The 128,746-nt window shown below is 38.1% G+C and overlaps 9 protein-coding genes, 2 long non-coding RNA genes, 2 other non-coding genes and 2 pseudogenes across 23 annotated transcripts in view; 5 read left to right on the top strand and 10 right to left on the bottom strand.

The window, feature by feature from the left end:
* The window catches only part of LOC111335086 (melanopsin), a 27,733-nt gene extending 7,760 nt beyond the window's left edge, over nt 1-19,973 (top strand). Inside the window, exons 2-4 of one of the 8 annotated variants that reach the window (XM_022940934.2) lie at nt 4,131-4,262; nt 12,683-12,782; nt 17,593-19,973. In XM_022940934.2, coding sequence (XP_022796669.2) covers nt 17,597-18,643 — 1,047 coding nt within the window. In that variant the 5' untranslated portion in view covers nt 4,131-4,262; nt 12,683-12,782; nt 17,593-17,596 and the 3' untranslated portion in view covers nt 18,644-19,973. Of the gene's footprint in view, nt 1-4,130; nt 4,291-6,885; nt 8,898-9,678; nt 9,810-11,599; nt 11,744-12,682; nt 12,783-15,521; nt 15,687-17,592 lie in introns of those variants that run through there. The other 7 variants (XM_022940935.2, XM_022940937.2, XM_088753936.1 and 4 more) reach the window with 7 other exon arrangements.
* Nucleotides 2,178-2,250, top strand: Trnai-aau (transfer RNA isoleucine (anticodon AAU)). Its single transcript has one exon. It is a non-coding gene; the product is annotated as a tRNA-Ile (tRNA).
* A 246-nt stretch (nt 19,974-20,219) lies between the features above and the next one.
* LOC111335085 (beta-1,4-N-acetylgalactosaminyltransferase 3) lies at nt 20,220-35,262 on the bottom strand. Its single transcript, XM_022940933.2, has 7 exons — nt 34,402-35,262; nt 31,656-31,928; nt 28,228-28,599; nt 24,082-25,250; nt 22,733-23,252; nt 21,191-21,335; nt 20,220-20,618 (listed from the first exon to the last, which is right to left on the bottom strand). Exons 4-7 carry the CDS (start codon nt 25,128-25,130, stop codon nt 20,470-20,472), a joined length of 1,863 nt encoding a protein of 620 aa, XP_022796668.2. The 5' UTR covers nt 25,131-25,250; nt 28,228-28,599; nt 31,656-31,928; nt 34,402-35,262; the 3' UTR covers nt 20,220-20,469.
* A 59-nt stretch (nt 35,263-35,321) lies between these two features.
* Nucleotides 35,322-39,278, bottom strand: LOC148736332 (uncharacterized). Its single transcript, XR_015998870.1, has 3 exons — nt 38,449-39,278; nt 36,216-36,339; nt 35,322-36,085 (listed from the first exon to the last, which is right to left on the bottom strand). It is a non-coding gene; the product is annotated as an uncharacterized LOC148736332 (long non-coding RNA).
* Nucleotides 39,279-39,365: 87 nt separating this feature from the next.
* LOC111335087 (uncharacterized) lies at nt 39,366-49,376 on the bottom strand. 2 transcript variants are annotated; one of them, XM_022940938.2, is made up of 11 exons: nt 49,022-49,355; nt 46,933-46,978; nt 46,523-46,720; nt 45,559-45,822; nt 43,470-43,742; nt 42,342-42,617; nt 41,977-42,147; nt 41,682-41,861; nt 41,333-41,558; nt 40,514-40,641; nt 39,366-40,324 (listed from the first exon to the last, which is right to left on the bottom strand). In XM_022940938.2, exons 1-11 carry the CDS (start codon nt 49,352-49,354, stop codon nt 40,074-40,076), a joined length of 2,346 nt encoding a protein of 781 aa, XP_022796673.2. In that variant the 5' UTR covers nt 49,355; the 3' UTR covers nt 39,366-40,073. The 2 variants fall into 2 exon arrangements, with proteins under 2 accessions (XP_022796673.2, XP_088609937.1); XM_088753811.1 differs by lacking the exon at nt 43,470-43,742 and having other exon boundaries at nt 49,022-49,376.
* A 4,917-nt stretch (nt 49,377-54,293) lies between these two features.
* LOC111335088 (uncharacterized) lies at nt 54,294-63,023 on the bottom strand. The gene is made up of 15 exons (XM_088753060.1): nt 62,984-63,023; nt 62,620-62,686; nt 62,067-62,403; nt 61,156-61,201; nt 60,820-60,924; nt 59,863-60,126; nt 59,193-59,465; nt 57,587-57,859; nt 57,207-57,377; nt 56,915-57,094; nt 56,474-56,644; nt 56,182-56,361; nt 55,833-56,058; nt 55,447-55,574; nt 54,294-55,077 (listed from the first exon to the last, which is right to left on the bottom strand). The coding sequence occupies exons 1-15, from the start codon at nt 63,021-63,023 to the stop codon at nt 54,827-54,829; spliced, it is 2,712 nt and encodes a 903-aa protein (XP_088609186.1). The 3' UTR covers nt 54,294-54,826.
* Nucleotides 63,024-67,664: 4,641 nt separating this feature from the next.
* Nucleotides 67,665-79,917, bottom strand: LOC148736330 (uncharacterized; annotated as a pseudogene).
* Nucleotides 72,370-75,813, bottom strand: LOC148736331 (uncharacterized). The gene is made up of 2 exons (XM_088753812.1): nt 73,480-75,813; nt 72,370-73,407 (listed from the first exon to the last, which is right to left on the bottom strand). The coding sequence occupies exon 1, from the start codon at nt 75,581-75,583 to the stop codon at nt 74,255-74,257; it is 1,329 nt and encodes a 442-aa protein (XP_088609938.1). The 5' UTR covers nt 75,584-75,813; the 3' UTR covers nt 72,370-73,407; nt 73,480-74,254.
* Nucleotides 79,918-83,869: 3,952 nt separating the features above from the next.
* On the bottom strand, nt 83,870-104,171 carry LOC111322344 (6-phosphofructo-2-kinase/fructose-2,6-bisphosphatase 1). Of its 3 annotated transcripts, none has more exons than XM_088753682.1 (19): nt 103,953-104,171; nt 98,393-98,533; nt 97,065-97,161; nt 96,374-96,437; nt 96,154-96,228; nt 94,517-94,573; nt 91,586-91,707; nt 90,615-90,676; nt 90,344-90,417; nt 89,906-89,977; nt 89,496-89,549; nt 87,857-87,952; nt 86,946-87,050; nt 86,615-86,656; nt 86,479-86,520; nt 86,112-86,157; nt 85,944-86,006; nt 85,369-85,432; nt 83,870-84,774 (listed from the first exon to the last, which is right to left on the bottom strand). In XM_088753682.1, exons 1-19 carry the CDS (start codon nt 104,137-104,139, stop codon nt 84,768-84,770), a joined length of 1,470 nt encoding a protein of 489 aa, XP_088609808.1. In that variant the 5' UTR covers nt 104,140-104,171; the 3' UTR covers nt 83,870-84,767. The 3 variants fall into 3 exon arrangements, with proteins under 3 accessions (XP_088609808.1, XP_088609807.1, XP_088609809.1); XM_088753681.1 differs by having other exon boundaries at nt 91,586-91,794; nt 103,953-104,170; XM_088753683.1 differs by lacking the exon at nt 103,953-104,171 and adding an exon at nt 99,313-99,470 and having other exon boundaries at nt 91,586-91,794.
* LOC148736329 (uncharacterized) lies at nt 99,853-101,850 on the top strand. Its single transcript, XR_015998841.1, has 2 exons — nt 99,853-99,965; nt 101,349-101,850. It is a non-coding gene; the product is annotated as an uncharacterized LOC148736329 (long non-coding RNA).
* A 7,638-nt stretch (nt 104,172-111,809) lies between the features above and the next one.
* Nucleotides 111,810-118,203, bottom strand: LOC111335093 (dual specificity protein phosphatase 14). Its single transcript, XM_022940943.2, has 5 exons — nt 117,911-118,203; nt 117,619-117,735; nt 117,400-117,457; nt 116,364-116,548; nt 111,810-112,876 (listed from the first exon to the last, which is right to left on the bottom strand). Exons 1-5 carry the CDS (start codon nt 118,047-118,049, stop codon nt 112,827-112,829), a joined length of 549 nt encoding a protein of 182 aa, XP_022796678.1. The 5' UTR covers nt 118,050-118,203; the 3' UTR covers nt 111,810-112,826.
* Nucleotides 113,601-115,147, top strand: LOC148736328 (uncharacterized; annotated as a pseudogene).
* A 1,376-nt stretch (nt 118,204-119,579) lies between the features above and the next one.
* LOC111335084 (large ribosomal subunit protein eL32) lies at nt 119,580-124,074 on the bottom strand. Its single transcript, XM_022940931.2, has 4 exons — nt 123,941-124,074; nt 123,242-123,336; nt 121,986-122,138; nt 119,580-119,798 (listed from the first exon to the last, which is right to left on the bottom strand). Exons 2-4 carry the CDS (start codon nt 123,329-123,331, stop codon nt 119,640-119,642), a joined length of 402 nt encoding a protein of 133 aa, XP_022796666.1. The 5' UTR covers nt 123,332-123,336; nt 123,941-124,074; the 3' UTR covers nt 119,580-119,639.
* On the bottom strand, nt 120,586-120,798 carry LOC148736327 (small nucleolar RNA SNORA81). The gene has a single exon (XR_015999532.1). It is a non-coding gene; the product is annotated as a small nucleolar RNA SNORA81 (small nucleolar RNA).
* Nucleotides 124,075-124,209: 135 nt separating the features above from the next.
* LOC111335091 (S-phase kinase-associated protein 2) lies at nt 124,210-126,772 on the top strand. The gene is made up of 2 exons (XM_022940941.2): nt 124,210-124,910; nt 125,477-126,772. The coding sequence occupies exons 1-2, from the start codon at nt 124,609-124,611 to the stop codon at nt 126,600-126,602; spliced, it is 1,428 nt and encodes a 475-aa protein (XP_022796676.2). The 5' UTR covers nt 124,210-124,608; the 3' UTR covers nt 126,603-126,772.
* The last annotated feature ends 1,974 nt before the right edge of the window (nt 126,773-128,746 follow it).

Genomic DNA, 128,746 nt, shown 5'->3' with positions numbered 1-128,746 from the left:
CCTTGCTCACATTAACGGCAGAAGTTGAGAGTCTGCTCAACAGCCGACCGCTAACTCACGTCAGCGTTGATCCTCAGGACCTTGAAGCAATCACTCCTAACCATTTCCTCATCGGAAGGAACAGTCCAAACGTACCTCCCGATGTCTTTGATGAGAGAGATTTGAATTCCAAAAAGCGGTGGAGACAAGCACAGACGCTAACCGACCATTTCTGGAGAAGATGGCTACGTGAGTACGTGCCCGCCCTTACTGAGCGGAGGAAGTGGAGAACCAGACCTCAAAACCATGCCCAAATTGGAGACTTGGTACTAGTGGTTGAGGACAATTTACCCCGTGGTCGATGGAATCTTGGCCGAATCGTCAAAACATTCCCAGGAGATGATGGCCTCATTCGCACTGTCGAAGTTCAGACGAAACAAGGGACATTCAAACGGCCAGTCGCCAAGCTTTGCCTCCTTGAGGAGGCCGAACGTAGTGTATAGACTCGAGTCCTATACAGGGGTGGCTATGTTGCCAACTGCCCGTTAGCCAGCGGATTCTATCAAAATAGAACCTAGTCCCCCACAGTCTAGAGACAAAAACATGTGCTTGTCGGACCCGCCATCTTGTTGTGTTATTGCGTAGTTTTTCGGATCACGAATTAAAACCTTTGCTGTTCTCGCTCGTTGTCCAAGTTTTATTTTGTTCGGATAACCTTCGCCACACACAGAATGTTAATCAAAGCGATGAAAACATGGAAAATTACTTTGCCACGGGCACGAGAAAAGAACTATGAGAATGAGAGTTTCTTAATGATAATAGTACTGATAATAATCATTATCGTTATTATTATTATTATTATTATTATTATTATTATGTCATTTGTAAGGTTAGGATTTATGAAGAAACAGTGGCTATGATGATTTCATTATGAACGCAGCGTCAAAAAGACTTTTTAATTGACAAGAATGTGTATGTGGGATGTGGATTTTATTATGATAATGTTAACGATATGATGATCATAAATATAAAGATGACAACATAATAAAAACAACTATTTGACATCTTACATGTCATCAAAAATATTATTACAGTAATTATAGTATAATTGAAATAACAAGCGCTCTCGATGGTCAACTGGTGAATTTAGATGAGACTGGCATGTAAACACAACTGTGATGTCACGCTTTTTGTGTTTTCCAGCACAATTTGAAAACATTTCCAACTCAATTCAAAGGTTTCTCATAAATCTCGCAAAGTAATTTCAAGAATACAAGTATTTTGAAGAACTTCAAGTTCTGGTTTAACAAACATTAGAAATGGAAAACAGTTTACTAAATTTTGATTCGGGGTTTAGCTATTTCTACCCATTGAAGCATAAGAAAAAAAAGACAAAGAAAAAAGAACTTCAGCGCTTTGCCTGCCTTGATGGTTGTGAACTGGACGACCTCGTTGAAGGAGCTCAGGCAAGTATGCAAATATGCAGTTCAACAGTTTTAGAAAAACCCGAAGAGTTGAGGTGGTTTATTCATAGAAGATATTATTCAGTTAATGAAGTTGATCAAAATAAGAGATTGAGATCCCCTCCCTCCTTCCTCCTCCTTCATAGGTGAATTTCAAAGCAAATTTATCAAACATCACTAATAACTTGGGTGTATTTGCAAGGATGATTTTAATGAAAGTTTATTTTGTTTGCAAACAGTTAAAAACAATATCAGCAAAAATGTTTTACGGTATGTCCTTAAGCTTCACTCTGAAACACGTGCATTTCGCGACAACAACGTAATTTTGATGTATGTGTACAGCTATTCTTAATTCTCTTGTTAGACAGAACGAAATCAGAGTTTTTGCGTGGTTACAAGCAACATAGAATATGGAAACAGTTCGGATAGTTGATTTAACGGGATTTAAGCAGCACTGAGTTTTCACATTGCGCATGCCAAGTGGAATTCAACTTAAATTTACAATAATAATAATAATAATAATAATAATGATAATAATAATAATAATATTTAGGTATGATGCGCGATCCTTCGCAATAGATAGCGCTATTTATGCAATAGCGAGAATCAGACCTGAAAAAAATCAGGCCTGTACGGGATTCGAACCACTGACCTCTGCGATACAAGTGCAGCGCTCTACCAATTGAGCTAATAAGCCAACTGGGAGCAGGCCAACTTAACGGCTTGCTCGCAATTGGCTTGTTAGCTCAATTGGTAGAGCGCTGCACTAATATCGCAGAGGTCAGTGGTTCGAATCCCGTACAGGCCTGATTTTTTTCAGGTCTGATTTTCGCTATTGCATAAATAGCGCTATCTACTGCGAAGGATCGTGCATCATACCTATTTAATACCGCAGTTCAAAATATATGAACTTCATATATTCATTGTATCTAATAATAATATTTATTACTTCTATTGCGCCTTTTCTGTACAATATTCAAAGGCGCATCACAACACTTTCGGGGGACTTTAGCCAGACTGCAATAAGTTTACAATATCAATCGAAGGAAACTTATTTGAAGATGCCCACCCCCCAATTCCCAGTAAACAGGTCAGACCATATCACAATAATCTCGTGAGTGGGTTCTTTAACGTCCGCTGCCTGACCAGTTCATAGGAGACGGGACCTACGGTTTATTCGTCCTTATCCGAGAAGACTGGAATGTCTATCCATTTCTTGATATTATAGAAAGGTAGCAAATTCTCCTCGGTCATTTTAAGGCCTTGAGTGTTGGTCCCGCCGGGGCTCGAACTCTCCGCCTCCCGCAGAACGGTCCGGCGCTCAAACCAATTGAGCTAACCGGGGGGTGGAGATTTGGTGACATAAAACATTTTATCGAATAAATAATCTCAGTATACAATAAAAACTATCTTCTCAAAGGCGATCAGAAACTATTTAATTTATGTTAGCAAAATGTGGTGAGAATATAAATACTTGTGCTGCAAAAACTGTTGAAAACACAAAAGAATTTCGGCTGATCTGAATCAGTCTGGTATTGACCCCTTGAGGTATCACGAAAAACTATTTTCAAAATGTTTGATCAGCCGTTGATGTCAATAACTCGGCTTGCTAGAAAGGAAACAATTATACCATTAAAGTTATACTGCTTAAGGGTCATGGAAAGTTCTGAGGAAATTGCAATCGTGCCAACGGAAATTCTGCTCCACTAAATTGTCGTTTAGCGCCCTCACTGAGTTTTCTATGCTAAGGTTATGTATGCACAGGCATGTATATACTATTAGAACCATTTTTATTATAATTATTTTTCATTATTTCTATTACTGTCAATACCCTTACTAGTGAGAGTCAGTGAAATTTGAATATGCTTTTTTTTTTTTGATCATGTTAAACAATTTCGTCCAGAGTTTGAACTTTGCGAAACGTTTTAGTTCGGCTATTCATTCATTTTATTCATATTATTTTTTTCAAATTATCGTATACCTTTATCCGGCACATTGTATGATAAACGTATTTGTGCACGATGTTATATTATGATTGTACGATGTTATGTAATTGCGTCATATTGCTTTTAATTTGGATATATCAACAAAGTTGAAATGGTAAATTGGCCACCGTAACGATTACAAAAGCTGGCGTTTCGAGCGTTAGCCCTTCGTCGGAGCGAATAGAGGAATTGTGGGTTGTGTGTGCTTTTAAGGGCAGAAAATGGAGCTACGTTATTAGTGGGAACATGGCAACGAGAAAAACACGAATAAATTAGTAGAATGAAAAGCGTTCGTTGATCCCTGTGGGATTTAGACTGCCGGTTTGAAAGATAGGCTTTTGTTCAAGAGTTTTACGGCTTTCCGTGCTACCTAAGTGTAAGGAAAGACCGCAGATTGCCATATGTTGCCTAGAATGATTTGATAAATTAAAATGTCTAGCGACTGGTTTCGATGTGTCAACTTTGTTCATATTGTTTTTAGTTTCTTCTCCTTCGACCAGACGCTGCGAATACTCTGAATTTTTTTCGTTCAATGTCATTAACAAAATTTTTCCTGCAAGGTGTTCGTAATTCATTTAGAGCGCCAGACAAATAATATACGTCTTATGATTCTCAAAAATGGTATTTGTGCAATATTTGAAGTACTTCTCAATTTCTTATTCCTCTGTTGATAACCACAGTTGTCTCATTGTTCTTTTAAAAGCAAAGTCCAACTGGAGATAGTGAAGTTTATGAGCAAAATGGCATCTTAAGAAGCAAGAAAAACCTGTGTTATCTGAATTTAAGCTTGGAGAGATGATTTGACCCTCGCTCTATGATTGAAACCGTCGCCAAGGTCAGTGAACGACAAGCTCAGGTTACAGGTCAGTCGCAGTAGGTTTATTTTGAAAATTAGGTTTTCCAAAAAAAAATGTATACAACCTACCTTTGTTGATTCTACAAAAATACGAGCTGACGGAAATTCGCGATCTACCATATTTAAGCGATGAGATTCAAAATATTGACAAAAAAAAAACAACCTCGAATTTTCCTAAAGATGACAAAACCATCTTTCTTATAAGATTCGAACTTAAGAAATATACACTTGAGTTACGGTTTTAATCGATGCAGCATGTCTGAATAAGTGACCACAATGGAAAGTAGGCAAAATAGGACGCAAATAATATCGATCAATTGGATGAAAAGATGGTTAATTTTTTTGGCACGGGTATGCAACAAAAACAAAACAAAAAAATGATGAGTCAACACAGCTGAGAATGGATTAAGCAAATCACGAAATTGGGAAGAGAAACGTGGGATCCAAGGAGATTTTCGCCTCATTTCCGCTGTGAAGCCATTATTTCGTAGTCAGTGATAAAAAAAAAATGGTGTATTCGTAAAAGAAGGCCGCTTTTAATTAAATTTTCAAACCTGTTTGCTCGACTGTGTGCTATGGCCAAATGAATTAAAGACGTTAAGTTTTTCAACATACTGTGTCGCTGCGTCGGTGGGAGTATAACAAGGTAACTTTGGTTTTATAAAATGAGTTGATAATGTAAATTGAAATCTTTATGGTGGCCAATTGATATTATCAACTCGTTTGATCATGATAAAACCAAAGTTACCCACTGTGTTGGTATTTTTTCTTTATTGAAACTGCGATACGTCCAAATCACCAGTTTACTTCTGACTGTTGCTAAAATAAATCGAGTTTGGCCATATTTTTAAATAATATCTTATATACGAGTTCTAGAATGTGAAAGCTAATCTTTAAATCTGGTAGTAAGTGGTTGGTCAGGAAACAGCTGTCCGAAAGGGTATCGAGCAGTTTGAAAAAATCATGTTAGCATAACAGAACGTTTTTTAAAGAACACTCCAAACACGAATCGAATTTTGTCACATGAAAAAGCTGAAAGTTCCGTGCAAAGCAGACTAGTAACCTGAAATGAAACTGCTTCCTGTTTGTGTTGAACATTAGACTAAGAAATAACTGTGCAGTAAGCCATCAACAATCGGTAATGGCATGAAACCTCGACGAAAATATAAATGATTGCACCACAAAGACTGTCGAAAAAACGCAAAGAGGAAGAGTTACGATATTTCAACCGACCAAAATCAGTATGATATTGGCCAATCCAGACATGGTAAGCAAAATCCTAACATGGTGATAAGCCAGTTCGCCAGTCCCATCAGTTTAATTATTTTCATGTTCAAACCAATTGATGATTTACTTATTAAATGTAACCCAAACTAGTAGATTATCGTGGGAAATCAAGATGAAAAAAATTGACATTTTTTTATTAAAGAGAGCGCCTCGTCCTGGAAGTAAAAAAAAAATATATAAGGGAGAAATATGCCACAGATCAAAGAGGTTGTGTGAAAATATCTCTACATAAATTTTTCCGAAAAAATGTCTGTGATAAGTTTTGTTACTACTGATGTACAAGTGTAAAATTTAATATCGATGCCCACTTGGAAGATCTTACTATAGCAATAATGATAATGATAAAAATTGATATAGTCCTTATCATAACAGCTTGATTATCATAGTTTTCACTGTCGTTATCATCATATCATGTCGTAGGGAATTCAACTAAATGCTACATTCTAATCAAGCAACACAGGGCGAAAACCGTAACCTGTGAGCTATGGAGTAAAAAATAAATGTACATTAACTAATCCTAAAAAGCAATTACATTGTGTAAACGGTCCTCCTTCCAAGAGGAACTCAAACTGCCACCTTGAAAGTCCGGGAAATATTCAACGTACCCGAGAGCACTGCCCCCGCACGAGATTACTGTGTGATGAATGTCCTCCCCTGGGGTGGGGATGGGTGGGATTTATTGGGTGGACCACTAGCATGGTTCGTATATGTTCCGTTCTAGTCCTACACTACTGCGGTAATGCAGTAAAAAATGATTAGAAGATTAGAAGATTAGCTCCTCTCTGCATCTTTCGCAGTACGTCTGTGCTTCTGCCCCCCACCAGCTCGCGCATCATGACATTCAGCTCCCGTGACCACACCCCGAGGGCATCCATTATGATGTTATACTGCTTCACCTCGTAGCCTGGGAACTGCTGCCTTAGTACCCAGCGAAGGGGTCCGTACTTCAGTGTCTTCTTTTCATCCTTTGTTGTCCGATTGTTAACCTTCGGGCAGCTCATTTCCAGCATCACAAGTCTCTTGCACATATGATTTGCAATGCGTGCATCCACCCTATTGCATCTGACCTCTTGTTGATCAGCGTATATAGACCACTTTCATAAATGGCTGTAGTATAAATATTCTTTGGTTTAAATTTAAATTAGACCTTCTGGCCTCGCTTGAGATAATGTTTCTTTTGAATTTTTTATTGGAGAACGAAGCCAGTAGGGCTAATTTCAATTTCAACAAAAGAATATTAATCCGGCAGCCATTTATGAAAGTGATCTCTAAGGGACATCCTAATAAGCTTTAACATTCTCTGACTCATACACAGGCTTGGGCTTGCCGGGCGAGTACCAGGGTGGTATCTCGTCTATAACCACTCTCATCATACAACAATTCGTAAAACAGTACCTTCAGTGCTGCGTCGTGTCTAGAGAGATACTTTCTCTGGCCCAGCGTACTACATCCTGACAAGATATAAGCCACGCTCTCTGGAGCCTTACCACGTAATCTGCACCTCACCTCGCCTTCCCCGCTTGTGTGGGTCTTCTGACTCATGCATACTCGCGTTGGCAAGAGCTGCTCGTATAGCTCGACGAGTCTAGCAATTGTGTATCATGGGTAGTTCTTCCACTCTGTGAGCCATCCATCGGCACTCAAACTCTCATCCTCTAGCCTGGTAGTCACTAGACGCCCTTGCCATCGTTGGTATTATTATGCAGCAGTTTAAAACTTTTGTATGCTATACACAATAAGAATAGTATGACGGAGCGCATGAGCGTAGCCCGTTAACTATAGTGAAATCAAAATCTATATACTGAACCAAAAAAAAAACCCTCGAAAAATAAAAAAGATAAGCTATTTCGGGTATCCAAATCTAAAATAGTCATTATAAATTCTTTAAAAACCTATTACTTATTTCGGCTATGAAAGAGTTAATCAGTGACGATCACTTCCTAAGTTTCTAATAATCCCCAGAATGTTTGAAGGCAAAGAGTTAAGTAGTACGCGATGTTCATTATTCATGCTGCAACTTATTATTATTATTATTCTTTTAATTATTATTATTCTTTTAATTATTATTATTATTTTAATTATTATTATTATTTTAATTATTATTGTCAGTATCACTAATTATCTCATAGTCTCAGAGTCATTTAAAAATAAAACTTTGTTTAGAATATTGTTTGCTTCGCTATGGTAAATAATGCAATGGCGACTTTAGAAAAACACGTTGTATAAAGTAAAAACAAATTTTCCCGGTTCTGATAGCGAGAAGAACTCACGCGGGATGTTAGGAGAACACTAGGAAATCTTTTCGATCGATTGTTCCTCCAACTTTTTAAATGGAGTCTAGAAAGAGGACTATAAATACAAGATTTTCTTTTAGATCAAGTCACTGATTCTCAGAACACCTGTGCAAAGGCAGAAGGAGCCATTCTAGGCGCCTTAAAAAAAATTAACTACTGGCCATGTTAAAAAGAACGCTACCAAGAGATACCGAGAGTACGAGTCAGATATTAGAAAGAAAACCTAAAAAAAATGATGGTAAGAAAAAGTAAGGCACAGAATCGAACATAAGCGGAAAAGTACTTCAATTTGAAGGGTAGACGCAACTTTTAGTCCTCTGTAAACTAACGTCTCCGGAAAGTTCGCATGCTTAGAGCAAGGTTTTGTTATTCTGGGAGTTTTTCCTTTTTGCTTTTGGAGCCAAGGTTTTATTACGCAAATTTATCTTTCTTATTTTTTAAAACTCAATTCTTAATTCTAAAAGATCGGAGTAATATAGAACGACATCAAAAGACAACAAGCCTGACGACTCCTGTAATAAGTCTCATCAGGTGCCGTCATGCTATTTTACTCTCGATGCAATATTTTTTTACGTCGTCTCTTTTTTAATTTGGACTTTACTGGTGGCGTTCTTTTTTAGGTTTTCTTTAATTAGGACTTTAATTCTTTAATTCTTTAATTAGGACTTTAATTCTTTAATTCTTTAATTAGGACTTTAATTCTTTAATTCTTTAATTAGGACTTTAATTCTTTAATTCTTTAATTAGGACTTTCGCTGTAGCCTCGACAAAAGCAAGTGCCAGGAATGTTTAAATATGACGAAAAACTTTTCATTGCAAAGTTATATCGCGGACAGGGCAAATAAATGGGTCTATCAAGAACTCCAAATTATCAAAATTATGAAACTGTGATAATAATAATTTTGTGATTTCCTTGCGCTGTAGATACGACTCTCAGGAATGTTCTTGACTGAAATGCCGAATAAATTCAACGGTTCAAAATGCTTTAGGGAAAGAAATTGGGACCTCTCATTTTCTTTTTTAGAAGTTTTGAAATTTGGCTGATCTCTTAACCTTTACGACGCGACGCGACCTCCCGTTTGCAATTTTATCAATAGTTTTAGTAAGATGATAATTTATCATCACAGTTGAAAATTGAAAGCGCAGACATATTCTCTCTTCGTGACGTGCATAGTATAGAATTAGAGTCTTATTTCCTAACAGGAGTTCAGTTGTAGTTTATCATCGTCATCCACCTGGGTATCTTGTAGGTGTTTAATATAGGGTTGCAAAGTAGATTGACCAATCAAACTGTACGTACTATCTACAGTTATATCATGGCTTCAAATAGCAACCATGGATCATCAATGAAACATTATTCCTCCAACTTCACGACTTTAAAGCCACCTCACCGATATGAATATTATCCTTGGTGTCTATTCCCTGAGGCCATCGAATAACTTCCTACTGGCCCACTGATTTTTCTGTTAAAATTCTCTCTTCCTTAACTGGATAACGCAGAATGGTCTTCAAGATTTATAAAGTTTTTGTTAAAATATGAAAGGTGTGAAATTACATATCGGCACTTAAGATGCTATTTAAATCAATTTAAATATGACTTTACATCTTTAGGCGTATTTGAGTTCAACAAAGACCAAAAACTGTTTCGTCATTATTTGCATTAATTCAAAAGGATTATTTTGACTAATACTCTAAATTGCGGTTATTTAATGCGCCAGAAGACTAATATTTCTTATCGAGTTCCCAGAATACAGTGTATACGCGATATTTAGAGGTTCTTTTTATGATGATTTCATCCTTTGAAAATTACCATTGAACAAAAAGAATAGTGTTGGCTAATCTAACCCAGATGCAAGTATCAGAGTTTGTTTAGCAAATAACTCTTGCTAGGTGTCGATAGACTTGTGTCTTACCTGGAATAAAACTTCGAGAGAAACTTGTTGAGGTAAGTTCAATTAGTGCAATAATGCGTGATTAGGGGACTCTCTTTTAAGTCTTAGAGAATTATCAGTAAGGAAGAAATTTACGAGTTGTCTTGAGAAGTAAAATTACATTTTCTGGAGTAGTTACGGAATCCTAAAATTTAAACGGGAGGATGGTACAAAAATAGGTCCCAGTTTCAAGGTTGCACGAAATATAGCCAAGTTCTAAGAAATTTGTTTGTATTTTCGTTTTTAACTCAGTGCATGGCGAAACCCAGCCGTGATATAAAATAAGCGCTTTAAGGCACCTGTATAATTTCTATGCATGAATTTATTTTCTCCGCATTTTTGTGTTTTGAGGTAATTCATTTTGTTTATGAAGAAAACTTTAGAATTAACAAGAAATGGTGACATTTTTCGGGGGAAAATTTTGCTTTTTACACAAATGCTGCCATGAAATATGTTTTTGATTTGTTTCCTAATGTACGACATCAAAACAATAACATCTCTGAAAAGATTTAATAGGGGTTCGAGAAAAAATTTCGGGTTCAATTTATGTTATTTGACAAAAAATGGTTAAATTGATTGGAAAAACGCTCTGGTCTTTCAAATTTTCAAAACCAAGAGAAAAATATTTAAAAATAGAATTCAGAAAAATCAATTAACACCGAGTTAAAAGCCTACAAGTCGGCTTTTACTACTTTTGCCGCGGTGGCACTGCGGCAAAAGTGGTAAAACCGCAAAACATCAGTCGGCAAGTCGCGCCGTCCTCTTTACCGCCGGCTAGTCATCTCAGTCTCACCACTCATGCGCCCGGACGATTCAGTTCACAGAGTATTGTGTAAACTTAAGCCTCCTATTCACAATATCTCTAACGACTTTTAATTAATTCCGTGCCGTTTGCATTAAAACTGGACTGATCAAGCAGTATTGAAATATTGCAGTACTGAATAGCCTATTTATTATATAGTTTTTGGCACCATGAGGTAATTAAAAAGTCTGCTTCTAATCCACTGACAGTATAAAAGCATGTTTAAGTTGATATTTTCTTACTGAAATTTTCCCATGAAGAGGAAAAAAAATTGACTTTTTTATTGGCTAATCCTGTCTGCATGCGAAAAAACGCAATAAGTCACTTTGGAGCCAATTTCCTCAGATTGGTGAGTCCTGAATATTAAGTTTAACTGTTTTGAATATGCATTAACTTCATTAAGAGTAATAATCCGAGGGACAGGTTGCAATAGAAGCGTAAGATTACCATGGAAATGCTAAAGATGTATCAAACTGAGAGCATAGACACCCCCAAATATAGCTGTATTTGAATTGACAACATTAATTGAGTGAAACTGTTGATATGAAGTGATATAACTGTCGGCTATTTCCGATCTGTCTTGCTGCTACTTATTTTTGTAAGTTATATTGTTCTTGGAGAGTTTGCATGTATTTTTTATCTTATTTCCATCAAAAGAAAACTTAAAAGTTATCGTTCATTTAAATTTCTAAGCTCTTTGGACTGATTTCAATGCGGACTTCAATTCTAAACGCATTTATTCATAGGGGGGTTATGGCTCTCTCCATCTGTAACGCTTTCCACTAAAGGTTTTCCAATGTGAATTTTTTTCCTGACTGTTCTCAGTATTTGTTTTGTAAAAAAACCGCTTTAATGTTCCAGCAACGCTCCCTTGCACCCTGTTTGATGGATAAGTTAAACTAAATAGAAGTTTAAGACAAGAAAATATGATTTGCATCCTCTCACTTCAAATTTAAGATGTTTTTCCTGACTGTTCTTGATATTGCTGACTGTTCTTTTTTTTTTTTTTTTTTTTTTTTTATAAAACAACGCTTTAATGTTCTAGCAGTCTTCCTCGCACCCTGTTAATGGAGCTTAAGTTAAACCATTCAGAAGTCTAGGACAAAGTAAATAGGATTTGCATTCTCTGACTCCAAATTTAAGATGGTAAGGTTTTGTTAAAGAGAAGAACTCAAGATTCTGTTTAACTGCTATGCCGTTTCTGTGCTGAAGAACAGATTTTTGCATTAGCCGTAAATAAGCGATTAATTTGTGATCTTTTTTTTGGCTCTATAGAACGTTTTCAGGAAAAGCGTGTAAGATCGATAAGAGTTTTTTCGCCGATTGCTGTTGTCGTAAAAGTCATGCTTAAACTCACCAATAGAAAACTGAGCAGAAACATGATGCTAAAGATTCTATATGCGCAGCAGGAACTCTCGGGATGCTAACTTTGGAAAGTGTCCTACGTGTTATCATAATCTACCATAAAGTAAACAAGACCTTCTCAAACTTAAAGTGCCACCACGTTCTTACGCGCTCTGATTCTTTCACTGCGTTACAAGTACAAAATTATGCTTGCAGCTGATTTTAATGTATCTGTCGGAAGAACAAAGCGCGATATTCGATGATAATCGTTTGCATTACCGTTTGCACGGTACCGTAGAAAGCCGTTTTCTTCGGTTATGCGGTCTTAGCAGAATGGGTGGGGAAAAAAGCACTACTTCCTGGATGAAAGGCGGAAATGTGTATAAATTTTATATTATCATTCTTAAGAAATTTTTTATCACATATGGACCATAGGAAACATGACTGGTCCGAGCGTGACGGATATAGAGAGGATTTCAGTCACGTGGTCAGGTCTTCTCACACGAGTTGCTGAGAGGTGTAGACAAACGCTCTTTGTGTCGAGTAGCGGCGTTAAATAGACGCATGGCTCAAAACGAACAACCCTATTCTCAGAAACTTTTGGTGCGTTTCCCTTTGGGAAAAAAGAAACGTTCTCCGGTTGTCGGGAAAATAGACTCAAAGAAAACTATCAATTTATTCACATGACTAATATCCTTTGTCCTTCTATTAATTTCTTTTTTTCCCATGAAATTTTATCAGCTCATCCAGATTGCGACATAGTAAAGTGTGCCAGGAGGAGCGACATCAAATATTTCTGGAGAGGAAAGGCGAGTCAAGAATTCTACTGCTGCAATTGAAGGTGAGCATACATAACTATTGCAATGGATACTTGACTGCTCTGCCCATTGGTGTATTAGAAGGAAAGGTACTAAACGAAAACCAAATGATACATTTTAGAATTGCTTTTTGTGTCATCATAGATTGTGATTGAGTCTTTAGCTAGAAAATTTCATTGATTTCTCTTTTTCTTCGTTGAATTTGGTTTCATCTACACGTTTTGCAAAAGTGGTAATATCATTGTAGATTCTATTGCCTTGTGCTTCGTTGTCATGGCTGTGGCACACTAAGAAGAGAAAATGATATTAAAAAAATACAGTAATGATCCTTAAAAATGCGAGTAACTTCCTTAGTTTCAGCTCACCATTTTTTTAACTCGATAATCTTGCGGTATTTTAAGATTTTTATTTCTCTTTTGATCTTTAATCTGATTAAGACTTCCTCTTCGGCAAGTTAAAAAAAAAACAATATAAATGAATTTAGTTACTTTTGGAGCGAGATCTCGCAGCTACTTTGATGTGAAGAAGGAAGCGGACGCCTATTTAGATCGATGGGGAGAAACATCTATTGCAGCAATTCAAGACTGCTTGACATTTTCTGGATTAATCTTATTCCCCTTTAAGCAAAACAAGATTTTAATCCCACATAGTATCTGACATCTATATCTTCCATTACCCCTTCATTATATTTAACCGCCGGGAATTCGAAAATATTAGATTCAAAGCCTTCGCGGAGAAGCTAGAAAAATTTCGAAGATAAATATCTTCGAAAATGTGATTGAATAGTAAAGAGGAGAGCGGTATGAAATATCAATTGAATTCATGACGTATCAGAGTATCCATACAGCTTTCATAAGACGTTTTTTTTAGTAGTTAAGTATTCTCAATCGCACGAGGCGAATGAGTCTAATTGGTTTTCGCGCTCAATGGGTTATTTCACTGTTTTCATTTCCGACCTCAGGAAGAGAAGCTTTGGAGGGATATATTATGAACAAAAATGCTCTTACGGCTTTATTTTGACCGATTCTTAAGTCATACCTCGCAATTAGTGAAAATACATTGAGGCAGAATAATGCTTTAATTGTTATGGATGGGCCTTTTGACTAAAATAAATCTTTTTGCCCTTTTCTTTTTGAGCTCTTTTTGTTCCGTGTTTTTCATTTTTATGAAAGTGACTCTACAGTGGGGGGATTTGGATGTCTGCTGGTTGTCACATTTTGCATTCAAATTGTCTATCCAAGCAAAACTGATTTTAGCCTCATTTCCCCTATTCATAAAATATCATCTATCTTCTGTAGAATTTCTATCAAATTTTCTAAATTTACTTCTTCTCTGAGTAATTTTCTAAGTCAAGACTAAATAGAGGATGCTCACTGCTAATACATATCAAATTATGTTAATCTAGAAACAAAATATATGGCTAGGTATCTATTTTTTCAAAGAAAGGCCACAAAATGCTATTTTTCTCCAGAAACATTCATCAGCTGCTGTATCATAAACGAGGAATTTCAGAATTTATTTTATGGATTCTATGTTATTTGAGAGGGAAGATAAAAAAAGATATGATTATAGTTATAAAAAAAGGGAGGAAAATATTTCAGAGTTCGCGTATGATGGCAAAATAGGTCAACATTACCTGTAAGGTGGGGTCAAGAAAAAAACTTTTAAGGGTGGAGGGGAGAGGACGCAAAGTACCTCTTAGGGATGTAAATTAGCCGGTTATTTAAGTATCCCTAATGGCTTTTCAATATAAAATGACCTTCCTTTCAGCTATTCAATCACTTAAGTTATCAAGTGAGACCGAAATATCATGAAAAAAATTGTTCGTGCCCTCGAGGAGTGAAAATAAATCATAGACACGCCCACACGAAGGAATTCTGGTAGCTGGTTCGTTTTGACTCTCCTTAGAATAGTCCATTCATTTGCAATAAGTTTTCCCCAATGGAAAACATCACGAAGAAGAATCTTATCAGAAAATATCTCATGAATAGAAAACATTCCCTATGTAAAATGCCAGGCAAACAAAGATAAATGAAATCTAAGAATCATTACTCAAATATGCTTTTTACCAGAGGTAATTAAAATTTGTAATGGGCTGACACGTTAGCTAATCCTATAGTACATTGCGCCCTTGAAATTCATTGTATCGAAGTCAGTTGGGTAGGCATTTCATTTGCTGTTTCAAAATATTACCAAGGAAAGGTGTTGTCACTTTCGTCTGTCCGCAACTAACTTTCTCAGTTGATCTATCAAAAAAGTCAAATTTTTAGGTATTTTATCTTTATATTTTCTTTGCATAAAATATCATTTTTCGTTATCTAGCTGAGCATCCTGACCTTTTTTCTCTAAATTTCGTGAGACAGCCTAAAGGATTCAGTCGATTTAAATATTCAATATTGATTCGATGAGTTTTTTACTTTTTTTCCTCTTAGTGTTTGAATATTTTCCTCTTAACAGAGGGAACTACGGGTTTCTTTTCCCTTAGAATCCAGGCTTGAAATATTTGTTACCTCAAAACAATGAACTGTAGTGCGCTTTATATTCCTTACAAATAGCTAGCTGAACGAGGCAATAGCTAAAAACAAAAGACATTACATTGTAGGGTTTTTTTTCAAACAATATTATATTTTCACACTTAAATGTGTCTCCGGGTTAAATTTCAAATAATTTATTCATTGGCTGTTGACGTCCCAGTTTGATTAACATGTAAAAACAGGTGCTAAATTTAATAATAAAAGTCCAATAAAGTGTTAGACGGTGTTTGTAATAGTATACATTCACTATTGTTTTATACAAAGGGAGCAAAACGTTTTGATTTCATCTCGTGAGAATTGGGACTTAAAGCGATACGCTAGGAGATGGACTAAGAAAATTTTGTCAGTACCACAACAAACAACTTAGTGTGAGTAAGCTCCTGGGCATTTTGGGTAAGTTTTCGTCATGTGCCGGTCAGAAGAGCAAAGTGTAATCATTTATCACAGTATGGCTTCGAAGAGGTCATTGTATTCTATATTGCGCAAGGGATATCTCCGAAAGCCAATCTTTACTTTATTCTTTACAATGAGACAGGTTGGTTTTGGCGAAATCACTTTAAAGAGCTCTTCCTTTTTTTTTCCTTTCGGGAGCTGACAATGAGAAATTTGTCAGAATGTGCAAGATGGCGTGAAATTTTCTCTTTTTTTCTTTAAGTGAATCCACAGCAGACTCGGAAAATTACAAAATTACAATATTTATTTCCCATAAAATTTGTTTCGTATGCACAAAAAAGTTTGCAAACGTATCATGAATTTTTTTTTATTTGCGTCACTCATTCTGTTGCCAGATTCAAGATTACATGCCTGAAACGTCTAGATGTTTGCCTATAAAAGATATCCCGATGATTAAAAACGCCAATGTGTTTTGGTTTTGGACTGAAAACTAATAACCTATATCTAAGAAACGTCTCAGAGTAACTCAGAGATATTAAAAAAATCAACAGTGGCAAGTAATATAAGTCAAAATAGTGCGAGTGGGCGTGCAATTGCATAATTTTTTCCCTTCTAATAAGAATAGACATTTATCCTTACCGGTTTAAATTATTTTTTCATTTGCTTTTTCTCTTCCGACTCACGTTCGGGATATCATTAAAACGAAATAAAGTGTAATAAAATAGTCAATCAGGAAAGACTTATGCTAAAGAAAATCTACTACGCTGCGTCGGTGGGCAAATCCCTTCGTTGAATATAAAGTAGAATTTATATATGGACATAATTGCCAAATAAAATTTTGAAGAGCTGTCGTTTCGAGAAGTGATGAAAATGTACATGTATACAAATTGGTATTTCTTTAGTTTTAAATGCTATACTTAAAAAACGTTTTAGATTGGTTCCAAACAAAACGTCAAGCTTGTGATAGCCGAAGAACATTTCGCGAGTCTACACTGTACGTTTAATTGTTTCTTTGGCGTTTTTATCGTTATGGCCTCAGTGCTCGCACAAGTTTTTGTCACTTAACCCACTTGTATTTGTTTGCAGTTCTTTTTAAATAATCTAACACTAGAACGCGTCTGAAATCGTTTCCAAGTAAACTTCTGTCAGGGACTTTATGCGGGGTGACCGCTAAGTGGTCACAAACCAGAGAGGTTTGATTAAATATACATCAGTTCAATTTTTTGATGACATAAAAGGATACAATACTTGAAGGGTTATCAATCTTTATTTATTTGATTATTAGCTTTTGATGTTCCAAGTCACGTTTAGCTTAGTGTAAAAGAAAAAAAAAAGGGGGGAAAATAAAGGCTGCAAGGAAACAACTGAAAAACATTCGCACAGGTGAAATATTCTTGAAATGCGTTTATGGAAAGTTAAACACTCATTTATCGATTCAGAGTTGATAGATGTCTTAAAAGGAAAACAATATCATCCTAAATTACTTGCAGTCTCCTGGTTCGAAATAAGAGCGTACTTGCGTTTTAGGCAAAACAGGTTTCTTTTACAGCCCTCGAGCGATGGAGCTGCAATCCTTCTCTAAAAAAAAGTACATGCTGAAACGTAACATTGGATATGACGATAGTCATATAATAGAATGTAGATAAAAATTATAGATAGTAAAATGATGGAAGTATCTACCACGCAAAACGTATGATCCAGTCTGACCAAGCCTTAAATAATGCTTAAGGGTTTTTTTTGGTTTTTTTGTTTTGTTGTTTTTTTTTCTTTTTGCCATGGACTGACATCCCCAACCTTTAATGATCTAAATATAGAACAGGTCCTGTCAGCAAGGCGCCAATCGCCTTGTGATGGTGAGCTTAACATCTTCTTAATAAAATGTTGAGACAAGAAATTTTTTCAACAGAAACATGACCGCAAACAATTCCTATGACGAAATCATTGCTGACCCTCTCGGACGAACCGATGTCCAAATCGGGTTTGAAGTCGCCATCGCTGTGTTGATCTCTCTCATCAGCTTTATTGGAAATTCCTTGGTTGTTTACGCCATTCACCGCGATCGCAGACTTAACACTATAACGAATATGTTGATCGAAAATCTGGCGTTTAGCGATATTCTTATGGCGACATTGCATATGCCATTTTGGATCATAAGTCTTCGTTATGGAAAATGGATCTTTGGCCATGTGGTTTGTCAGATGGTTGGAGTCACACAACTCATTTTTGGAATTGTTTCACTTTTGACAATGACTGGAATTGCCATCAATCGATACTTCAAGGTCGTCAAACGCAAACTGTACATCAAGTTCTTCTCCAACAGGAAAGCAACGTACGTGGTTATTGCATTTTGTTGGTTCGCATCGATTGCGGTGAACACGCCACAATTGTACGGCTGGGGAAAAATTGACTATCACGTCAGTTTTTCAGATTGTACCTGCGTTTGGGCTTTGGATGATACATCATACATCATATTTTTGTGTGCCGTTACAATCTTCATCCCAGCCACAATTATATTCAGCTGTTACTTTGTGATTTACAGAACTGTCCGTGAGAGCGCGCGTCGTGTGCACGGGCACGCCGCCTTACCGAACGCCACTAAAACCGAAGACAAGAGTGAATACAAAGTTTTGAAAACATCGCTAGTGGTGGTTTGCGTCTACATGATCTGTTGGACCCCACTGTCAGTCATTGGCTTCATAGAGGTTTTTGGATCAAGAAGTCCACGAATACTTTATTACCTGGCTTACGTCCTCGTCTACTGCAGTAGCATGGCGAATCCCTTCATTTACGGAATAATGAACCCCCAATTCAAGAACGCATTCGCTTGTATTCTGCACATACGGGATTCGACTGCTAGTGAAGCCGAGAGAGTGTCAGTATCGCGAAATATGGCTTCCAACGTGGACCTGGCAGTAACGTATATTTCAACCACCCAAGCATACGCAGTGACTGTTTAAACTAGCAATCGTTACGCTTGTCGATTTCATGAAAGAAAAAATATGGGATCATCCTGACAGTCCAATAAGTTTTTTTTAGGGTTAGATTTGAGAAGCACTTTCTCGTAAGCAGACCAGTTCTCTATTCTGGCTTCCATGGACTGGCTACAACATCACCACATTTTTCATTGCTTGTTGTGGAAATTGCTGTTTAGTGAAACAAGAATTTTCTGATAGTTTGGTAGAGTATACAAACATCGAGCAAGGACGAATGAACAAAATCAGGAACTGTATGATACCGAAAACATTTACAAGTTAGGTATTTGCAAAGTAAAGCGCTTTTTTCATTTGTTTTGTTTGTTTTTTTTTTTTTAATACTTTTGCAAACGAGGCTGAGTTGCGAAAACACCAGTACGGTAATGAGCTCCGGAGAGACGACTTCTTTTCCACTACCGTGTGCTTCGTTCATAAGAGCTTTCTTTTAATCAATTTATCCAGCTGAAAGTCTAAAAGGTAATGTATATATCTCCATAATTTCCCTTGCGATGGAATGAAAGCATGTCTTTTCTTTATGGATTGCCAGACTTACTGAAGAGCGTACCCGCCAATAAAACGATCAATTAAAATTCTTTTGAGTAAGAAGAAGCATTATTCGTCAGTCCTCATTCCAGGTCCCAGTATTACACAAATCCCCCACCCCTTTCCAAAAGAAGAGCTAGAACAAGCTTATGTAAATTCAGGAGTTTAACATTAGAACAATAAAAAATAAGTAAATAAATGAATAAATAAATAAAAAGGTGTTAATTAGCTAGTTAAAACAACGCATATATACAAGATAAACACATCGTATCGTCGTTATTCTGCTCAAGGCTCGACAGACCATTCATGTTAGACTAAAAAGTATAAAGTAACGTTGGTAGATAACCAGAATATGTAAATGTTGTACTTGACACATTTATTGCTATAAAGTGGTACCAGAATTGATTATGTCTTACATTTGAAAATTTTACTTTAAAAACTTATAAAAATGAATGAGTTTTGTGACATTTTCATGTAGCTTATGCGACGTTGTGAGTATATTTTATCTAAAGTAGTTTACGATTAGTACATTAGAATATTTAAAACAAAATAATCCAGCTTCGCACATAAGGTACCTGTAAGGCCCGTATATATATTTTAGGTTAGGTCTTTCAGAATTCTGATGATTTGTAAAGCTCTTATTACGATCTTAATGCTTTGGTAAGAAATCAGAAGTCAATATAAGGGTAATGTAAAAAGGTTAAATGAAACAAAAAAGTTCAAAGTGTCAGGCGATCAGTTTGAGACCCAATAAAATCCTTTTTTTTTTTAATGAGTTTTTTTTTAGAGAGCAGTGAGTGTTGCATGTTTCTGTCATGTTTGGAAAAGCGTAAGGGTAAAATTTCTTTTACCGTTGCACTCCTTTATAGATTTCTGATCTATTCATTTCTTTGACAACCCAAAAGGATGTCCGTTACATTATTAGTCAAATTCCACTGCATGTTCCTCATGGATTTTCTCTACTTCCATAAAATTCTGAGAGTGCTGAGCTCAACGAGATCAATTAGGTTCCCACTCATGTAGTTTGTAAACTTTATTTTGACGTTCAGTAAAAGCTATGAAGAATAACATACGCTGACTCCTAACGTTAATTAAGATGGGAATTTGGCGTAAAAACAGTGAATAGGCCATCATTTTGGGGGAAAAAAATCATACATTAATCTGGTTTGCTGCAATTTGAATGATCTAATAAATTTCACGTGAAGCTCAATAAAACTGGGACTTAAAAATTGTCCAGCGTGACCCAAACATAAACAAAATCAGTGCTCCTAGTTCCATGTCTTTTGTTTGATTTGATAATGATGATAAAGTCCCGGATGCTTAATTCTCTCGACTTCCAGCTTTGCATTGAGTATACGGTCTAGTATATCCCAGTCTTCTCCGCCCCACTTGTACTGATAGAGAGCAGAGTTCATTCCTTAAAATGAATAGACAAACAAGACACGAATATGACTCCCTAATGAGTTGTAAACATTGGCGCAGAAAGATAAAGGGATTTATTTTTTGCGTTTAGTACACATCTTTCTAAGCAAGTCTCCTTGTCAAAGGCACGTTTGTTAGGGATAAACGTTCCTTCGTTAGTGCGGCTTGGAATGAAATGATTGTATTTCCATTCTTCAGTATTGCTATGTTTTTGCATGGCTTAGAGTCATGGTCATTGGTAATTATGGTGTGGATGCCACTCACACCACTGAACACTATGGACGGTGTGGCTACAAGATGACGATTCAAGAGGTCAGGATTGAACCGGATGGAGTTCATGCGAGGTTGTTTATTTATGGCAAAGGCGTGGCGTACAAATTTCAATTTTTTTTGTTTTTTTTAGCATAAAATACCCACCAAAAACAATTTCAATCAAGCTGCGAACTCACTCATATTTTATTTTAAAGGATTCATCAGGTCAGGTTGTCACAACATACGTCATTAATTTTCAAGGCGTAGAACTTTATAGACCTCTATTTCACAACCACTTTAACAACATAGACCTACCTCCAAACCGTTGCCAGTCAGATTTGTATACACCGAGAAAACCATATCCGCTCAGCTCCCAAAAGCCTTGGTGATCGACGAATGTGCTACCACAATTCAAGCGACCAACTATTGGCGCATAAACAAAGCGACCCTCTATTGTATACTGAAAATAAACGATCATCATGAAATGCAATGCACTGACCTTTCTTTGATGAAATCAAATGTGATACGAAATGTTATCCGAGCAGTTATATCTTAGAAAAAGATGAGCCCTTACCTCTCATTTAGAGTCGGTTGCAAAATAAAAAAAGAAATAGGAGTAAAACGTTTGACTCAACGAACTTTGCTAGGAGAAGGGGATTTATCCAAGTTCAGCCGAAAACCTTACTTAGCTTTAACTGCAGTTTAGACGTCAGGTTAGCAGCCAAACGAGGGGACCCTGCTGAGAGTGATTGGTATCTTTGCAGGGATTCAGATGGGAATAGACATAAAAAGCAAGTCAACTCACTTTATCACCATGTTGCATTCAGTCAAAACAGTACTTGCGCCACCGATTATGATTACGTGGTATTTTTATGCGCGACTCGAATACCATTTTTATGGGGATTGAATTACTCAAATCAAAATGGCAGCAGTAATGTAAAAGTAATCCGTTCCAAAATGGTGTTGAGGAGGAAATTGAAGCATTAAAATGAATGAAATTTGTTTTCAATTTCTCATAAATAATGAGTTCATCATCAATTTCTGCAATGTTTTCGTCTAGTTAACGGCAGCTGTTTTGAACAGCAGGTTTTTCCATTAACGCTCCTACTCCCGGCAGTGACCAATAAACCACGGCAAGAGATTATGAGCCGTTCAGTTTAAATTTTCTTGAATAAAGGGGGTTAGTTTCTAAAGAAACTGTGGTGCTATGTCGGTGGGGGTAACAAGGTAATTTGGTTATAGCAACTAAGTTTAAATTGTGAACTGGCCACCGTAAAGAGTTAAAAGGCCCTTCTTTGTGGCTCTGACGAGGGGCAAATGCTCGAAAAGTCAGTTTTTTAACTCTTTACGGTGACCAATTTACAATTTCAACTTAGTTGATAGAAACAAATTACCATGTATTTTCTTGCGTACGGTTATACTTTTCTTACGGTATCAATGCATGTACACTGTAAGGCAGATAAGTGGAGAGTAAAATGAGAAACAAGCAAACTCATTCTCCACAGCGGAACAAGGGGAGGGGGGGTTGTTGATTTCACCAAACTCACAGCAAATATTTCTTCGAGCTAAACCAACAGCTACTAAAAGAAACATTCGCACAGATAAAATCCTCTTCGGATACAATTGAAACAAACCGGATAGGGTTTCGTATTCACCTACCTACCCCCTCTCCCCAATCACCCCCCAACCCCCCTCATCCCCCTCACCCCCTCTCTCCACTCCCCTTGTACGTCCGAGGGTTAGTTTAGAGGATACTATTTAGTTTGATCGGGCTTAGCTGCTAATAGTCAGAAGAATTAATGTTAAGATCTTAGCTTGGAAGTGAAAGAGCTAACAACATTATCCGCACCGGCTCACCTTGCGAACGCTGTCCAACATATCTACTGGTACGTCCGTATGGAGATCAAACAGAAACAGTAAATCTTGCGCCCTTGGAACATGCTCGACTGCTGTGTTTAACGCCAAAGTCTTGAAAAATTTACCTTGTAATGAAATAATCGTATGTCTGTTGCGAAAAAGAGAGGTGTCAAACGCCTTTGGCAAATCAATATCTTGACTCTCAAAGTCAACTATAATGACATGGAAGTTCGTATCAGCGGTCAAGAAACTAGCAATGGTGAGCTCGTTGATAAAGTGATAAACCCATCTTCCTTGGTCCTTGACAGGAACTATGAAGTACACTTTAGCCTCGTTATTCCAATGCATACCATCTTGGAAGCACAAACTGTGATTGACCTTTTCTTGAAAGACGTGTTCTGACAGGCGAAACGATTGTTCAGTACCCTCTAAACCAACCTCCAGATCAATAGAGTAGCGATCTCCATAAACTGGATCTGTCCTCTGCAGTATTTTGTGGATTCTCTTTAGAAAATAGTTTCTAAACCAGATCAATATAGATTTAATCGAAGAGACTAAAATTTATATAGAGCCGTTATTCAACAGGTACTTACCCCCGAAGCATCTTTAGACTTTATGTTTATAATATAATCTCCCGCGAATGCTCAAACTTCTTCCCCCCCCCCTCCCCCCGCCTCTGGTTTTGCTAGAGATATTCTATATCTCGGTGGGGATTTGTGATCATTTGTAGAACGGAGGTAGAGACGCGAGAGCGAAACCCGGAAAAGTTTCCCCTTTTGAAGTATTGCAAATAACTCACTAATATAACGAAGAGGTAAATACCAGATACAAACATATAAACGGGACATGAAAGTAAAGAACGAAAAGATACATGGACAAGGATGATGAGAAACCTAACCGCAAAATTGGACTTATTGTATCGTTCTGGAATCTTCGAAACGGAGGCGTTCTCAAAATAACCCTGATTCACACTTTGACGGATACAAAACATGCAATTTCATTAGTTAGTGAAAAACTATCAATCAACAATTTTGGGAAAGGAAATGTAGCCTTGATGAGATGAAAATTAGGCTTAGGCATTTACCCATTTCTTGTGTCTGTTAGATATTCTGTATCCGAAGAATAATGATGCTTTCGACTGTGACATTTAGTAATTTGAGTGCCACTAGTTACTCAGTTGAAGCACTCTCCCGTGTTACCCTCGTTAAATAAAGTTGATTGATTGATTGATTGAATTGATTTTATAATGTAAACTAGCCATCGTAAAGAGTTGCGATGCTGAAGTTTCGAGCTTCAGCCCTTCTTTGGCCCATTGACCATCCCCCTCCCCAGTGAAGTGATTAACTTACTTGGATGTTCCCAGTCTCAAAGAGGTCATAAGCTTATCCACAACTGCTTGAATTGCATCTTTGTTAGCAACTTTATTTGGCCAAGATATCAGGTAACCTGGGTCACCCATTGCAGTATCGTCCTCAGGATATACGATCGATTCAGGTACAGCTTTTACCCCTTCGTACGTGTAAACTCCGTGCTGCAGTATATAACTGCTTTTGTATTCGCACGAGGGTAGGTAACTTCTTCTAGGAAGGAAAGGCAGAGAATAGAATGACAGGTATTCCTTTCTGAATCTTTTGGATTTCCTCAAAGCTAATTCGTGTTGGTACTGTCCAGAGAAAGCCCCATGTAGGAGATCTTTTTTCTCTGAAGGAAATGGAATTGTGTTTAGGAAAGTGGATACGTATTTTGCATTTATCAATTTGAAATCATCATCCAGAGCACTCTTCCAATACAACTGTACAAAGCCGTTTTCGATGCCTTGTTTGTGAAGAATTTCGAAGTAATATTTCTTGCCTTGAAATAGGTTTACTGCTTTGGAAATTTGATACGGATATTTATTCAATACGTTTTCAGTAGTCCACGCAGATGTATTATTTGAAAACACTTTTGCTCTCAACTCTTTTCCATGTGGATTCTCACTCAAACTCAGCCAAAACTCAGATGTATCATCAGAAGCTATGCCAAAATGGTAAGACATGCTGCTAGGTGGGTATAAAAAGCCAAAAATACGTTGACCGTAGTGTTCAGTGTTGTCTTGAATTTTAAACTCAGCGATGAATGTCTCAAACTGTTCGTCCGGAAGATGAGGAAAAAGCATTGATTCCCTCAGCTGTGAGATGTCAGAACCACACATATTCCGCCATTTATGAACGTTTACTGCACCCATGAGAGGCTTTGGAGTTGTTGTGCCAGTTTCTGGTAGGATGCTTTTTCTTAACCATTGTGGTGAAGACTTTAGAATGTAACGCCAAATAAAAAAGCCAACGAGAGTGAATAAAATGAAAACTTGCCCAAGTCTTTTCAGCTTACGAGACGAAATAAATCGTCCTCTAACTGCCATACGTTGTGATATTCAGATTAACCGGTAAAAGCGAAGTGCAGAGGACTTCATGGCCAACTCGCCGTTGAAAATTCGTCTTAGTGTAGATCTTTTTTAATTGACGGTCACAGTTCTCAGACACTGTAGAATCAAATCAAGACGCTTGTATCATGAGTTTGTCTGACCTGTCTCATATGTCATTCGTACTTGCTAATTTTTAACAAGAAATCAACTGTCCTGATATAACTTAAGTGTATCAAAATGAATTACGTGGAGGCTATTTATTTGTAAAATTAAATGAATAGAAAAAATATTTTAACAAATCTGTTCGGCCAGTCCTTCCTCAGATGTACCTAAAATACCCATGTATCTGTATCTCTACCTCAGTACAGTCTGAACTACCCCATGTGATCCTGACGGGACCGAATAAAATCTTTATATACCTTATCACCATCTATGGTATTATACTTAAAGCAGGAAGGTTTGTTGATCATAGACGATATGCATTATGCTGATAATGGGGTTGCTTTCAGCAACTCTCGCTGAGGAATTATGTTATGAGTGTTAACAGAGAGTCAATAATTTATTTGCTTATGTAAATTACCAACGAATCTCTCATGTCTGACGAAGACGTTGTTCGATGTACTTACTTTTTACTAACTGGTTTATGTTAAGGGTGCGTATATCGAGGTTTGAAATCGAATGCATGCAGGCGCAGGAATTACTCGAGGAGCAGTGTTTTGCAATACTCGTGACGTGATAGCGAGCTACTCGAAAACTAGTACTGTGATAAAAAGCAAGGAAAATGACCAAGAAGTATTTTAAGACCAAGGCTTTACCTAAAGAAGTGCTTAATGTGTTGTGTAGAGGCAAAAAAACGTGCGAGTTATTTTTTTTTAGTACAACAGACTTGCGCAATAATTTCACCATGTCGAACAACAGTATTTACCGGCCGAAAGGTGGGACCAAAAGTAGCAAATCCTCACTTGACGCTAGCAAATTTTTGAAATTATTTTCCTGCCTAAATTGATATTGCGTTTGGGAATCGAAGTACAGTTAGCTCTGAAGCTAAATTCGTCACTTTTAAAAGATAAATGTCCATTGATTTCCGAAATGAATCTAATTTTGTGTATCTTCCTTTTCAGTTAGAGTTCGAAAAGGTCCATCTAAACCAGGAGGGAACGGAAAAGTCATCTTTACTGCTTTGCCGAACTCTTCATTAAATTGTACGGGAACTTCGTAGAAAAGTACAACTGCATACGAAATATTTATGAACCCGGCCGAATGTCCATAGAGATTTTCACCGTGATGGCTCAGATGGAAACGTAGCGCGAGCGCAAGTCCTACCTAATTCCTTCGGAGCTACTATGAAAAAAAATCCTTATATGCGCACAGTCTTCCATCCATAACATGAAGTGTGCACTTTCACTTTGGCTGACGGTTGCCGTCGAGTTTAGCCGCGAGGTTTTAAAACTCTGAAAGTTGTTTTCCTGTTCCATCCCGATTGAGATAGTCATTTTGGAGCTCAAAGTAAGAGCTCCAAATTATTCTCGTTTTGAAATAAAATGAGCATGTGGCTCTTTCAAGCAAAGAAATTAGTTTTGGAGTTGACGATACTTAATTCATTCCCAAATGTGATGCAAATTATGGCTAAAAACGAAACTGATCATGAGTTTTTTTTACTTCAACTAAGGTTTTGTGACGCTGGGATCTCTTTATTAGGGCAGCAAATATTATTTTGAAGGGATGATATGTCCCAAAAGTAATGTTAGAATTTTCAACACAAAGCTACGCAATATTCTGGTCGTATATTCTAGTACACAACATTTCAAGCAGGGTAATCAATAGCTTGACATGGGTCTTCTAAAGGTAGGGAATTTGTACGGTTTTCGCTTCGTTTTTCGAACAGTTGATATCATTTTTAAGTGTTGATATTTCCCAAAAGTAATTTCCCAAAAGTAATAGATTTTATTTTTAAAACCGTACAATAACAGCATTTCAAAATTGTAGCACAAACATATATAATTTTCTGACTGCGAATTCTAATAATCAAAAGAACGATTCAAGCATACTGAATCAACATCGCAGTCTCGCACATATAAGAAATTCCTTCGTTTTTCGCTTTTGAAAAGAAAATTTACGCAATTCGTTGAATAAAGATTTAGTCCCGAATTATTTCTCGGTCGTTTTTGCTATGTCATTCATTTATAGTTTTTGGGTAGACAAGATTACATGGGTTCGAAAAGCTAGAATTACGCTTCTCTCGCGCTCTCCAAACTTCCCGTATGAATCCAAAACTCGATATACGCACTATACAGGAACTAATTCTTTGAGAGAAGCGCATAAACTATCTTATGAAAGCTCTTGATATTCAAAAATATCAAGAGTCACTACGCTTTTATGGAAACCTTTGCTTGCTCCTTTAACTGAAGTCATCTAGTAAAATTTGTACTTGAGTTATTTATCTATTCATTTTTGAATGCCTATAAGAGCGGCGTCTATATCATCAATAAGAATTCTGGTACTACTATAGTTTTAAATTATGAAAACGATCGTAAAAGTGAAACCAAGTGAGGTAAGTGGCGGGAGTGGTATTGACCGGTATTGCCCAGGAAACCGTTGTATCTCACAAGAATGTGAAGCAACAATCAAGTCTCGCATGGATATAAAAAACGGCTGTAAGCTAAATTTCCTTTCAACTGTTCTTGCAAACACGCTTGAATTCCTATAATATTTACCACAAGCCGATAAGCAAGGGGATATTGCGATAAGAAAACTATTTGCTAATGATTATCCTAGGAATTTTTACGAAATAGGTCTCAGTGGTCGTCCATATTCAATTTACTCTTTCGTCGTTCAGCACAACAGTTCGAGCTGAGTAACAGCGTTGTTGAATGAGCGAAAGCGAGTGAGTTACAGCAGGAGAAGGATTGCTTGAATTTACACACACAGAAACAACAGAAAGAAAGCAAGAAGCATTAAAATTTACAAGAATAGTTGCTAAGACGTATACAAGACAACCCGAAAGGAAGAGCATAAAAAAACACAAAACTTGAAAGAAAGCTACATCAAAAGCGGGTTACTGTTGGATATTTTTCACTCTCTAGTCAGCTCTTACCTTGGTCGATAGAAATACCTTTCCTGCCTGTTACGTCTTCGAGAAGAAAAAAAACGCTACATATCCAAAAAAATCTCCATCGTTTCAAAGTTCCTATTGAGCGTATTTGGTTCTTAAAAAGCTACCTATGTCTTGTACTGTCACTTGACATTCGGCGGTTATGTCTTTCCGGCAAACTCTGCAAGGTGAGTCAAGGTGATTTGCGGCAATATGGCTGTTTCACAATCAGAAGTTATTCTGCGTCGCAAGATCACGGCTCGTTTCCTTTGACTCCGTGTCAAGGACAATAGGCTTTGTTTTCCGTTTCTGTGAGTTGCTTAGTAGAGGGTCTGTTTTCTTGAAAATTATGGAATCATTTTCTTAACAACAGTTCTGCGAAGAGACAAAGTAAATACTATACATAAATAATGAAAACTGAATCAGGGTAAAGTGCAATGGAAACCACATTTTCATTGAACTTTGATTCCATTGTCTGGAACATAGAATGTTTTTGTTCAACGAAATTTTTAGTGGGGAATATCAGTGGGCCAAAACTCGCGAGGAGAAGCTTTTAATTGGCCAATCCTTTCTCCTGACTACCTTACTTCCTTCTTTTCGTTTTTGTTTGGCCTCTTGAGGTTAGTGGCGCTCAATATTTCCTTTGTTCCCAGACAATCCTATGAAATTGAAAAAAACTGAGGCGATTGAACGTTTAAAGCCTTTTCTTTGTCACTGTTGTTCGCCGTTCGACTACAAAATCATTTTCGTCTTAGATCCAAATTTTCTTTCAATCATAGGGGTCATTTGATTACCTGAATAAGTGACCATAACCTTGTGACTAACGAGCAGCTAAGCAAACGATATAACATTAGAATTTTGGGGATATCCGAACCGGTGTGAGTGATTCACGTGAAACAACAGGCAAACAAAGCTAGAAGGGTTCAATGTTAGTTGATGTCCGCTTCTCTTTTTTTTCGTTGATTTTTGTTTTTTTTTTTCTTTTTGGCAAGGTTTGTGTGACGATTCCGCCCCACAGAGGTGGTCGCCCTCCAGCATACACAAAACACGAAACATAAATAGGCCTGAGAAGACAGGCCTACAAGACAACTAAACGTGGGCTTAGGAATATTTATTACTCTAAGTAAGACAATATGGTAATTAACAATTTCAAACGACAACAACAAAAAAAAACAATAAACTAAATTACTAAATTACTGAATTACTGAATTACTAATTACTGAATTATTTACCTAAATTGCTTTACAAGAATTTACAAGAACGTAATAATTTAAAGCTAGAATGCGCTAACTATATTTACAAGAGCATTATTAAGATAAAAAGGCAGGGTTTTTTTTTTTTCAGTTCAGTTCGGTTAGGTTTCACCTTACGCCCGCGTCCGTGTTCTTGTCTTGTCCACAGCTCACCACGCTCCACCAACAAACTATGCCCTGCCAAACCAAACTCCCCTTTCTCCAACCAGGTTCCCGTCTCACCAGTTCTCAACTTTGCTCGTTTCCTTCGCTTGAACTTTCCTTTGTCTTCTGACAACTTTGCAGTTTCCAACTTTTTGCTTCTTGTAACTTGACTCGCTCATACTTCTCGTAACTTGACTCGCTCATAGACTTGTTGTTGAATTAGTTACTATCATATCTCCCTTTAGCTCACAGTCTGGTAGATTATTTGCATACCCGTTCCCCCCCAAATGATTTTCTATCGTGAAGTGGAACGATTTTCCTGAATGAAATTGTCAGAAATGATATTGTGGCGAGTCTCCGTTCCCTCAAATCTTTCCACGCTCTTCGCTCGTAACACACAAACCTTCACCTCACTTCTTCCTCGCCGTTTCCAAATCCTTCATTATATACGGACGCAAGGTGCGAGAAAAAGGGGAAGAAAACTATTGAATATATAGAATAAAGATTAATTACACAAGTAAAGAATGCGAATTACGTGATAGATACAAATACCCCACACTAGACATATCCTAATAGTAAAAAAAATGCATTGCATAATCCTAAGTTATATATTTTGAATGCTTTTATGACAGGTTGCTGGTATATTAATGAATAAAGGCTGATAGTTTCTAAAGAAACTGTTTGGGGCTTCGTCGGTGGGGGTAACGAAATAATTTGAATATATCAACAAAGTTGAAATGGTAAATTGGCCACCGTTACGGTTATAAAAGCTGACGTTTCGAGCGTTAGCCCTTCGTCGGAGCTCGGACGAAGGGCTAACGCTCGAAACGTCAGCTTTTATAATCGTAACGGTGGCCAATTTACCATTTCAACTTTGTTGATATATTCAGATTATATGCTGGTATATTAATTTTTCACGAATCAATCTTTCGATAAATTTGAGGTTATTCTCATTCCGGAAGAGACATTAAAAGGCCGTAATCTGATAAAGCGATTGACTGATACGGACCTCAGTTGATACCATTTGCTTAATAAGTTTCAAAAGGAATATCACCTTCAGTTACGATTCAGATCAAGAGATTATAAAGTTTACACTCTCTTGGTTCAGATTCAAACGCAAACATGGGTTCAATTAAATTTAATCACAGTACATACACTTTTTCGCAGGAAGAATGTTATTTTATTTTCTACTTAACGGGTCCAGGTGTGACTTCGTTCAAAGAGATACCAAGCATGCGGAAAACTGGAAAGCACAAAACACGCGTAAGACAAGTCCTTCAATTGTAAAAGGTGAGTAGGAGTTGTGAAAAAGTGTAAAACTTCAAAGGTTCGAATCATCTCTTTATTGATCTGTTAGAGCGCGTCATTCACTGATCAATAGTATAATACTCATTATTAGGCAGGCTTTCCGAAGGAAACGCCTGAGACATAAATTCCGCTTCGCTTTTTTCTTTTTTTGCGTTCAGTCACAAAACATAGTTCCACTACAGCGCATGCGTAGAATGAACCCTAGAGCGCATTGTTTAAGGCAATGGCTGCCTTCGTGGACAATTCCTTGCTTGATGTTCGCGAAAGAAATTCGATGGCTATTACGCCCATTATACATACAAGGTCAAACACCATTAGTGGTAGACCCGCACTAAAACTTGTGGAGCGTTTTGGGAACGGGTCGGTCCGCGAACTTTACGAGAGATTAATTTACGAGCGATACTTTACGAGTGAAACTTCTACCGAGAAATAGCAGGCGAAACCTGCTATATCAAACGAGCTATCTCATATTATGTTTAAATGTAAACACAACCGTGTATTTAGACGTGATCGAGAACCCAGTAGAATACCAGAAGCATTGTTAACTTACTCATTAGCTCTCACAGTTTTCCTCGAGCTTCGCGTTCGGGGGTTTGGTTCCGTACCAGAATAGATAATGAGCGCACAAAAGATCAGAGTTTACTTCGAAACAAAAGAAAGCTATCACTTTTCTATTTATAGTTATGAATATTTCATATTCCCTGTAAAAATATTTTAATAACTTACCCAAAACTGTATTCGCTACGGCTGTAGCATTCTTTTCATTATAAAATAGACATGTGTAGTTCCCAGCATCGTTCGGCCTTAATTGATGACTGACGAGCTCACCCCATTTCACACCATTCCCGTCATGCTCTGCTGATATCACTCGTCGTTCGTCCTTGATCCACTGGATTTTTGGTAAAGGAGTACCACCCGCTGAGCAACTTAAGTTAACAGATTCACCAACATGCTGAACCTGTATTTTATTTGTAGGACTTGACACAATGTGAGGATTCACTAAAACAACAGATAGTAAGAAATGCTGTTCATTTGTCACAGCTTTCTGTTACCTATCGTTATCACTTGTCGTTATAAATGATTAGGTCCAATTACTTAACCACTGTAAAATACTGAGCTGTAAAAGCTTGTTCAAGGATACAGCCGATGAATTTCGATTTTTATGACTATAAAATCAAATGGAAAGTAAAAGAAATCGAAATCAATCGTATTGAACAAAATTGAAAATGGGAGCTAGTTCAGTCTACTTTACTGTGATGGAAAAATTAATTACTAAAGCAACAGGGAGCTGTTTAATTGATAAGGACGATAATGATAACAATAATTAAAATGATTATAAGGATGATTTTGATAATGATGATAACACTGATAATGATAGCGATAATACTAACGATGATAGTTATTACAATAATGATGATGAGGAGGATAATAATCATAATAATGACGATAATAATAATGATAATAATAATAATAATAATAATGATAATAATAATAATAATAATAATAATAATAATAATAATCTTCTACAATACAAAATATTAACAGCGTAAAAAACGATCCAAAATAACTCACTTTCGGCTCACATCTACTCCTTTTTTTTGTCAAAACGTTTGGAAAACTATAAATGAAGGAGTCAAATCTGAACAGATTCAAAGTCAAATAATCTGATAAGTAAAGGCATATCTAAAACTATACAGAAAAGAGAAAGGTGAATGGCAAATCTAGAACCCTATATACAAGGCTGCTAAAATCATTAAACAATGTCAATGGCCCCCTCGGCAGCTATGATTTCAACGTCACAATTATTATAGTCATACGCAGCGCGTCGCTTCACCCGCGATCCTCGAAGGCAAACTAAGGCCGACCGAAGGAGGGCAAAGGATGTCTTTGCTCGGATCTAGGAAATTGTTTGCGAGTATCGTTCCCCTTTCTTGGCGGCTATCAGCTCGGCCAATCGGCTGTGGCATCTTATGCATTCCATCCCATCCCTCCCGTAGTTGTAAATACAAGCGACGTAAACGAGCCATGCTCAACATCCAACACTCTCCTTGAGTACAGCCGCTTCTTGTCGTTTTCATGGATGTGATAAATCTGCTGTGGTTCCTGGTCCTTGTATGACTTGGCATTAGGGTGGCAAACCCTCACATCAAAGAATGCCGAGCTCTGGGGATCCCAGAAACCATGCGCCCGAACGTCCAATCTTGCGTCTTGTGCTCTATTAGACCCTCTGCTGAGTTGTTCTTCAGTGATGTCTTGGAGAACTGGCTCGACTTCGAAATCGGTACACACTATACTCAAAAGGTCGGCCTCGAGGTCTCTCAACTCATTACGCCGTTGGATAACAAAGCCCTCTCGTTTGCAAATAATTGCGTGGTCTACTGTAAAGTTTTCCCCACACGCACAGACTGATGGAATGTCATCGAACGGCCAATCATAGCGTAGTTTAACAGCATCGCGAAACTCTCTCTTGCTCAGGTTGAAACCATGTTCTTGGAAGGGAAGAACTGTGAGCCATACAGAGGAGCCTTTTTCTTGCGTTAGTTCTAGAGCTCGCTTGGTCTTCCGTGAAACAATTTGTTTTAGATTATCTGCAATCTCTGAAAGTTCTTCAGCTTTTCCATGTTTGACAGCCTGACGCCCTGACGCGATGAGGGACTCGTCGGGTAGTTGATGAGTTTGAGCAATGATATGTTCGACAAGAGAAGATGTTACCTGAATAGATAAGGCATGTTCGCGTGCCCCCTCGTGACATGGGTTGCTCAAGCTCAGGCCGCCTAGGCGCACGGGTAGTGCTAGAACGTCTCTATCCAGTTTTCTACACTTGCGCCCCACGATTGCTGGTATAAGGATGATAATAATGATAATAATAACAATAACAATAAATAATAATAATAATAATAATAATAATAATAATACGTATGATGCACGATCTTTCGCAGTAGATAGCGCTATTAATGCAATAGCGAAAATCAGACCTGAAAAAAATCAGGCCTGTACGGGATTCGAAACACTGACCTCTGCGATACTAGTGCAGCGCTCTACCAATTTAGCTAACAGGCCACCTGGGAGCAGGCCGTTAAGTTGATTCGTAATAAACCCGTGATGATAAATCAGATACAATGAATATATGAAGTTCATATATTTTGAACTGCAGTATTAAATACGTATGATGCACGATCCTTCGCAGTAGATAGCGCTATCTACCGCGAAGGATCGTGCATCATACGTATTTAATACCGCAGTTCAAACTATATGAACTTCATATATTCATTGTATCTAATAATAATAATAATGGTCTTTCCAAGTGTATATTCTTTTCATCCGAATGCCCTAAAATACTTTCAGTCATTAAAGATATATCAGCGTGCACCTTAAAAGCGAGGCTCGGGGCTCTGATCTGCTGTTCTGACAAAATCATATGCAAAAGAGTCTCTGCTAGCAATGAACATTTGGTATTCTTTACATTGTTTACCTGGATCTTTAACCACGACCAATATCACTCCTTCAACACACTTTGTGACGTATTCCGCCCCTAGCAAAGATAGGCTCCAAAATCGTCTTTTGTCATGTTAATTAAGAATTGTCAGCTTGTTGCCAGAAATGACATGTCTATTGACAGGAAGTTCACTCTGCGTTCGTGTCCACGTCACTGCGGAGGTAGGGTGGCCAAATACGTCGCATTTTAGAGTAAAGTCCCATCTTGTGTAAGCTTTCAGTGATATCTCTGGTTTAATCACGAATTTTGTTGGTACTAGGTGCAAAGCAAATCAACGCAAGAAAGTTATTATCTATTTCATAACCTCTATGTCACCAAAAAAAACAAACAAACAAGTAAAACAAAAGAAATACAACGAAAGATACATAAAAAACCCCCTGCAGATTCAGAAATAGCAATAAACGGGAGGCGAATTTCCCATAGTTGTTCACACGCTTTTGTGTTTCAGATTTAAGAAAAAAAATTTGGACACTCCTCAATCACTCTTGAGTAACTTGACAGGCCATTGATCACCATGAGGCAAACCAACCCTTATCGAAAACTAACCAGAGACAGATGATTTGTCATGAAAAATAATGATAATAATGATAATGATAATAATAATAATGGTGACGATAATAATAATAATAATAATGATAATAAAAATGATAATGATGATAATGATAATAATAATGATAATAATAATTTTCCGGTATATGGAGAGTACCAAGAACTCAGAGCAAACAGACTGGACGCTAGGATCGTTAACAACAGAGATAAGCAAGTGATAGCCTTGGAGATGAGCTGCCCCTGGGTGAGCAAGCGCGACAAGAACACTTCTAAGACCATGAAGTATGCGCCACTCAGAGTTGTCCTCTGCTATCGCCTCGGGCAACTCTTACGCTTTTTTCGTACTCTCCAAACTTCCCTCGTGCTCCATAACTCGATAGTGCACGCTAAAGCATGAACCAATGGTTAATTATCTTCAAGAGACACCAACCAAGTAGATGGAGTCTTACAGGATCCAGCCACAACGATGGAACGCCAACCAACTTCCTTTCCAACTAAGCGTGCGCGCCAGTCCTTACCAATCCCCATTGCGCTATCGTAGTCATCATCATTATGTCAAATTATTATTTTTGCCGTATAATTTGTATTTCTAATTCTGGTTGGTTGACCTTAGCAAATACCATTTGACCTTATATGGCAAGGATGAAGCAACTCTTGCTTTTCGAGTACTTTGTAAACTTACCGTACGCATCACTCTCAATGAAGGCTTGGGATTATTGCTGATAAGACATTGACAATTTATCTTTTAATTTACACACCAATTGCTCCGGGGAGGGGCTCAAATGCTTCCGCTTGTATGAATAACTCGATATACGATTTGAATGATAGGTAAATAAGGCAACCTAAATAACACCAATCTTTATCACAACTAACTGAAGATTAAATAATGAAGTGAAACATACGAAAATCTGGCCTAACTGGGGCCCATCGCTTCCCATCTTTGAAGCTGTTGTTTTTCCATGGGGTCCTGATAGTCCTTGAACTCCGCGCTTCCCTTGGGGACCTGGTGGCCCTCTCGTTCCTTTTCTTCCTTTTCTACCGGGAGGTCCCTGGGGATCTGCTGGTCCAGGAAAACCGCGAGGGCCTGGTGGACCTTGAGGTCCAGTGCGACCTGGTGAAATTAAAGTAATAATATAAAAATCAAACCTGTAAAATCAACCTGATTGCCGTGCAATTTTGCATCTGCATTGAGAACTGTCACATACCTCTTGCCACTAGCTCGAATTTTCTCAAGCCCTCACCTTTTCTCGTTTCGAAGAAAACGCTCGAGTCGTCGCATTAATAATGGGGACCTGCCCACGCAAGTACATGCAGACATCATGAACATAATGATGCAAACGATCTTCAAACGGTCCACGACTGAATCTGTGTGTAGGTCATGAAATTTATTACGTCAAAGGCATGGTGGATCTCATTTTGTCAAATAGAGTTATCAAACACCATAAATAGATGGCCCGTATAACATAACACAACTGTTTATTCACAATTCAAATCAAAGGTGAAAACGAGATAAAATAAGTCAGTTATTCCTTTCAAATTTTCTCCTAATAAAAAACTAATAAATAAAGCTCGGACAGGATGTTCCTGTTATGTTAATTGAGTTGTTTCGAATAACAAATGATCAGCCTGCGTGTTTATGAAATAAAAATCAGTTTTTTCAGACACCCAAAGTTTCGTTTCATGCAATCGAAGATTAACCTTAGACTGAGGGTCTCAATGGGTTTAACCGTCAACCGTCAAACGGCTAACAAATTAACTGTCAACCATTAAAAACGCAATATTTTTCCCGTCAACCGCTAAATAAGCAAGCCAATGATAAACGTCAAATGTCTCAGGTATCCTTAATCAAGAACCAAACGATTGCTTTGATTGGGATTAAGTTCTGTTGTTTTCATATTTAAAAAAAAAAATGTATTTATGTAAGACCTTTAACTACTAGTCGCGATTAAAACTGGTTAGCGACAGAACTGACTTCCGGTGAGGAAAGACTTCCGGTGCCATAAAACGTTAGTTATTTATTCACAAGAGGTGTTATAAATTAACCATTACTTAAAAAAGGCCTTATTATGAACAATTACAGAACAATTCGCGCGTTTAGTTCTTTTTAAGAAAGATATTAAAAAAAAATTAACCGTCAAGAGTCAAATGACCTAAAATTTAAGCGTCAACCGTCAAAAGACTTAACATATTTAAGTGTTAACCGTCAACTTGAATTCCCCCCTCCTTTGGGACCCTCTCAGAGGGTCCTAAAAGGGTCATTATTCGTCGCCTGAGGCTTTGAAGATTCCGGTTATGTAACGATAAAATATACCTTACACTCCCCCCCTGTTATCTATTCTTTCTTTTGAATCCCCCTCTCCGTTGCCCCCCTGAAAACCAAGCGACCCTCCCTCCAAAGTTGGAAATTTGCCGGAAAACGAACAAAAAAAGTTTTAAGTTTAATGGAGGAAGCAGTTCAGTTTTATGTGTACGACACTACGATCAAACATTATCATTTGTCTTAGTGACATGTTGTTTGTGCGGTGATTATAGACCATATAAACATGATCACTAATAATAGTAAGGAAAAATAACCCACATTTTGTTGTCGATTCAATTTGGAACAAACACTTCTACACTTGCCACAGATGAAGGTAGTAGAAATACCTCTTTTGACGATTTCGTCATTCGTCTTAGATCTACGTCCTGGTGCATTCGAAGATGTGGTTTTAACAGTCACACCGTTTTCATGCCGATATGGTTATACTTTTCAACACCAAATTCTGCTCAATAGCTGTTAGACGGCTGTCCAGTTGGTTCAGTGAGTAACATGTAAAACCAAGTGAACCCGAGGTAAGAATCAAATGGAATGAAAATCCATAAAGGAGAACGTTCGAGCGTTTCACTATTTTGGTCTCCATGTTTGACAACCTCTCTCGTTGAAATAGAAACTTTGTTGACTTCCGTTCTGAGTTTCTGCCAGCAGTTGTATTGTCACATGATGTTGACCTGTTAGATCAACACCTATTCATGTCAATTAAATTTTATAATAAACTGCAAAGCTTCTTCCGGTATCTCATACATTTAGAATTAGAGACAGGCAGTTGACATCTTGCTTATCATACTTTCTACACAGGTCATGTAAAGTTTAATATCTTTTTCGTTAATCTTTTTAAATCATTGTTTTATATGTAATTAGGCCAGAAAATCTACATTGGGGAGTCCTAATAAAGGTTTTGTGTTCTTTTTGATAGCTTGTTTCAGGCCTTGGGTCAGTGCATGGAGACGAGGTAGAGGAAGAAGAGTACCGGGGTAGCGTTTACGTAAAGGTAACGCTTATGTGGTTAACCTTTTCTCTAAGCATGCCGATAATTTTTCAAAAAAAAATATTGTAGTGAAACAGACAACGCAGTAAAGGAGTACATAAACCATCCTTTCACATTTTTTTGTCATCTCGTTTTTTAAAGAAAGGTTTTGCTTTTACCAAAATGATACCAGTGACTTCGTCCTCACTTATGGCATGCCACCCTACGGCATACTAAACCAAGGCTAACAGCCGTGATCGTTTATCTGTGGATAGAAAGCGCAAGGCAAGAAAATCAAGAAGTATCATTCACCTAGAAGACAGTGAAATGACCTTTGAGAACTATTTGCGCATATGAGGTTCATCGCTTCGATATAAAACTCGTAATTACAACAAATGGTTCCCTTAGGACTGCTTCTTAAAAATTCATGTACAACTTTGCAACGTTTCTATAAGATTTATGTTTAAGAAAATGGATCATACGACGAAAGAGTGAACTTCAATATCAACTTTTATCTATCAATATGCAGGCTAAGTCGCACATAATTGTAAGGAGTACAAAAGCTTTATTTGGGATCGCTTCTCGAGTTATGATTGGTTATTGGAGCCAGTGATATCACCTCGATGCCCCACCTCTCATTTTCTCGCTGCCGGTCCAATCAGGTCACTTTCTTCTCCTCTGTCCATCCCATCAGCGGAGTCTTGATCATTACAGATCTTCTCTGACACCATTTTCAGAACGGAGACAAAGCTCACACGCGTGTTCGACGGTGAAACTTGAAATTTTAAATGATTGTTGTGTGACTTATATTCAAATGTCACTCACCAAACTGGTCGGTCCATGATTTTTTTTAACATTTCAACGTCCCACTCATTAAGTTTGGAAGGAGTCATAATAGACGAATACTTGTTTAAGCCAAAGAAATTATGGGTGGAATTCCACCCGGCCCATAAGCCCAGGGGCTGCCCGTTGATTTTTGTTCTGCAAATGTATAGGTGAGTAAAACCTAGCACGAAATGGCAAAGGTCTGAGTGGACAAAAACATAACAAAGACAAAAAGAAGGACAGCAAAAGAAAAGAAATAATTAAGTTCAATTTCCATTAATATAGGTCAAACATTTTTTTATTACTTTAAGTATATTCGGTCATATGCAGGGGAAAATAATGATAGTAACAAAATCATAAAAATTTACATTCACTATCATCACAAGCCTTATAAAAACACTCCACATACATTTCCGCTATAAAGCAAAGTTGTGGGAGTATTTTGCACACTATTTTAAAGAGCACTACTGCTTCTCTCAGTATTAATCACGTCCTGCTTTGACCGTGTGGGAGACACAGTGGCCTAATGGTCAGCACACTGGACTAGAGAGGTCTGGTTACGAGACCTGGCCAGGTCACTGTGTTGAGTTCTTGGGCGTGAAACTTTACTCTCAGTGCCTCCCTCTCCCCCAGGAAAAAAAATGGGTACCGGCGAACCGTGAACTTGCGATGGACTGGCATCTCATCCAGGGGGGAGTAGCTACACTTCTAGACGCTTCATGCCATAGGGAAACCGGAATTAGCTCTGTCTGGAGGGTGGGTGGGGGGCAATAGGCTCGAGTACAGACTTTACCTTCTTTGACTGTGTTCTATCAGTTGCTTCTTTGTGGTTTGATTCTTTTATAATTGTATTTTTTTTGTGAAAATGTGATTTAATTTAAAGAGCATCTAATTAGCTAACTGTGCTATGTAAACAGTGGAGTTATTTTTGATGCGGATCGCGACGGACGTTTCGCCAGTATACTTTTCATCTCCTTTGGATTTGGAACTTCAACAGGAAGGGTCAATTGACTGCACCGAGCCTCGCACATTAGCTTTAAAGTTGCGCCATTGAATTATGTCCCCCTCCCCTGTCAGGCACACCCTAGACATGCGCGTGATTTCATCACCTCTTAACACGTGACCCCAGACGTTGACACCTGTCAGTTCACCGATGAAACTTTGCCTTGCGTTAAAACTTCCTCCCAGTGAGTCTTGCTCTTGTCCTAATAGCAGGAGCCCACCTCCGCGGATCCAGTGACCTTGTGTAAAGAAATTAGAGAGATGACCGACTAAGGCTTTCATTAAAGGGAACCAATACCTCGTTGTTTCGAACTAATGCCACGCTTTTAGAAAACAAAAAGACAAAAGCAGCGGGGCTGAATATAAGAGGTGTTCGAAGAACCAGCGATAATAGGTAAGTTTTACTCAGTAACGGCAGAGGTGTTTACCTTTCGCCAGGCCGCGACCAGAAGCGGCAATTCGACCATCCTTGAACAATTGCCACGATCCAGCAATATTCTCCCATGTTATGCAAATGTGATGCCAGTCTCCATCATTTGCTGATACAGACGTATGACTGAAGAGAAGCAAGGATGAACAATTGTCACTGATTGACATGACAAAAATTTTCTTCTAACACTTTTTTAACAAGTTCTTAATATCGTACTGGAGGTAAATGGCGTACGAACTCAAGCTCACATTATCAACATAACCTGTATGTGCTGTTAAGCTGTTAAGCGGTGAACTTCTAAGTGTTGCATATACCGCATCTGCTTAATAATGGTAATTGAACTAAGTGGAGTGCAATTTGGGCTGAAATGATACGCAGGATTTCAAAATCGAACGAACGCGCAGTGCGAGTTCGATTTGAAATCACAAGTATGATTTCAGACCAAAATTGCACGTCACGAGGTTCAATTACCACTTTAATACATCCATTTTGAAATCGCCCAAATACAAGACTTGGCCAATTCAAATATTTTATTGATGTAGTACTGAACTGGTTTTTAAATAAAAAGCGGAACCGGAAACGCTCTTACATCTTATTTTGTATGCAAAACGGAAAGACTGACGTCATGTGTCAAAAAGTCACTCGAGCGTAAATGGAAGCGATTTAGAGCAAAAAATGGTGCGATTCGTGAATAAATTGCACCAATTCGAGCCAATCAGATTACAGGGACCACCAGTGATTTCAAAATGGATGTAATAAGAGATTTAATTCTTGGTATTTGAACCAAACTTCCAGTATCAAATGACATTGCCTTTACCTGTTTGAGCCTCCTACCCAGATATGAAAACTCCTATAGTCATGTAGAATCAGTTCGTTGTATTGGGAAGAAATGGCGTAGCTCAGCGGGCATCCTTCGTTTCCTGCAGTTGTTTTCATCCACAAACAAACTGTCACAGCATCAAGGCTTGGCATTTTTCTTGAGATAACATAATCGCTGGTTCCTTTTCGAGGGAAATACAGAGCGTAGGTATTGCCAGGATCCACTAAGATCAAAGAAGAGTGAAATCTTGAAGTTCTTTTTCTCCTTCAGATGATTGATCCGTAGAGAAATAAATGAATTGATTAAACACAACAGCTGGTTGCTATTTATCCATAGAATATCTCACCAAATGTGCAACTTGGCATCTCTCCTGTCCATGACCCGTTACCCAAGCAGTGACGTTCTGATGGTCCCCTTAGCCAGTAACCTGGCTTACAACTGAATGAAATGCGTTCCCCTTCCCAGTTTTGCTGTCCATGAGGAAAGCCATTTTCCAGTTTATTCAGTGGAGGACAAACTCTGTGACCTACAAGAAAACCAAAAAAATGGGCCGTAAAGTGTACCATTAATGCGTGATTTTGACAGCTTGTAGCTAGAGCGTTATAAAATGCTACATAGTACAGGTGGATAGCAGCACTTACATGAAGGTTGTACTCCACTCCATTGACCGGAAGGAAGACATAATCTCACGGACGGCCCAATGAGCCGATATCCCGGCATGCATGTGAAGGAAACACGTTCTCCTGTCCAGTAGCGCGAGCCATGCTTTTGTCCATTAGTCGGTGAACCAGGATTGTCACAATTGTTTAAGACTGGAAAGACAAAGAAGAATCGTTGACTCAATCGTTCGCTCTAACAGCTCTTCTCGAGCTTCGCACTTGGAAGTTTGATTCCTTGCCGGAACAGATAATGAGCGCAAAAAAGATCGGAGGACACTTCGTACCAAAAGAAAGCTATCACGTTTCTAGTACGGAATATTTATAGTAAAAATATTTTCATTACTTACCCAAAACTGTATTGGCTTCGGCTGTAGCATTCTTTTCATTAAAAAATAGACATGTGTAGTTCCCAGCATCGTTCGGCCTTAACTGATGAATGACGAGCTCACCCCATCTCAAACCATTCCTGTCATGTTCTGCTAGTGATATTACTCGACGTCCATCCTTGATCCACTGGATTTTCGGTAAAGGTGTACCACCCGCGGAACAACTTAAGTTGACAGATTCACCAACATGCTGAACCTGTATTTTACTTGCAGGACTTGACACAATGTAAGGATTCACTAAAAGAACAGATAGTAAGAACAGGCCGTTTATTTGTCACAGCTTTCTGTTGCCCATCGGAATCAATGATCGTTATGAATAATTGGGCCCCAACTAGTTAACCGCTGTAAAATACCCGATCATAAAAGCCTGTACAAGGAGACAGTGGATGAATTTCGAATCTGATGACAATAAAATCAAATGGAAAATAAAACAAATTGAGGTCAATCGTATTGAATAAAATGAGAAAATGGGACGTCAGTACTTTAATGTGATGGAAAAATTAATGACCAAAGTACCTGAGAGCTGTTTAATTGATAATGACGATAATGATAACAATGATAATAATAGTGATGATAACACTGATAATGATAGCAATAATACTAATAATAATAGTTATTACGATGACGATGATGATGAGGAGGATAATAATCATAATAATGACGATAATAATAATAATAATAATAGTAATAATGATAATACTACTAATAAAAATAACACTGTTCTTTCCAAGTGTATATTCTTTTTATCCGAATACCCTGGACTACTATTAGTTATTAAAGATATCTCAGTGTGCACCTTGAAAGCGAGGCTCGGGGCTGTGATCTACTGTTCTGAAAAAACCATATGCAAAAGAGTTCCTAGTAACAATGAACATTTGGTATTCTTTAGATTGTTTATTTGATCTATCAAAATGCTAAAAATGATATTCACAACAATTCTATCAATAATTATACATGGGGGATGGTGTTTGTATCTTTCTTTGAGGACATTAAAATCTCAATAGATTCAAAATCTAATAATCTGACGAATCTAAAAAAATCTAAAACTATACAGAAAAGCGAAAGGTGAATGACCTTTAAATTGTTTACCTGGATCTTTAACTACGACCCATATCACTCCTATCACACTTTGTAACGGATTCCGCCCTTGGCAAAGATAGGCACCAAAATCGTTTTTTGTCGCGTTAAGAATAGTCATCTTGTTGCCAGAAATGACATGTCTAGTGACAGGAAGTTCACTCTGCGTTCGTGTCCACGTTACTACAGGGGTAGGGTAGCCAAATATGTCGCATGTTAGAGTAAAGTCCCATGTTGTGTAAGCTGTCACTGATATCTCTGGTTTAATCACGAATTTTGTTGGTACTAGTTGCAAAGCAAATAAACGCAAGAAAGTTATTATATATTTCAAAACCTCTAAATCACTAAAAAAAAAAGACATACAAGTAAAACAAAAGAAATACAACAGAAGATACACAAAAAGCCCTGCAGATTTAGAAATAGCAATCAACGGGAGGCGATTTTACCATATTTTTTCACACGCTTTTGTTCTTCAGTTTTACGAGAATAATCTAATTAATTTGGACATTCTTCAATCACTCCTGAGTAACTTGACATCCCGATGAGGCAAACCAACCCTTATCGAAAACTAACCAAAGACAGATGATTTGTCATGAATAATAATAATATTAATAATAATAGTTAATATCTATTGACTTATATTGAACAGTTATCAATATAAAAATATTCAATTGCGCATTACGATGTTAAAAAATCAACTCTACATAGATAGTAAAGCTAAAATTAAGAATGTTCACTAAGAAGATATAGAAACGTAAGACTACAAAAAAAGAATTAAAAATCTTTTGCCAATAAGAAAGCCTTTAAGGCTTTTTTTTTAGACCTTTTTTAAGATTGGATATATATGATAGAATACGGAAGATCGTTCCACAATTTAGGAGCGGCTGCATGAGAAAAACGATCACTGGGCGTAACAAGTGTTTTGCTTTTGCAAGGAGGAAGGAGTAAGCCGTCACTGGAAGGTAAATCATATCTTCCGGTGTTTCTGACAGAAATCAGCTCAATTATGTAAGCCGAGAAAAAACCACTGCTTTAAGAGTGATTAATAAAATATTAAAAGCAATGCGATATTATATAGGTAGCCAGTGTAATGACTTGAGTAGAGGTGTGATGTCACAAAATCTGCGCGACTGGAATATGAAGTGTGCAGCTGCATTCTGTACTCTCTGTAATTTATGTAGATGACATTAAGGAGCTCCAAATAGAAGGCTGTTACAATAGTCCAGGTGGGTAGATCATATAAAGGTATGTATAAGTGTCTCCCTGCATCCTTTAGTTAGATACTTTCTAATTCTTCTAGTGTTATAAAGATACTAAGACGCCGCAGAACGAGTCTTGGTGATATGATCAACCATAGACAGGTTTGAGTCAAACCAGACTCCAAGGTTTTAAACAGTAGAATGCGGAGCTATATTTACTTTGCCAACCTTAATGTGTCCAACATTAACTTTGGAGAGCTGCTGCTTCGTGCCAATTAAAAGAAACTCAGTTTTTTCTTCGTCCAGCAATAGTTCATTCTCACTAATTCAAAGCTTGATCGCCTTAATAAAAGAAACGTAAAGTTGCGTATGATCTGTGTAGCAATGGACAGATGGAAGATAATTTCGAAGACATCTAGTAACGAGCTCGTATAGATGGTAAACAAGAGCGATCCTAAACAGGAGCCTTGAGGAATTCCACAGTCTAAATCAAACTTCTCCCACAGACACCCATGAACTGATATCCTCTGACTGTGCGCTGATAAATACGATCGAAACCAATCGGACATCCTGCCTCCAAGTCCCAGCGTATTGAGCACCTCCAGCAAGATATTGTGCTCGACTGTATCGAAAGCAGCACTAAGATCGAGTAGCAGTAGAAGAGTTACATGCTGTCTATTCATATTGAGCAGGGTGTCATTCTTAACTTTCAGAAGTGCAGTTTCAGCGCTGTGATTCACCCTGTAAACTAATTGATCGTTCGCGTACAGGCTCGTGTCGAACATGTGTTTATATATCTGGTGGGAGACTGCTTTTTCAGAACGCATCGAACACAACATTACATTCTAAGTTTAATATCTATTTGCGAATGAATTGAAGTGTAAGTTAATCATCCAACATACCTTGTACTGTGACATTTGAAGATGTTGTGATTCTACCCAATATATTCTCCGCGGTGCAGGTATAAAGACCGCGATCTTCAAAAAGGATATTTCTTAATTCCAGGTTTCCTTCTTCGAATTGTTTCCTCTCGTGCTCAATCGCCCGTCCATTTTTATACCACGTTATTTTGGGATTTGGAAACCCAGCTGCCTTACAGGATAATATCACATTTTGCTTTTCCTTAACCGTCAAAGAGGAAAGTTTTGTGATGAAATGTGGTTTTTCTGAAAGACGGGGTAAATGATTTTTAATTTAAAGTTTATTGAAAGACCACTTTACACCAGCACCTCTCATAGCATATGTAATAATTATCAACACAAAAAGTTTACTTCGTTAAATTTTTGAAAATACATCTTCACTTGATGAAGATTCATGATCGTATTGAATGGTTGAGGTGATGTAAAGTTTCATGAAGTTTACATTATCACGTTAGGCGTTTGGTTTTATCTTCAAGAGACACCAATCGAGTGGATAAAGTCTTGCAGGATCCAACCACAATGATTGAATGTCAACGAACTTCCTTTCTAACTAAGCGCGCGCGCCAGTCCTTTCCAATCCCCACTGCACTATCTTAGTCATCATCATTATGTCAAATTCTTATTTTTGCTTATAATTTGTATTTCTAGTGTTCTGGTTGGTTGACCCAATCAAACACCATTTGACCTTATCTGGCAAGGAGTGAGCCCCTCCTGGGAGCAATTAATGCGTGAATTAAAAAAAAAATTGTCAATGTCTTATCAGTAATGATAACCACAAGCCTACCTCGAGATAGATACATATGGTAAGTTTGTAAAGCACTCAAAAAGCAAGAGTTGCTTCATCTCATGCTTTCGCCTGTACTAATAACTCGATATGCGATTTGAAAGGTAAGTAAATAAGGTAACTGAAGATTAAATGATTACGTCAAACATACGAAAATCTTACCTAATTGGGGTCCATCGCTTCCCCTCTTTGAAGTTGTTGTTTTTCCAGGGGGTCCTGAAAGTCCTTGAACTCCGCGCTTCCCTTGAGGACCCGGGGGCCCTCTCGTTCCTTTTCTTCCTTTTCTACCGGGAGGTCCCTTGGGACCAGCTGGTCCAGGAAAACCGCGAGGGCCTGGTGGACCTTGAGGTCCAGTGCGACCTGATGAAATTAAAGTAATAATTACAAATCAAAACTGTCAAACCAAGCTGATTGATCTGAATCCATTTCCGTGCAATTTTGTATCTATTTGGAGAGCTGTTACAGACCTCTTGCCGCCTGCTCGAATTTGCTCAAGGCATCACGAAACTCTTTTCGAAGTAGTGATAATAGGGACTTGCCCAAACAGGCACATGCAGACATCATGAACATACCTTCCATGCAAACGATCTTGTCATGACCTTGATCCTGTGTCTTATTCTGTTGATTTAAAAAAAATACTGTTCGTTTAAACTGAGGCTCCAGGCAAACCACAAGACCAGAAACGGTTCCCGGAATCTGTGTCTAGGCCATGCAAAATTATTACGTCAAAGCCATGACATTGTGGATCTCATTCTGTCAAATAGAGTTACTAAACACCACGAATACAGACGGTCCGTATAACATAACACAACTGTTTATTTACAATTCAAATGAAAGGTGAATAGGAGACAAAATAAGTCAGTTATCCCTTTCGAATTTTCTCCTTGAAAAAAATAAATAAATGAAGCTCGAACAGGATGTTCATGTTATATGAGTTGTTTCGGATAACAAATGATCAGCATGCGTGTTTATGAAATAAAAATCTGTTTTATTAGACACCCAAAGTCTCGTTACATTTTTATGCCATCGAAGATTGACCTTAGACTGAGGGTCTCAGTGGGTTTAACCGTCAACCGTCAAATGGCCAACAAATTAACAGTCAACCGTCAAAACGCAATATTTTTACCGTAAACCGTCGGTAAGCAAGCCAATGTTAGCCGTCAATTGCCTCAAATATCCTTAATTAAGAACCAAACGGTTGCTTTAATTGGGATCAGGTTCTGTTGTTTTCATATATCACAAAAATACATTTATGTAAGTCCTTTAACTACTACTCGCGAGTACAACTAGTTGGCGACAGAACTGACTTCCGGTGAGGAAAGACTTCCGGTGCCAGAAAACGTTAGTTATTTATTCAGAGGTGCTATAAATTAATAGTCCTTTACAACCGCCTTGTTATGAAAAATTAAAGCGAAATTCGCGCGTTTAGTTCATTTTATGAACGACATTCCAAAAAATTAACTGTCAACCTTTCAAATGACCTAAAATTTAAAGGAGCACTCTTATGAAACTTCCCTATAATTTGAAAACCCGAAAAATTCAGTTATTTCATTATGATATGAATTTTTAGCGATTAATAAAGCCTTTTCAATAATAATTTTAGTTGAAAGTCAATTCTAGGGCGAGAAATTACGATTTGAAAACCGTCCCGCCATTAATTTTCGAAATCACGGCCAACTTATCTTCGGTTAGCAGTCACTCCCATTGTGACGTAGATAACTCAAAACACTTATGGCTTCATTTTATATTTATAGGGAAACGTCGTGAAATTTAGTGAAATAGTCTTAGTCTTTGTCTTGGTGTTATAAAAGCAATATATACCATCAAAATACTGTTTTTGAAAATTAGCCACGAGTACGGCGCGTCAAATGAGTAATCCACGTCACGCTCAAAACTCGCCCCAGTTATCTTCAGTCTAGCAATTGATTACGTAGACTAATGGTGGGTCAAAAGAAAATCGCGAATTTGACGATCTTCCCGTGTGACAATTCGGAAAAAATTCAGAGACGATGAACTAGTGAACATTTCAAATTTTAATGTAAAAATATTTGGAATTTTCGGGTTTCCAAATTACAGGGAAGTTTCATAAGAGTGCTCCTTCAAGCGTCAACCGTCAAAAGACCTAAAATTTAACCGTCAACCGTCAACTTGACACTCCCTCCCCCCTTCTCAATTGAGACTCTCTTAGACTGGTCATTATTCGTCGCCTGGGGCTTGGAAGATTCCGATTGTGTCACGATAAAATATACCTGACTCCCCTCACCCCCTCTCCATTTTTGTATTCTTATGGATCCCCTCCCCCTTATTGGTTCTTAATTGGCAGCCAATTGTTCTTTGGTCTTTCCTTTGAATCCCCCTCTCCGTTACCCCCCTGAAAACCATGCGATCCGCTCCCCCCCCCAAAAAAAATATTTCTCTTCCCATGCGATCAATAGTGACGGATTCCTTAGGTAGACATAAAAATCCAAAATTGGAAACAAGTTGCCCGCAAACGACCAAAAGAAGTTTTAAGTATCACAGAGGAGGCAGTTCAGTTTTTTGTGTATGACACTGCGAGTAAAAATTATCATTTGAATTAGTGACATGTTGTTTGTGCGGTGATTATAGACCACAGTTACATATAAACATGATCACTAATAATAGTAAGGAAAAATAACCCACATTTTGCTGTTGATTCAAGTTGGAACAAACACTTCTACACTTGCCACAGATGGATGGAGAAGAAATATCTCTTTTGACGATTTGGTCATTCGTCTTCGATCCACGTCCTAGCGCGTTCGAAGATGTGGTTTTAACAGTCACACCATTTTCATGCCGATATGGAATGCTTTTCAACATCAAATTCTGCTCAATAGCTGTTAGACGACTGTCCAGTCGGTTCAATGAGTAACATGTAAAACCAAGTGAACCCAAGGTAAGAACCAAATGAAGTGAAAAGCCATGACGGAGAAGGTTCGAGCGCTTCACAGTTTTGGTCTCCATGTTTGAAAACATCTCTTGTTGAAACAGAAACCTTGTTGACCTCCGTTCTGAGTTTCTGCCAGCAGTTATGTTGTCACATGATGTTGACCTTTTAGATCAACACCTATTCATGTCAATGAAATTTTATGATAAAATTGCCAAGCCTCTTCCGTTATCTCATGCATTTAGACTTAGAGATAGGCAGTTGACATCTTGCTTATCATTGTTTCAACACAGGTCAGGTAAAGTTTAATATCGTTCCCATTAATCTTTTTTAAATAATTGTTGTCTATGTAGTTAGGCCAGAACCTTTCCATTGGGGAGTCCTAATAAAAATATTGTGTTCTTTTTGATAGCTTGTTTCAGGCCTTGGGTCAGTACAAGGAGACGAGGTAAAGGAACGAAGAGTACCGCGGTAGCGTTTACGCAAACATACCGCGCATGGGGTTAACCTTTTTTCTAAGCATGATAATTTTTGGGGAAAAAGGAGTGAAACAGACAGCGAGGAGTATATGAAGCATCCATTCATTTTTTTTTTATTCATCTCATTATTTTTTAGATAGGTTTTGCTTTTTGCAAAATGATACCAGTGACTGCGTCATCACTTATGGCATGCCAAGCAACGGCATACTAGACCAAGGCTAATAGCGGTGATCGCTTATCTGTGGAACTGAAGCGCAAGCCGAGAAAATCAAGAAGTATCACTGACTTAGAAGACAACGAAATGACCCTAAGGAACTACTTGCGCATATGAGGGTCATAACTTGTATCTAAAAATTGTAATTACAACAAATGGTTCCCTTTAGAGTGCCTCCTCAAAATACATCTACAACTTTGTAACGTTGTAACTATGTAAAAGAAAATAGATATTATGACGAAAAAGTGAACTTCATTATCAACTTTCATCGTTAATATGCAGGCTAAGTCACACGTAATTGTAAGAAGTAATCGAGCCTTGAACTTGAACTTTATTTTTATTTAGACACGGTAAATCTATCAGATAAAAGAATAACATTATTACAATGTATTATTACAATTACATTCTACTTAAATATATATAAACATGATCTAAAATTTAAAAGTGATATAGAAAAAATAAATAAATTCTGCTTCACATAGATGCCGTGTGCGTTTTGTCGATTCAGACGAAGAAATCGCGACAACCATTTCGAAAAGGTTAAAGTGATTTTGCTTGCCGCAATTCAGGGGACAATCTATTCCAGATAACCGCACCGTTATAGCTAAAGCTATTTTTCAAGCAATTGGTGCGGGGCAATGGAACAGCTAGTTTGTTTCCAGAGTTCCTTAGATTATAAGGAGGATCATATTTAGTGAAAAGAGAACCAAGATAGTCGGGTGCAAGAACATGTATAGATTTAGAGACCATAGTGGCCCCTTGTATTTGTCGCTGAGTATCTAACCGTCTCCAGTTAAGTTGCTCAAAAAGAGGATCAGCGCTTGTGTCATAACTGGAGAAGGTCAGAATAGGGGCAGCCCGGTTTTGCAACTTTTGGAGCTTATTCGAAAGACCCTTGTTACAATGCTCCCAGAACTCGCTGCAGTAATTAAAGTACGGTTGAACTAAGGCATTGAAAACGGACTCAAAAGCGTGGTTCGGTTAACAAAAGGCCTACAACGTTTAATTCCTCCAATGCCCGATGCGATTTTCTTGGCTATTTTCTCAATGTGCATATTCCATGAAAGGTTTTCGCCTATATGCACACCCAAAGATTTAACCGAGCTAACTTGTTTAATTATGTCACCACCTTTGACTAGTTTAGGGGAAGTATCGTAAGTACCCATCCTTGCCGCGATCCAATTAATTCAGTTTAAGATGAATTTAGAGTCAATTTGTTTGCAGTGAGCCACGTATTAATATTGGTGAGGTCGTGATTCATAACATCATTGTTCATTTCTATATTGTTGCTGGCAAAGGTCAGGTGAGTATCGTCGGCATACATACGTGCAACTGAATTAGACAGGCAATAGACCTTATTCATAAATGGCCGCCGCGCGGAGACGGCCTGGTTTCGAATACATGAAAGCGAGGCTTAGTAGGCCAAGGTTCACAAATCAAAACAAAACCACAATACCGTCTCACAGATCTTCTGATGGAACTGCGCGCGCGATACTCACAGAAGACGATATTCCTATGCACGATATACCGAGAGCGAATCTCTACCAGTCTAGTTAGTTAATCGGCAACTGACGAGAGCCACAAGATTAGGATCGAAACCACGGTCTTGCCTGACCATACACTGAAAATTTCGGAAGACATTAAAACGGCAGATGGGCTACTAAAAGCCCCGGGCCAAAAGAATGCCATTCAGATAATGAAGAAAACATGGAAGCCTCATATGACAACGCCACTGAAGATGATCTACTCGATAAGTCTGAGGATAACGAACAAATCCCTCTGTACCAAATGCATAGCAGAACATGCCCAGAATCCCTACAACATAGGGCGAGGGCCAAAATAAGAGCAGACGAGGATTTAAAAAATGAGATAAAGCAAATCCTTAACAACACGGAGCAAGAAACAGTAAAGGTGATCATGTGCTTCTATGAACGTAAAATCGGTCGTTCTACGACCGAAATAAAGAAACGAAAACGAGCCAAAACGGCTGGAACACTGAACACTAAGAACTGTAGTGCGATCGAATCGACGCGCGTGGCGCAAGCTGAAAGCAATCAAGACAACTTAACGATTGAGACAGTGAAAAAAAATCGCTGTACATCTACAAAGGCGAACGATTTGAAAAAGACGCAATCCCCGATGTGCGTACTCTTTTAAACAAACTGAGACATTTCAGTATACACACTATAGTTCCTGTCACCCACAAAGAATTAAAAAAAAGACTTCATAAAAGGGGAGACCCTTAGACTTCTAAGAATAAACTCCTCTCAAACAATAAGAACTGTAGAGAGAGGATATCTATAGAGAGGCTATCCAGAGGACCTCATTAGCACAACCCTGTCAGAAGTGAATTAAAAAACAGGAAATTAGCTCTTCACCAGAAACAAAAGACGAACCAACGAATCTTGCCTTTTATTACACAATACCAGCCATCAGTGCCAAATTCTCATGAGACACTGGAATTTAATAGAAACACAACCACTACTGAACGAAATATACAAAAATCCGCTTCTCGTATTTTACAAAAGAGGACGGTCGCTCAAAGACATGCTCTTTAGAGCCAAACTTTGAATAGGCTACTCTAAATACGGGCTGAGGAGTCGTGTAGGCCTGTCAACCCCCATTTTACATTGATTGCCAAATAAATGTGAAAGCCCTTTTATGTGAAATCCCCACTAATGCCTTTAAAGTGGTATGGTTCTTATATGAACTAAAGAGCGGGACACAGCATCTCTGAGGCTCTTCACGCGGAAATCTTTCTTTAACTCAGAGATATCCCGTTTAGTGACTAAGAAATCTTTTTCCTGCCAATATCCTCAAAAACTTTAGACTACTTAAACAATATTATTTGAGAAATTATAGTCACAAATGTGTTCTCCAAGAGTTTTCTGGCTTACCAAGCCTCGCTTTCATGCATTCGAAACCAGGCCATTTCCGCACGGCGGCCATTTATGAATAAGGTCTATTAGGAAGATCATTTATGTATAAAACAAAAAGCAAAGGTCCCAGAATTGTTCCCAGCGGAATTCTACAACTGAGAACTTGACTAATTGAGAGTGAACCATTTACGAAACATTGTTGATTGCAATTATCTAGGTATGACCTAAACCATTCATAAGCAATACCGCGGAAACCATATTCGAATAATTTAGACATAAGAATTGTATTGTCAACGGTATCAAAAGCCTTTCTTAGGTCGAGAAAAAAACTGCATTTATACTGCTTTTATCAATGTTGAAAGTCCCAATTGTTTGTGGCGTCCAACAAGGCAGTACGAGTTGAATGGAGCGAATGGAGCGACCCCGACCCCCATGCCTTAAGTTGGAGTTTTGAAACAAATGTAAAACTTCAGAGGTTCGAATCATCTCTTCATTAATCTGTTAGAGCGTCTCATTCGCTGGTCAAAGTGAAGTACGCATTACTAAGCTTACTATACATACTGACGACAGTTTTTTCATAAGAAACTCTGCACAAAGATTCTCTGGAATCGCGCAGTCCATGGCCATTCATAAGTCCAGTACTCCTTTCCGATTGTTAAAATTTCTTGTAGCAAAAGCTTTATTCGGGTTGAGTTATGATATTGTTGGACCCTGTAATCTGAGTGCATCGAAGAAGTGCAAGTAATAAAGCCAAAAGCGCAGAAGAATACATGTAACTTGACTTCTTTTACAGCTTATTCAGGGCAACAACTCCAACTGTTTAAAAACTAAAAGAAACCCTCTGTTAAATTAATGCCATAAACTTAGATTTATTGAGCGTTTGACATATTTAAGAATACGGAATAAGCTTTGTGCAAGGAATGGAAGAAAAATGGGCTGGACCACAACGTAACTGGGCAGTTACGTTATTCAGTCTTTGTGAAGAGATCAAGCAACAAAGGAGACGATACGTCAAACAATAAATGTGGCGAGTCGGAAGAGTTTTGGCGCACATGCATGGTAATACAGAAAGGCGAGAAATACATTACTTTAGCAAAATATTTCAATCGAACAATTGATTGCAAAGAAGAAATATGTGAATAGAAAGATGTTCGTCGTCTACTCACGCGTGTGAGACAAAGAAAAATTTCTGAGTCCTCATGGGAACGTAAAAGATAATCTTTGTCCCACGCGGTGCGTGACCCCTGAGACGAAAAACATCTTTCTCTATATCTTTACCGAGCTCAAAACTTAAAAGCTCTTTTATTCTTTCGAAAAGTAACATGTTATCTTTAAAAACGCTTGTTCATTTTCGTTCTGCAAATGTAGAGGTAAGTATAACGTAGCACGAAATGTCAAATGTCTGAGTGGACAAATAAACGTAAAAAAATACAAAAAGAAGAACAGCAAAAGAAAATAAATAATCAACTTCAATTTTTTATTATCAGTGATGATATATTTTTTATTATTTTAAGTATATTCAGTCATATGCAGCAGAAAATAGTAATAGTGACAAAAATCATAAAAAATAGCTTTCACCTTAATCGCAAGCCTTATAAAAACACTCCACATACATTTCCCCTATAAAGCAATGTTGTGGGAGTATTTTGGAAACTATTTTAAAGAGCACTTCTACTTCTCTCAGTATTAAATACTGTTCTACTTTGACCGTGTGGGAGACGCAGTAAAGATTTTACCTACATTGGCTGTGTACTATCTGTTACTAATTTGTGGTTTGATTATACCTTTTCTCTTTTATCATTGTATTTTTCTGGAAAAAAATTGTGATTTCATTTAAAGGGCATCTAATTAGCTAACTATGTTATGTCCTTCTAGATTTGTTAAATGGAGGAGAAAAAAAAAAGACAGACAAACAGTGGAGTCATTATCGCTGGGGATCGCGACGTAGGTTTCGCCCGCATACTGTTAATCTCCCTTGGAGTTGGAACTTTAGCAGGTCGGGTAAATTAACTGCACTGAGCCTCGCACATCAGCTTTAAAGTTGTGCCATTGAAGGATGTCCCCCTCCCCTGTCATGCACGCCCGAGACAAGCGCGTGATCTCATTATTTCTTATCACGCGACTCCAAACGTTAACACCTGTCAGTTCACCAATGAAACTTTGCCTTGCGTCAAAACTTCCTCCCAGTGAGTCTTGCTCTTGTCCTAATACCAGGAGCCCACCTCCGCGGATACAGTGACCTAATGGAAAGAAATTATACAGATTTCGAACTAATGTCACGCTTTCAGAAACAATAAAACAAATGAAACTGCTTTGTAACATTAAGCAGCTGGTCTGAAGCATCGTTTTGTCCGTCCACGCTAGAAAACAGCGTTTTCAAAAAGTATTGTTTTCAAATCGCTCCACTCTGGAGAGCGTTTTCGAATGGCTCCGTTTTCGGTGATCATTTTCGGCGTTGTAGTACGGACGATAGCCGTATCCGGAGCAAAACAGCTCCGTTTTCGTTTGAAAGCGGATTAGTGTGGACGAGGCCTGAATGTAAGTTAAGAGGTGCTCGAAGAAGCAGCGATAAAAAGTAAGTTTTACTTAGCGATGGCAGAGGTGTTTACCTTTCGCCAGGCCGCGACCAGAAGCGGCAATCCGACCATCCTTGAACAATTGCCACGATCCAGCACTACTCTCCCACGTCATACAAATGTGATGCCAGTTGCCATCATTTGCTGATACAGAGGTACGACTAAAGAGAAGCAAGGATGAACAATTGTCACTGATCGGCTTGATAAACATTTTCTATTGACACTTATTTAACAAGTTTTTAATTTCATACCGGTGGTAAAGGGTACGCGAACTCAAGCTCACAATATCAATATAACCTGCACGTGCTTTCAAGTTGCTCAGCGGTGAAATTTTAAGCGGAGCATCTACCGCATCTACTTAGACCTTTAATACTCGATATTTGAACCAAACTGCCGTTATCAAATGACGTTACCTTTACCTGATTGAGCCTCCTACATATATATAAAACCTTGAATAGTGATGAAGAATCAGTTCGTTGTCTTCAGCAGAAACAGCATAGCTCAGCGGGCATCCGTTGCTTCCTGCAGTTATTTTCATCCACAAGCACACTGTCAGAGCATTAAGGCTCGGCATTTTTCTTGAGATGACATAATCGCTGGTTCCTTTTCGCGGAAAATACAGAGCGTAGGTATTGCCAGGCGCCACTAAGGTCATAGAAAAATGAAATTTTGAAGTTCTTTTTTTCATTCGGATGAATAATCAGTAGAGAAATAAATGAATTGATTACACACAGCAGATGCCTGCTGTTTACCCATAGAATATCTCACCAAATTGACAAGTTGGCATCTTCCCTGTCCATAAGCCATTACCCAAGCAGTGACGTTCGGATGGTCCCTTTAGCCAGTAGCCTGGCCTACAACTGAATGAAACGCGTTCTCCTTCCCAGTTTTGCTGTCCATAAATAAAGCCATTTTGCAGTTTCCTCAGTGGGGGACAAACTCTGTGACCTACAGGAAAACCAAGAAAGGGCCCTAAAGTAAACCATAAATGTGCAGTTTTACCAGTCGTAGATAGAACTTTGTAAAATGCTACAGAATTCAGGCGGTTAGCAGCGCTTACATGAAGGCTGTACTCCACTCCATTGACCGGAAGGAAGACATAATCTCACGGAGGACCCGATAAGCCGATATCCTGACATGCATGTGAAGGAAACAGATTCTCCTGTCCAGTAGCGCGAGCCATGCTTTTGTCCATTAATCGGTGAACCAGGATTGCCACAATTGTTTGAGGCTAAAAAGACAAAGAAAAATCCTTAACTTAATTGTTAGGAACAGATAATGAGCTCAAACTGTAAGGCTTGGCATTTTTCTTGAGACATGATCGCTGGTTCCGTTTCGCTGGAAATACAGAGTGTAGGTATTGCCTAGCGCTACTAAGGTCAAAGAAAAATGAAATTTAATTTTGAAGTTCTTTTTCTCATTCAGATGAATGATCAGTAGAGAAATGAATAAATTGATTACACACAACAGCTGCCTGCTGTTTATCTATAGAATATCTCACCAAGCGTGCAAATTGGCATCTCTCCTGTCCATGACCCATTACCCAAGCAGTGACGTTCGGATGGTCCCTTTAGCCAGTAGCCTGGCCTACAACTGAATGAAATACGTTCCCCTTCCCAGTTTTGCTGTCCATAAATAAAGCCATTTTGCAGTTTCTTCAGAGGGGGACAAACTCTGTGACCTATAGGAAAACCAAAAAAGGACCCCAAAGTAAACCACAAGTTCGTGGTTTTACCAGTCGTAGCTAGAACGTTATAAAATTCTGCAGAGTGCAGGCGGATCGCAGCGCTTACATGACGGCTGTACTCCACTCCATTGACCGGAAGGAAGACATAATCTCACGGACGGCCCACTGAGCCGATATCCCGGCATGCATGTAAAGGAAACAGATTCTCCTGTCCAGTAGCGCGAGCCATGCTTTTGTCCATTAATCGGAGAACCAGGATTGTCACAACTGAATAAGCCTAAAAAGACAAAGAAGAATCGCTAACTTAATCGTTAGCTCTCACAGTTCTCCTCGAGCTTCGCAATCGAAAGTTTGGTTTCTTACCGGAACAGATAATGAATGCAAAAAAAGATCAGAGGATACTTCGCACCAAAGGAAAGCTGTTACTTTTCTATTTATGGTGGTGAATATTTTATATTCCCCTGTGTAGATATTTTAATTACTTACCTAAAACTGTATTAGCTTCGGCTGTAGCATTCTTGTCATTATAAAATAGACATGTGTAGTTCCCAGCATCGCTCTGCTTGAACTGATGAATGACGAGTTCACTCCGTATCAAACTATTGCTGTCATTTTCTGCTGATGACATTACTCGTCGTCCGTCCTTGATCCATTGGATTTTCGGTAAAGGAGTACCACCCGCAGAGCAACTTAAGTTAACAGATTCACCAAAGTGCTGAACTTGTGTTTTATTAGGACTTGACATAATGTAAGGATTCACTGAAACAACAGATAAACGCAGTAAGAACTGGCTGTCTATTTTTCACAGCTTTCTGCCGTCTATTATAATCAAGAGGGTCCGTTTAGCTATATATTGGTTGGGCCCCAATTAGTTAACCACTGCAAAAGGCTGAATCCAAGTAAAAGCCTCTGTGAGTGCAATCGATGATTTTCCAGTTCGATGACAATAAAATCAAATGGAATATAAACTTAATCGAAGTCACTCGTATTGAACTAAATAAGAAAAAGGGAGTTCAGTGCTACTTAATTGTGATGGCAAAATTAAATGACTAAAGCAGCTGGGAGCTGTTTAATTGATAATGACAATAATAGTAATAATGATGATGATCATGTTGATAATGATATTAATAATAATGAAATTGATTACAATGATGGTGATGGTGATGATGATGATGATGATAATGAAGCTGAGGATGACAAAGATACTATTCCTAATAATGACGAAAATAATAATAATAATAATAATAATAATAACAATAATAATGATAATAATTCCATCAGTGTGTGCGTGTGGGGAAAACTTTACAGCAGACCACGCAATGATTTTCAAACGAGGAGGCTTTGTTATCCAACGGCATAATGAGTTGAGAGACCTCGAGGCCGACCTTTTGAGTATAGTGTGTACCGATTTCGAGGTCGAGCCAGTTCTCCAAGACATCACTGAAGAACAACTCAGCAGAGGGTCTAATAGAGCACAAGACGTAAGATTGGACGTTTGGGCACGTGGCTTCTTGGATCCTCAGAGTTCGGCATTCTTCGATGTGAGGGTTTGTCACCCTAATGCCGAGTCTTACAAGAACCAGGAACCACAGCAGATTCATCGCATCCATGAAAACGACAAGAAGCGGCTGTATATAGGGTTCTAGATTTGCCATTCACCTTTCTCTTTTCTGTATAGTTTTAGACATGCTTTTACTTCTCAGATTATTAGACTTTGAATCTGTTAGGATTTGACTCCGTTATTTTTAGTTTTCTAGACACTTTGACATTAAAAAAAGTAGATGTGAGCCGAAAGTGAGTTATTTTGGATTGTTTTTTACGCTGTTAATATTTTGTATTGTAGAGGATTTTATGGAAATTATTGCTAAATAAAGATTATTTATATTGTTATAATAATAATAATAATAATAATAATAATAATAATAATGACACCGTTGTTTCCAAGTGTATATTCTTTTGATACGAGTACCCTGGAATACGTTCAGTTATCAAAGATATATCAGGGGCTCTGATGTACTGTTCTGATAAAACCATATGCAAAAGAACTTCCAGTAACGATGAAAAATTTTCGTTCCTTAGATTCTTTACTAACCTGGATCTTTAACCCTGACCCATATCGCTCCTATCACACTTTGTAACGGATTCCGCCCTTGGCAAAGATAAGCTCCAAAATCGTCTTTTGTCGTGTTAAGAATTGTCAGCTTGTTTCCAGAAATGACATGTCTATTGACAGGAAGTTCACTCTGCGCTCGTGTCCACGTTACTACGGGTGTAGGGTTGCCAAATATGTCACATTTTAGAGTAAAGTCCCATTTTATGTAAGCTGTCACCGATATCTCTGGTTTAATCCTGAATTTTGTTGGTACTAGTGCAATACGAATAAACGCAAGAAATATATTAGATATTCTATAGCCACTTACTATTAGAATCACTAAAAAAAAACAACAACAACAACAACAAATAAAACAAATAAAACACAACAAATACAACAAAGATACGAAAAATCCTGCAGATTTTGAAGCGGTAAAATCCCATATTTGTTCACACGCTTTTGTTTTTCAGTTTTCTGAAAAAAATTAATTTGGACACTGTTCAATCACTCTTGAGTAACTTGACAAGCAACTCGCCACGATGTGGCAAACCAACCCTTATCGAAAACTGACCAGAGACGGATGATTGGTCTTGAACGAATTGATACGACACAGCATTTTAAGTTTAATATAAGCGAATGAATTGAAGTATACGTTAATCATTCAACCTACCTTGTACTGTGACATTTGCAGATATTTTTACTCTACCCAGTATATTCTCCGCGATGCAGATATAGAGACCGCGATCTTCAAAAAGGATATTTCTTAATTCCAGGCGTCCTTCTTCAAATTGTTTCGTCTCGTGCTCAATCACTCGTTCATTTTTATACCATGTTATTTTGGGCTTTGGAAACCCAACTGCCTTACAAGATAATATTACATTTTGCTTCTCCGTGACGGTCAAAGAGGAAGGTTTTATGATGAAATGTGGTTTTTCTGAAAAATGGGATAAATCTTATTTGAAGACCACTCTTTTACACCAGCACTCCTTAGATCAGATACAACAATTATCAACGCAATAATTCAGATTCCTGTGGAAGATTCATGGTCATATTGCATGTTTCAGTTGATGTACAGTTTCATGCAGTTAACATTATCAGGTTTCGCGTTTTGTTATATTCTCAAGAGACACCAATGGAGAGGACGAAGTCTTGCATAATGGCAGGACCCAGCCACAACGATGAAATATCAACCAACATCCATTTTAACGAAGCGTGCGCCCTAGCCCTTTCTAATTAATCCCCATTGCGTTATTGTAGTCAGTATCGTTAAGTCAAATTCTTATTTTTATATATAATTTGTATTTTTGGTGTTCTGATTTGTTGACCCCATCAAATGCCATTTGACCTTATATGGCAAGGAGTGAGCCCCCCCTTGCAGCAATAAATATGCCAATTTAAAAAAAATTATGTTCGATGTCCTATTGGTTATAATAACCCCTAGCGCACACCGAGATAGATGCATATGGAAAGTTTGCAGGGCACTCAAAGAGCAAAACTTGCTTCCGCTTGTACTAATAACTCGACAAACGGAATGAAAGCAAAGTATTAACCATTTTCTAAATAACACTCATCTTTATCATAACGAACTGAATATTTAATAATGACGTCAAAGATACGAAAATCTTACTTAACTGGGGCCCTCCTTTCCTTCCTTTTCTACCGGGAGGTCCCTTGGGACCTGCAGGTCCAGGAAAACCGCGAGGACCTGGTGGACCTTGAGGTCCAGTGCGACCTGATGAGATTTAAGTAATAATTACAGATTAAAATTGTAAAACCAAGCTGATTGATCTGATTCAATTGCCATGCAACTCTTCATCTGTTTGGAGAGCTGGTACAGACTTCTTGCCGCTGGTTCAAATTTGCTCAAGGCCTCACGATTTCTCGTTGGTAAAGAAATGCTGGATTCGTAGCATTGATAATGGGGACCTGTCCATACAGGCTCATGCAGACATCATGAACATACCTTTCATGCAAACGATATTTTCATGACCTTGATCCTGTGTCTTATTCTGTTGATTTAACAAAAAAAATTACGCTTCAACCAAGGCATCAGGAAAAAGACAAAACTAGAAACTTTCCACGGAATCTGTGTCTAGATCATAAAAAAATAATAAGGTCAAAGCCATGCTATTGTGGACCTCACTCTGTCAAATTTGGTTATCAAACACCATGAATACAGATGGCTCGCATATCATAACATAACTTTTTATTTACAATTCAAATGAAAGGTGAAAAGGAGACAAAATAAGTCAGTTATCCCTTTCAAATTTTCTTCTAAAATGTGGATGTTCATGTTACATTAATTGAGTTGTTTATGATAACAGATGCTCAGCATGCCTATTTATGAAATAAAAACTGGTTTTACAAGACACCCAAAGATTCATTATATTTTTTTGTAATCGAAGATTGACCTTAAACTGGTCATTTTTCGTCGCCTGGGCATTGGAAGACTCCCGTTGTGTCACAATGAAATATACCTTACCTGCTTCCCCCGCCCCGGCTCCATTTTCATATTCTTATGAGCCACACTCCCATTGGCACTTAATTGGCAACCGACTGTTATTTCGTCTTTCTTTTAAATCCCTCCTCCGTTCCCCCCTGAAGACCATGCGCGCCCCCTTCTAAAAACAAAATAGATCCATCTTCCCAGGCGATAAATAATGACGTGTCCCTCAGGCAAACATACGAATCTAAGTTTGGAAATTTTCCCGCAAACAGCCAAACTGGTTTCTTGGAGGAAGCATTTCAGTTTGAGTGTACGATACCACGAGTAAAAATTATCATTTGCTTACGTACACGTTATTTGTGAGGTGATTACAGACTACAGTTACATATAAACATAGTCACTAATAATTGTAAGGAAAAATAACCCACATTTTGCCGTCGATTCAAGTTGGAACAAACAATTCTGCACTTGCCACAGTTGGATGGAGTAGAAATATCTCTTTTGAAGATTTGTTCCTCCGTTTTCGATCTACGTCCGGGTGCGTTCGAAGATGTGGTTTTAACAGTCACACCATTTTCATGCCGATATGGAATACTTTTCAACACCAAATTCTGCTCAATAGCTGTTAAACGGCTGTCCAGTCGGTTCAATGAGTAACATGTAAAACCAATTGAACCCAAGGTAAGAATCAAATGGAATGAAAATCCATAAAGGAGAACGCTCGAGTGCTTAACCCTTTGAATGCCAAGGACGTATATATACGTCCTAAAATAGGACCCTCAGATACCGAGGACGTATATATACGTCCTCTGACAAGCATTTTGTTTCTTTTCTCGGTCGTTCAAGGTTTTTATCCGTGGTTGTTTCAAAGGACCTGGGAACAATTTGAGAATCCGCTGACCACAGAATTTTGCACTGTGGCACAACATAACACCCAGAAGGCTTTGTTTATTTTCGCGGCAAATCCTTGCCAAATCCAACATGGCGGCCAGCACACGTCGAATGACAGCTGAGGAAGTTTTGGTAGAAGTTTTCGCTGATAGAGACTCTGATATGAGGAAACGAAAGGCGATATGAGGCGAAAGGTGATATGAGGCGACGAAAGTGATGGAGATGTTTCAGAGTACAATGAAAGTATTTCGAGCTCGGAGGATGAAGATGAAAGCGGGGAAGAAGTCGAAGAGATCGACGAACTCTAAAGCGAGAATGAAAATAACGAAGATAGTGAAAGTGAGGAGGACAATGTCGCAGCTAAAAAGAGTTATACAATGCCAAAGGGCTCAAATTGTTGAGTAAAATTATTTTATGAAAAATCCAATATGGCCGCTGGTTGCGAGGCATGCACCTGGGTTGGCATTCAAAGGGTTAACAATTTTCGTCTCCATTTTTGGCAAACCTCTCCGGCTCGTCGAAATAGAAACCTTGTTGACTTCCGTTCTAAGTTTTTTCCAGCAGTTATATTGTCACATGATGTTGACCTCTTAGCTCAAAACCTATTCATATAAATAAAATTTATTTTTAAATAATGCAAAGCCTCTTCCAGTATTATACTTATGTTGTAGAGCGTTTTCAAGGATTGATATTACCAGTATTTTTAGGTTTACCTTTTGTTTTATTTAGTCTCGCCTTTTCGCCCCTACGTGCTATTTTGATGAATCTATAGTTTTGATCATTCATTTTTAGAGTGTGCTTGAACTTGGCTCAGTTCTCACCGTGCTAGACATTTTAATCCCTTGTTATGGTTGAGGATGACTAGTTTGCTAGGTGGTCATGTTTGGGTTGGTAAAACTGACCTTGAGTTTTACCCACACTGAACATCCTGTTTTGGAAATTCCCACGGTTAGCTAACCCAAACATGTCTGTGATTTTTGTATTTAATACTGGGGCATTCCTTGCTGAAAGTAATAGAAATAAGCAGTGGAGAAAGAGAGAGAAAATTAGCTGTAGTAGAAGCAGCAGTATAGGAGAATAAAGAAGAAAATTACAGAGTCTCAGTACCTCTTGTTAATTTCGCCAAGCGAGTGGTAAAACCCCCACAACAAATTTGGTGGAGGACCCGGGCACCGATCCCGGTACCTCTCGAATTTTTCAAGCTGAGCGAATTCTTAGATCTCGTAAAAAGAAAGGCAAAATGGAATACCTAGTTAAGTGGCATAACTTTCCCAGAAATCCGTCAACTTGGGAACCGGAACGAAATATCTTAGATAAACGACTTATTGATAATTTTAACAACTCAAAGAAATAACTAACTCTCGTATAGTCAATTCATTTCCGCACGCGCCGTTCGAATTGGATGTGTCACGCAGGTGTTCTAGGTATTTTTTGTGCAATTTGGACTGGGACAGGACACAAATGTGAAAATAACCACGTTAAGAACCTTAAGACCACTCTGAGAGCTCTAACTTACGCTATGTCTATTTCACAAAGTATGATGCGAGTTCTCGACGGAAAAATTGTGTATTTGTTCAAAATTACTGACTAAACTTTTTGTCTCAGGATTTAAAAATGGTTCAAAGTACCTTTAATGACTGGCAGAAACAGCTAAAAAAATTTGCCAATTCAGCCAAATGCTGCGAAGGAATGACAATGGAATTTCTTTCTAAGTATATCGCTGAAATTAAACGTGCTTTTGCCGCTTTTCTAAGACTTTTTGAAATCCAAGATACTTTGAGTCAGATATCCCATCTACATGAAAAATCATTAGTAGGCTATTCCGATTTACCTAAGTTTATGTCTTCCCACTTGTCTGCCAAACTTTCTGCTGATCATTCATTGAGGTTCACTCTAACAGCATTAGAACAAGGTTTGTCTGTTCTGGCTAGCCCAATGGTCGATGTCGAACACAGCGGTCAGGATTTGACTGTAGATATCTTGTTGTTAGCACCAGAGATTACAGATAAAAACAGTTTCTGCGTCGTACAACATTTGACTCCACTCAAATTTAATATTTCAGGAACATGTTTTTCAGGGCCTGTCCAACACACAAACCTTGTTTTAATTAATTGTCCAAATTCAAGGCAGGTAGTCTCTTTAGACGGATTAGGTAGGTGTTTTAGGAGTGAAGTAGGTTTCTTATGCCCTAAGAATGTATTTAAGACAGTTTCTAGCTTGCAATGGTTAGGTTTTGCTTGGAATCCAGACCTGAAACTTTCTTTCCCGCGAAACTATCAACCTACTTCGAAGTGCGACCATACCCACCCATTGGCTCATCTTGGAGGCAGATATTTTCTCTCCAACACTTCTGGAACTTTAGCTTTGAGCAATGGCGAGCAACTTAACATTTCTCCGTTGGCCATCTATAACTTCCCTTGCAACGTTAGCTTCATTGGAATGGAGACTAGTTTGGGCACTTGTCCCCAAAGACTAATGGTATCATTACCTTCGTTTTCAACAGACACACTTTTATATGTTCAGTGGGATCCCAACTCAGATGATTTTCCTGCATTGGAGTTGCATCATAAGTCACTGACCATCCCACCACCTATCAAGATTAATCATACAGTGATCGACATCTTCGACGAGTTGTTCCAAGTTCCACGAGTTGCACTTTGCAGAAGGCAGACAGTTTGATTGATCAGATAGAGGAAACTACTCAGTTCACTTACATCGAGCATATTACGTTCATTGCACTTGGTCTATCAGTGGCAAATTTCATTGTATTCTGTATTCTTTGCCGGTGCATCTCCAGAATATCTGTGCGACACTCCACACCTGCCAGCCCACCTACCTTGCCAACAGCAGTTACACAGAGTCACCAACATAAAAGCTGCACACATTGTTCAAAGCGCAGAAGGATCAACCGTCTGAAAACAACATCCGCAGAAGAAAGTCGTACAACACACAAACCCGGAGAGAAAAGAAGTAAAGACTATCCAAGACAAGTCATTCAAGGAACTGAACTGAACTGAACTGAACTGAACTAAACAATTTCTATTTCGATAATGAATTATATAAAAACTTTAACTTTAGTTCATTTTTCCCGAATATTAGATGAATTAACTGCCATCCAGCTAACGTCGGTTAGCGGGTTGTTCGCAACCTTCAAACATCGATGTGAGAGTCAGCCCCTGAAACAGGTCACTCCCGTATTCCATGTAAACCAATATTTTCCATGGCAAACATTCGATTTATTTTTAAGTTTCTTTTCTGGCCGCGGACGTGCCATTGATTGGGACACTGATGACCTAATTGAATTTGTCAATATTAGTCATTACTTTATGGTTCATGAACAGTTCTTAACTCATGTCTTTCGGGCTCCCCTTTCTGATAATTTTTACCCCTTGTACGAAGAAAATCAGCTTTGTGCGGTAATGTTCACTTTGAAAATGAGGAATTACCTTTCAGTAGCCCGTAGCCCTTTAGATCACGCGTCGCGCGAGTACGATGGAATTTTCGTTTTTGACGATCTGTTATTAGCAGATAACATAGACCACTTTAGGCAGTTAGTTAACACCGTTCGACTGGGTTGCGACCGAACTGATAGGTATGAATTGAATTAATTAAAAAAACAAAACAAAACAAAACAAACAACAAAAAAATTTTAATTATTTTGTATTAGATAAGTTAAGTTTTCCATGTAATCTTTCCCTACCGTCCGCATCGAGGACGATGCTTAATTTAGGCGGGGAGGAATGTTGTAAAGCGTTTTCAAGGATTGATATTTCCCGTATTTTTAGGTTTACCTTTTGTTTTATTAAGTCTCGCCTTTTCGCCCCTACGTGCTATTTTGATGAATCTATAGTTTTGATCATTTATTTTTAGTGTGTGCTTGAACTTGGCTCGGTTCTCACCATGCTAGACATTTTAATCCCTTGTTATGATTGAGGATAACTAGTTTGCTAGGTGGTCATGTTTGGGTTGGTAAAACTGACCTTGAGTCTTACCCACACTGAACATCCTGTTTTGGAAATTCCCACGGTTAGCTAACCCAAAACATGTCTGTGATTTTTGTATTTAATACTGGGGCATTCCTTGCTGAAAGTAGTAGAAATAAGCAGTGGAGAAAGAGAGAGAAAATTAGCTGTAGTAGAAGCAGCAGTATAGGAGAATAAAGAAGAAAATTACAGAGTCTCAGTACCTCTTGTTAATTTCGCCAAGCGAGTGCTAAAACCTCCACAACACTTAAGACACAGGCAGTTGACCTCTTGCTTTTTATAGTTTCTACACATGTAACATAGAGCAAAAATTTAATTTCTTTCCCATTAATCTATTTTTATCATTATTGTATAGGTAATTAGGTCTAAATCTCCCCATTGAAGAGTCCTAATGCATGTGGTTAATCTCTCGTTAATCTTTATCTCTTCCTAATCTCTGCACGACTCAGGGTCGTGATCATTTATCTGTAGATAGGAAGCGCAAGGCAAAAAAATCAAAAAGTATCACTGACTTAGAAGACAGTGAAATGACCCTGAGGACCTACTTCGGAAATTTTTGTGCCTATATGGGTCATCACTTGTATACAAAACTCGTAATTAAAACGAGTGGTTCCCTTAGGACTGCTTCTTAAAAATACATCTACAACTTTGTAACGTTTCTGTAAGATTTATGTTAAAGAAAATGGATATCATGACGAAAAAGTGAACTTCTATATCTACTTCTATCTATCAATATGCAGGCTAAGTCGCACGTAATTGTAAGGAGTAATCGAGCCCCGACCCCCAGGCCATGAGTTTGAGTTTTGAAAAAAAGTGTAAAACTTCAGAGGTTCGAATAATCTCTTCATTGATCTGTTAGAGCGTCTCATTCGCTAGTCGAAGTAAAATACGCATTACCAAGCTTACTACAAATACTGACGACAAGTTTTTCATAAGAAATTCTGCACAAAACTATCTGGAATCGCGCAGTTCATGACCAGTCATGAGTCCAGTCCTTTCTGATTGTTAAAATTTTTGGTAGCAAATTAAAAGCTTTATTCGGGATCGGTTCTTGAGTTATGATTTTATTGGACCCCCTTTGATCTGAGTGCATCGAATAAGTGCAAGTAACTAAAACAAAAGCACAGAATAATAGATGCAACTTCACTTTTTTTACGGCAAATCAGCTTTGAAGTTGCGCCATTAAAAGATGTCCCCCTCTCCTGTCATGCACGCCTTAGACATGCGTGTCATCTCATTATCTCCAATCACGCGACCCCAAGTGTTGACACCGATAAAACTTTGCCCTGCTTCAAAACTTCCTCCCAGTGAGTCTTGCTCTTGTCCTAATACCAGGAACCCACCTCCGCGGATCAAGTGACCTAAGTGTAAAGAAAATATAGAGATGACTGAGTTAAGCTTTCATTCGAGGGAACCAAGGCCTCGTTGTTTTGAAGCAATGTCAGGCTTTCAGAAAACAATAAAACAAAAGAACCTGATTTGTAGCATCAAGCAGCGGGGCTGAATGTAAGAGGTGCTCCAAGAACCAGCGATAATAGGTAAGTTTTACTCAGTGATGGCAGAGGTGTCTACCTTTCGCCAGGCCGCGATCAGAAGCGGCAACTCGACCATCTTTTAACAATTGCCACGATCCAGCAATATTCTCGCATGTTATGCAAATGTGATGCCAGTCTCCGTCATTTGCCGATACAGACGTATGACTGAAGAGAAGCAAGGATGAACAACTGTCACTGATTGGCATGATGAACATTTTCTTTTAAAACTTTTTTAAAAAGTTCTTAATTTCTTACCGGTGGTAAACGATGTACGAACTCAAGCTCACATTATCAATAATACAACCTGCATGTGCTGTCAAGCTGTTCAGCGGTGAACTTTTAAGCGGTGCATTTACCGCATCTACTCGGAGCTTTAATTCTCGATATTTGAACCAAACTTCCCGTATCAAATGACACCGTCTTTATCTGTTTGAGCCTCCTACATAGATATAAAATATCCTATAGTTATATAAAATCAGTTCGTTGTACTGGGCAGAAACAGCGTAGCTCAGCGGGCATCCGTTGTTTCCTGCAGTTGTTTTCATCCACAGACAAACTGTCACGGCATTGAGGCTTGGCATATTTCTTGAGATGACATAATCGCTGGATCCTTTTCGCGGGAAATACAGAGCATATACTAATGTCAAAGTAAAATTAAATTTTTAAGTTCTTTTCCTCCTTCGAATGAATCATGAATCAGTAAAGAAATGTCTGAATGAATTTACTGCGAACAACAGCTGCCTGCTGTTTATTCCTAGAATATCTTACCCAATGGGCAATTCGGCTGCTTTCCTGTCCTTGAACCAATGCTCAAACAGTGACGTTCGGATGGTCCTCTTAACCAGTAACCTGACCTACAACTGAATGAAATTCACTCCCCTTCCCAGTTTTGCTGGCCATAAATAAAGCCATTTTCTAGTTTATTCAATGGGGGACAAACTCTGTGACCTGCAAGAAAACCAAAAAAGGACCCTAAAGTAGACCATGAATACGTGGTTTTACCAGTTGTAGCCAGAGCGGTGTAAAATGCTATAGAGTGCAGGCGGAGAGCAGCGCTTACACGAAGGTTGTACTCCACTCCATTGACTGGACGGAAGACATGATCTCACGGACAGCCCGATGAGCCGATATCCCGGCATGCATGTAAAGGAAACAGATTCTCCTGTCCAGTAGCGTTAGCCATGCCTTTGTCTATTAATCGGTGAACCAGGATTGTCACAATTGTTTAAGGGTAAAAAGAGAAAGAATAGTAAGAATAATCGTTAACTTAATCGTTATCTCTCATAGTTCTCCTCGAGCTTCACATTTGGAAGTTTGGTTCCTTACCGAAACAGATTATGAGCGCAAAAAAGATAAGAGGATACTTTGCAACAAAGGAAACCAATTACTTTAACTACTATTTATAGTAGTGACTACCTAAAACTGTATTCGCTTAGGCTGTAGAATTCTTGTCATTATAAAGTAGAGATGTGTAGTTCCCAGCATCACTCGGCCTGAACTGATGAATAACGAGCGCACCCCTTATCAAACCATTCTTGTAATATTACGCGTTGTCCGTCCTTGATCCAAATTTGATTTTCGGTGAAGGAGTACCAACTGCAGTGCAACTTAAGTTAACAGATTCATCAACATGCTGAACCTGTATTCTACTTGCAGGACTTGACACAATGCAAGGACTCACTAAAACAACAGATAAACGCAGTAATAACTGGCTGTTTATTTGTCACAGCTTTCTGCAGTCTATTGTAATCAAGTAGGTCCGTTCTGTTATGTATTGATTGGGCCCCAATTACCACTGTAAAATGCTGAATCTATGTGAAAGCCCGTGTGAGTGTGTAGGCGATAACTTTCCAGTTTGATGACAATAAAATCAAATGGAAAATAAACCAAATCGAAGTCAATCGTATTGAACTAAATGGGAAAATGGGAGTTCAGTCTACTTTACTGTAGTGGAAATATTGAATAACTAAATCAGCTGGGAGCTGTTTAATTGATAATGACGATAATAATAATAACAATAATGATGATGATGATCATGTGATGGTGAAGATGATGATGATGATAATGATAGTAATGATGATGATAACGGTAATACTAATAAATATATCTTATTAACCAAGCGCGAGGGCCGTACTGGGAGAATATCGGCCCGAGGTCTTGACATTACGGACCGAGCGCAGCGAGGTCCGTACAAAAAAGACCGAGGGCCGATATTCTTCCAGTACGGTCCCGAGCAAGCTTGGTTAATAAGAGATTTATTATACGACTGAAGTTCAAAGGGACACAAGTGCGGTATCATTGGGGACCATTCGGGACAGTGCCCGGTCCAATACTGAGAGAATATTGAAGAGCACTAGAGCATTTTGATTGGTTGATTTTATTTATTGGCCCTCTGACTGCCTGAGTTGTGTAATAATGAATGTTATTACAACGATGATTACGATGATGATAATGAAGTTGAGGATGATGGTGATGATTATAATCATAATATTGACAATAATAATAATAATGAGAAGAAGAAGAAGAAGAAGAAGAAGAAGAAGAAGAATATTATTTCCAAGTGTACATTCTTTTGATCCGAATACCTTACCAAACTTTCAGTTGTTAAAGATAGATCAGTGTGCACCTTGAAAGTGAGGGTCGGGGCTCTGATCCACTGTTCTAACAAAACTATATGCAAAAGAGTTCCTAGCACCAATGAACATTTGACATTCTGTAGACTGCTTACTAACCTGGCTCCTTAACCACGATCCATATCACTGCTATTCCACTTTCTAACGGATTCCGCCCTTGGCAAAGATAAGCTCCAAAATCGTCTATTGTTGTGTTCTGAATTGTCAGCTTGTTCCCAGAAATGACATGTCTACTGACAGAAAGTTCACTTTGCGTTCGTGTCCATGTTACTACAGGGGGAGGGTGGCCAAATATGTCGAATTTTAGAGAAAAGTCCCAGGTCGTGGAAGCTGTCACTGAAATCTCTGGTTTAATCACGAATTTTGGTGGTACTAAGTGCAAAGCAAATAAACGCGAGAAAGTTATTTCATAACCTCTAAGTCACATAAAGGTAAAAAAAAGCAAGTAAAACAAAAGAAATACACCAAATGATACCCGTAAAATCTGCAGATCTGGAAATAGCAATAAACGGGAGGCGATTTTCCCATATCTGTTCACGGGCTTTTGTTTTTCAGTTTTCTGAAAAAAGATATTTGAATTTGGACACCGTTTAATCCCTCTTGAGTAACTTGACAGGCAATGATCAGGATGAGGGAAACCAAACCTTATTGAAAACTGAAAAGAGACGGATGATTGGTCTTGAACGAATCGATACGACATAACATTTTAAGTTAATTTAGGCCAAAGAACTGAAGAGTAAGCTAATTATTCAACATACCTTGTACTGTGACATTTGCAGATATTTTTACTCTACCCAATATATATTCTCCGCTGTGCAGGTATAGAGACCGCTATCTTCAAAAAGAATATCTGTTAATTCCAGGCGTCCTTCTTCCAATTGTTTCCACTCGTGCTCAATCACTCGTCCATTTTTATACCACTTTATTTTGGGCTTTGGAAACCCATCTGCCTTACGCGATAATATCACATTTTGCTTCTCCTTAACCGTCAGAGAAGAAGGTTTTGTGATAAAGTTTGGTGCTTCTGAAAAATGGAATATACGGTATTTTATTTGAAGTTTTTTTCAAAGATCACTCTTTTACTCCAGCACTTCTCAGATCAGATACAATACAACGCAAAAATTTTACTTTTTCAGATTGTTGTGGAAGATTCATGATCATATTGCTTGTCAGTGAGTTGATGTGCAGTTTCATGCAGTTAACATTACCGGGTTTAATTTCCTGTTTGGTTTTATTCTCAAGAGACACCAATATGCAAAATGTCAGGATCCAGCCACAATGATGGAAAATCAGCCAACTTCCATTCTTGCTAAGCATGAGCGTCAGTCCTTTCTAATCCCCATTGCACTATCGTAGTCATCATTGTTATGTCAAATTTTTGTTTTTGGACATAATTTCATTTTTCTGTTGTTCTGATTGGTTGACCCAATCAAACACCATTTTACCTTATATGTCAAAGAGTGAGCTCCTCCTTGGAGCGATAAATATGTGAAATAAAAAGATTATTGTCGATGCGTACACCGAGATGGATGCATATAGGAAGTTTGCAGAGCGTTTGGAGAGCAAAAGTTGCTTGGTGTTATGCTTCCGCTTGTACTAATAGCTCGATACACGATATGAGAGCATAAATAACAATCATCTTTATCACAACCAACTGAAAATTCAATAATGACGTCAAATAAACGAAAATAATAATAATAATAATTTATTTCTTATATAGCGCTATTTACAATAACAGATCAATAGCGCTTTACAATTGATATCTCTAAATATTAAAATCTCATCTAATTAAAAAATAATTACATATTACAGTTAAATTGGCTAAATAGGATTCATTATTTAACCACTATTAAAAGGTTTGCCTAAAAAGAAAAGTCTTAATTGAATTCTTAAAAATTTCTACAGATCTAATATTGCGTAATTGCAATGGTAGCTCATTCCATAGATGCGGTGCAGCTGCCTGAAATGCACGTTTACCCAGGGTTGCCAGCATTTTGCCTCTTGGTGCCTCTAATAAAATACCTGAGTTAGATCTAAGATTGTACAAGGACTCGCGTTTGATAACTAAAAGATCGCTAATATATGCGGGTGCGAGGCCATGGATGGCTTTAAAAGTTAATAATAGGATCTTAAAGTGGATAAGCGCTAGTACTGGTAACCAGTGTAACTCATAGAGTGCTGGAGTAATGTGAGAATACTTCTCGATATCCATAATAAGTCTGGCGGCAGCATTTTGCACGCGTTGTAACTTAGCTATTTGCTCTTTGGGAAGGCCATACAATAAAGCATTACAGTATTCTAACCTACTCGTGATGAATGCGTGTACCAGAGTGAGTAAGCTGTCTCTCGATAAATACTTCTTAATGCGTCTAATATTATGCAAGTAGAAAACACCCGCCTTACATACATTAGTAATATGGTGGCGCGTATTCAGGTTTGGATCAAGCCAGCTCCCAAGGTTCTTAACTTGGTGGCTAGATTTTATCTCTGAACCACCTACTTTAATATTCATAGCCTGTAATTTGTTAAGTTGCCGGCGTGTTCCAATAATAATAAACTCAGTCTTGTCGTCATTAAGAAGGAGTCTATCATGGATCAGCCAGCGCCTGATCTTCTCAAGGCAGATCAGTACAGGTGGGGTCAGGTGGAAGATGCTGTTTTCCCTCAGCTACTACATCACACAGGGTAAAGAGAATAGCTCCCACATGGCTACAGTCCCCTCTCAACCTAGAAAACAAATGCTACATTTAAGTAATCAATTTCATTTGACATTTTTTTAAATAAATACAGCCAGCTTACCCAATTGTGCATGTGCATTGGCAAAACACTGGTTTGCTTGATTGGGTTTCCAGTACAACGTACATCACTTTGCTTTCCTCCTGATCAGTTGAGAATGACGGGTTGCAGATTCCTCTAAGAGCCTAAGACTTGGGAAATCGGGCAGCAAATGAACTCTAACGCACAAAACAGTAAAGGAAAGGTCAAAACTATAATGAGACAGAATAAAGACAAAGTTTCAACTTATCTAAAATGTTGCAATTTAACTTTGAAGACGGGTTTATTTTCTCAGACATGCTATTACGTCTTACTTGAAGTGTAGTTGCAATGTTTTATAATCAAACATAAAACACAGACTTACTTGACAGAATGTACATCTTGCTTGTGCTCCCATGCACGAAGTGTTTTATACTTTCGCACAGTTTGCTCTTCATAACCAACTCCAATTAAATATGACTTGACCATTGACTCATCCATGAGCATTGGTATGCCTGTTAAGTCTTTCTTCCATTCTTTTTGCTTCTGTAGATAAGCTATGGTTGGTAAAGTCCAGCAAGCTGACTGATTCTCGGTCTTTGTAGCGGTCGTGGATGATGTTGACAGATTTAAAGCGTTGCAAACAATGTTTACGAGCACTTTCTTCCCGATATTTTTCTCAAAATCTACAGAGCGAGCTCTAAAAACTTCCTTAAGCTTTGGTTTCGTGAGTTTAGAAGCATCTTTATAACAATTTGGTAGCTTTAAATCCGTTTGTTTGGTTGGAGCCGCCATTTTGCTTGTAACTAGGGCTCCAAAGTTACCCCCCAAAGCGCAAGGTATTTTGGGTAATGTGAAAAAGGAGAATACAACATTCCATCGCACGGATTGCATCTTCCTGGGATGTGTTACTGATAGGTTTGAAACTCAGATAAATCTGTGTGTCTTCGGCATAGCAATGCACGTGTGGAAGTTGATCTTCAACCACTCTGAATAGCTTGGATGCATAGATTAGAAAGAGCAGGGGGCCCAGACATGACCCTTGTGGGACGCCACACTCCAGGCTAAAGCGCTCTGAAAGAGATCCGTCGATGGAGACTCGCTGGCCTCTTTTCGCCAGATACGACCTGAACCATTCCAACGCCAATCTGCATATCCCAAGCTCCTCATTCAAACGAGTAAGGAGGATGTTATGATTAACCGTATCGAAAGCGGCGCTGAGATCGAGCACGACCAGCAAGGTGACTTCTTGAGTGTTCATTTTCAAAGCATTCGCATTGTTCTTTGTTGCTTTGTACGCCAGCATATTCTCCCTAGAGCCAGTTCGTCGCCACTTCTCCTCAGCCTTCCGTTTCTCCCGCCTTGCTGCCTTGATTTCCTCGTTGAACCAGGGAGCTAATGGCCTAGAGCGTATCACTTTTGTACGCAATGGTGCATGCCGATCAAGAGCATGAGCTAGGGTCGTGTTATAGCTGTTTACGAGTTCATCAAGGGTATCCGGAGTGTTTTGGTAGAGCTCAGAAGACAATAGATCAACCTGTGGCTTTTCCCTGTCAATGTCCTTGATTTTTCTGTTGGACACTTGTTTTACTTTTGGGGGTGGTTTTCCCAACTCAAGATCGCATAGAACAGTAATATGATCAGACAACAAATAATCAACTAAAGGCTTAGCAAAGAGCAAAGAGTCCGAGCATCGAGTTATAATCAGATTCAGTGTATGTCCAGAAATGTGCGTAGGCTTGTCGACGTGCTGCTCGAGGCCCATCGAGGTCAGCAGTTCCAGGAAACGAGCGGCGTCTGAATCATTGGGAACATTCACATGGATATTAAAATCGCCAGTGATCAACAATGGCTCAGGGGACATAACAACGGATTCCAAATAGGCCAAGAACTCGTCCAAAAACACGCTTTTGGAGACAGGATGGGCGGTAGAGTAGGGAATTTGGTAGATTACAATCAACCTTAGTTTACTAGATCCATGTTTCAGAATCCATTCATCAGACTCGAACGACCTGCGTTCACCATTGTCCACTTTTTGCACATCGATGGCTTCATTCAATAACAATGCAATCCCTCCGCCTGTTCTACCAACTCTCTGATGTTCAAACAATTTGTATCCAGGTAGCGTAATCTCCGTTTTATGGGCCATATCCCTTTCGGAAAACTATGATTCGGTGATGGCAAAAATATAATTTTTTTTATTTTTCTATTTGAGGATTTGTACCAAGTACAGGAGCAGAAACAATAGGACATGTGTCCCCTACGAGGTTTAAGCTCCAACAAACCCACCCATCCCACCCCAGGGGAGGACATCCATCACACAGTAATCTCGTGCGTGGGAAATTAACGTCCCCTATCCCTAACCCTGCAGGAGACGGGACCTCCATTTATTCCTCTATGGTGGCCGAGAACTGCCATTAAACATATTCAAATTTATAGGAATTATTTTTGTTATTTTTTTTAAATTTCGATTTATTTCTCATTTTTCTTTTTAAAATAAAAGCAAGTGAAAGTAAAATGTAAAATAGAAATAAAATGAAACTAAAGATAAATGAAATCAAATCAAAATTAAATACTACCCGGGCGAGCGCTGCCACTAGTTTTTTTTTTTTTTTTTTTTTTTTTCGCGGTAGGAAAAAAAAATTTGTTCGTGGCCGAACGCTGCCACATGGCCGAGGGCTGCCAAACAAACCCAGAATTCTTTGCAGGATGCCTTTCAAGATTTTAGTATGGCGTATGCCGCGTGGAAAAAGTTAAAAGAGAAAGTGACTGCGAAAAGAGGGAAGAAGCGTGATGCAGGAGATACAACGCATAAATTAATTAAAGGAAAGGAGTTGTATAATGATAACTGTCGAATTCAATGAAGAAAAAGAGGCGTTTGCTCACGGTGGGTTTCGCATTGCATACAAAGCAACCACAAAGCACCCACAGTTCAAGGGGACCACCTGGGTCATTAAAAGATGCCTTCCCGATGCTGTGAAGGGAATAAATGACATTGGGCAAACTGTCCAACAACACACCCAAAAGGCGGTTCAGATGCATCTTCTTGCAAGGAATTTTGCTCGCCAGTTGGAACAAAAAATCATTGAGAAACATGCTATTGATGCATTTGGAGAGGTCCTAAGGTTTAGAAAGATCTACTACGGTGAAGAGGATAAAGGAGAATTTGTGACTGTGGAGGAGTTTATTGATGGACAGTTTACCAAGTACTTAAACAATACTGGTGATTGTTTGGTCGAGGAAACAGATGTTATGGGTCAGAAGGCTCAACTTCTAACCCATTTTTCATATGAAAAGTCAGACAAAAAACTTATGCTGCTAGATGTACAAGGACATGGGTATGAATTATTCGACCCAGAAATTGCTTCTCATGAACTTTTTGAAAATAGTGCATTATGGGCTTGTTTGGCAGCCCTCGGCCATGTGGCAGCGTTCGGCCACGAACAAATTTTTTTTTCCGACCGCGAAAAAAAAAAAAAAAAAAAAAACTGAAAAAAAAAAAAAAAAGAACTAGTGGCAGCGCTCGGCCGGGTAGTATTTAATTTTGATTTGATTTCATTTATCTTTGGTTTCATTTTATTTCTATTTTACATTTTACTTCCACTTGCTTTTATTTTAAAAAGAAAAAAATAACAAAAGTAATTCCTATAAATTTGAATATGTTTAATGGCAGTTCTCGGCCACCATATTCCTCCCTATCCAGGAAGACTAGAATATCTAACCATTTCTTGATGTTATAGAAAGGTAGCAAATTCTTTTCAATTATTTTAAGACCCTGAGTGTGGGTCCGGCCGGGACTCGAACCCTCGACCTCCCGCATAACAGTCCAGTGCTCTATCCATTGAGCTAACCGGGAGGCAGCACCAGTTGAAGATATGCGTAACAAACAAAATCGGCCGATTTGTTTTTAATAGATCTAGCATTTAGGCAGCAGAGCCGTAAATGCCTCCTGGCACATCGGTATTGTTCATTGACAATAGGAATGCTAACAAGGCTGCGAGCAGTCGGTCTATTGAAGGGTCTTAAATAATTCAAGCGGTTCGAAGTTACGACAGGAATATTTAATAAGTTCCCCGCTTCGCCATTAACAAATCTTGTTTCTGGGCCAGGATTTTCGCAAATATCGCCCGCCAGCAGTAGGAGATACGAGGCCATCGGCGTCGAGTCGAGTAAGCATAGTCCAGACTCAACTTTGAGCACTGGTGGAACGACCTCCGTACTACAATACCGTTGCATTGAATTTGTCGTAATAAACCTTGAGTAACGTTGAGTTGATTTTCTCATAGTAAACCTTGAATAACACTCTCTGTCCAGACTCAGCACTTTGCATACCGACCTATAACTGTTAGGTAGATCTGCGGATGACTTAGAAGGATCCGAAGTTGAAATAAGTGTGGAAACGGGCACTAGCAGCGCGGAGCGTCTTAAGACACATCGGCCCGCTATCACTCGCGCTTACCGAATTGTGGCCCATCACTTCCCCTTTTGGAATCTGTTGTTTTTCGGGGTGGTCCTGATGGTCCTTTAATTCCTCGCTTCCCTTGGGGACCCGGTGGCCCCCTTATTCCTTTCCTTCCTTTTCTACCGGGAGGTCCCTTGGGACCTGCAGGTCCAGGAAAACCGCGAGGGCCTGGTGGACCTTGAGGTCCAGTGCGACCTGATGAAATTAGAGTAATAATTACAGATCCAAATTGTAAAACCTACTTGATTGGTTTGATTCAAGTGCCATGCAATTTCACATCTATTTGGAGAGGTGTTACAGACCTCTTGCCGCCTGCTCGAATTTGCTCAAGGCCTTGCGATTTCTCGTTGGCAAAGATAGGCCCGATTCGTAGCAGTGATAATGGGGACCTGCCCATTCAAGCACATGCAAACATCATAAACATACCCTCCGTGCAAACGATCTTCTTACGGAATCTGTGTCTAGGTCATAAAAAATAATAAGGTCAAAGCCATGCTACCGAGGATCTCATTCTATCAAATATAGTTGTCAAACACCATGAATACAGATGGCCCGTATAACATAACAGAACTCTTTGTTTACAATTCAAATGAAAGGTAAAAAGGAGACAAAATAGGTAAAATATCCCTTTCAAATTTTCTCCTAAAAAAGGGATGTTCTTGTCATATTAATTGAGTTGATTCGGATGATAAATGCTCAGCATGCGTGTTCATGAAATAGAAATTGGTTTTATATGACACCCAAAGTTTCGTTACATTTTTATGCAATCAAAGATTGACCTTATATCGGTCATTATTCGTCGCCTGGGGCTCGGAAGTTTCCGGTTGTGTCACGACAAAACCTGAACCCCCCCCCCCAATTTTCATTTTCTTATGAACCTCTCCCCCTATCGGCACTTAATTGGCAGCCGACTGTTCTTTAGTCTTCTTTTAAACCCCCCCTCCGTTCCCTCCCGAAAACCATGCGACCCCCCTTTCAAGAAAAAAATATATTCATCTTCCCAGGCGATAAATCATGACGGGTCCCTTAGGCAGACAAAAGAATCCAAAGTTAAAGAAATTTTCCCGCAAGCAACCAAAAGAATTTAATAGCTGGTTTCTTCGAGGTCTTCTAGTATAATAGAGAAAGCAGTTCAGTTTTGAGTGTACGATACCACGAGTAAAAATTATCATTTGTCTTAGTGACATGTTTGTGCGGTGATTATCGACCAGAGTTACAGATAAACATGGTCACTAATAATAGTAAGGAATAAATAACCCTCATTTTGCTGTCGATTCAAGTTGGAACAAACACTTCTACACTTGCCACACATGAATGGAGTAGAAATATCTCTTTTGACGATTTGGTCCTTCGTCTTTGATCTACGTCCTGGCGCGTTCCAATATGTAGTTTGAACGTTACACCATTTTCATGCCGATATGGAAGACTTTTTAACACCAAATTCTGCTCAAAAGGGACCTTAAGCAGTCAGGACGGCAACGCCAAGGAAGACGTTGATTAAAAAATGAGTTTCTTCTTTTAATTAGAATTTGGAAAATGGTCGCATGTGTTTACCGTCTCCTATGGCGCCACACCTCAACCTCAACAAAACTCATAAAATGAGCGTTGAGTTCTAAATGGTAATTAAAATAATTTGCCGTCGCGGTTTCGGTTCGTAGATGACGCAAATTTTGGTGATTTCACGTTGTTGTTTTGCAAAGGACGGCTAAGAAATGTACAAAGTTTTAAAACGCACGTGCTGAGCTATTGTTCTGCCAATTAGATCTCTTGTTTTTCCACGTCCTCATTGCCGTCACCGTCGTGGTTTGCTTAAGGTCCCTAACAGCTGGCAGACGGCTGTCCAGACGGTTCAATGAGTAACATGTAAAACCAAGTGAACCCAAGGTAAGAATCAAATGGAATGAAAAGCCGTAAAGGAGAACGTTCGAGTGCTTAATAATTTTGGAATCCACGTTTGGCAACCTCTCTCGTTGAAACAGAGACCTTGTTGACTTCCGTTTTGATTTTCTGCCGGCAGTCATGTTGGAACATAATGTTGATCTTTTTTAGCTATTCATGTTGATCATTTTTTTTTTTTTATATATCCTGCAAAGCCTCTTCTAGTGTCTGGTTCATTCAGACGCCGTCAAGATGCTCAAATACAGGAACAATCCAGCACCAAGTTACCTAACTAATGTGTTTTAAAAGAGCTCGAGATTTATGATAGAAGGATTACTAACAACATAAGTTAAACCTGCCCAAGCGCAGCACGGCCTTAGCACGAAAATCGTTTGCATATAAAGGGCCATCAGTGCAGAATTCTATGTCACTTAAAATGAAGAGTCTTTTTAAGCACGGCAACTTTTAAATGCAGCTTGAGGAAGCACCTTCTAGAAAGTTTTCTTAGTAGAAATGACCCTTTTTTTTAGAGTTCTCTGTGGCAGTTGACATCTAGCTCATTATAGCTTTTACACATGTAACATAGAGAAAATCTGTTTTAATCATTGTCTAGAATCTCCCCATTGGGGAGTCCTAAGTATACCGCGTTAGCGCATATAGTTAACCTCTCCACTAAGCACGATAATTTTTAAAGAAAATCCTCTCGTCCATGTAGTGCATTTTACGTCGGAAGAAACAGCGAAATGACCCTGAGGAATCAGTATGGAACTTTTTATGCAAAACTCGCAATTACAACGAATGATTCACTTATGTGTTTCTCCTAAAATTGCAGCCACAAAGTTAGATAAGATTAATGTCAGAAAAAAAAATGGATATCATGACGAAAAAGTGAACTTCAATATTAACTTCCATCTATCAATATGCAGGCTAAGACGTACATAGTCGCAGGGAGTAATCGATAATCAAGCCCCCCAACGTCCCCCCCCCCCCCCCCCCACTTTGTGTTGATAAAGCTATGTAAACACTGTCGATGAAAGTCCTCCATTGCTTAGTCATGACTGTCAAGATTGTAACCCTTGCTTCGAAGATTAATGTTGCCTAGCGTGCGAAATATCAGTTGTATATAAAATTTGTTGGCTTAGCATTTCTAAAACCGCTGTTCCTACTCTTTTAATAATTTCTTATTTTCTTTCGGGCACGCTGCCACCACTTAAAATCAAGCTGGAGCATATTTTATTTTCTTCGATTATTTTCTCTGGCGTTAACAATATATAGAATATTCTCAATCGAAAAGATAGAAAACACAGTGGTAGTATTCGGTGTATCACATTAAGGTAATTGTACATCTTCTAATATTCAAAATATCAATTTAAATTTTTTTTTTTTGTGCGATCATAACAGTCTATTATTCTCATTCACTGACATGCAAATTATTTCCAAAAATCCGATCTGCTAACCCGTAAAATAAGTCACTAATTGCACTAAACTTCGTTCTCAAATTCACGAGAATTAGTCAAGACGTTGCTAATTTGCACTCTCCAAATCAAAATTTAATGATCAAGTAAGCTGCTTTCAGCCAACTAAAATGGGTTTATTTTTCAATCAAAAGGATAAGCCCAATTAAAGGACTCCTTTAATTTCCTGGAAGTGTTAGAATTGGGAAACTTTAGGTGACGCGCTAATCTCACGGAAATGCAACCCATGTTATGAACTAATTTGACGGTCTAACTTTCCGGAGGAATTCCTTTTTCGACTGTATTCTGAATGTTTGATCTTTTAAAAGAATCGGGGATTCAACTGATACATGAGGAAATTATGCTCGAAAATTCTCAGTGTCTGCTCAATGTTTCTACACGGGTCTGGTTTTAATTCTTGCTTTTTTTTTTAAGCCATGTATTTATAGTTGTGTTGATCTATTAAGAGACCGCATTTGACGCGTTCATTTGCAATCGCCGGATGTAATGAAAAAGCTGAAAGCTTGTCATAAATGAACATCGTTTTCCTCTACAACTTAGGACATTGCAGAAACATTTTCTTCCCCAGAAAGGTACGTTAAATGAAACAAATGCGAAAACATTCGATCTGCTTCTCGAACAACTTTGACTTTAAACGGCCAAGACACACAAGTTTGTGAAATTTCTATGCTAAAGACAAAATGGTTATTGAAATGAACTAAAATGTTACATCAGTGGTATAATCCGACGAAGGAAACAGAAGAAACGGTAAGGAGCCGCAAAATGTTTGAATTATCAAATTAGAAATAACGAAAAATTATTGAAGTAGGTAACATGCAGGGTTAGTATCAGTATGCTGTCTTTATAAGGTATCTTTTTTCATTTTGAAGGGATTGGGTCGATACTTTAAATTGCTTTTCGAACAATCATCCACAATTAACGATCGAACATTATTGCGTGGCTCCTTTGTTGGGTGATAGATGGTGGAAGCAGATAGACACCTCTTGGCATCAGTGAGTGTACCATTTGCCTAGTATCAAGGTGGAAAGAATTACTTGAGACTTGAGACTTGATACAATAACTTGCGGTTAAGAACAACAACCCCTGACAAAGCAAATGAGTTCTCAATAAGGTGTCTGTTTTAAGTGGCAGTAAGTTAATGTTTAGCAAAAAAATTATGTCCAAGTTCCTCACGGGAAGTTGATGTTTCATCGAATGGTGTAAGCCTTGGGTAGAAGCGAACAAATTTTCAGAACAACTAATTGATTTTTCAGGAGGAATTCAATGGCTCATAACAACACCTACAGTAGTCATAATAAGACGGGTGAAGAGGAGGAGATGCCAGTTCCTGTCTACCACTGTATCCCGTGGCTTTTTGTGCTTATCATTGAATGTCTAGCCATAGCCATCTTCAATATAAACACCATTGTTTTATTTGTGAAGCAGCGCCACCTACAGCGCCAAAGTACATACTTGATCATTCATTTGGCGGTAATCGATCTCCTAGCTGGGGCAGTCTCAGGACCTCTTCAGATCGAATTCAGAATGGCAAAGTTTTGTCAATTGTGGAACTTCAATCTTGATATCTCTTTACTTCGCTTAAAAGCGGCATTGGGATTTTTTCCCGTTGTCTCGCTCTTTAATCTCGCTGTTGTTTCTTTGGAACGACTGCACGCGACAGTTTGTCCATTTAACCATCGTTTTATGGAAAAATGGGTTTATGGAGCTGCGATCATTGCGTTTTGGATCATTACAGCAAGCATGCAAGCAACTGAACAACTGATCATTTCAAACGAGCTAAGCTACTACATCTTTTACATTTCATGTTTCTTAATTCCTCTTTTGATCATTGTAATTTCTTACGCCTGTATACTTTTCAAAGTACGCTGCAGTCATCATCTTCAACATCTTGGAGCAGCTGGTCACAGAGATAAAAAACTAACCTGTACCTTGTTTCTTGTAACTCTTGGATCTATAATCACTTGGTTGCCGCTGGTCACATACCAATGTCTACTCACGTTCCATTCTGTGCCACAGCTAACTTTCGAGTCAGAATTCCATGTTGATATGACATGGCAGACTATTTTGCTTGCGAATTCGCTGATAAATCCTATCATCTACGCCCTGCGAATGCCAGAGTTAAGGGCAGGCGTATTGCAACTCTTTCGAAGAAACTCAAATCACGTTATCCCGCTCGATTTACCACTGCATGATCTTTAATCTGCCTTATATTATTGAGCAAGCTGCTAAATCCTGCCCGTCATCCTTCCACGTCCACTTCATTGTGCAAAAAAGCTCAGTTTGTAATTTTTGTCGTGTGTAATTTTTTTAGAGTAGAATTTTCCCGCTGCTAACATTGACATAAGAGCAAAGGGTGAAAAGGTTTTATCAGTTGTATACGAAGAGGAGATGGCAGGTAATTAGTATGGTGGCTGCTTTATCATGTTCATCATTTATTGAAAGTTTGGATCCGAGATCAACAAAACCAACCTTACAGTATTTAAATCTTTTATCAATTAACTTCTGGAATTCGTTAAGCATCATGTCCTCACTCAAAAACTTGATCAGGTGAGATACAAAGTTAAGTATTGGACGTAAGTCTCGTTGCTTTACGCAGGAAACAAAAGTGTGACACGAAACTAAGTTTTCTAGTTGTGTTATGATCAAAACATATCCACAATTATTATATTTACACACCAATACCTAAGTATAATTCTATCCCTACTGCTTCCCTTGTCATATACATACGCGCTATGTAATGACTAATTATAAATGTAATTCCAATACAAACAGAGCTTTAGCTCATTCGGCTCATAAAGCTTTTTCTTTATACCTATAAATTTAAGTAACTAATTCGAAGTCTATGCAGTTGGTGTGCTCTGTTTTGCCGGACTCAGTTCCGGCAGACATTACCCCAAAAACATTTAATTTTAGTTATTTGACAAAGTTGCTCCAAAATTATCTGATGATAATCTGACTTATGATAATCTGATAATGTGCCTGTCGACGTACAGTTATTAATTGCTTTGATTCAGGTATGGTACATGTATTTACAATATGCCGAATCCATGAAAGTTTCCCATACTTTCTACCCACATGTACACTTCTGTCAATATTTCACTAATAATACGAACGAAAAATTATTGAGACTAAATCTTGATTAAGCTTCAGTTCTTTTGAACTCAGCAATATTTACGACTGCCTTATAACGCCAAACCATGTCGATGATCATAACTGTTACATCGTTTCCTGATCTTTTTTTTTTTTTTTTAAACTAAAGTTGAGAGCTCCTGAACATGTAAGCAGGCTTGATCAATACTGCTTAGGTTACTGTCCCTAACTGCTTATGAAACTCCGACCAATTAGGGAAGAGCATGTAATTCACAGATCAACCAGGTGACGGAATAATGTCTACCGACTTGTAATGGTGAATTCGATTCCTACGACGAGGCTCTGCCAGTATCACAAGTTTTACGTTACATCCTCTAAGTATAAATGAGCGTAAATGTGGCGTCGTCTTGTGTTCTTCCTTTGAGCCTTTATGTACTGAAATAACAACAATTTTCATATTTCCAAATTAAGAGCCGGTACTGGTTTTTACTCTCTTGAGAAAAAGGCTTAATCGAATGACATATGTTTTAAATGCCGATCTTTCTTTAGTCACGCTTGCACACCAAGGAAATGACTCCTTCTACCAGGAAAGTAAAAGACACACTTCACGTGATAAGAATCAAACTGACTTTTCCCCTCTCAAAACCAAGGTTAAATTTTGTGTTTTCTGTAAACTTTATCGTGGTCTGATGACTGTTGGAAATCGTTCCAAAGCAGAAGGAAGGGTTAATAACCACGATTGATAATCATCGCAAAATAAAACTACATTTGAATAGCGGATTTCTTTCTTTCCTTTGCTTACAGATGGGGTAGGGGCATCTTTTTCCTAAGGGATTCTGATCTATTTTAGCCTACACAGCTGTCAGTTACTGTGCCATACAAAAGAACAAGTTAAAAAAGGCTAGGAATTGAGGCAAAAGGAAGCCATTATACCGCGCTATAGTAGTCGCATTTCGATTCCTTGTCACAGTGTGAGGTTTTGACCCTCAGAGGTAACAAGAAAGTTTAGAAGAAGCCGAAGTCCCTTACCTTCCCGAACCAGGTAGGCTTGTCCCAGTCACGGGGGAGAGTGGATACCTCTCTACTCTGCAGCCTGAAATCACAAACAAAAACCGCAAAGGAAAGAATTGTAGTAAATTTTGAGTTCGGTTTTCGAACACTAGGATTTGGACGTCAGTCCTTTCAATTTCGCGGTCGCACACTCGACGAACTAAGCAACGATGAAATCGTTCGTAAAATACGCCATACAATCGCTCCGTACGTGACAAACTCTCTGTACACCGCTCGTCAAAAGTTTTTGGAGCACTTTTAATGTAACGTCCAGACGTACAATATAAAAATAATTCTCTAAAGAAAGTTCCTAGCTCTTTCCGCTACCCTTTCTCTCCAATATTGAAAACATTATTGAACATTATAAGCAGGGCGTGAGGCACTGGTGTTCACATGCTGTGAAAATGTCCCAAGTTTTCCAAGAATGTTTTCGAAGATGGAGGATTGGAAATGTCGTAGCAACGGAAACGTTTCCTCAATTAAATCGCCTAACAAACTAGATCCAGTGATTTAATGAACTCATCAAATGATTTAACACTTCACTTTGAACTCACCATAAGCAATTGGAGTCAATTTGAAGACTGTGTGAAGAGGAATGTGAAGATTTGGAAGTTCTCCTAAAGAGAGAACACAAGTTATTTCTTTTTGCTATAGGACTTATCTATGCTATAATCTGATATTGGAGCTAGATTTGATTGTAAGAGTTAGTCTGCAAAACGTACCTGAACTGTGGTCCAGGAAGTATGCCATAAGACACTGCAGGATAACCTATACAAAGAACAAAGTAAAACGTGACCGCGTCAAAACAAGATGATTAATTGCTTTCTAGTTTGTTTGTTTGTTGTTGCTTTTTTGTTTGTTTGTTTGCTTGTTTGCTTGTTCTCAATTATCAGTTTAAGGAAAAAACAAACAAACTAAACCAAACATAAACACCAAAAAGAAGAAAAGCGAGGACTGGGAAAAAGAAAAGAAACAAGCAAACAAACAAAACGGTTCCTTTGTTATTTGAGTCACTGTATCAAATCACGAAAGATGAGAGCATAGCGGTCAGGCAAAGGATGAAGCCAGCGAATTGGGACGAAAACTTACCTCGTGACATATGACCAAGACATTGGACTGCCTTTCTAATTCCTAAAGTAAAACAAAGTAAGAAGACATATTAAAATGTATTATAAACGTTTAAGTTCGTGAACTATGCAGAAATTGCTCTGGATTGTCAACTTACCATTATAACTGATTCTAGTCGAGCGCACACGTCACTGTACGACTAAACCAGGACAAAGAAAAAGTAAAGATCTTAGAATTAATTGATTGATTGATTTAGATTTTTTTCCTCTAGTTTATTCCACGAGGGCCATAGATTCATCAGTGTTTCTATACAACTGCCGAGTGCTATCCCTGTAAATAAAGCCTAACAATAACATAAAATAAGGGAGCTTCTCGATTCATTGTCGTAAACTGTTGGCCAAAATATTCATGACATTCAACCAGAACTAAGGTACATGCCACATTGTGAGGGGGAAAGAGCGAAATTCATCGCAAAAAGGACACGTTACCTCTCCCCTGGGGTATCGATAATTAAACGGATGTTCTTCAATAACTTTGTGTTCTTCAGGGTCCATCTTTTTAATCTCATCCAGAGTCATTCCATCATAGATACCCTGAGAAAAGAGCAACCAAAACAAAAGGAAACACGAAACAAACAAACAAACAATTAAAATTAGGAAGTACCTTTATTTGGTAATCGTTTTATTTCATACAAGAAAAGTCTGGAAAACGAAACGACAGAACAATTCAAAACAAGCACGAAAACTTGTCTGATATATGTCCAGAACCTACCACAAAAATAACCGGTCAGATTGATGGATCGGCTAGGAGTGTGACTATCTTAGTTTAGTTTAGTTTAGTTTAATTTATTCGCCACAGGAATGGCAGGAGAAAGGAACAGAACTTTCGTTCCAATTGACACCTAACCCCTTTATTACCCACCCATCCCACCCCGGGGAGGACATCCATCACACAGTAATCTCGTGTGTGGGAAATTAACTTCTCCTACCACAACCCTGCAGGAGACGGGACCTCCATTTATCGTCCCTATCCGAGAAGACTAGAAAGTCTAACCATTTGCAGATATTATTACAAAGGCAACACTTTCTTCTCAGTTAATTAAAGACCCTGAGTGTTGGTCCGGCCGCATTTGAACTCACAACCTCCCGCACAACAGTCCGGCGCTCTACCAATTGAGCTAACCGGGAGGCGGTTGAACATATCTAACATATCTTTAAATAACCTTTACAAAGACTCGGTCTGGAGAATATGACACAATAATCCCATTGCGGTCGATAACCTCGCAAGGCCCTTCGCGTAAACAGAGACGAATATTTAAAGGCAGGCAACCAATGAAGAAAGAACCACAAAAAATGAATATCACTTCTAATTTCACCCACAGCTACAAAGAACAGCTTACATGATCCATTTCGTTGAGTGCCTTCCATCTCTCAGTCGTCACACCTTTGAGATACTGAGCTGTGTCCACCGCCCTTTTTAACTGACTTGTCCAAACCTAAAATTCACGTAAACAACGAAAAAAAAACTTTTGTCACTGTTTTAGGAACGAAAAGAGTCCTTCTCAGGACTAATCTCGCCGGACGATCAGATTACACGATCCAAAGAGCAGCCTCTCTTAAATGCGATGCGATTAGATCGTTGAGCACGCACTTTTCCATTCAACCAAGAGCATATATTCTCTTGAATCAACTAATTCAACGACAGAAGAAGATTAGAGGATATGGTAAGACTGATTATACCTTTCGCATCTTAAATAGGAACGGGTTGAATTTTTCATATGCGATACAAAAACTAGATTAGATCCAAATCCGATCAATGTTTAATTTCGAGATACTTATCCTATTTAGATATCAAAGTTTCAATTGAAGGCAACAGTTTATCCACTAGTGTGTATTACAAACCCACAGACTCACATAGTTACTTGTTGTATTCATCTTCGCATCCTTCTCATGTTAAGAATTCCATCCCCTTTTCTCAGTTTCTAAGACTTCGTCGTTTATGTAGTGATGACTCTGATTTTACCCACAAATCAGAGTCAATGGGCCAGTTTTTCGAAAAACGTGGTTAACCTGTTTCTGTCGTTCAAGCGGGTCACCACCGCGCCCAACTTATTGATCGACAGTCAGCACTACAAACGTCACAGAAGGGAAATTCCGACCGCATTCCTTTCACTCTCACGTTTCACCCTCACAACCACTCAGTTAAATCCATTATTCTTAGAAACTTCAAATTACTTCAAAACGATCCAGAGACTGGCACTATCTTTTTGCAACCTCCACTTATTTCATTCAAACGCGACAAAAACATAGGCAATTTTTTGGTCAGAAGTTCATTCCAAACTACCGGCACTTTCAAATGCGCTCGCGCACGATGCAAGACTTGTTCCTTCATTCACAACGCTCAGAAAATATCGGGACCCAAGCGATCCATTAAGATCACCGATCACTTCAAGTGCATCTCCGCCAATGTCATCTATTGCATAACTTGCACTTATTGCAAAAGGTATACATCGGCGAAACAGGCAGAGGACTAGGTGACCGATTCCGAGAACACCTTCGCGACGTGGAAAGGAATGACAAGGACGCATCTAAACTTGTCGCTAAACACTTTAACTTACCTAATCATTCTAAACAACACATAGCAATCTGCGGTCTTTCCTTACATTTAGGCAACACGGAGAGCCGCAAAACTCTCGAACAAAAGTTAATCTTTTAAATCGGCACTCTTAATCCCACAGGTATCAACGAACGCTTTTCATTTCACTAATTTATTCGTGTTTTTCTCGTTGCCATGTTCCCACCAATGGCGTAGCTCCGCTTTCTGCATGTAAAACCACCTACAACCCACAATTCCTCCATTCGCTCTGACGAAGGGCTAACGCTCAAAACGTCAGCTTTTTTAATTCGTTACGGTGGCCAATTTACAATTTCAACTTAGTTGATATAACCAATTATCTTGTTACCCCCACCGACGCAGCACCACCATTTCTTTTGAAACTTTCAGCTTTTACTCGTAATATGACATATTTAACTGCAAACCTTCAAATCTTTGATTTTCTCATCTTCGATGAATTTCGCCAGTGCAGAAGAAAACTGAAAGAAAAGAAGAATGAAGTAGAGAAAAGAAAATAAAGTTGGTATAATCCATTCATGGATGTTGCATAGCAACGTCAAAACACCAGAGTGAAATCACCCCAATTCGGGTGATCTGAGAAAGGGAACCCCAACTGTAAGTTACTCAAGTCCCTATATGGAACTCATCAATGCTCACGCGCGTGATGCTGACACTGAGGTGTAGTGCCGCGAGAGACGGTAACGCATCTAGCCATTCACGAAATTCTAAATAAGGATATAACTTTATTTTTTAATCGACGTCTTCCTCTACGTTGTTGTCCTGACTGCAAGGGGTTCCTAATACTCAATTATAATTGTTTACGACACAAACATACCTCTTCTCCTTTGGCTGTCAGATCAGAATCTCCCCCAAGTCTCTTTTGAACATTAAATTTACTTTCACCGTGCTACAATGAACCCAAATAAAGTTGAAGACCACATGTGTGTTAAAATATTGACACATAATCTTTTTTTTGTACTTTTTATATAGTATTTGTGAGGTATATAAAATATTTAGTGCGCGTTCGCTTTGCCACCATAAAGCAGGCAAGTTTAAGACCGTCATCCCACACTTAAACTGCATCTTAAATTGTATTTATATTGTGCATAAACTATAGAATGTTCCTAAGGTGTTGGTTCGTTACCCCCAAAACTTTAATAAATTCTGGGTTAGTTGCGAGGTTAACTACGTCTACACCTATATATTTGCACTTTGAACAACTCGTTAGTGCGGGTCTCATCCTGCAGAAAATAGAAAAAGAAATAAAGCTCACCCTGGCAAGATATATTGATCTCTTCTTGATGTGGGAGTTCATCAAAAAATAGACTGCTCTACTTTGAAGGTAACCTACCGAACGATATAGAAACAACTTGATACAAAGATGTAAAAGTCTTTACAACTTTGTCTCTCAAATAGCGTTCACAAGTTTACCCTCTTGAAGTAACTTGAACAATCTCTTTTCTTAGATAGCAAATGCTAAAGATTATAATTACATTTACTTTATAATGTAAATCTATATTTCATTAATAATCGTCAAAACTTACCATCAATGCCGTTTACCATGTACTGTTCTCCAGCATTGATGATCTTGATAAATGATAGATGCCTTAAAATGAAAAAAATAAATAAACAGATGAATAAATAAACGATTTATTACGTATGGCTTCATCTATAATCTCCAAATCGATTTTGTTTCGTTTGTTTTGTTGCTGTCTTTTTTCTAATTTGATTTTTTTTTTCTTTTTTTGTTGGTGGAGAGGACGGGGGGGGGGGGGGGGGGGGGCGTATCATACAGTGAGCATCGTCACAAATTCGTTAAAAGCCAAGAGGCAAGGATGGGTTCAGGGAGGACATATGGTATGATCAATCAATCAATCAAAACGAATATGATGCACAGGGACAAGATTTGAGACAAGAATAAAAATGCTGACGTCCTATCTCAACCTTACGATACTGTTAAGCGCGACTGAATATATCCACAGAGAAGTCTGCGCTATATAAATGTCAAAATGTAAAATGTAAATGTAAGAATGTATGGTGGATGGAAAAGAAGGGAAGAATGCTGATGGAAGTATAAATGATAGACAGTGCATGTACATGTAGGAATGACCAGGAGAGAAAGGAGAAAGAACCAAGGTGAGAGGAAGTCAAATTGAAAGAGAGGTGAGTAGAGTAAGTAGGGATGAAAGAAAGATCAGCCAGGGGTAATTCAACTCTGATCCATTATTATTTTTAGCATCTCATTTCTCCCAGCATTATCCCCCCCCCCCCCCTCTGAATCACACATTAAGGTCACAAGAATAAAGGAAATGATCATTTACTGAAGAAGCTCTTGAGTGTTACTCAAATTCTCCTTGCAGCACCTTAGGAAATGTATAGAGAACAGTATGGAGAATATGTGTACGGATGCTGGGGAGCAGAAGGTTAACAAATCATATCAAAAGGTTGTTGTTGTTGGGTTGTTGTTGTTGTTTTTTTTTTTTTATAAGTTGTAGCATGAAAAGTTTAAACTCACCCCTCTTTTTCAAATGAAAGTGGTTCATATGCATCCTCATAGTGCTTGATACGCTTCCTGAAATCTTTGACAGCTGTATCTCGGTCCACAGTCACATAGTCTGGGCTGAACACTTTAACTTCCTGTGGAGGTAAGGTTGAAGCTGGAGAGTCTACCCATACCTCCCATGTTTTAAACTCCTCATTACTAAGAAATTCATGTCCCATTACCTAAAAAACCAAATGAAAAAAGCAAATTCAGCCAGTCACAGCATAATCTAGTTTAAGAAGTTTAAAAACCTTAACAAAAAATGAAAGCTGAACATTACAATATCACAATGATTACACATTCTCACTGAAAGAAAGCCTAGCTTCCACCATTAATACTAGCATCAAGAATTGCATTGCAACATTTACAAGTTTGTAAGAATTGTTTGCCCTTGGTCTTTGTCTTTTATTTTGTAGTAATAAAGCACTGGCCAGTAATGCAAAATATTCCAGGTGCTTGGAATTCAACATAACATTGCCACTGATAAAGATTATTTTGTGGTCACAAAAAAGTACCCTGAATATCCCCAAACCTCCTAATGATAGTGATGATGATAATAAGCGAGTGAAGCTCTATGTGCAGCTCTTGCCAACGCGATTATACACGAGTCAGAAGAACCACATAAGCGGGGAAGCCGAGGTGAGGTGCAGATTATGCGGTAAGGCTCCAGAGAGCATGGCTCATATCTTGTCAGGATGTAGTGCGCTGGCCCAGAGCAAGTATCTCTCTAGACACAACGCAGCACTGAAGGTACTGTTTTACAAACTGTTGTATGATGAGGGAGTTATAGATGAGATACCACCCTGGTACTCACCCGACAAGCCCAAGCCGATGTATGAGTCAGAGAATGTTAAAGCTTATTGGGATGTCTCTATATACGCTGATCAACAAGAGGTCAGATGTAATAGGGTGGATGCACGCATTGTAAATCATAATTATGTGCAAGAGAGTTGTGACACTGGAAATGAGCTGCCTGTGGGTTAACAATCAGACAAGAAAGGATGAAGAGAAGACACTAAAGTATGGACCCCTTCGCTGGGAACTAAGGCAGCAGTTCCCAGCTATGAGGTGAAGCAATATAACATCATAATGGATGCCCTCGGGGGGTGGTAACGGGAGCTGGATGTCCTGATGCGCAAGTTGGTGGGAGGCAGAAGCACAGACATACTGCAAAAGATGCAGAGGGCAGTGCTCTTGTGCATGCTGAATATTGCCCAGACTTTCAAGGAGGCAGTTTGAGTTCCTGTTAGAAGGAGGACCGTAGACACAACGGAAAAGCTTTTTAGGATTAGTTAATATACATTTATTTTTTACTCCAGGCTCACAGGTTACGGTTTTCGCCCTGTGCTGCTTGATTAGAATGTAGCATTCTGTTGATTTCGCTGCGATTATAATAATAATAATAATGATGATAATAATATTAAAATATGTATTAATTCATAAAATAAAATTACGTAAGTTATGTTACAAACCTTCCAAAAAATACTATTTACAAAGCTAGGTCATATTTAAAAATCAGATGCTTAAAATAGGAATTGTTCATTTGATCTAGCTGTGTTTAATTTCAGCTGACAACAGACATACAGAATAGCTCATGGAGTTTACCAATAAAATAATAATGAGAACAAAGATAAATGAGTGAACAAATGAGTGGACAAACAGGTGGGTGTAAGGACTAATGAATGCTGCTTCTCTTCATTATTTTCTGGTCAGTTGACTAGAGGAACAACCAAAAAAAAAAAAACAAATGCACCAACAAACAAATGGACCACCAAACAAATTATAGAGGTTTTGCACAGCAGCCATGTTGGATGGCAGGAACAATGAAAATATTTTGCATAAGAAAGAAATTTTTTTTCCCATGGGTAAAATAATCTATTGTTCCAGTGCCATCCAACATGGCTGCTGTGCAAAACCTCAGTCTATAAGATGAAAATTTAAACACAATTATTGTGTTCGACAAATAAAAGCATTTTACAATTACAAAGCAAATTACATAATACAAGGAACCTGTCTCTTTTAAAACATGACTTATTGCTCACGTTAATCAAGCCAACTTAAACTTAACTGTTTCAGTTTGATTGCAGCTATAGATATGTAGGAAACATGTTATCAAATTTCAATAATTATGGGTTAACAAAGCTGTAAACATTGCCTTTTCTGATTAACATGTGTACTTGCAACTAACAGTTTACTCATATTAAATGCAAAGATATTCAACACTTACCAGCAATTCTAATAATTGATAGGAGTTAAGTTATTTATGTATATCAAGTTAAACAAGAGAAAAAAGTTAATCCTGAAGTGAACCAGATAAAAAAGACTGAAGAATTAGTTGAAAGCAGCTATGAAAAGAAAGAAAAAATTAAAACAGAAGATTATAGCAAGTAATTACCTTGAGTTTTTAGGTTAAGTTTTTAGTTTTAATGGAAATATTTTGTTATACGTATGTCATGTAAACTACATGATGTATGGTTAAAAGGTTAAACACTGAAGGAAACAGTTAAACTTGTTTGAAAATCATACAAAACAGTATTATAAAACTTAATAGTCACCATTCTAACAATTAGTAACAAATCTACCTAAAGAATAGAAACTGTTTTTATAATCTCTTGACTTCGCCAACTGTTTCCCAGTTAAGGCTTATAAATACATTAAATTTGTTTGATTGAGAAATGATGGTTAACCATGTTTAACCAGGGTCAGTTTTGGTTAAAATCATGGCTGACCACAAGTTGATTTAGAATAATATTGGACAGTACAGTGGTTAACCACGGTCTACCATGATCTACATGTATCACAGTCCAATGTGTTTCACTGTCATGGTCAACCATGGTCAAAGGTGTTTTCTGGTCATGGTTGTACATGGTAAAATTTATATGGGCAAGTGCAAACAAAACAAACCTTAATATTTGCTGCTACAATATCTGAATCTTCGCAAATGGATTCCATAAAAAACACCTCAAGAAGTAAATGAAAATATCATTCTGTTAATTAAAGCAATGAAAAAAATTAAAAAACTTGCCTATCCATTTTATGACTACAATGTCATAACGTATGAAAACTACTCATGAAGCTTCAAACATAGAATTTTACAAATCCACATTTTTTCATTACAGTGTTAACCTTTGCCCGCTTACAAGTAATATTTGCCTGCATTTTACAATCTTTCATTATCCAAAAATTACTCCAGGTAGTGTTTGAAAGACTGCATGACTGTAGTGTTTGAGATAATGAAAATGGTGTCTGGTAAAATATCAGTCTGAGAATACACATGTATATATAGACCACTTTCATAAATGGCTGCCGTATAAATATTCTTTTGTTTAAATTTAAATTAGCCTTTCTGGCCTCGCTTGAGATAATGTATTCTTTTGAATTTTGTACTGGAGAACAAGGCCAGTAGGGCTAATTTAAATTTAAACAAAAGAATATTAATCCGGCAGCCATTTATGAAAGTGGTCTATATAGGGCTTTATTACACGACTTGGGCAGTCAGAGGGCCAATAACTAAAATCAACCAATCAAAATGCTCTATTGCCGGTCCAATATTCTCTAAGTATTGGACCTTGCACTGTCCTGAATGGTCCCGAATGATACCACACATGTGTCCCTTTGAACTTCAGTCGTATAATAAATCTCTTATTAACCAAGCTTGCTCGGGACAGTACATGAAGAATATCGGCCCTCGGTCTTTTTTGTACAGACCTCGCTGCACTTGGTCCATACTGTCAAGACCTCGGGCCGATATTCTCCCAGTACGGCCCTCGCGCTTGGTTAATAATATCTATAATAAGCAATAATTGCTTTTATAACAACAAAGAAAATCAACCAAAAACCAGGTTCAAAGCAATCTCTATACATCATCCAGTGAACAAATGATAATAATAATCAAACTTTTGGGTGGAAAAGGAGAATATCATCTTGATGTACTGTAACACTACATTCCCTCCTAATTCAGAAAAGAAATATAGAGCAGCTGGAAAGGAGCAGTTCTGGTAACAATTATCATTGGGATTGGAGGAATAGGAGAACAGTGGAGCTGTTAAAACGTTTGGGGGACAAGGAGAGTAACCCTAGTGTCAAAAAGTAATTTGGATTCTATGAATGTGTAGTGTGAAACAGAACTTAGGTTTTTCAATGAACTTTCAGTACATTTTACAGCTGACATACAATCCACCATAATGATTATAGATCACTTTGTAATGGTACGATAACCCTTTGATGGACCCATGTACAGTGTATTCATGAACAGTTAACTCCAAAATACTCAAGAGGGTACAATCAGCCATATATATGTAAACTGTATATGTCCCCAATGGTAATAAAACCTGTCATGAGTTGTGGAGATACATGTAAAGTAAGTTACTTGCACTATAGTTAGTACACAGTGACCCATGCAGTTAAATGACATGCATGTACTAATAATTATAGAAGGTGCTAAGAAGAATCATGCAGGAAATGTAGACAGGGAATGTAGTGGAAACTTGTACAAGCTTCACTTAACTGTGGCCAAGCTCTCACAAGTGGATGTTTCTAACCTTGAATCCTCTGTTTGAGCAAAACTCCATGATTAAGGCCCTTCGCTCAATTGTTGTATTTGTGGCATCAAATATCTGGTTATCAAAATAACATGATAAATTATTGTTATTAATTACAGTATTACAAAGGAACAGTTGAATTCTATCAATAGACAAGTGCCGGGTAAATAAACAATGTTATGGTTTACGCAATTCGTTTTGATGAACAAAGGATACTTACAGCAACTTGTCCTCCACCTGTTAAAAATGTGCTGACATCTTCCAAGCATGCTATGGCACATTGTCTGAAGAAAAACACAATTTTGCTTTCAACCTTGAAACTCAGAAAACTGTAAACACTGGAAAATTTCTGAAAGAGACTGTGTTGAGGAAATAAGCCAATCAAGCAATGGAAACCTGGACTGTACACAGCAATACTGGTTCATTTGTGATTTTGTGGTTTGCCTAGTACACAACCTAATATCCCACATTTTTAGTTCCAGACAAACATTTCCTAGCTACAGGTAATCACAATCAGTTTCTTGAGTTCAATAGAAAACATGAAACATTACATCCTCAACTGCTAAGTTTGTCTCTCTTCTCATCACTTGTTTAATGAAAAATGCACCATTAGTGTAAGAAGAAGTTAAACAGGCTCATGGAGTTACAGCTGTATCTTGCAAAATTACTTTGTGCCACTTTGGCTACTTCAGTTTTCCTACTCATAAATTAATGCTAATTTCTTTGTACCAGCCTGAGTACTGGTGTTAATGGAAAAGTGGCAGGAAAACTTATGCAAGGGCATGTACACTTGTCAGAATCAATAGTTAAATTATAATAATTGATGATTGCCCTAAATTAATTTGCCAGTTAATAACCTTTCTCTTCCCACTTTACAAATGAAAATTTGTTAGCTTCACGAATGCACACACCTCCTAACTTTTTGTGCTTCTGCATTGTCCACACGGAAAAAGTCATGTAGTTTATCAGACCCCACTGCCCTTCTTCTGTACTCACCAACATTGAACACTAAATAAGGAAAAGAAATCACCATTTGCATGTGGCTTTCAAAAAACTTTCCTAAACTCCTTACCTCAGTTTATATCACAAGCCATTAATTTTTGTCAAAATTTAATTCATCATTTGAATTCAATAATCCTACCATCATGCATATACATGTACGATCATATAATTATATACATGTGTATTAAACAACAACTGTTATCAATAATCATCTCAATACAGGTATCAGTTTATTTATATACGTAGAAAACAGGATGAATTTATAAAAAGTGTGCTGGACTACAGGTCAAAGCCCAGATAAGGTCAATGCAGAGCAGGGGAGAGAAATTATGCCTAGTGAAAAGTTAATAGCTATAGCCAGAGATTGAACCCAACCTTTTTATTGAGTCAAGCACACAAATGTAAATACCAGTCACCATCATGACCACCATATTGTACTGTACCTAACTCCTTGCTACTTGCACCTAGTGTTTTCAACAAGTGAAGGTACCCAGTTTCAAATGATAAGGATATATTCTCCCAGACAAAACTAATAATTAAAAATTAATTTAAGCAGAAATCCTATTCAAAGACAGCTGACTGTATAATATACAGTACTGTTACAGTGCATTTTTACATTTCATTTTGGGTCATGTAAATCCCTTTTAGCAAATACAGCTTGTGGGAAGAGAGAGACTCACATTTGGGGTTCGGCATGTGATCCACAATTAAACATCTTATGACCCACATTTTCAGATTGGCTTACATATTTAATGAAAGAATTAAAAGCAGTTCACCAAAACAATGAATGGCTTTTGGTGGCTAACTTAAGAGGTACAAAAATCCCTGCAGACATTTGCTTAAAAGTCCACTCTGTTCTATATCCTTATTTTTCACATAGTTCAACTTGTTGATACATGTAATAGAAAAGACTGAGACAGAATTAAAAATCTGATTCATAAACAGCATAGAAGGTTTTGGAGGGACTAATGATCAGGGTCATGGCAGAGAATTATGCTGCCAGCTAAAATTTTAAGTGAGGATGCTCAAAGATGGCAAAGGATTGTAAGTCAGTGCAACCTTAGAAGTACCTGTTATGTTTTACCAAACAAATGCGGGCCAAAGATCCAGCCGCTTTTTCATGCGGCAAATTTCACCAGCAGCCAGCACTTACTGAGGTAGCCACAGCCCTGCTTGATACCATTAATAAAATTATACAATTTCATGTATTTTTATTTCTGTAGTCAAAGAGCCTTGCCTTTTGTTTTGATGCCGATCCAGTTGAGATAACGACCCAGTTTTTTGGCCATATATGTTTTGCCCCTTGCTGGCAAACCAACCAAGGTGATAACAGTTGGTGCATTAACAAAACGTGGATTATATCCTGGATAGCAAGTATCTGGAATTAAAAAAAAAAAAGTTACAATCATCTCTATTTTATGCCTTAATTAAAAGTTGAATTTGATCTCCTTACATGTACAGTACACATTACAACTTACAATTATCAATTTTTTGCCATTCACAATTAGGTAGTCAATTATATCATGATCTTTAAGTCAATTAAAAAATAATAAAAATACAATTATAACTAAACTAATAATGATAACAATCAAAATTGTTATGATATTTATAATAATAATAATAAATATCTTTATCAAAGGTTTCGTTGCGAGAGACAAAAGATCAAACTTGTTAGACAAGGCAAAAATTAATAAGAAATTTTATCAAACAACCTGGATTTACATTATTTCAACCTGAATTCCATTTTAACATACAGTCATATAAAATATATAAATGCTGTTTCCTGTAATTTCATCAAATGAATGCACAGGAGCCTCCTGGGTTTTCATTTCTTAAAATACTCCCCCCTCCCCTCCCCTGCTTATCACACTCTCTCTTCATGGATAACAAACACGTCCTTTCACATTCATTCATGCTAATTCTAGACTCCAATTATTCCTAACTATGGTTTGACTTAGTTGATAAATTTCTCAGGTACACAGAAGCAGTGAGAATGATTTGATTTGGCGTATACTGTTTGAGACCACAGGGGATGGATATAAAAATAAAATAACACGACATTAGTTAATAAGTTTGTGACAAAAAATTCTCAAACGTTTAAGTATGTAGTCTTTGAATGTCAAAATAACAATTAAATTAATGTTTTCATAACAAAACCTGGATTCTTGTAGACAACATCTTCATCAAAAGTTTCCATTATGAATAACTGGGTTTCTTCAGATTGAAAATTTAACTTCCTTTACAGAAAATACAGTCATGTAGCAGCCTGAGATTAACTGATGCAACAAGTTTTAAAGATTACTATTATCATGCAAATATTATAACATTTTGATTCATAAATATTCCTCCTTGTGGTATTCAAATTGAATTTTGTTGTTGCATATCTAATTGTATTTTTCTATGAGTACTTCAAAAATTCCATGGCAACAAAACCCCCAAATCCCTGAGATTAACAAAGTCTAATGAATTAACCTCAGCACCAAAATGCAATGGAGGGACTATTATCTAAGAAGCATATAGGAGTATTTCATTTGTAGGAAGTAATTCTCAGACTGTTTTGTCAAGCTCTAATACCTAATTGACAATAACCTGGATAAACAGTGAACAAAGCCATTGAAGAAACACTCCACTAAGAGGTGATGATGCATGAAGTTAACCAATATCTATCTTCAATAATTAAATATTCCAGGTGTGAAAGTTTGCACATCAACTGACTTTTTACAAGGATGGAAATGATACCGTGTTTGAAAGACAGCTTGAAACTTACAAAATGTAAAATTACTTATGCATTATAGCTAGTACATATTATGGTAAGTTGTATCAATCTTTGTAGAGCTTTGAATGAAGAATGTCTGTAACAAAAATTTTTGAGATGTTTGCAATGACTTTTCAATTGTCTTATCTGAATTATCAAGCTTATGAGAACAAAAAACTGCAACTTGTAGAAGCCATTAACATGTATAATTTCAATAACTTCATTTGATAAAAACACCATTCAGATTCTTAACATTCAAAATTCCACAAAGAGGAAGAGAACGGGGGATTTAAGGTGGCAAGAAGGGAAATAGCAGGTCAGCTGTTAACAGTCAAAGTTAAACCAAACTCCTCAGCTCTACAGATTTGATAGAAAAAGAGGGGTGGTTAAATTTGTTCTTGATAATGGAATAGAGAAAATGTGTGTATAGATTACAGGTATTATGTTTAAACTTAGGAAAGTTAGTTAAAACTCAGTGCAGCTCAAAGGGGACCAAAATAAACACAAACGATAAACATAAGACTAGTCCATGACCAGACGAAGACTAGTCTTAATACACCAACTAGACACATCTAACAGTAGACACTACTGCCCAATTAGTATGTATTAGTTAGCTGATGGTTTTCTACATTTTGGAATGGTCATTGTTAATTTCAAAAGACATTGTACTTGCAGTAAAAACTGTTGGTTAAACTGCACTGAGTATCTGTTGATTGTCTAATTCAGTGTTTCTCATGGCTGTGTTTGTTTATTCACCACTATGGTTCAGGTAGCTTTACACCATCACAACAAGAACTGATGAAATTATTTCTTTGGTTCTAATGAAAACAGTTCATTAATTCAGAGTTTCTAGGATAATCTGATCAAATCTACTTAACTCTTCTACAAAGGAAAGTATTTTTTGTTTTGTTTTTAATTTAAATCACACTGCACAGACACTGAAGAAGCCAAAAGGTAGTAAAATGAGTTTGAATGACTTGAATGTATCGTCACAGAAACATGGAGAAAAATCATATCTTGGATCGTTAGGCACAAAATGATCTGTTTTAAAAGACATTTTCATTCTTTTTTTTATTTTTTTCCATTTTTTATTCTTTTATATATGATCGATGCACTTAACAATACTGCCTTAATTATTTTGGTGAGTAAACCTTGATGAGATTTCCCACCAAAACACTAACAAATTCAAGATGCATGGCATCTCACGGTCTCAGAGGTCCCTGACAGAAATCAAACCATTTTCTGGCAAAAAAAACTTAAGGGTGTGATCAGTATAATGGAGGCTTTAAAGAAAAATCTTGTCATTGAAGAAAGAGAGATTAGTAAGATGAGGCAGCAAATTATGCCTCATAAAATCAAAGATATAACTTTATTACAATTCTTGCCAAGACATGATGGAAGACAATAAATTAATGTTACAATTGGTGGCATCTTGCAGGCATGCGACAGAACAGAACTTTTCCTTGCCAAAACTGCTGAGAGCTGGGATGAGTGCAACATGGAAACTTTAAGCCAGCAGTTCTAATAAGCAATTAATTTGCAACGTAGTTTCTTATAGAAATAGTTTACAAAAGTGAAAAGTAAGAGTTTAAAAGCAGTCAACTGCTCTGTAATGGTAGTTAGAAAAATGAACATAAATTTATTTTGAAATACCACAGCACTCATGAACACCACTCCTGATGTTTGAGCTGGTGAGGTAGTGGTAGAAAATCACTGAAGTGGAAAGTTTTAAAAAAAAAAACCCACAGTTTTACAAATTAAGGAAACTATATACACACAGGGTTTTATCTTGATATAAAGGTACACATATAGGAATTAATTCCTGAATTTTCATTTGACTAAGGCTATTTCTGCCTTTTTTCCTTTTAATTTCATTCAGCTGATGTATTCTTTTCATTCAAAAACTGAAAAAAAATAAAAATACATGTACAACTGTTATATATTTTTTTTTTTTCATTGTTTTTCTCTACAAACAGAAACACCTTATTTAATGGTACAATATATACATTCTACGGTGTAACACCATGGCACATTCCATGGCCTTAATACAGTAAATGGCCTATTAGTAGATATATATTATAGTTTTAACCAAAACAGATTTATTGACAGCATTTCTTATTGCTGAAAACAGCAAAATTACTCCTTTTGCCAATGTTCAATAGAGTTTAATGTGTCTGATTCGAGATTGAGTGGTTCAGGTTTGAGTCTCAGCCGGGAACATTGCATTGTGTTCTTAGCAGAGCTGGACACTAACTTTTCAACGTAATAGCCAAGTGGCTAGTGACATATTAAAACAAATGTTTTTAGATGTTATGACAATTTGAGTCTATTTACTAGCTAAACTGGCTAAGTAGAAATTGAAAACCACTAGCCACAACTGAATTTCTGCTAGTCTGTGGCTAGTGGATGAACGTTAGTGTCGAGCCCTGCTTAGGCAAGACACTTTACTCTCACAGAGCCTCTCTTCACCTAGGAGTTAAAATGAGTACTGGCAAATTGAATGCTGAGGTAATTCAGCAATGGACTAGCATCCCATCCAGGGGGGAATATAGAAATACTCCTAGTGACTTTATCCAACAAAAACTGGAGTTAAGCACCTGCCTTAATTAAGGGCCACTTGGCTTGTAAACTGCCTCTTCTTTCTACCTTTTATACCTGCATGTACGGTCATGAACTTATTGAAAAGAATATATCTGGCTTATTCTGAGATGGGCGAGGTTTTCTATAGCACAGCATGTGCAGGGTCCCATGCCTCACATGTTGACTTGTTTTATTTGGTTGACTGCCATAAAGATGAGTGTTGTTGGAGAAGCATGTTTTTCAAATTGTCATGAGGATGGGACCAAAAAAAAACAATTCTGAGTCCCAGTAAGGAATAAGGCCTCAGAGCTCCAGATTCTGCTCTCTAATGTTCTATGTCACTAAGCCACAATGATTGTGCAGTAAGCCAGGCCATTACCAGGTCATAGTATAGGGATCACATGCATCATATACCATTATAAAGTTCATATATAATACCAGTGATCTACAGTATGTACATATTTCACTATTTCATTACCAAGAACAAAATTTAACCACCATATTTTTGTATCAATTCTAAACCTAAACAGAACTGACTGAAGAAAGGCAAAAAGTTTCTAAAGAAACTGCAGTGCTGCATCAGTGGGGGTACTATACAAGCCAATTTAGGTTTCTCAACTGAGTTTTAAATGTAAACTGGCCACCACAGAGAGTTTCAAAGGCTGACTATTCCAGTTTTAATGGTAAATTGGCCACCGTAATGATTACAAAAGCTGACGTTTCGAGCGTTAGCCCTTCGTCGGAGCAAAGGGCTAACGCTACTAATCATTACGGTGGCCAATTTACCATTTCAACTTTGTTGATATATCCAAATTATTTCGTTACTCCCACCGACGCAGCCCCAAACAGTTTCTTTCAAAACTATCAGCCTTTATTCCAGTTTTAGCTTTATGAGGAGCATGTATTTGAGGAAGAGTCTGGGCTTGAAACATCAACCCTAACATAAAACTTGCATGGCATGATTCCTTCCTCAACAATGTAGTCTCCTATTGTTTATAGATATTTTTATAATTTTCATACGATCGACCCTCCCAAAGATTATGCAATGCTAGTGACGAATAAAAAAGAAGAAAACAGGGGATGACAAAAAAAGAGCAGAACTGAAGTTTCCTAAATTTATGTTTATAGTGACAAACTACAGAGGAACAACAAAAAATGAAAGTTTGCTTGGCCAGGTGAATTTGAAAAGCGCTTAATGTGGCGTGCAAAGCTTATTAAACAGTCTTTCGTCTCAAATTGTTGTTTCTACATTTTAATTACTGATTGCAGCTAGCGTAGATAAAGCTTCCAGCTAAGCCTAACACACCATGTTGAGTGCTCAGACGTAACAAGAGTCCAAAGCTTTAACAGTTTAATGGTTGAATTAGATTATTTAATTCTCACTTGCGCCGTCTGAATCTCCAGTCATTCATGTAAAGTACACTGAAACTGGAGTGCACGTGAATATTGAATCAAAACTCACCAACTGTGTATTTGTAGTCATTCGGGTAAATTACTCCGCTTTTTTCCCTTAAAACAAAAACCTCTTTATGCTCTTTCGCTTTTTCTTCTTCCGCCACCAATTCCACCACATTTTTATCAGAGGAACCAGTACTGTCCATGGAATGAAGGGAAAATGGAGGCGCCGTTTCCTCAAGCTCGGCCGCCATCTTTGTCACGAAATTTATACCGGTAATCTATTGTGTGAAGCCATGTGATCAGTCGATACCGCTCCCAAACAAAACAAAACAAATAAAAAGAGTATGCTTGGTTGCCTGAAATCAGAATTTATGTCACTTGAGATAACTTTTCCTCACGAGCTTTAAAATGGGCTCAGTTAAAGGCAAGATAGCCAAAGTTTATTTTAAGAGGGTAAGTTGCAAAATGGGGGGGTGGGGGTGGGAGGGGGGGGGACTAACAAGATTATTTGGTTATATAAACCGAGTTGATAGTATAAAGCAGCCACTGAAAAGAGTTACTAAAGTGACTTTTCGAGCTTCAGCCCTTCGTCAGAGCGATGATTGTCGTCATTTGACATTTGCGAGTTTAGATATTCTGCCTTCATAGGTTAGCTCTGACGGTGAAATTCTTCAATGGCTTTTCTTTGCGATATGATAATAGGGTTGGTTCCTTAAGTAGAGCACGTTGGTTTGGAATAACGTGCCATTTCCCCATGATCTTCATCTTGGGGTTAGGACAAGCCGGATGACATTATGCTACAAAAAAGCAAAATTTTCTTCAGTGTCCGGCTTTTGTCTGTTTTCTAAATGACCTTTCTCTCCTAGCCAGCTGTACGTAAGCGCGTCTTAGGGCCGGGTAACATTACCAACTCGCCAACGGCGTTTATTCGACAGGTCAAGTTTGAGTTAGATTTAGGCGGTAAAAGTAAGGGACAGCTGTAGGAACATTTCATAATGACATTACATAGAGTGAGGTTTGAATCCTCACGAGAATCGATCCTCTATTTTTCTTTCCGCTCAGCTGTTGGGACATGCTCAGCATTTGATGATGAAATTAAACAGAGATTTGAATTCTCATTGGATTTTATCCAGTATTTCATGTCTACTCAGCTGCTACAGCGTGACATAGGGAACTTAATATCGGGTGAGGTTTGAATCCTCACAAGCATCAATCCAGTATTTTTTTATTGCTCAGGTAGTACAGGATTTGCTACTGAAATTGACTAGATTGAGGTCTGAATCCACCCACGAGAGACAATCTACTTTTATTTTCACCTGTGCATGCAACTCTTGCCTGAGCACTTGGGCTGCTTTCCAAAACACAGTTTGACTGGATATAACCTGTTGATAACAAACTCAAAAGACTAGCAAAATAGCAAAATGATAACGAAAACTTCACGAGTTGTAGGTTTAGATCGATCAGCAGCTAAATATCAGACAGGAAAATTTGTAGATATGAACTTTAAATCCACCAGAGATTCGACTCATATAGTATTTTCCCTGCCCAGTTGGTTGGGCTTTTAAAATTTAAATTTAAATAGAATGAGGTTTGAATCCTCACGAGAGTTGACCCAGCTTCTCATTTCTGCTTAGTTTGACGTTTAGATTGAAAATAATAGAGTGAGGTTTGAGTCCACACAAGACTCGCCACTTTCATATGCTCATCTGGTAGAGCATTCCATTGCAAAATTAAAAGAGGGTGAGGTTTGAATTCACACCAAACTCGAGCCATTAGATGGTAGAGCATGATATTAAAATTGAAAAATTTGAGGCTTCTGCTCAGATGTTAGAGCATTTGATTGGGAAATTTTATAGAGTAGGGTTTGAATCCTCACAAGAGTCGATCTAGTTTTTTTGTATTCCTGACTTTGAAGTCAAGGGTGCTTGGGAAAAGAATAAATGCAATCCCCGCTTGAATATAGACACAGTCCTCTGGTGGTTACAGCCGACAACCGACTTGTCTTACCTCCGGGTTTGAGACCTATTTAACGACTCATAGCTCGTATCGAAAAAAAAAGGAAAAAAGGAAAAAAACAAAATGGATTCGAGCCTATTATTGCCAAGGTACTAGAGGGTGAGACCGAAGTATGGGTAATCTGCACTGCACCTCTCCTCGGGACGTGAAAGTAAACAAGCACCGAGTGGGGCGCACGAAACTCTCCACCCAGCTGGGATCTCTTTATCATCAGGCTGAGTACGTGAGATTCGAATCCTCACAAGGGAACTCTGATCGTTTCATAGTCTCAGACCCAAACAATACATCAGCCTCTGTCCTAATGTTTTTTGTTTTGTCTCCTTTTTTTCAATCTCAACATTTCTCTTTGTTAATGACTCTTAATTCGTCTTTCGTCAGCCTAGCATACTAGATTTTTACCTTTGCTCACTTCTGTTCAACTTTTCCGCTGTGTTTTAGTTGAAAATCGCTAAAACAAACTCCCCAAACTGAAAAAGAACACCATTTGAAATAAATGATCAGTACTAGTAAGTGGAGTTTTTATCTACTTTAAATTGCAATAAAGAAGTATCTCGTTCAAATATTTCTTTTGTTTTGGTTTGTTTTCGGAACAATGTTTCGCAAACAAGAATTTTTCTTCTGTTTGTTCTCCAAATTTCGGTTTCAACTAATATCTTCGCTGTATGCAGCATCAAAGATTCATGTCACTTAGAGTTCAATTTGTTAACATCATACATAGTCAGTGAAAAATAGACATAATTCAACTCTTACCAGAGCACCTAAGCTGTTTTCTTTGCAGGTAAAGCTCTGTTATTGGGTCCAAAACACCGTTTGATTCCATGAAACCAAGAGCTACAGCTATATAACCTGTTGATAACAAACTCAAAAGACAAACACGACACCATGCTAAATAGCAAAATGAATAGGAGACCTTTGCGAGTTGTAGCGTTAAGGCGATTAGCAGGCAGAATATCCACTGACCTGAAAATTGTTAGATATGGCGTTTGAATCCTCAAGAGATTCAACCATGTAGTACTTCCCACCTCAGTTTGCTGAGTATTTGAAATTTAAATTTAAATAGAGTGAGGTTTAACTTGAATCCTCACGAGAATAGACCCAGCTTCTTATTTCTGCTCAGCCGGGGGAACATTTGACCTCTAAATTGAAAATAGAGTGAGGTTTAAGTACGCACAAGACTCGCCACTTTTTTATGATCATCTGGTAGAGTATACGATTGTAACATTTATTTATTTATTTATTTAATGATTCGCCCGAGGGCAGGTGATAATATAATAGGACTCTAGGTCCCCTATGAAATATCAACACCCAATCCCAACCCCAAGTATGAAAGAGAAAAGTGGAAAACCAATCCGAACCCAAAGTACCCATTAAAATATTTATTTATTTATTTTTCTTTTTACATAAGAGAAGAGAAAAAGTAACAACAATTGGCAACTACAAATATTCATACGATTAACTCTACGACATTTAGGACAAATTAACTTATATGAAAGAATGTTTTCTCCATCAAATACCAATTTAAGCCTTTCAAAGAAGAAATAATTTAACTTATTTTTAAAGAAGAAATGGAAGCCTGTGACTTAATAGTATCGGGAATGGCGTTCCATAAATTAGCTAGACGGTTGAAAAAGGAATCGCGAAACAAACAAGTTTTGAAAGGCGGCGTATTAAGATAAATGCCTGAGCTGCCACGGCGGGATTTGCTTATGCAGTACTGAATGTAATTGTGAATGTTTAAGTTAATATCACCAGGACATGCATTTAAAGAAAAAAACTAGGTCGAGGTACTCGAGCCAATAATTAAGTGGTAATAACTTTAGCCGCAGTAACCTATCCTTATAACTAAAGGTGTCTGATTTGCAAATAAACTTGGTAGCACGTCTTTGAGTCTTTTCAACTAACTTAAGGTCTTAGACTATGGATTGAGGGGCCCACACCTGAGATGCGTAACAGAAATAACAACGCACTAAAGATGTATATAAAAAAACTTAATGTCTTAGTGTTCAGTAAGGAAAAGCAGTTCCTTTTGATGAATTCCATCTTTCTGTTGGCTTTCGAGACAATTGCTGTTAAATGATGGTTGCAGGTTAGATCTTTTGTGATCGTGATACCAAGATCTTTTTCTTTAGTTACCACTTCCACGTTGATACCATTAAGGGTGTAGACTCTAGCAGGACCTGCTTTCCTTCTAGTGATTCGTAAGCTGTGACACTTAGGTGGCTGAGAGTAGATTTCGTTTTCGGCAGACCAAGAGTTAAGTGCTGACAGATCAGTTTGTAGTGCAGAGCAGTAATTAATTGATGTGATCACTTTAAAGCACTTTGAATCGTCCGCGAACATCGCAAGTTTAGTTGAGCGGAGGACTTTAGGCATGTCGTTCACAAACATTAAAAAAAGAACAGGTCCAAGGATCGAGCCTTCAACGACGCCAGATTTTACTTCAGACCAGGAGGATTAGGAGCCATTGATCACTACACGTTGCTTCCTAATACAGTTAAGTAGCTCTCAAACCATTTAAGTAGAGGGTCGTCAACCCCGAAGCTTTGACAGAAGATTTTGGTGGCAAGCGGAGTCAAAAGCTTTTGAGAAATCAAGGCAAATGATGTCAGTTTCCAATCCTTTGTCGAGATTACTGCCTACTTCATAAAAATTAAGACTTGAAGCAGTTGAGTGGTACATGAAAGTCCTTTGATGAAACCATGTTGCATAGGAAACAGGGCTTCACATATGTGTGGGAGAAGACGGACCAGGACACACTTTTCTTGAATCTCGGACAGGATGGACAGAATGAAATAGGACGATAATTGGCTACGTCTGCCTTGCTATCTCTCTTATGGACAGGGCATATGTTTGCGTTTTTCCAAGCTGAGGGGAAGTATCCATTAGCGAAGGAACAATTGAAAAGGGCTGTGATGGATGGAGCCAAGGCTGAGGTACATTTTTTCAAGGCAACAGTAGGAATATTGTCAGGACCAGGAGCTTTAGAACAGTCTAGCTCTTGTAACAGTGTAGTAACTTCAAAGGTTGATACTTCGATCAAATTGAAAGATTCAGTTATTAGAGGATTTCTTCCGACCACTGAAGGGGAAGTACATGAGCCATGGTCAGAGTAGACGGATTGGAAAAAACGAAGAGACGATTCAGCTTTGGCGCAATCAGTGCTGGATTCCATGCCTTCGTAAAATATGGTGTCAGGAATGGAATTTTTACGATTCTTGACGGAAAAAACTGACCAAAATTCCCTTGGGTTAGAATAGGCCTCGTTAGCAACGTCGCGAATAAAGTGTTTACGATTCTCTCGGCACGAGTCCAGTTCTTGATTCTTTGACGCTCTCTACGGAATTTTTCGCGAAGAGAAGCATCAGTGGACTTTCTGACTTTTTTCCATAGATTTTTCTTTTTCTTAATTGCTTTGGATAGATCTTTGGAAATCCAAGGTGGAAAATTAGGATTACGACATTTCACTTTAGGAATAGAATCATTGATGGTTGAAATAACAAGATCGCACCAAAAGTCCCAGTGCATGTCCAGTTCCTCTTGGGACTTGATATTGTTTACACCGCAGCCAACAGGCAACAATGCAAGATAATTATTCAAAATTTCAAGGTTTGCTTTCGAAAAATCGAAGCGTAATCTTAGATCAAAATTCCTGAGCCTAAAAGAAGCGGCGATGTCAAATATAACGGGGTAGTGGTAGGAAGGCAGGCCAACATCTTGAAAGTAAAAGCCAGAGTCGATGCTGGACAAGTTTTTATATATACCTACTCTTTTTTTATTTGTTTCTACCTTTTTGTGAATTTATTAAATTATCATGATTAATATTCTAGGGCTAGTGTAATTTTATCTCTTGAACAATAAAGACGCATTTTTATTTTAGCATCGACAATAATAATATTGATGATGATGATGAAAAGGATTAGATTGTAAATAGGATTTTAATTGAAATCGGAACTACTATTAGGTCGTTTTTACTTTTAACTTGTAAATAGTTATTTGCTTTGAGTTTTATTAAAGTTTGATTACTATTTTTTTAAAAAAATAATAAAGTTAGGGGTGACACTTCTTACCAATTCATGCTCATTCACAATTATTTGCTACTCTTTCGATATAAGGTCTGTTATGCTGCCACTTTCCAATAATCGATAATTACTTTGACCGTTACCTGGAAATCTAGAAAACTTGTAGAACCATCGAGTCTTTCGTTAACAGACTATCCCAACGGCCCAAGTTTAGGGTGATTTAATATGGAATTCGGATCGAGTGAATCGATGACCCGACGATGTGTGATCAGCTCGGGGGCTTTTTCCCTCCAACGTTTTGACAAAACTCATCTTGGCTGTTAAAAAGCCCGCTTTCTCTTGGCAGCAGTGATACGTACAGCCACCAAACATAATGTTAACATGAAGAAAATCAACAAAGTGGAAGCATGAGGTCTGAGGAATAAGTCACAAAGTGAACAGTTACCGTTAAACTGAAAGAAAATTTAAAGCTACTCAGTTCGTCCAAACTGCGCCTTCACTAATACGCGCTCTTTAACGTTAATTATCTCACCAAGTCAACACGATTTTGTTGTTATTTACGTACGAGATTAAATTTTTTCTGTGCTGGTCAAGTAACACGTTCTTTGGATGAAAATGAGCTAAATTGGAATTTGATGTCGCCGTAACGAGGGTTAAAATGAAAACGTAATTTAGCCACTGTAAAGAGTTTCAAAGCTGACGTTTCGAGCGTTAGCCCTTTGTAAGAGCGAAAGACGAAGGGCTAACGCTCGAAACGTCAGCTTTGAAACTCTTTACGGTGTCCAAATTACATTTATCAACTCAGTTGATAAAACCCAAATTACCATGTTACTTCCACCGACGTAGCACCGCAGTTTCTTTAGAAATTAAACTTGCCTCCTTTATTTAAATTGAAGACGGCTTGTTTGTTATAAATTAAGGAAAGTATATAAGCCGCTGGGGAAAGAGTGCAAGAGAAAAGGTTGTTTTGAATCTTCGAATCGTAAGGGTTTTACAGAAATTTTGAAGCAAAAAAAATTGATAAAATAAAATACAAATACAAAATATGCCCTCGGGTCTTTTTTTTATACAAAACGGCATTTAACCACTGAAGTTTCAAACTTTTAGATGCCACCTATTCCTGATTGGCTTTTAAAAAACGGCTCCTCCTTAGCTCAAGGTATGGATCCACCACTGTTTAAAGCATCTTTGTATAAAGGAATATAAAATGTTAATGCACTAAAGGAAAATGTTCCTCCTCTTCTTTTTTTTTTCTTTCCTTCTTGAGTCGACAGAATGTTATTCCTTCACCCCCTTCCTCCCCACCCCAACCAGTCACACGCCTTCACCCCCTGCCCCCCACCCTAACCAATGACACACCTCCATATAGGATATCTTTTACCCTCGCCCCAGGCCTGCCCTTGCCCTGTCCTTATCCTTCGATGTTGATGCATTAAATTCCAACCTTGCAAGACTGCTTGCTTTACAGATTTTACATCAGACATCCACTACTCGACAAAGAACTTTTCATAATTGTGGAATAAGTCCCTAAAGTTACCAGAAGAGATCATTTACTGATGGGGGGCAGTCTTGAGACAGTATTGCATTACAACTACAAGCACACAGCAACCAAGCCTATGCTAGTGAGGAGAGTCTTCAAGCCTGCAGAATGCTTGACCTAGCAGAAGAGGCAACCTGTTTCCTTTACCGGCTTTACCCGAGCCAGAGATTTTCATTATGTGAGGTATAGGTGGGACTTGTACCTAAAAACCTAAACTCTGTCATTGGTTCCCTTTCCAGCCTTTCCAAAAAACAACTTTATGCCTCTCTAAAAATATAAACCACTCAATTCCATCAAATACAACAAGAATGGAATTTTATTACTGTATAGTGAATTGAGAACAGAGTAAAAGTATAGCCTGTACCAGTCTTTATTAAGCCAATGTTTCTTTATACAGAATAAAATAATTATTGAATGTCCAATCACAAATGTATCATAAAATTTTCATAAAGCTCTACCATATAAAACTAGTTTTATACACATTCTCATGCATACATGGAAATGTGTTTGATACGATAATAAAATTTTTTGCATCTGGCCTAGATTTTGGAAGGGGGTACTCCCCCTCCTTGTGTATTATTACATAAGCCGCAATGGCTGTGGCTTTTGAGCTGTTAAGTTATTTCTTGCTTCTTTTTTTTTTTTTTTTTTTCTTTTTTAAACCAGGAAACTGTATAGATTTGACCATTGTAATCTAAAGACAAGAATGATTTTCTGGGAAACTTTGAGAATGCAGACGACTCCAAATCAATAATTGATAGAGAAAAGTTAGGTTCACAACAATACATTTTTACTTAAATTAGGGTACCAGGGTTATTCTGAACAAAATCAATTTGAAACACTCTAATCAAGGGTTCCCTATACCCCTTTGTAAAACTCATTCACTTAAGAATATTTGGCCTTTTCATGTATCTCACTTATTTTCTTCACATTCATGAAATATTAGAAACATCACATTTCCCATAAAAATTGAAAAAAAAATTCACAAATTAATATTTTCACTTTTCACTTTTTTCTTACCTTATAATAGTATCTTATTTCATTTATTCAAGAATCATTAGTGGTCTGTTTTATGACTTTTATCGATCCATGTGAAGTCCACATTCTAAATTTTCATCATGCAAAACAAAATGGTTCATAAATCACGTTCAATTCGGCTCTTCATTTAATATAAACTTTATTCTGGGGACATGAAAAGATCTTATAATATTAAATCACCATTCACGAAGAAAAAACAAATTAAGATCAAGATTCAAGAGAAAACAAATTGCCCAATCACACTTCTCATAGAAAGGATAAGGGACCCCCCTAATCATATTCTCTCCACTTCCTTTCCAGTTTTCAAAATCAACTTCTGCATTTGTCACCAAACCAAGTTCTTCATTTCATCTTCATAGATATTGGGTATTAAACCTGATGAAGAATATATCACCACAATATTAACCCAATAAAGGCTGAAATAATCATAACATAATGGTTCCTTTAACACTGAGATTATATAAAACTTGCTTACTCAGCAACAAAATATTCAGGTTTGTTTATAAGGATCACATTTGAAATTTGTGGAGTTTAAAAACTCAAGTATACCCTGCATCAATGAATAATGCTTTAATTCTCACAAGTCAGTGATCAGCATGTAACTTCTCTCCAAAATATTCAAACATTTTCAAGCTAACAGATACATGTAATGAGAATACTCAAATTTATCAGGTAGAAGTTTTTTCATCAAACACCAAATTCTTGTAACTAATTTACAAGGAAATGTGTAGCAGCTATAGGGGAGAATCCTCTCTGATTGGTAAATTTTGACAGCAGTTGTCAACACAACAAGTTGATGAGAAAACCAATTGGAGCAAATAATTGTCTGATCAGTTATATATCAGGCCACCCATATAATGCAGAGATCCAAATAGCTGTAAATAACATGCTTAGAAGCCTTACAAATAGTCTTTGGTAATTCTATCTCGTCATCACTGCCCCAGGGATCCCATGAGATAGCTAGACGCATGCGCATAACCAGTGCTTTTCGCACGCAAATCAGTTTAGCACGGTGACTACTCATACGAAGAAAATCTTCTCTTTTTACCTTCAAGTTTCTTAAGATTGGGTCTGCAATAAGATCACTGGGTAGAAAACACCTAGAATGACTACACCAGGTTTGGAACCCGATATTCAGTGCTCGAACGATGCTGTAGACCAACCTTCACAGAACACCATGGCGGCGATCCTCAGAGGACTTAACGATACTTTGGCACAATTGACCAAAGCTTCAGAAAAGCAGACAGCGATGCTCACCAGTCTTAAAGACGACATCCTCCTTCGTCCCGAATCAGATGAGGAGGCAGAAAAGGAAGACTCAAACATGAGCAATACAAAACTAAATATTACTGCCACATTAAATAATGTGCTCGACCCGAGCGACTTTTTCGTGGTGAAAGAATCTGCTGGCTCTGACTCAGAAAAGCAGAATGATGTCCTCGAAAGCCTGACTCAGGCATTTGTACAGACCAACGATAAATCTCCTGCCATAACAGAGAAGGTTGCCAGTCTAATTGATAATATGGCCTCTGGAGGTCTTTCACCAGAAACGGTGAAGGAAAGAGTTGATAAATACCCTCTACCAGAAAACTGTAAGTTCCTGTGTACTACAACAGTTAACGAGTAGGTTTGGGATCTGCTTTCCAGGAGGAGCAGAACAGTTGACCTTGCTTTTCAGAAGGTGCAAGAATTGCTTGTTCAGGGTTTATCATCCCTGTCGATTTTGGGGGACCAGTTGGTAAAAGACCTTCAAACTGGCAAACCCACTAACGTCCGTCAGGTCCTGGACCAGGTCATGGACAGCATTGCCCTTGTGGCTAATGCCAACTATAAACTTAATAAGAAACGACGAGAGCTAATCAAGCCCGACCTCAACCCCCCTTTCACAAGGTTATGCAAAGAGGACATCAAGCCCTCTACAAAGCTATTTGGGGACGATTTGTCAAAACATCTAAAGGATATGGCAGATGCAAAGAAGGCGGGCCAGCAGATGCAGAGGACCTCTGACACCCGCACATCCAGCCATAACTATCTAAAGGCTGGGAGGCAGAAATTTCGACGCTCAAATTTCAAACCATACCACCAGACATCTACTGGCCAGAAAACATCTCAGACACGCCCTTTTTTAGGGTACAGCCGGGGACACAAGAGTGCCCCTAAAAAACCCAGCCAATCCAACAACAAAGATTAAATGATAACCAGGTGAGGACACATCCTAAATCATTTATGGATGGGGATTATTTGCATCAAATGGTCCGTATTTTTTCAGCAGGACAGCTGAACGACCATGTTGGTTCCTGGGAATCTTTGACAAATGACCAAGTCATAATTGATGCCATAAAGCACTACCATATTGAGTTTGAAGCTAATACCCCTGTCCAACCTCACCCACCAAAACAAATCCACTTCTCACCTGGTGAAAGGGAGATAATAAGTGAAGAAATATCTACACTTCTCCGTAAAGGAGTTTTGGAACAAACTGAATATGTAGAGGGGGACTTCCTCTCAACTATATTTGTGCGGCCTAAAAAAGATGGTAGCTACAGAATGATTTTAAATCTCAAACCTCTCAATGAATTTGTCTCGTACCACCATTTCAAAATGGACACTATACAAACAGCTCTTAAACTCATGCGTCCGGGGTGCTTTATGGCTTCAGTTGACCTAAAGGATGCATACTATTCTGTCCCTGTTGCTAAAGAGGACAGGAAATATTTAAAATTTGAGTGGTAAGGGAGTTATTATGAATACACATGCCTACCCAATGGCCTTGCTTGTGCCCCCAGGCTGTTCACAAAAATTTTAAAACCTGTTTACTCTCATATCAGATTAATGAGCCATCTTTGCATGGGGCACATAGATGACTCTTTCTTATTAGGATATGACTATGCTGCTTGTAAGAGGAATGTCCAGGACACAACTGACACATTCCAAAACCTGGGATTCCTAATTCATCCTGTGAAATCAGTTTTTTTTCCCACACAAAAAATAGAATTTCTTGGGTTTTTACTTAGCAGTATTCTTATGACAATTAGACTTCCCCCTGCCAAAGCTGCATGCGTACGTATAGCCTGTCAGAATTTACTACTCAAAACTGAGGTGAACATCAGAGAAACTGCCCACGTCATTGGCTTGATAGTCTCAAGTCTACCTGCAGTGCAATTTGGAGAATTGTATTACAGGAATCTAGAAAAGAATAAGGTCCTTGCACAGCAGGCTAGCAAGGGTAATTATGATGGGCCATTATATTTGTCTAAGGATGCCAAAGTAGATTTGTCTTGGTGGATAAATAATGTGGACTCTTCTTTTAAGAAGATTGTTCAGCCTAACCCTGACATGACCCTGACAACAGATGATACTTATACCCTCAGTTGATATTTGTCATATAAATCTGTTTGACTTACTACGTTTCAGTTAATAAACTGATTATAGTGATTCATCATTCAGTGTTTGTTCCTCATGTGACTGTCTTGGCTTTGAAATCTCATGGGATCCCTGGGGCAGTGATGACGAGATAGAATTGAAAAATTAAACGAGACTTACCTGTAAGTTGAAGTTTGATTGGAATTCTATCGAGTCATCAAACTGCACCAAGGGATCACATGCCCACCCTTGGGCAACAAATCATACTTACATTTGATTTTACCCACCCATTTATTTGTAATGCTATTGACATTACAGTTCTTATATAATCTACTTCAAGGTGATCAGACTGTCACATTCAGCTGTAAATACTGGTTATGCGCATGCGTCTAGCTATCTCATGTGATCCCTTGGTGCAGTTTGATGACTCAATAGAATTCCAATCAAACTTCAACTTACAGGTAAGTCTCGTTTAATTTTTCAATTAATTCATACACACCAAATTTGGATTCCACCATATTGATTGTGTTTTTCTGAAACAGCTTGTTCTCATACTCCACTAGATATTTCCAGAATCCATTATTTGGTCGGACAAGACGTCTCTTTTTGTGGACGTGTGCATGAGCATCAAACAGCCTCATCTTTTGATATTTCATCAAGTAAGCCAATACCAAAGTTGCTGATCTGAAAAATAAATGTACATGTACCAACTAGGAAAGATTGTGGTTTATTGTCGGTTGAATTCGTGCATACCACACCCTTTCACATACATGTATTCTCAGTAAGTAACAGTAAGTAAGTGAGTTTATTTATACATATAAACATAGAAGAGTTAAAAAAAACTTGATCAAACATGTGCATGTAGAAAAAATTTAGAAATTTACTAACTAAAGGGAAAAACTTTATATTAACTACATTACGAAGTAATACCTGTTACTAACATTAAAAATACATCATTTTATAGAATTTATTAATGAATTAAAAAGAGCTAAATTTTGGCATATTAGAAGTCACCTTATAATGATACAAAATTAAAGTATATCAAGTTACAATTATAGTTAAAATAATAACAACAAGAATAATAATAATGGTTATGAAAATAATACTATTATAATTTCTGCATGGATGTAGATTGATTATTTTTTATTTTCACAAATACAATTTTAGGGCTAAAGATGGAGTAAGAAGTCTTTTCTGACCACAATAAGTAATTTGTAATGACTGAACTTCAGTTATAACAAATAGCAAACAAACAAAAAGGAAACAACAACAACAGCAAACAGAATACAAAATGAAAACCAAACTGAAAATAACTAGATAGAGACCAAAACAAACAAATCAAAGCAAGAAAATGCACACAAACATACAGACAAAAGCAAACGAAGTAAACAAAAGAAAACAAACGAAACTGTCCAAAATGGCATAAGAAGGTGAAGAAGCAGCCATCCTGGGGTCATCAAGAAGATTCACCCCCTTCACTCCTGCTTCCCCCAATCCGCCTTGAAACTTAATACTTCAGTGAAAAAAAAATTCACCTGCTTATTCCTGCAATGCAGTGGACAAGAACCTTTCCTCTTTCTCGTCGAACCTTTTCTATATCATCAGCAAAATTGAAGAACAAAACTTTTGGTCAACAAACCTTTCCCATCAATAAGTAAAACAACAAGAGAGTTTGTCGCACAAATGAAATATGTAAGATCGCAGCTTGGAGTGAGAGGATAGGCGTGCATGGAATAAAATCTAATTCAACTTACCGATTTTATCGGCCACTAAATCAAAGTATATTCCGATGTTGCAGGTCGGGTTATCTTCTAGCTTTATCCTTGTGCAAGTAATCGATTCATAGGTCAATTCGGGAGATTCCAATGCAGCTGAAAATTATGAAAGATGAAAAGAAGGGCCAGGTCTCAGTGGATAATTGAGTCAGTGAAAACACGTACTAACTCGAGTTGCAGAATGCAGACCATATCCAATGCAAAATGTGATACTGTCATGAAATAAATGCGGTGTTAGGCTCGATTAAATTCGTATTTGACTCATTCTTACCGCTGATGACGCAGGTTATTCCATTTTCCTTGAGCAGATCTTCCTTTTTTGCCGCAGCTAGCCCTCCTAGGTAAAGATAGTCGGTAATTTTCGCCATGTTGCCCAGATCTAGCGGGCTGCAATGCTTACTAGCTGACATTACACCAGAATCCTCAGTTACACACGCAAAGTAATTTGTAATATTCTGATCATGTGCATATTTGGTAGAAAATTTTCAACAGGCAGGGAGAAGATTTCACTCCTTGGCGGAAGTCTTCATATTTTGGAAAGCAAACAAAACGGTGGTAATCAGAGCAGAACCTGGGACTCACTAGTCATGTGACTTCTTCATTTTTTTTTTTTTTCCCTCGACTTTTTGACTTTGTTCTTATTTTGAATTTGGGCACCATCGACACATGCACACAACTAGGAAAATGCTCAAAAACATTTGCGACAACTATTTCAAGAGATTATCACAAAAAAAAAAAAAAAAAAAGAAAACAATAACTATCCTAATAAAATGTAATTGAGGGAAAAATTTTTGAAAATTTAAATGATATCAAATAATCTTGAGTAAATTTGCACTCTTTAACTATTAGTATAGGTAATCACATGATTTCGAGTGCAATTTGGAATAAATAAGCACGAGTAAATTTTTTCAAAGACTAACAAAATTGCATGAGTCCATAGGGCAAGTGCAATTTGTGGTCTTTGAAAAAATTTACAAGTGCTTATTTATTCCAAATTGCACGAGAAAATCGTGTGATTATCTATTAATAACATACATGAAAAAATACGAGGTAGCTTCTCATAACTACGCAGAAGAAAAGCACGCGCATCACGTGCAAAAATAATTTATTCAAACCCTGCAAGTGATATTGACCTTGACATTGACCTTGACAAATCATTCTGACCAATCAGAATGTCTGGTTTGTTTCTTTCTTTGCACTGAATTAACTCTCTTCTGCATTGAATTAACTGAAAACTGCATTCATCTCAACCAATCAGAACTGAAAAATCTTTTCATGTATATTATTAGTAAAAAACATGCTTTATAACAGGTTGGAGAAATCATGAAAATGACCCGTCGCTGTAAGGACTCAGTTCTCAGTGTAGAGTGGAGAAAAAGGTGCACTGCTTTTCCCACTTGTGCTTGGCTGTCAGTTGGAGGTGAAAAGTAAGAAAGTGAGAACTCAAAACATGGTATTTCAGAGAAAGTGAGAACTCAAAACATGGTATTTCAGAGAAAAAGTTGCAAATGTAATTTTTGGATACTCTTTTGTCCATCTCCTCTGACCAAGAGCATGCAAATGCTACCACTCTTCCTAGATGGGATTCCACAGCTCCCGGAAGTGATTAACATGTAACTTCCCCCTATAATATCAAACATTAGCAGACAGGTAGTAGGGGCACTCAAACTTATTAGGTAGAGGTTATCTTGAACTACCAGCTCATTCTTGTAACCAATTTTTGTGGAAATGTGTGGGTTTGTGTGGTCTCTAGCAGTTTGCAAAGTTTCATTGACCGTTATCTTAAAAACAATTAGTAAATTGAGTACAGATAAAAAGCACAGTGCAAAGCATACAGTGATTTGCACAAAATCACCACAAAGGGACCCACCCCAGCTCAGCTCTTGATCAACTAGTAACCCAAACATCTGATATTCTTTCTCAGTCAACAAACAGCCAAATACATCCAAACAATGTCTTTATTTCTACACACGTCGGTAAAATTCTCCATGCCTAAGTATCTACTCATTTTCTTCACTGCGTAGTCTTGCATTGGCATTTGTTATCTTGATGGCCAGCTGTTGTGCACGCTCCACTATCTCCTTTCTCTTCTTACTGGACACATTGTGAGCAATCTCAGCTGCATAGCTCTTGTTGGCCATCAGCAGGACTTCTAGTTCCTGATGAAACAAAAACAAAAAACTAATTAAATAACAATTTAGAAAAAAAAAAGGAGATAATGGAAAAGTCTAAGATGACTGCTGTTTACTACTGGTGATAACAACAGTGGGAAAGTTGTTCGCCTGCCATTAAGCAGTATGGTGGTAATGTGATTAAAAAGTTGGCTTTTTAGCTTACAAAAACCAGGAAAAATTTGATCATGGCTGCATCTGTTGATGAGTTATATCCACTTCCGCTAGCCTAGTTCATGTAATCAGCCCCTCTGCTCAACGAAAAAATTGTTGACCAGAAATTATTACCATAATTAAACAAGAAGTCGTATATGTGAACGATCCTTCGCAGTAAAGCACTATTTGAGCAATAGTGAAAATCAGACCTGAAAAAAATTTCAGGCCTGCACGGGATTCGAACCACTGACCTCTGCGATACTAGTGCAACGCTCTACCAATTGAGCTAACAAGCCAACTGGGAGCAGGCCATCAAATTAAATCGACATAAACCCGTAGATGATAAATCAAATTGTTTGATTTATCATCTACGGGTTTATATCGAATTAATTTGATGGCCTGCTCCCAGTTGGCTTGTTAGCTCAATTGGTAGAGCGCTGCACTAGTATCGCAGAGGTCAGTGGTTCGAGTCCCGTACAGGCCTGAAATTTTTTTCAGGTCTGATTTTCACTATTGCTCAAATAGTGCTTTACTGTGAAGGATCGTTCACATATACGTCTCATAACCGCAGTTCATACATGTTACATATGTTTCATATGTTTGTTGTTGTTTAAACAAGAAGTGTTGCAACGTGGATTGAGAACCAAGAACACTGGACATTAAGAAAGAGGTCCTCTCCTGTCTCACCCATGAACATTGCCTCTCTCTCCTTCCTTTGGACAACCACCACTATCCTAACTACTCCAGTGATTACAACAGATTAATGGCAGGGCCATGAAATCTGAAGTCATCATGGTTTTAGTTCAAAGTGAGGTGCTTTTTAAAGGAAGGGGTTTCTTAAAACACGTAGCCTGGTGTCAAAATTATTTCATGGTCATAAAAATTTAACTGAACATTAAATTGTCGAAAAGATTTGAGATAAAAAGTACAGGTGGCAAAACATCATGCTTCCATATGGAAAATCGAACAATAAAGAATCAGAATAACAGCACGATTCTTAGAGTAGGTGATGAAATATGCCAATTACCAGCTTATTTTGAGAACCCTGATAGCATCAGTAAACAAAGCAACTGACTATTCTTCTTGTGCAAATAGAAATAATGGAGATATCTATTTCAAGCACACTAAAAGTTAAGAAATCAAGGAAGAAATGTATCCAAAACTTAGCCAGCTGGGAAGTACTGATAGGTTTCATCTATTCATTCACTGGTTAACATACACTTGGACTTGGAAAAGTGGGTTAACAATTAGACCTTCTGTCAAAATTCATTACACTTTGGTTACCCCTCTGAATCTCGCATGAAAAACCAAACAGGAATTTTTCTTTTCAATTTCAATGCATCTTCATACAAAAAGAAAATGAAAAAAAAAAATATTAACCAAGGGATATTGTTTGATTTAAATCCAAATTCTAAGAGCATAATTATTAGAAATGTATGAGAGACAGTGTAGAGAAGTGATATTTACTTCATAACAGTAAAGCAGGGTTCACATCCTTTTTTTTAGGAACAAAATTTAATATTTCAAGGACTTTTCCAAGACTGTTTTTTTCAGGACTATAAATTTCACCTTTAACTCTTTCATTTCAAAGATTTCAAAATCAATTCCCCTTGTGGTCTACACCTGTACATACCTACATGTATTTTAACACAAAAATTCTGAAAACTTTATTCCTTAAGTTTAAAAGACTTTGACGGCTTTCCCGCTCATCATTCTAGTCTTTGTCTTGGACTTTCTGGTAAGGACTGGAAAATGTCAAAATAAAATTCCAGGACTTTCCAAGTTATCCAGGACCCCTACAAGACCTACTTAAGGACTTAAATCAATGTTCCAATGATTTGTCAGGTAATGGAGATCAAAGAATTTCACTGCATCCATGCAAAATTTTGATGGCCTGGCCTATTTTCTGTCTCTGTTTTCATCTTCTTTAAATTCATATATGGAGAATATTCTGTGGTCACTTTACATTGTTCTCCTCCAACTATGTGTACAATCCTCAACAGAAATTTCAGTTCTCACCTTGACATTGTGAATGACAAATTTCTTGAACCCATCTGGCATCAGATGTCTGGTTTTCTTGTTGCTGCCATAGCCAATACTGGGCATTAAATATTGGCCCTTGAACCTCCTACGTACTCTGTTGTCAATACCTTTGGGCTTGCGCCAGCTTGGCTAAAAGCAATACCACAATTTATTGTATTACTTAGTTTCCTTGGATGTCTAACATAAAGAACACTGACAGGCTTGATTTCAAATTAAAAATAGAGAAACAAGGATTGTTAAGGCCTTCAGAAAGTGAAACCATGACCATCATAAACCTCTAACAAGAGTTTTTCTGTTTCAGAGAAGAAGCCGGTTGGGCATTAAAAAGAGGTTTAGAGATCTGTTTAGCTATCTTAACTTCATTGATAATTTTAATCTTGTGGATTGATTGGCATACTATAGACCTTTCAGAGTCAATCTAAGTGCACACAGAGTACTAACTTCTTTATTAACTTGAAACTTTGCACATAAATAAAATGCAGGTATTTTGTTGCATGCAGCTGATGTACATTTTGGATTGAGGTTCATACCATAGAACATTAAGAAAGAGGTCCTACATGCACCTCACCCAAACAAAATGAGTTTTTCTCCTTCCCTTGGACGACCACCACTTTCATTACAAAGCCAGTAGCAATTAAAGCTATGGTTTAAGTTCAGAGTGTGGTGCTTTTAAAGGGAAGGTAATTCTAAAACCATAACTTGCAAAACCTCCTGTTTGTGAATGCCTAGTGAGATAACTACACAACATTTCTATCAAAATTACCCTTCAAACCCACTACTTTATTCTTGGCTACAGTGAACAAACCCACTGGCAAGAAAAGCTTCTTAACCTTTTGAATCCTTTAAGTGACCAGCATCTAATTTCTCCTCAAAGTAATGCTGTTGAATCATTTATTAAGAATCAGGAGAATAAAGAAAATGATTGCCTGATAAACCCTTTAACAACTAAGATCTGATTGTTGATTCTCCCCTCCAGCTGCGATGCATTTTCTTGTAGATTAGTTGCAAGAATTTGGTGTTAGATCAAGATGACAACTTCTACCTGACAAGTTTGAGCTCTCCACTTGCCTGTCACAAGATAATCAGTTCAGGGAGTCGAGGGGTTAAGAAGCTTTGAAACATAAACCAATTCTCCTTGTCAGTTCCAAAGGAAATGTATAGAGAAAAGTATGAAGAATATGGATGCTAGTGTTTGGGTTAAGATGGTTAAAAATACTTGAAATTATACAAACCTTGACTCGGAGAAATCGATCAGACTGATGTCTAATGAATCTCTTCTTTCTCTTTTTTACAATGCAGGGTTTATTTGCTGGCATAACCATCTTGGCTGAGAAAGAAAATAAGATAAAATAAAATAGAAGGTTTAGGTTTAATTAAAATACTGTACTAATCGTGTCAACTTCTTCAAAAAATCATCAAACGCTTGAGTGTGAGCTGCCGAAATAATTTGCGAAGCAAGAATAAAATGTGCTGCAAGAAGGGCACAGAAAAAACGAAGTATTAACCGAAAAAACACAAAACTTTGAAAAAATATATACTTATAGATGGCACTTTCTTCAAGTGACTGACAGAGTCATGTGGAATCTATCGACATCCCACTAAACACGTCGGGAAAAACAACTGAACATCCTCGTGATTATTCCCGACGATTAGACCAGGAGACACACGTTCCTTGTCTCCTTGGATGAACTGAAGGATTCAGTGTTAAGTACTGCAATTCCCAAACCCACTTGGCTTCTCTTCATGTACATTCCATTTCATTGTAATTTCAAAGCCCCGCATCATTCGCGTTGTTTCACATTACAACACAAACTCTCAATAAAAATATTTATACTGAAGATATTTTCAAGAAATACGGCAGAAAATGGATATGTTTTGATCAGTTGATGTTTCGAAATGAAGGGAAATATGCTGAGATGAAATCCGCTCACCTCACTCGATGATACGAGCAGCAAAGAAAATGGCGAAGAGGCCATTGCAGGGGTCGCGAAGGATCATGGAGCCGTTTCAAAGCTCACCCACACAGCCCCACATGAGTTTTCCTTTTACGTGCTTGAGGGTAGGGTGCCTAGTAACAATAACTTTGTCAAGAACGTAAGAATAGGCCCGCAATGAGTGTGAAGCAGAACAGTCCTTCGCAGAAGACAAACATTATGGAGGCAAACTTTCTAATGCGATTTTGATGCGATCCAAACGAGAGCTCCTTTTTCTGAAGCTCAGTGCGCGACTTAACAAACGAATAAAACGCTTTTAGAAATGAACGCTTACAATTAAATTGTAAGCGCTGACGAAGTCAATCTATTCGTTACGTTTAAAGAAGAAAATCGATTAAAAACTCGCGGAAAATCGATGAAAAGAAATTGATATTTTTTACATCCATCGGTTCTCGCACGGCATCTTGCAAATCCAGATCACAGGAACGGAAAAGAATGTAACGAACGCCACATCGTAATCAACTGACTTGCACTACAATGTCCTGGCTCGCGCAAATGAAACCTTTGCTGACTTCACAATAGTTTGTTTCTAACTGCCGCGCGCAAGAGATTACATACATTAGTTCACCACACCGGGCTCATGAGAAACATTACCAGGAGCTAAAATGGCAACCAATCTCGTTGAAAAACTCCCAGAGTCAGTTTTGCTGAACATATTTCACAACTTTCCTTCTAAAGATCTAGGTCGCGTAGGGATGGTGTGTAAAAATTGGCACCGAATTGCTTCGGATTATTCGCTCTGGCAACATGTGGATTTACGTGGGTTGAGGCTTAAGAAAGAAAGTGTAATAGCTTTGATTGAGAAGGTATCTCCCTTTGTTTCTGTGATGAACATCAGTGGATGTGGCTTTACGATTGCTTTTATAACTACTGTAGCAAAGAAATGTGTCAAGTTAAAAACTCTTAGGTAAGTCTCTTTAATTTGCAGCGTCCTCGTTTCCGTAATAATTCAGTCAATAATAATAATGAGCGTGTAGAAATGAAAATAAACAATTTAAAAAATCGAGTTTCCGGATGGGATTTGAACCCACTAGATCACGGAGGGTCGTGGGTTCAAATCCCATCCGGAAACTCGATTTTTTAAATAATAATAATGATAAAAACACTTTCGTTACTCACACAAAATTGACATAAAAACCATAAACCGTTTTCATGCTAAGACGATGAGTTATCTTTAGCTAATGATATTATAGAAATCGGTTTTCATGAATTACTGATCAGTTTAAGCTGGGTTTGCGAATAAGGGAAGGCAAATCAACCAATCAACTACAACAACAACAACGATTTATTGCTCACATTTCCTTACTCAGTTGCATGAAATCAACAATTATATTTCGCTAAATTAAAACCTTATAGATATTTGTAGCAAATAGTAGAAAAGTTAAATGTAGATATGTGTATGGGCTACAGGATGACTCAAGTAAAGTTGAATGAAAGCGGATTTATTTTCAGTTACTTTTATTTCTCTTTCAGTCTTCAAGGGGCTCATTTTATAGACTTGGATTACGACTTTCATCTTAGCTGGACCTCTTTCAAAACCCTTGAAAATCTGGACGTTCGTTTTCTTGAAGGCCTTTGTGCTAACACTTTCATAGAACATATTCATCTCTTTAGGAGTATTCAAAGTCTTGGATTAGCAAATATTAATTCATCAGGAGAGCTGGAAAGAATTTTTAAATCGCTGCGCAATTTGCGTGTAGTTCATTGCCAGAATTGCCCCTCCTTAACAGATTCCCATATAGACATCCTGGCAGATTCTTGTCCCAAACTAGAGTCGCTTTGCCTCACTGGATGCATCTACGTCACGGGGTCCACTTTCCCGCGTCTAATTGGCAAATGCAAAAATCTTCAAACCCTGCTCATGAGTTGCACTAGATTGCAAAATAGCAACATAATAAAAACGGATTGGAGTAAGGCTAGACTGACCGAGCTTGACTTTTCCTACTGTTATGGAATTGGCGAGAGTGGGCTGATGGAAATTCTTCCCAAATTGACAGAACTACGGTATCTTCAGTTATCTTTTTGTGGCTGGGGCAGAGCTTTCAGCGACAAGGTTGTAAGCGCCATGTCACAAACGAACCACCTACAGCTCGAAATCCTCGATATTCACAGTAGCTTCAATATCACCAGCGAGACACTGTGTAAGTTCGCTGAAAGTTGTCCTCGTTTAACAAGTCTTTGTATTGGAAGCGCAACCACATCCTGCGAAGAGCTAGAGACATTGCTGAAAAATTTAGGAAACTTAAAACACTTTTACATCACAAAGCAAGCCACGATAAAAACTGAAACTGTATTCACCGATATCAAAAGATTTTGTCCACGCATTGAAACTCTGGCGTTACATAATTTTTACGCCATAAACAGGCATCGCGTCGAAGAAGCTCTTGTCGAGCTCGTAAGAACTTGCCAACGTTTGAAGGTTCTTTGCATTCGAGGAACAAATGTTCCTTTAAGAACCGAATTAGCTCAACTTGCTGACAAAGTTAAGACTTGTACTAAACGAAGCGATGTTGAAATATCCCGAAAACCTCATTTTTTGTTTGCTGGAGCTAAACTGTGTTTGGATAGCGTCCTCAAAAACTCAACTCCTTTGAACTGAAACTCGTATTAGTTTGGCAGATTTTTTTTGTTTTTTAAAGTTCTTCGCCTCGTTTCTCTTAGATTGCATAATATTAATGACTTATACCCTACGAAAAACTGATGCATCCTGTTAAGCTGACAAAGAGCACGAGAAGAAACCATTTTACCTTATGAAATAAATGAACAAATGAAAAACCAAATGAATATGAAGGTGGGGACACTTCAAAAATTACTCATTAATAGACGACTGGTCTATTAATAGACTATGGTTAATGGTCTATACAATCAACGTCACTACATGAGAGCAACTTGACTAAAGACGAACAACGCGCACTGAAACGACTGAGAAACGACGAGAACATAGTCATCCTACCAGCCGACAAAGGACGAGTTACTGTTGTTATGGAAAAAACTGAATATCACGACAAAATGGACGCACTAGTTAACGACAAACGAACCTACGAAGAACTCAAACGTGACCCAACTCCTGCACTTCAACGTAAACTCAACAGTAAACTACTGACACTCAAGAAAACGAACGCCTTTGACACCCAACGGTACTATCGACTAAGGTGCTCGGTACCACAGCCACCGAAACTCTACGGTTTGCCGAAACTACAAAAACCTGGTTTCCCGATGCGACCTATTGTTTCTTTCTGTGGCTCTCCCACATACCAACTATCCAAGTACCTGACGACAATACTACAACCGCTAACCGACAAATCCAGACATAAACTACAATCCACTGAAGACTTCATCAACGCTACCAAGACTGTTCAGATACCTGACGACTACAAACTAGTGTCATTTGATGTGAAATCACTGTTCACAAGTATTCCACTTCAATTGGCATTACAATGCACTGAGACTGCAATCCGACAATCTACCGACCCACTACCGCTACCGACAGACGACATTATGGACTTGCTAAACATTTGCCTAAGGTCTACTTACTTTCAGTACAACGGTAAACACTACAAACAGTTACACGGCACTGCCATGGGGTCTCCAGTTTCTGTTGTTATAGCAGAAATTGTGATGCAGAACATCGAGGAACGCGCTCTTTCGACTTGCCGACAAACGATACCGCTTTGGTTACGTTACGTTGACGACACCTTCACCGCCGTTCGACACGACGAAATTGACGCATTCCACCACCACCTTAATGAACAAGACACTGACATACAGTTTACCAGAGAAGTCGAAGAAAATGGCAAACTTCCTTTTCTAGACTGCCTAGTAAGCCACAACGACAACTCATTACGGACGACAGTTTACAGGAAACCGACACACACCGACAGATTACTAGACGAGTCATCCTACAACCCTACATCACACAAAGCTACAACTATCAGAACTCTAACACGACGCGCACAACTAGTATGCGACTCGACAGACAGCTTATCCGACGAGAACAGATACCTTCACCGTGTTTGTAAAAAGAGCAACTACAACAACGACTTCATCCGACGAAACACTCACCGACCCACTATCACTACCGAAACAAACGACACCGCAACCCCTACGACTACAGCAACCATACCGTACATAAAAGGCATGTCTGAAAACATCTCGCGCATCTTACTACCCTTCAATATCCGCGTCGCCCACAAACCCATCACCACACTACGTCAGTTACTAACCAACGTTAAAGACAAAGACGAACCGAGGAACAGACAGGGAACGCTTTATAAGATCAATTGTTCCGACTGCCAAGCCTCCTACATCGGTGAGACTGGCAGAAACCTCACAACAAGACTGACTGAACACAGACGGGCGACGAGGAAAGGTGATGTCAGCAATCATATTGCTGAACACCATCGACTTACCAACCACAACATTGACTGAGACTCTGCGCAATGCCTAACCTACAGCACTGACTATTTTCAACGACTTACTCTGGAAAGCTGGTTTACTAACTTAGAACAGACTCCCCTAAACAGATGTCAACAACTACCCGCTCCATACAAACGATTCATTCACGACATAAACATCACAAACGACCGAAAAAGAACGACCTAACTTTATCGACAGATCGAAACAGACCAATCACGACCGACTTACGTCACTTGAGTCTTACAGCCAATAACATCACGGCAAAACCAACCGATCATTTCACACGAACTGGAATAAAAACATTCTACTGACAACAATCATTCATTA

Source organism: Stylophora pistillata, chromosome 3 (assembly GCF_964205215.1).
Source record: "Stylophora pistillata chromosome 3, jaStyPist1.2, whole genome shotgun sequence".
Lineage (NCBI taxonomy): Eukaryota > Metazoa > Cnidaria > Anthozoa > Scleractinia > Pocilloporidae > Stylophora > Stylophora pistillata.
Note: the sequence above shows the minus strand (reverse complement) of the source record. Positions and strands in the feature narration are given on the sequence as shown.

Bases quoted from the DNA above. Each gene is read 5' to 3' on its own strand.
- LOC111335085 (XM_022940933.2), bottom strand. From the start codon at position 25,130: ATGGCAGTTAGAGGACGATTTATTTCGTCTCGTAAGCTGAAAAGACTT. The intron at 23,253-24,081 runs GTAAGTTAATCA...GATCTGGTTTAG, and splicing joins TTGAGACTGGGAACATCCAA to AAACTATTTTCTAAAGAGAA. The intron at 21,336-22,732 runs GTGAGCCGGTGC...GTTTATTTTCAG, and splicing joins TGTTGGACAGCGTTCGCAAG to TATACAATAGAGGGTCGCTT.
- LOC111335087 (XM_022940938.2), bottom strand. From the start codon at position 49,354: ATGTTTTCAAACATGGAGACCAAAACTGTGAAGCGCTCGAACCTTCTC. The intron at 45,823-46,522 runs GTAAGATTTTCG...CCCGTCTTTCAG, and splicing joins AAGCGATGGACCCCAATTAG to AAAAACCACATTTCATCACA. The intron at 41,862-41,976 runs GTAAGTGCTGCT...GTTTTCTTGTAG, and splicing joins GAGTGGAGTACAACCTTCAT to GTCACAGAGTTTGTCCTCCA.
- LOC111335088 (XM_088753060.1), bottom strand. From the start codon at position 63,023: ATGGAGACGAAAATTGTTAACCCTTTGAATGCCAACCCAG. The intron at 62,687-62,983 runs GTGCATGCCTCG...TCCTCATATCAG, and splicing joins CCCTTTGAATGCCAACCCAG to AGTCTCTATCAGCGAAAACT. The intron at 57,860-59,192 runs GTTAGTAAAGAA...CTGTTGTTTCAG, and splicing joins GGTCAGGGTTAAAGATCCAG to TGAATCCTTACATTATGTCA.
- LOC148736331 (XM_088753812.1), bottom strand. From the start codon at position 75,583: ATGGCCCATAAAACGGAGATTACGCTACCTGGATACAAATTGTTTGAA.
- LOC111322344 (XM_088753681.1), bottom strand. From the start codon at position 104,139: ATGGCGGCCGAGCTTGAGGAAACGGCGCCTCCATTTTCCCTTCATTCC. The intron at 89,978-90,343 runs GTGAGCTTTATT...GGTTCATTGTAG, and splicing joins GATCAATATATCTTGCCAGG to CACGGTGAAAGTAAATTTAA. The intron at 86,158-86,478 runs GTAAGTTTTCGT...TTCTTTGTATAG, and splicing joins TCTTGGTCATATGTCACGAG to GTTATCCTGCAGTGTCTTAT.
- LOC111335093 (XM_022940943.2), bottom strand. From the start codon at position 118,049: ATGTCAGCTAGTAAGCATTGCAGCCCGCTAGATCTGGGCAACATGGCG. The intron at 117,736-117,910 runs GTAAGAATGAGT...CATAATTTTCAG, and splicing joins AATAACCTGCGTCATCAGCG to CTGCATTGGAATCTCCCGAA. The intron at 112,877-116,363 runs GTGTGTATGAAT...ATTCTTCATCAG, and splicing joins TATGGTGGAATCCAAATTTG to GTTTAATACCCAATATCTAT.
- LOC111335084 (XM_022940931.2), bottom strand. From the start codon at position 123,331: ATGGTTATGCCAGCAAATAAACCCTGCATTGTAAAAAAGAGAAAGAAG. The intron at 122,139-123,241 runs GTTTGTATAATT...TATTGCTTTTAG, and splicing joins ATCGATTTCTCCGAGTCAAG to CCAAGCTGGCGCAAGCCCAA. The intron at 119,799-121,985 runs GTGAGAACTGAA...TTGTTTCATCAG, and splicing joins TTGTCATTCACAATGTCAAG to GAACTAGAAGTCCTGCTGAT.
- LOC111335091 (XM_022940941.2), top strand. From the start codon at position 124,609: ATGGCAACCAATCTCGTTGAAAAACTCCCAGAGTCAGTTTTGCTGAAC. The intron at 124,911-125,476 runs GTAAGTCTCTTT...TTTCTCTTTCAG, and splicing joins GTCAAGTTAAAAACTCTTAG to TCTTCAAGGGGCTCATTTTA.